Source organism: Lissotriton vulgaris, chromosome 8, assembly GCF_964263255.1.
Source record: "Lissotriton vulgaris chromosome 8, aLisVul1.2, whole genome shotgun sequence".
Taxonomy (NCBI): Eukaryota; Metazoa; Chordata; class Amphibia; order Caudata; family Salamandridae; genus Lissotriton; species Lissotriton vulgaris.
Window position 1 is genome coordinate 245694595 of NC_141696.1, and position 144179 is coordinate 245838773.

A 144179-nucleotide genomic window follows, 5' to 3' on the forward strand; every position below is an offset into this window, starting at 1 on the left:
TATGGCACACTGTATTTGGTTGAGCCTGAGGTAGCACACAATTCTTGCTTCTTTAAAGTCCAATAGATGTGATGTTCGTGAGCAGAGCAAGCCTGGGCTGGGCCTATCCGGTGTGAGGGACAGTGGTGGCCCTGCGAGGCGTGTTGCTCCAGTTTCTCTTGTTTCTTGTGAAGCTTCATTTCATTTGTTTCTTGTGGATCTTGTGCTTTCTGTGCCAACACTTCCTCCTGGAAATGTACTTGTGCTGTCTGTGTGGTCATTAATGAACCACTACGTATTCTGTGTGCTGTCTGCACTTGTAGTTTCGGAAAGATCCTTCCAAAATGAAGACTTCACTGACGCTTCCACTTTCACGTCTTTAAGACCACAAGTAGAGGGTGAGTTAGTCTCCAGATCATCGCCAAAATGTAGTGGTGAAGTCCCATGCGTAGAGGTGATGAAGTAGACGTAGCCGAGTTGTGTCTTTGTAAGTATTTATTAAGTCCATAATTTCAGTAGTAGCAGCCCCACCAGGAGCAAATTAGTACTACAACGTGGCACTCAGGAGCAGTTTGCTGGACCACAGCAAACTCTCCGGGGCAGCACTCTCGGTTCTTCAGGTTGCTGGCTTATGTAATCCCTTATCTTGTTGCCAGTTGTAGCCTTCTACCCAGCCTGGTGATATGCATGTGATCATGCTACATTCAAAGCTTGGTATTACATATCCTTATTCCTCTGCGTGTTACAGTTCACTGAACAGTCTACATCATGAATTCTATCATCTACACCCACGCACAAATATCAATCACTGTTTTGCAGAATCCGTCAGGAACTAAAAGGGTCCTGTCATCTCTAACTAACAAGACACTACAACCGATACAGAAAGGCACCTAACTCAGAGCAAGATACTATTACCAAGATGTGCATGGGAAAAAGAACCCACAATAACATTGAAGTAAGACAGAACACACACAGATTACACATATCACATAGACACTGTGTCATCAAGACACCTATGTGGGAAGGAAATATATGGTAACAAGTTGTTAGACCTGGCATCTTTGGCGTGGTGTCCCCTGAATTTCTGCCTCTACCTCCTGTATTTTTGATGCTGTGCTGGATTTCGTTTTTGCTGGTTTAGATGCTTTGGGCACTTTGCCACTGCTGATCAGTGTCAAAGTGCAAGTGCTCCCTAAGTAAATTGCTATTGTATTTGGTTATCCGTGATTGGCATATTTGTATTACCAAGAAGTCCCTAGTAAAGTGCATTGAGTGTGCCAGGGCTGGTGATTCAAATACTACTGGTGGGCCTGCAGCACTGATTGTGCCACCCACATGAGTAGACCTAAAATGGTGTCTCAGGCCTGCCACCGCAGGGCCTGTGTGCAGTCTGTGGACTGCCATGTCAACCTGGCCAGTGTCCCCACTGACCAGGCCTAGCCCTTCCCTTTCTGTACATATTGGACACCCCTATGGAAGGCCCAAGGATCCCCTCTGAGCAGGGTACAGTGTATGTGAAAGGTAGAGCATGTACTAGTGCAGGTGACATGCTCTGGTAGTGAATTACAGCCATTTTCATGCTATCTTGCCCGTAGGCTATAATGGGGAATGCTGTGTACAGTGGTTACCAGCATATCTTCCCATAGGAGCAAGATAGGACATAAAAGTCTGGTATCCCTTAACTCAGAATTTAATAATACATCTTTTAGGAGAGGAGGTTTTTAAATTGTGTGTTTTAGAACAGCACTTTTAGAAAGTGTTTATTGTAGTCCTCCGAGCACTCAATATTATCAAAAAAATAGTCTTTATATAGTTTTCACTATTTTATTGTCCAATCTTCATTCAAATCAAGATCCAAATTTCCATCAAACGATTGCTTGCAGCCAACGCGCGTTTCGTCAAGTCCGTATAGGACAATTTGACTTCTTCAGGGCTAACTAATGGTAAGTGTCTACCCTTGGCCCATCCAGGCGTGGTTTCTTAAAATTAGATCAGTTTCCTTTTATACAAGTTCTTATGTACATACCAGAACCATATAGTGGCCATCCTTAAGTAGCAATTTATAGTAATATTACTATAAATTGCTACTTAAAGATGGCGTCCGCGTGGAACGCCGGATTGAGAACACTTCGTATCGACTAACGACACGGACTCGTGTTGGAGATTCTTGTAAACACAGAGGATATTAGAGGATACATGATAAAATATACGCTTATGCATAGATACTGGAGCGAAAAGACTTGATTGGAATAAAATATTGATATTTGGACTAAAAGTGAAGACTTTGGACAGAAGTATATACGTTGGAGATATATACCATAATTCCGCCACTATATGGTTCTGGTATGTACATAAGAACTTGTATAAAAGGAAACTGATCTAATTTTAAGAAACCACGCCTGGATGGGCCAAGGGTAGACACTTACCATTAGTTAGCCCTGAAGAAGTCAAATTGTCCTATACGGACTTGACGAAACGCGCGTTGGCTGCAAGCAATCGTTTGATGGAAATTTGGATCTTGATTTGAATGAAGATTGGACAATAAAATAGTGAAAACTATATAAAGACTATTTTTTTGATAATATTGAGTGCTCGGAGGACTACAATAATTGTTTGGACCTTGGTTTGCCTTGGAGACTGTGGTAACCAGTTTCCCACCTCTTCCTGAGCACCAGCTTGATATTTTGTTCTGTTACGTTTACCTTGACTTTGTGCTGTGCGCTCCTGTTAGCCGTTACCATTTCTGTCTAACTTTTAGAAAGTGGCTGTTCTCTTGTCTGACCTTTCTGTGTGCCTTGGCCTGTTTGTGAATTGACTGTCTGGTTTGTGAGTGACAGGGGCTGGATGGCTCCCAGAGGCTGAGTGGGCCATCCCTGGGCTGAATAGCTCCATCTGCATCTAGAGTGGTGGGAGGGATAGCACCTGGGCCTGAATAGGGCTGTGCCTGCCTTCCACAATGCTGGCTCCACCTCCTGCTGGGCGGCTGACGACCCTGCCCCTCTCTCCGAAAGGAAAGGAGAAGCCAGGAAAGCAAAGTGCTCAAGGAACACCCAGAACTGGTTCAGACCGGGCTCAGAGCCCTCCTGCACAAAGGGAACAAAGACTTTTTGGGGTATAAGTACAGGACCCCAGACTACAGAAAATTAGATCCTGGAATCAAGAAGGAACCTCTTCCAAGGAGGAAGATGGCAGACTGAAGAGGAAGGACTGTTCTGCTGTGTGTTTGTGGGCTGATCTGCAGTTGCTTTGCTGTCAAGGAGAGGGGAAGGACTTTGTTTTGTGATGTGTCCCCTTGCTTGACGAGATCTCCAAGGGCCTGAGTAGAACTGGCTCCCTGTTAAGAAGCCCCAGGAACAAAAGGATTTCAACCCCAGCTTCCCCCCTGAACTCTGCTGAGAGAGTTCTGTCCTTCTTAGAGTTCTTGGGCCAGTTATGGTGCCTCTGGAAGTTGTACCTGTTGTTGGGAAGCTGGATAAGAAGAAACTAAAGACAATCTGCAAAGTTTCACGCATCGCTCGCTTGCGGAGTGCATCCCCGTCAGTGCGAGGAAATTCCCGCTGCCGCAAAGATCAAGATCGTTGCAGCACCTGTTGCCGCTGCAAAAACCGACGCATCCTTCGCTTGCGGAACGCTTCGCTCCAGTGCGGGAAGAGTATCATCGCTGCAAGTATCGTCGCAGAGCCTGTCGTCACTGGGTGAGATTGTCGCACTGCTTGCTTGCGGACCGCATCACGTCGCTGGGAGAGTCGTCACAGAGCCATCGCATCGGGGGCCCACCAGGGGAGAAGATCGACGCTGCGTTGCGCATCGCCGCCGCACCTGAGATCGTCGCCGTCCCGAAGATCGTCGCATCGTACCTTTGCGATACGCTTCCTACGAAACCTGCGCACCGGAATCCTTACAAGGTATCGCATCCCTTCCCAAACAGACCGGAGTCACCGCAGCACGCCCGCTGCCTCCAGCGGGGTTGTCGCATCGCCTCCCCAGGGTCTCAGGAGTGACGCATCGCTTGTTTTTCAACGCTGCAGTTTTCCCTTGGATCTAAAGGTACTTTTGTCTAAAACGTGACGCAACTGTGGATTATTTTATTGCAACCTTAATAACTCTTTTGAAATCATATCCTTGAACTGTGTATGTTTGATTTTTGTTGTTTTGGTCTTGTTTAGTTTAGATTAAATACTTCTATTTTTCTAAACTGGTGTGGAGTCCATTTGTGGTGCTTTCACTGTGCTACTGTGAGTGTTGGTACAAATACTTTACACATTGCCTTGGATAACCATGACAAGGGGCACAGTGATGCCTCAACATGGAAGCCATGGCCACTGTGATAAGGGCACCCATTCAGGGACTACAGTGGGATGATGAGAGGTAAATACTGCACTGAGACACAGAATCAACATATAGTAACCAGCACACGATACGGGTCATCTTATTTGCTTTCTGTGTTTCCACGTCTTGCCCTTCCCCTAGCACCTCAGCAGCAAAGAGGAAGCTATTTAAGAGTTAAGGGAGGGGAAATAGGTCAACCCTGTGATGGCTTCCTTTGTCAAAGGATATGGGATGTCGCTTACGCTACTCTATGCGTTTTGGTGAGTAGATGTACAGCATCACCAAGTTGAAGACAAGTTGTCATATTTTTGGAGTTTCACAAAAAACGATCACTTTTGAAAAAATCTAATAAAAAACACAAGATAGAATGTCTTGTGGCACAGAAGTAAATGAATAGGAAATGTCACAAACGTTCTAAGGCTAAAGCATCTACTTTACACAATAAAGTAATAAAAAGCAAGCATTCTAGTATGAATGAATGAATGAAATAGGTTTTCTATAACGCATAGCTACCCTGAGGCCTCGTAGCGCTTATGACCAGGCAGAAGAGAGCACAGCAAGTTAGTGAGTGGCACTAAAGAGGTGGGTTTTACGTAGTTTACGGAAGATTTGAAGATTGGATTCCCTACGGAGAGTGATGGGAAGAGAATTCCAGAGGTTGGAGGCATTCAAAGAGAAGGAACGTCCGCCCCATCTGGATCTTCGAACCCTCCTTGTAGAAGCAAGGAAGGCATCACTGGAGCGAAGACTCCTGGAAGGAAGTTAGGGGGACACCAGAGGGTGGAGAATGGCCGGTCCGGTTTTCCGCATAGCTCCATGGGTGGGCCAGGCACATAGCCTTGAAACGTATTCTAGATTGGATGGGAAGCCGGTGAAGTGTTCTCGGTGCTGGGCTCGCAGACTGCCTCCGAGGGATCTGGAGGAGCAGGCGGGCCGCGCAATTCTGAATCACTTGAAGTTTTTTGACAGTGGCAAGAGGGGCGCCCAAGTAAAGGGCGTTCCCATAATCCTGACGGGACAAAATAAGGGTTTGCACAGAATTCCTGCGTGCCTGAAAGGGGAGTAGAGGTAGGATTTTCCTTAGCACCCTCATGAGGCAAAAGCACGTAGCTTAGAGCTTGGCGGCTTGATGGTTGAAGCAGAGGGAAGTCTCAAGCGATATGCCAAGGCTCTTAATCTGCTGCTTTGGAACAGGCATGGAGCCAAAACAGGTCGGCCAGGATAGTGTCAATGGGGGTGAGGAAGATCTGCCCAGGAACATTAGTTCTGTCTTGTCCCCGTTTAACTTAAGGTGAGATAGTTCCATCCATTCGGCTACCGCCTCTAGGGAAGTGCCTAGAGCACAAGACTGTTAGAAGCTGTCTGCCTTTTCTATGGGAAGAGATCTTATCTTGATAGTGAATCGGGCTTAAGCAGTGTGTACAGCTTTAGGAGAAGTATCGTAAATGTGGGCAACAAGGGGAAGTTAACAAAAAATAAAGTTCCACACTGAAGCGAACGAACACAGTAATTCACAGTAATTCAGCAATGGGAAGAGCCCCGTATTCAGATATATTGAATACAAGAGATTTCACAAGCATAGCACAATCACTGTGCAGGCAAAACCTAAAAATGTATTGTGACATAAAATCTGAAATCATTCCATTTCTGTATACACCCAACACAGCAAACACCTGAAATAATGCCTAGCAAAAGCCTGTTAGGGCTGCCCAATATGAATATGGTCTATGTAGCATTTTGTATTATACACAGATCATTTTGGTAGCCACTGTATATGGAAGGCACTTCAAAAAGGCAGCCAGGAGGCAGGTGAAGCAAACATTATGGCACTTTTATGAAAGAGTTATAAGAGTATAGCAGGGGCGGCCTTAGGCATGTGCAAGCTGTGCACCTGCACAGGGCCACCAAACCCCAGAAGCCACCAGGCCAATATATATCCTTAATATAATAATCGTCTGAGGGTGGATACATATTTGCATGGCGGCCCCTGGCAAGGATTTGGCAGCCTCCGGCTCTGTTCCACTTCCAAACACCCTGACCCCCCCCCCCCTTTTCACTGGCCTCCACGCTCCGCCCAGCCCGGACCCCTATTCCGGGGCCCCAAACCTACGCTCCCTGCCCAGGGCCACCATGAGCCTAGAGCCGCCTCCGAGTATAGGGTCTGCTATGGATCAGTCCATCGGTGGGTGATTTTATGTGAAAGATATGCTGCGGTCAAGGAGCATACCAAAGTTGCAGAAATTCTTCACAGTCTTAGAGTATTTCCTTATCGAATCACATCAAGAGAACTTGTGCCCATACTCCGTCGTTTGAACACCATGCGAATCAGGTTACGCTGCAACCATTCCTAGAAATCTTTATAGCAATTTAGTACACCCATTTACACGGATGGGAGAGGCTTTCTAACATCAAACCTTATGCCCGGCCTTTTTCTAAATAGCTTTCCATCTTTCTAGGAGAGACATGGCTCCTTTAACTCGGGGTGATTGGCTTTCATGCTACCATGCAAGGACAAATAAAGTGCTACTAAGTAAAGCTTCTACTTCACCAAAAAACATATCTGCATCTCATACTGAAATTCGCATATCTGGCAGTAACATAGGGCCATATGTATCAAGCCTTTTGCGATTCGTTAAGGCTGAAATTCGCAGAATTTCAGCCTTAGCGAATCGCAAACGGCCTTTTTACCCATTTTGAAATGTATTAAAAATTTGCAAAATAAGGAATCACAAAAAATTGTGATTCTTTATTTTGCTTAAGCATTTAAGGAATCGCAATTTTGCGATTCATTAAATGCTATGTAAGAAGCTTTTCAGAATTGCGAATTCAGGTTTAGAAATCGCAAATTACCACCTACTTGTAGTTGGTGGTAATTTGCGATTTCTTGTAAATATGCACAATTGTGCATTTGTGAGGGTGGCATATGACGCACATACATGCCCATTGGGCATGTATGTGCACCACATGCACACACATGTAATTTTCAGGGGTGCAGCAGAGTGTCCTTGAGACACCCCTGCACCCTTGAAATAATTCTCAATTTGCGATTAGCAAATTGCGAATTCGCAAATTGAGAATTATTCCACAGTCATTTCTATGGGCCTCCTGGCCCATAGAAATGAATGGGAAATTATTCCTTATTTGCGAATTCGCAAATTGCGAATTTGCAAATAAGGAATAATTGGAAATTGTTAAAAAATAGCGATTTTCTACATACATACCATTTTGCGATTTCTGAATAGCGATTCCCTAAAAATCGCTATTTAGAAATCGCAAATGGTGATGATGATACATATGGCCCATAAAGTCAAGTGGAGTGTACATAGTAGATAAGCAGCACACATATATCATTTGATTTGACTTTGCTGATTTCGAGGTGGGGCTAAGCTACAACCCCTGTGCAAGCTCCTGTTTTTTCAGTGATTGGAACTCTGCCAGCTGTGGAGTTTTCCGCATGAGCTAGTTACCAAGTGTAATACGCATGATACCACCACAATTTTCCCCAGGCAAATCTCTTCACATTGAGCCTGTCACATTTTTCTGAAAAAGAAATTTCAGGTGATTACGGATACAAGCAGTTGCAGCAGTGTGTTGAATTTTCGGATACAAATTCAGAACAAGGGTTATTTACAAGAGCGGGGTTGTATTTGTAACCCACCTCGCGTTGTCAGTTTTTGTCCAAGTCTGATAAATACCTCATTATACTCTGGGACACTTGTAATCGAGGCAATGTGTCTCCTTTCGCAAGAAAGGGACAAAATGTACGAAACTTTGTGGGAAGTCGAAGGACTTCATGTATGCATTTTAACTGTGGCATGACACATACCAGCAGAGGTATTTAACAGTAAACTGCACATCAAACCCAGCCAATCAGTGTAGTTTCAAGGTGAAGTTCACTTTACATGCAGAGGCAAATAGCCGTCTGTCTCCTCTAGTTTCCATCTTTTTAAGGCCCTGTTTTAAAATATGTTTAAGTGAATTTTCATGGACAAAGAAGGAAAACAAGCAGGCGGTAAGGCGTGCCAACGCATGCTAGACTTCGTTAGTCATTAAGTACAGGCCCAGAAGCAAAAAGTTGTTTAAAATGCTGATGTCATCATTTCTAAGCTGATCTGCTACTGTGAGAGGTGCTCGACAGGGGCCTAAATCACGTCCACTTTAATTTGCAGACAACAAAAAGGATATCCCTAGGAAGCGCATGGTCTCGAGCACTATTCTGACTGGGGGACCTTTATTGTGTATTAAACAGGCTGTTCTCAGTGTGGCCTGTCTGGAAACACCCAAAGGACATGGCTGCAGGAAGTGCAAGCGAGCGGCTCTCCGCCCTCACTCGACATTATTAGGAAAGAGGTTAAACGTCAACCTGGGGCTGGTAGGAGCTCAAAGTTGACACCACACGTGCCTTTAATTTGGACAGGCTGCGGCTGTGGTTGCAGCGAGTGTGTCTGTTACAGCCTCTGCTATGGCTACATTAATGAAGAGAGGACAATTGTGTCATCTATACTGTAGGTGAAGCATTGACAGGCAATGCACCTTCACTGTAGGTATAGAAAGGAAGTTTTAATCGCCACTGCTGTAGATACAGTGATTAAAGGTTAACCCCTACCGTTGTGGATGCATTGAGGATGTGTGTGGACCACCTCTGCTCTTTGTGCGTTGATAACAGGGGCATCAGCTCTACTATACATGCAGTGGTGGTGGGTGCACCACTTTGGTTGTAGGTGCAATGGCTTGACTGGAGGTGCAGCGAAGATGTGGTAACGCCTCTGCTGAGCTGTGGAAATGCATAACACCTTCAGTTTATAAGCATTGAGGAGCTGTGTACCCCCTTTCGGGTAGGTACATTGAAAGCAGGCGTACCAACTGATACAGAGGGGCAGGTATACTACTTATGCCATAGGTGCAGAGAGGAGTCATCTCAAGCTTAGTCTAATCAATTCCCCCCACCATCTTCCCTCTAGCCACTCCGATGAGATCAGATCTAAGACTACGGGAGTAGAAGGCCTTTTGGTCAATGCCCGCTCCCTCGTTAAAAACAAAATAATGTTTAGGGAGATGGTCTCAGATAGAATGCCTGCCCTTGTACTTGTCACCGAAACATGGGCTAAAGATTCATCGGGCCCTGATCTAGTTGATGCAGTCCCGGAAGGGTACTGCTTGGCTAGACTTGACAGGCAGGGACGAGTGGGAGGGGGTATAGCGATCCTTCATAAAGACCATTTGCAATGTCATATTGTTCCTATTCTTGACTTCCCGGACTGCTTCCAAGCCCTTTACTTAACAATTAAGGAAGCACATTACCCCTTCCTCAATGGAATTTTATTATATCGACCACCAGGCCCGCGAACTGGTTTTACTTCCTGTTTACTACAGGCCCTGGAACCATATTTTGGCAGAGAGATTTTCTCCATCTTTGGTGACTTTAACTACCACTTAGAACGGCATGATGCTTCTGATACCTCAAGTCTCATTGAGGCCTTGGCGTCCTGTGGACTCACGCAGTTAGTCCACGGGGCCACTCATCGGGCAGGTCATACGCTAGATGGCATCTTTTCTAATGACCATCGCCTAACTACCAAGGACCCGGTGCACCTATCCTGGTCCGATCACTTTGCAGTCCCATTCTATCTGGAGTACCACAGGGGGGATGGAAACAAAAAAGGGAATCACGTACAGGAAACGACCAGAAATTTCAGGAACATTAACAGTCATTCCTTTGTGCCCTGGGCTGCCAGCCTCTCTACTACGGGTATGGACAGTGTACAGACTGCAGTTGGCCACTTTGAACAGGTTATCACTGAGGCCTTGAATGAACTGGCCCCAACACAGACCCGCCGCCGAGCCAGACAGAGACCATCTGCCCCATGGTTCTCAGATTCTCTCAGGCTCCTCAGGCAAGAAGTGAGGAGAAAGGAGAGACTATGGCACTCTAGTTGGGACCTTAAGAACAAAGAAGCTCACAAACTCCTTATTAGTAAATATAAGGCTGAGATCGTGCAGGCTAAAAAAGATTACTTTGTAACCCTGACAACTTCGCTCTCTTCACCGAAGGAGCTTTTCAAAATTGTTGACTCTTTAGTCACTTTACAAGTTCCGGACCCTGTCGTACCATCACAGGATTTATGTGATAGGATTGCCTCCTTTTTCCACACGAAAATACAGGATATCCACCTAGCTCTTGAAAAACAAAGAGCCTGTATTAGTGTGCCTATTGCCTTGGCTGAGGCGAATCTGCCTACCATCGACCTCTCCCCATTGGACACCTTGGACTCCTTTCCACCCCTGACCTTGCAAGATCTTGAAATCTTGACTAATAAGATCAAATCGGGCTCCCCCCTGGATACTTGCCCTCTGAAAATCATCAAGCAGTGTAGGGAGACCCTCTTACCACCGCTGCTAGAAATAATGAATCTAGCTATAAGAAACGGTGTCTTCCCTTCGGAGTGGAAGAAGGCAGTAGTTAAGCCTCTGCTAAAGAAGGCCTCCCTTGACCCGGAGGTCCTAAAAAAACTTTTGTCCAATCTCGCTGCTTCCCGCCCTGGCGAAGATGCTTGAGGCACATCTGAACAAGCATCTTGCGGACTTTGTGGAGTGCTTGGGCTGCTTGGATTCCTCCGAGCACAGATTCAGGAGGGAACATAGCACCGAGTCGGCCCTCACAGTCGTGCTTGACAACATCCGCACGACGGTGGATGGGGGCCAGACCACCCTCCTGGTCCTATTAGATCTAGCTGCAGCCTTCGATACCCTCTCCCCCTCAGTACTTACATCTCGTCTGAGGGACGTGGGGGTAAAGGGTGCAGCTTTAGATCTCTTGACCTCTTTTCTTGCTGGGAGGGAACAAAGAGTCAAATTGGGTGAGTTTCTATCTCCATCCCGACCTGTGCTATGTGGGGTCCCCCAAGGGTCGGCTCTTAGTCCGACCCTATTCAACATCTATGTGACCCCACTGGCCAGACTAGTAAGAACTTTCGGGATGGAGGTAGTTTCCTATGCTGACGACACCCAAATACTCGTCTCTCTCCCTCATTCAGATATGCAGACCGCCTCCAGGTTTAGATCTTGCATGGAGGCGGTTGGTCACTGGATGATTCAGAACTCCCTTAAACTGAATGGGGAGAAGACTGAGGTGATGGTGTTTGGAGGGACCGAAAACATCTGGTCAGCCAGCTGGTGGCCTGACTCGCTTGGAGTGTGCCCTTCCCCCACAACTTCTGCTAAAAATCTTGGGGTGATGATAGACCCTGCCCTGGACATGGGCAAACAGGTGAGTAGAACCATATCCACCTGTTGGGGATTAATACATACCCTGCGAAGGGTCAGAAAGTACCTTACGCTACAGTCCAGAAAACAGATAGCTGTTGCACTCATTGGCTCTCGCCTAGATTACTGTAATGCGCTGTATGCGGGGCTAAATAGGAGCCTCCTGCAGCGCTTACAAGTGGTTCAGAATGCCACAGCAAGATTTGTTCTGGATATCCCCAGACGCACCTCCGCCACATTGGCCCGGAAAACATTGCATTGGCTTCCGGTAGAATACCGAGTAAGGTTTAAGGTCCTGTGCATGACATACAGAGTCATCTCAAAAAACAGTGACTCGGGAGTGGGCTCCATCATTTCCCACTACACTCCCGGAAGGAACTTGCTTTCCTCCGGGAAATTGCTTCTATCAGCCCCTCGCATACGAAGAGCTAAATGGGGTGGCAGGGCCTTCTCCACCCTTGCTCCCAAATGGTGGAATGATCTCCCTCTGGATCTCAGGTCCTTACCCTCGCTACAGACATTTCGTAGCGCTCTTAAAACCTGCCTCTTCCAGCAAGCCTATGTGTAATGGATGAATGGTTCTACTTTCTGATTTTATTGTTAGGCGCCTTGATACCTGCGGGTTATTGTTTTGCGCATTATAAATTGTTATCATCATCATCATCATCAGGAGTGAGATAACTTGTTCACTGTAGGTGCAGTGTAGATGTATATTTCCGCCTTGCTGCAGGTGTAAACTGTTATGTTAATTCGTTTTGTGAAGCACTCGATTACCCGAGGGTGTCTTGGAGCTGGCTATTTGCGCAGTAGAGAAGAACCCTAGAAATAACTGAGACCCTAAACAGTGCTAAACAGCCAGGTCTTTGGGGCTTTTCTGAAAGCCAATAAATTGGGCATGGCTTTGATATGCAAGGGAAGCTGCCCCATGTTTTTGTTGCTCCCAACACAAAGTTTTGGCCTACCCAATCCACATATTTAGATCTAGGCACTAGCTCAGATTTGGCTGATGCAGATCTTAAAGTCTAGCCTGGAGTGCACCAATTAAAACTGTTTTTTGAGGAAATCAGGACCTAAAGTGTGTAATGCTTTATAAGCAATGTAAAGTGCTTTAAAGATAACTATTTGTCTAATGGGCAACCAGTGAAGTTCCCTAATAGATTTGGACACCAAAGGATGTTCATGGATTTTCAACAGGAGACAAGCAAGGTTTGAAGTTTATTAAGTACGTATTGGTGTGCACTAATATAAAGACCATTACAACAGGTTGACTCAGACAGCACAAGGAATGTGACTACCATTTTCTTGAGATTAGATGCAATAAAAGGCAGTGCCTTCTTTGTCATCCTGAGGGTGTGAAAAGCTGCAGAAGTGACAGCATTGACGTGTTGAGTATATGTATATTTGTTATCGATTAGGACTCCCAGATTCTGGGTATTCCTAACTGCAAAGGGGAGTGAACCCAAATCTTGTGGCCTCCCACACAGGGGTCCAGAAAGAGAATTTGTCTCCGAAGAGCAGAACTTCAGTCTTTCCTGAATTGAGTTTCAAACAATTTTCAGACATCCAAACACTGACGGCCAGCATACAGTCACACAATCTGGCCCGGTTGCTGGTGTCCTCGCTGGCCACGGAGACAACAATTTATGTGTCATCTGCATACGATGTAAGAGAAAAACTGAAAGATTTTTTTAATTTGTCTGAGTAACATTGGCATTAAAAAGCGTAAGGCTGAGCAAGGACCCCTAAGGAACCCCGCGAGTTAGAGAATAAGGCTGTGAAACTAATTTGCCCAGACGATCAGACTGTTTTCATTCTTGTAGGAAAGAATCAAGCAGTTCCCAAGAAGTTCCAGTAATTCTGATGTTAGCCAAATGATCAATCAGCAGCCCATAATTAATGGTATAAAAAGCCACTAAGATCGAATAGGATGAGGACTGGTCTGCTTTCCTGATCAAGAGACAGTCTGATCTCCTCACCAGCTTTAATTAGGCTGTCTCTGTGGCCACTATGGAAGCCAAGCTGAGTCCAGACGATTGCAGGATTGAATATGCTCAACTAGTTGCTTATTCATAACTTCTTTGTTATAGCAGGTATAACACCTTCACAGTGCATACAGTCAGGGCATGTGGGTGCCACCTTGGCAGTAGGTACATTGATAGCCGGGGTAACAGCTGCATGGTTGATGCAGTTGAGGCAAGTGTACCACCTCTGCTGTAGCTGCAGTGACATCGGGTATGCTATCTCCACAGTGGTGCACTGAGAACAGGCATAACAACTTCACTGGAAATGCAGGGAAGACACTTATAATACTCCTGCATTTCTGAAATGATGGCAAATCTAAGACCTTTCCTGTTGGTGTTGTACGGTCACGTATAATAACTCTGCTGTAGAAGCACACAGGGCAGGTCCTCCATCTTTGATGGTACTTTGATGACATGCCAGGTATGCCACTTCTGTCATTGATGCATTGAGCATAGGCATAATACCTCACCTGTAGATGAAGTGAAGACGGGTACAATGCCTTAGCTGTAGATGAAGCGAGGACGAGCATTACACCTTCATTGTAGGTGTAGCAAGGTCAGCTATAACACGTTCACTATAGGCTTTGGAAAGGTATAGGACCTCTGCTGTAGGTACGCTGGGTACAAGTGCAAGTGCAGTGAGTATAGGTCTATAGTCTTCTTTGAATGCAGTGTGAGGACAGGCAAACTACTGCTGTTGTATGCTCAATGATGACAGGTATAACACTTTTGTAGTTGCAGTGGGTTCACGTGTAAAACCACAGCTGCACATCTAGTGTGGACAAAAGTACCAGCTTTTCTGTAGGTAGATCGGGGATGTATGTGTGTGTGCCTCCCTCTCATTTAGGTACTGTGATGGTAGGGATACATTCTCTGTTGTAAAAGTGTGTAAAAAGATTTACCACCTCTACTGTGAGTGGTGCCTGGACAGGACTGCAATCTCTGATGTACATGCTCTATGGACAGGTGTACAACAGGTGTACCCCAGGGATCAAGGCTAAGCCCGGTGCTGTTTAATCTATATATGACACCTCTAGTTGAGCTAATAACATCATTTAACATCAATACAGTATCATACGCAGATGATACTCAGCTCATCTTAGTCTTAGACAGCAAATCTACAAGAGCGGAGGAGAATCTTGGAAAGTGCCTCACCGCTACCTTTAACTGGATGAAGACTAACCATCTGAAATGCAACACGGGCAAGACTGAAATTCTCCCTGTGGGTCCCCAAAATCTGTTCTCCCCCCAGCTATGGTGGCCCCCAAATGAGGAAATCCCGCCAAAAACAGTACTATCCGCACGTAACCTGGGAGTCAGATTTGATGAAAAACTCTGTTTTAAACAACAAGTGAATGCAGTGGCAGGATCGTGTTTCAACATCATACGTGGTCTTCGAAAGTTTTTTAACTTCATCCCTTTGGAAGCAAAGAAGACAGTTGCAGTGGCACTAATTTCATCACGTTTAGACTACTGCAACAGCATATATGCAGGAGTGAATAGATCTACCCTGCACAGGTTGCAGGTTGTCCAAAATGCTGCTGCACGCCTGGTGCTTAATCTTCCAAGGAGATCTTCTGCTTCTGCTGCCTTAAAGCAGTTACACTGGCTCCCCATACACAAGCGAGTGCTCTTTAAGATACTGGTAATTACTTTTAGAGCATACCACAAAAAAGGGCCTAAATATCTGCTCCCACGGTTCAAGCCGTACATACCAAGTCGGAACTTGAGGTCATCAGACATGTGTCTCCTAACAGTCCCCAGATTTAGACTAGCCACCCAAGGAGGAAGATCTCTTGCCGTCCTTGGTACTAAAGCCTGGAATAAACTCCCACAAAGCCTATGGCAAATCCCCACTGAAATCGAATTCAGGAAAGCCCTGAAAACCTGGATTTTTAATCTACCAGACACGGCTAGTAAACAGTTAGTCTAGGCTCAAATAAACCTTCAGGTACTTTGAAAGGGATGTGAGTAGTATTTCCGGGCCACCATTCTAGGCTACGGTTTTTACAGCGCCAAGATGCTCCGTGGAGCGATAGCATGCGCTCTATAAAAACTATTTTACAATTACAATTACAATTACAATTACATTCGGTGCTGTGGATGCCTTGTGCATCGGTGTGGCACCTCTGCAGTAGATGAATGTAGGCAGTGGCACTGCCTCTGTTGTCTGTGTGGTGTGTTCAGAAGTACCATTTCTGCTGTCCATGCACTGTGGACAGGTGTACCACTGCTGCTGTGGGTGCTGTGTGCACAGGTGTACCATCGCTGTTATAAGTGTTGTCTGGAAAGGTGTATCATCTCTGTTGTGAGTGTAATGTGGACATATGTTCCACCTTTGCTCTGGATGCTGTGTTAACATGTGCTCCACATCGGGTCCAGATTAATATAGAAATGTCTACAACCCTGGTGTATCTATTGCGAGGCTCTTTGTACGATGAGTGACGTAGAAGCGAGTTTCTTCTGTGTAATACCTCTGCTGTACCGGATATGTGGGCTGGCGCACCAAGCCTGTTGAAAGTGCGATATGCACACATGTATCACTACTGCTACAGGCATTGTGTGGATATGTGCACCACCCCTGCTCTAGGTGCTCAATGAACAGTTGTGCATCTCAGCTGTAGGTGCTTTGTGTACATGTATGTAACCTTTGCTTTAGGGGTTGTGGGTTCAGGTGTGCCACCTCTGCTGTAGGTCCTCCTTCTATGACTTAATGAGTACCACCACAGACATATGTTTTATGTGATCAGGTGCATCATCAATGTTGTACGTGCGTGGAGGAAGGTGTACCAGTTCAGATGTAGGTGATTTGTGGACAGATTTTCCATTTTTGATGTAGGAACTGTGTGGATATGTGGATAATTTCAGCTGTAGGATCTTTCTTGACAGGTGTGCCACTTCAGCTTTGGACTGGTGCACCATGTTATTTCTAGATGAAAGGTGGACAGGTGTAACACCTTGACTGCCGATGCAGAGAGGACTGGTATATCAGTTTTGTTGTATGCGCATTAAGGACAGGTATAACAAATTTGTTGAAGGAGCAGTGGATGCAGGTGTAACACCTACATCAAAGGTGTAGTGAGGACAAGTATAACACCTCTGCTGCAGGTGCAATAAAGATAACATATAACACTTCAATTCTACAGTAAGAAGAGTGAGGACAGGTACAGCTCTGTGCTAGGTTTCCTGAGTACTAGTATAACACCTCTGTAGATGTTATAAGGTCATGTGAGAAACCACTGCTGTACATGTTGAGTGGAGAGGGGTAGGTGCATGAGGTCATGTGAGAAGCCACTGCCATATGTGTCGATGGGGAAGGGTGTATCACCCTTTCTGTAAGGGCGGTGTTAAGAGGTGCACACTTGTGCTGTAGAATCTGTCTGTTCAAGTGTGTTGCCTCTGCAACATGAAAGTGGGGACAGAAATACCATCCCTGCCGGGAGTGCAATGTGGACAGATGTGTGGTCTCTGTTTTAGATTCAGAGCATGTCACACTGTGCCGTCAGCACTAAAATATACTATGTACTGTATTGTGATGATGATATATTATAATACCTTGAACTATCAAGAGTGGCCCTCTGAAATATTAATTGCTTTTCTATTAAACCTCATTGTAAGTAATTACCTTTGATGTGTAGATCTGTGATTAAACAACAATTGTTTGTGCTTCAATTAACAATCCAGGTTCTGTACTGGATATAAGGTTCTGCCCTGTATGTTTGTATTGTACATTCAATGAGAACAGGTCTACGACCTCTGCTGTGTGAGTTGTGTGAAGAGGTGCACCTCCTCTGGTATAGGTGCTGTATGGCCAGGTGTAAAACCTCTGTTATAGGCACACTCGCGACAGGCTTGCCACATATGCTGTATATGCAGTGTTTCCATCTGCAACAACTCTGTTGTAGTTGCTGGGTGGACATGTGTGCCACCGTTTCTACTGTAGATGCATTCTGAAAAGTTGTAACAAGTCAGCAACATGTGTATTGGGGACAGGTGTACCTCCTATGCCTACAGTGCTGTGAGAACAGGGGTAAGAATTATGTTTTAGGTGCTGCGTTGACGTGTTGACATGTGTTGAATCTCTGCGGTACTTGGTGTCTGGCATGTGTAGGACCTCTGTTGTATATATTGTGTGGCGAAGTACACCATCTCTGATGTAGGTCAAATGTGGACTGGTGCACAAGCTTTGCTGAAGGTGAAGACTGTATAGTTGTGTCATCTATGCTGTGGGTGCTGTAGGAGCAAGTGTATCATCTTCATCTACAGCAACTTCGACTCACAACTGGACACCATCAACCTTGCAATATGTCTCACGGTATCAGACAAAGTCAACACCTTGACCACATGAAACAGCATCACCACAGAAGAAACCACAGCAATTATGAAGACCATCCACTCCAGGGCACCATCAGACCCTGGCCCCCACCATGCCTTCGACAAAGGTGCAGCCCCCATCAGCAAATGCTTACCCGATCATCAAAACCTACATCAGCACTGCCACTGTCCCAGAAACCTGGAAGCAAACAGTTGTCAACGCTCTCCTGAAGAAGTTCTCAGTTGACCCAGCCAAGCTCCAAAATTATGAAATGATTTCCCCTACCAGCCAAGGTCTTAGAAAAAGCCATCAATAGATGACTCACTGACCACCTTGATAAACACAAGCTCCTTAATGTCACACAATCAGGATTCAGACCACACCAATGCCTTGTTAGCTATCAACAAATTGCTGACTTAAACTCGGAACGCAACACTTACAACACCTGTTAAGAAACTAAGTAGAGTTTTAATTAACACGCTATTTCAACAACAACAACAACAACAAAAACTCTCATTATTTTATGATCAGGATGCATGTTTTTATATTGTAAGGTTTTTAATTTATCAACAATAAAGTTCATTATTAAGTCATTCTTCTAGCCAGAAGAAACATGTCAGCCTTGAACATCTGTCTCCCATGGGGACGAGGCTGAAGCTACTTCCAAGTCAGACCAACCACAGCTCTGGATGGTGCGCAACGTTTACAACGTGCGTGTTACCACGACCTACCATTACCACGCGGTTGTAACAACGAAAGTTGTTACAACGCATTGCGCTGGGGGGCGCTCGAGGATAGTAAATCATTTAATTTACTATCCCAACACCTTCCCTACTATCCACGGGGACTGGTGTTGGAATAGTAAATTAAATGTGTTAAATTTGCGCCCCCCCAACGCAAGTCGTTGTAACGACTTGCGTTGTTACAACCGCGTTGTAATGGTAGGTCGTTGTAACGCGCGCGTTGTAACGACATATGTCCCCCTGGATCAAGCCAAACCAGGCCTTCCCACTGAATAAAACAACCAATTCCACAAGTCCTCCTTCTTGCACAAAGCACTTTCCCTACTCGGGCCTCATGAACTATTTGTAGCTACCTTCAAGTCATACCAACTACAGTCCTGGATTAAAGCAAATCACGCCTTCTCACTGAGTAGAAACAACCATTTGCAGTCCTCCTTCCTGCACAAAGCATTTTCCCTACTCGGGCCCCAGGAGAGAAAATGACAATCCATCTCATGATTTTACTAAATAGCCCCTTGGCCCTGCACCAAGAAGGACTCCATTATCTTAGCCGACAGACTTGGACACTGAACATCTCTTGCTCCCCACCTGGCTAGGACGTTTTATCACTTCTATTGAATGTATTTATTTATGTTACTCGATTTATATTGTAATGATTTTAATTAATTAAACAATAAAGTTTGTACTACTCACACCATAGTGCAAAGACTACCCTCATCACAGCTAGAGACAACATTTGGAGGATCTTCGACAGAGGGGAACTGCAGTCCTCAACCTAACTGACCTCTTGCAGACTTCGGCACAGCGTCCCATCTTATCCACATGCCTCCATGAAACTGGCATCCAAGGACCCGCCCTACAATTGATCTGCACATTTGACACTGGGAGAACCCAAACAGTCAACATGCCACCATACTTCTTCACACCATACATTCTTCAGAAGCACAAGAACTCATTTGTTGAGTGCCAAAGGGTTCCTTGCTCAGCCCGACCCTATTCAACATCTACATGATGCCACTCAACATCAACATACTCACCTATGCAGATAACACACAACGGATACTGTCCCTCTTGGACAAAACACCCAGCACCAGGATCAACGTAATCATGTACATGACTGAAGTGACCACCTGAATGAATTCCAACTGCCACAAGTTGAACACGGGCTAGACTGAAGTTGTGATCTTCGGAAAAGATGCCTCACTATGGGACTCTGACTGGAGGCCTACAGATCTCGAGCCCACTCTCCTACCCCACACACAGGCAGGAAACCTCAGAATTATTATTGACAACAGATTGGACATCACAACTGAACTTAAGGTAACCAGGTCCACGACAAGGCGCTTAACTTTCTATATATGTCACAGTACCTAATACAATCAGTAAATACGCCAGGTAGGAGGTACGAGATACAAGAACTAGAGTCGGAGCACGTACTCGTGATTTGTGGGAGAGTATTTGGAGGCTTCAACGTGGGAGTCACGGAGTTTGAAGAGGAAGGATAGTAAGCGAGGCGTTCTACCCCGGAGAAGTTCAATACATAAGCTCTCTGGTTGTTAATTTTCAGCCCTGAAGAAGTCAAGGATGCTTTAATTAGCATGACGAAACACGTGTTGGCTGCATTGAAAATTGGTTACATGTAAAGAAAAATCATTTTGATTGATTTGAATACAAGAATCTTTGCTGCACCAACGGAAGAACTTTGGATTTTGAAGAATACAGAATACATTTCTGGACACTGACTACTGTATACGTGGAACTTTAATTATTAGAGTGCTCAGAGAAGATTGGTTTTCTGTTAACAGATTGGACATGTCCGCACAAGTCAATGCGGCATCCACGTCCTGCTTCCTTAACTTGAGGATGCTAAAAAAGATAATCAAGTGAATACCCAGCAACACCAGGAAAACCGTCACCCAAGTCCTCATTACCAGCAGACTAGACTATGGGAATGCCCTATATTTGGCAATAACCAACCAACCCACAAAAATACTTCAGACTCTTCAGAACCCAGCAGCCAGACTGTTCCTCATACTCCCACGCCGGTCTCACATCACACCACACATGAAGGAACTTCCCTGGCTCCCAACACATAAGTGTGAATTATTCAAGCTTCTCCCTGACACATACAAAGCATTACACAACTGAGACCCGGCCTACCTGAACAGCTACATGCCTTCCCTCAGCCGGACTTCCACTAGCACATGTCCCACATATGGGCAAAACCTGATCAGGAGAGGGGCATGACCTCCCACACCACGTTAGAGCCTCCTTTGTCTATCTTCTTGAATTCCGCAAGAAGCTGAAGATCTGGCTCGTCAACTAAGAAACTCACAAAACTAGCCTCACACATCTGCCACAGCACCAGGGTACTCTCATGGGTGATAGTGCACTATAAAAATACACATATCATAACCTTTGCTCCAAATAGAATGTAGCTGATATATCTTCTGTCTTGACAGACATATAAGCTCTCCTGTAGATACAACGTCCCAAGGTGTAACACCTTTGCTGTGGTAGTTGTGTTGACAGGTGTACCACCTCTGTTTATACAGACAGGAGTACTGCCTCTTATGCAGGCACAATGTTGTCCAGTAGCAACATCCTTGTATAGGTGCTTTGTGAAAAGATGTACCACGGCTGCTGTATGCACGTTTTGGGAATGTGTGTCACCTCTGCTATAGGTGAAGAATGAACAGGTGCACAATTGATGTAGGTTCTGTGTGGACATGTGGACATGTGTTCTGCTTGTGCACCAGGTATGAGGACAGATGCATCGCCCTTGCTATAATTTCAGTGTAGACTGGTGTAGCACATCTGCTGCTGGTGCTGTGTGCACAGGTGTAACCACTTCTGCCATAAATGTAATGTATACAGCTGTACGACCACTGTGTTGTGTAGACAGGTGTAACACCTCTGCTGTAGCTGTTGCACGAACAGCTGTAGAACCTCACTTGTAGGTCTTGTGATTCCGTTTTTCTGATGTGGGTATGGGGTGTTATACAACCTCTGTTGCAAATGTTGTGTGAACAAGCGTACAGCCTCTTGTGTAGGCGCTATGAGGACTGTTGAAGAGGGTCTGGTGAAGGTGCTATGTGGACAGGTACCACCTGAACTGCCCGTCACTCTCCACTGCATGTGCAGAGCGGGCTGATACACCACCTTGCCTATGTGTTGCTGTGGAATAAAGACAGGCTATATTATCTGCAAGCGTTCTATGGCATGCTGCTGCCTCTCGGTGTGGCCTCGCGAATATTCAGTTTGTATTAGGCTTATGTATACGGCATTTTCGTGGTGCGGCACTCCGTTTGATTTTTTTTCTACGGCCCCTCAACCCTTGCCAAGGTCTGTATTCATAGTTTCACAGCTAAGGAAACGGGAAACATCGAGGCGACGACTAGAACACCTTTTTCATTCCAGAAAGTTTACAGCTGTTTTGAAACGGGAGTCTAGCCAAGGCTGACGGGTGACACAACCGTACAAGAACTTCAGAAAGTGGACAGATTTACGAGAAGGCTTTCTGGAAGCTACTCATGCGCGAAACAAACACGAACGCCCCGCGGTCTTGCTCTGTAAATAACAACTTGTTTGACAAACCTCCATAGACGGTTCTACATAAAGCGCTCGGACGCCTAGCGTAGGCACGAAGCGCTATAAAATGCACGAAAGAGCACTGAGAACACTGGTACTGCAACTGCATTTCGCAATTAATGAGACATAGAGGGACAAAGACAACTCATAACTGCATGGAAAGCTACCGTGTGGTTGTTTTGTTTATTGTATGGGGGGCACTACCTGAGATGGGGATGTGAACGCAGACCACAGTATTGCAGGAAGAAACGAGCTGATACATACACAAATGCACAAAATATCACAGACCCCCGCAAAGCCCATACATACATCATCACCCTGCCCGGCACGCATGGTCCCGGGGCAGTCAGCGAGACAAGAAACACTACGTTCTGCAGCAACTTCCTCTCCATAAAAAAGCTGTAAATCTGTCCGAAGTGCTGGAAAAACACAAATAAAAAAGGCCGAAGGAGGTGAGGTAAGCAAGGTTAGCCAACGGGTGGCTGCTTGTGAAATAGTCAGCAGACGCGGACGCTGTGGCTTTAAGACGCGATTCAAAGGAAATCTCATTTTTCCTACCCAAACATTCGCCCCCCCTCGCTCCCTCTCTCCCGCTCTCTTCTGTCTGATTAAATAAGGAGGAAGTGTGGGAGTGGTGGTTTCGAGGCTCTCCCTTTAAGAGGCAGCCTGCAGTGACGAATTGTTGAAATTGCCATTCCAGGATGGCATTCCAGTATAAATTCATTGTTCCACCTCTCCGCATCTTCATACTTCTCCCTCTTCTGTTCTGCTTCACATCGACAGACTGGGGGTAGGACAAAAAAAGTAGCGAGTCGGTGGAAACCCAGGATTACTTTTGTCTTTCATTGCTTTTTCTTTTCCTGTTCAGCGAGGATTTGTGTTTTTTTTTTTCTCATCCACAAAAAGCAGAGGAGACACATTGAAGGCGGGATGCTCTCCGAGAAGTGCCGCTGACAGCCGGCAGGAGTGATCGGTGCAAACAAAAAGTTGCTGCCTCCGGAGCCGGGCACCTGCCGGGTCTCGCGCACCGTCTCCCTGTGGCCACCGGCGGGGTTTGGTATTGACTTGGCATATTTGCTTCTGAGGGGAGATCACACAGAGGAGAAGCGAGGGCGCGAGAGGAGATTGAGGAAAGTTCAGAGCCGGGGATGCCATCGCCCTGAGCTGAGCCGGAGGACTTTGCCAGCTAGCCAGCCCTTCTGCGGTCCGTGGACTGCACTCGTAGGCAGACCACCTACCGCTGCCTGTCCTTTCTCTGACCCATCTGTGGGTTCCCAGAACCCTTCCGTGCCGCCTGCACCATCCAGCTCCCTGCCCTCCGGTGCCACCTGCACTCTCTCTCCCCGGGCACCTGCCCCTCCTTCCTCCGTCTCTACTCTGCAGCCCGTCACCTGTCCGCCTCAGTACCCACTGGCTCCTCCGCCTCTCATGTGCCCTCCTGCTTCTGCCGTGCTCGCCTCCTGCCCATCGTCCGTCCCATCCGTGCCCGTTGCACCTGTCCGTCTCCTTCTTGTCCGTGCCAACGCCCTCTAGCCCTGCTGGACGCTTGTGACCCTGCGGACACTTTTCTTCCTGAGTCAGTGCAGCCTTGACCCCTTCTGCTCCCTCTTGCCCTTCTCTGACAGTCCCTGGTCATTAATTCTTCCCCGCCCGTCTCTCTCTCGCCCCAGCTCCTTCTGCACAGACCGTGCCCTCTGCTGCCCTCCGCCCGGCGGTCCCCAGCCGGGATGTGGCTGCTCGTCCTGTTCGGGATGCTGCGCTTGAACTTGGCCGCCCCTCCGCCGGGGAGCCCGCGGACTGCACCTGCCTATGATGATGAGGCGGCCCCGGGCTCCCTCGGCCCCTCCCCGCGCCGCGGGGGCATCGTGCAGCGCATCGACCAGCTGTACGTGGGCGGCGGGCGGGCCGGCTACCTGCTCTACGCCGACGGCCGCCGCTTCAGCCTGGACCTGGAGCGGGACGAGTCCCTGGCCTCCCCGCACTTCAGCACCGCCAGCCTGGGGCAGCGCCTGGCGGGCGGCCGCCGGGGGCGCTGCCTCTACCGGGGCACGGTGGACGGCAGCCCGCAGTCCCTGGCCGTCTTCAGCCTGTGCGGGGGTCTGGACGGCTTTTTCGCCATGAAGCATGCCCACTACACCGTGCGCCCCCTGGGCAGGTCGGCGGACGAGGGCGTCTACGGGGACCGCTCCGGGCCGCTGCTGCACGTCTTCAGCAAGGGGCGCTTCAGCTTCCAGACCCTGCCGCCCCCGCTGGAGAGCTGCGGGACCCCTGGCCAGCGGAGCAACACCACCACCACCACGTCAGCCCCATCCCCGGAGCCGGCAACCCGGAGCCGCAGCCGCAGGTCCGTGTCCAAGGCCCGGCACGTGGAGCTGCTGCTGGTGGCCGACGAGTCCATGGCCAAGAAGTACGGCAAGGAGCTGCACCACTACCTGCTCACCCTGGCCTCCATCGCCTCCTCCCTCTACGGCCACGCCAGCATCGAGAACCTGGTGCGCCTGGCCGTGGTCAAGGTGGTGGTGCTGTCCGACAAGGACAAGGGCCCCGAGGTGAGCAAGCACGCCGCCACCACCCTGAAGAACTTCTGCAAGTGGCAGCATCAGCACAACCAGCTGGACGACGAGCATGACGAGCACCACGACGCCGCCATCCTCTTCACGCGAGAGGTAGGTCAGGCTGGAGCGTGCCACCCTGCTGGATACCCAGCTAGATGTGAGCTACCTCTCTGAACACCCTGCTCCTTGCTACCTTACTGAGTACTCTGAGGTAGGCCACCGTACCAAATATCCTGGTGTAATTCTGCATGGGATACCCAGCTGCCTCCTGCCTTACAGGTTCATGGCTATATGTTGCATGCTGGAGACACCACTGCATTCTTTTAAAGATATAGCACTTCATGCACCCTAACCAGAGGCCGCTCTGTGTTCTGCCTGCCTAGAAACCCGCCTGCATGCTCTGATTAGAGACGCCAGCTTGATATACATTTGCTGTACCTTACTTGTGTGAATAGCCTGCTGCATGCCCCCACCTTTGATGTCCCCAACCTACCAAACCACACCTGGTTAGATATTTTGAGATATGCAACCTGGCTCCATAGCTTACTAAATGCTCTGTGCTTGCACACCTTACTCAGGCTTGTCTGGTGGGATAATGTACCGAAGGCTACCCATCAAGATACTCTATGCTAAGTTGGATAGTCTAGTGAAGGTTCACTGGCTAGATGCCATAATGAAGACAATACTTGTCTTTAGTGTGTTAGTTGGCTAGACACATTAAGAAATGATGTATGCCTAGACATCCCGCTGCATGCTACCGTGCTAGACACCCTGTGGTAAATTGCCTGCCTACATACACTCCTAACTCCATCCACCACAATACCCTTATTCATGTTACCAGGCTCCAAGTTAGTCTTCAGGTTACTCATCTAGATACCTTACTGAACACAAAATGAGTTGTTACCATAGGGAATGTTACTTGGCTAGATATCTAACAGTGTGTTCCCTGGACTAATACTTTACAGCCTGTTACCTGGCAAAATGCCACACTCCACCTCATGTGCCTAGAAACCCTGTCCAGAAACCTTAAGCAACATATTCTGATTCAGTAGTGCCTCAAATGCAACCTGGCGAGGTGTTCTTTTGGATGCTTCCTGGCTAGATCCTCCGCTAAATGTTTTCTGACTAGAAGGTCTAATGCCTCTATTCTCCACTGGATGCTGGACTCCCTTCTTTTCTCTATCTCGTTAGAATAGATAGATACCCTTCAGAATACTTCACCACATATGGTAATGCTGCACCCTATACCTTATAGTTACTACTGCCCGATACCAGAATGCTCCCCGGTCATATACTTTACAGTGTAAGCCCTGGCTTGTTACCTACAGTGTGTCAAAAAACTGCTTGCCTATGAGAATTTATTTGGATAGAGACTCTACGAACAGGACACAAGCTGCTTTAAGATAGTAGGATGTGTGTGGGGTAGGGAGAGAGGAATCATCAACCGATATATCACTATTGCTTGACACAGAGGATGGGATGGATGAGAGCAAACCTGGCGAACAATGTTGTGAGCGATACGTTCAGAGGTTGATAAGGTAAGTCATCATCATCAAGGTCCACCAGCACTCTCAGAACCCAACATCTCCTCCAATCACTGTTGTCCCCTTACAGTGCTCTGCTGCTCATTGGCTTGGTGCGAGATATACAAACACCACATACATATATGCATGCATGCAAAGTTCCAGATTCCTTGCCAACCTCAAATCTGTTAGATGAGCATGGATTTCAACTCCTTCCTGAAATGGTAGATGTTTTGTGGCTGTCTCAGAAGTGGTACCATGTTGTTTCAGGCCTCTTCCACAGGTGAACCCTTTTATAGCTTTAAAAATAAAGGAACCTGAATTTGGCTTTTGCACCCGATCTCAGGTGTGTGGGGTGGAGGTTGGGTTCTTTCTGAGTCAGCCTACTTAGACATTTGGTGATGCAACACCATTGCACCTTGTGTATTGTGTACAACATCTTCTTGAATGTAACTTTCTTCTACACAGATAGGCAATGCTATGGCTTCAATGAAGGTGTAATATACATGGTCCATCACAGAGCTACAACCAGCCTGGCTGCTGGGTTTTGGATCCTTCCTAGCTGCTTGAGTGGCATCTTCTCTGAGAGGCTAGTGTGCATGCTGTTTAGACAACATTATTGTTGGCACTAGCAGTGAGCTCTGAGGACCCTGATGTTTCAACTTTGTAAACTGATACCATGCAGTTTTCAAGTGATGAGGGATCACTTCTCACTGGATTGCAATATACCAAACTGTATGTTAAGTGCCTACAACACCTGTGCATCTTGCCAGAGTACAAACCCCACTATATGCTGCATAGTTAAGGACCCACTGCTATTTATTAAACTGAAGGCCTCTTTATATTACCAGTCAAAGATCTGATGTCATGAACCCAGTATATGTAATAAAAAGCATTCCAGCATGTGCTGACCTTTAGCAGGTTGTAACTTCCAGTGCAGGTTGCCAACCAGAACCTTCATTGTATATCTCCTAGCTGAATGTAACATGTCTTATGACAAGTCTAGAGTAAAGGACAACTGAAAAAATGAGATGGAGAAAAAATGTGTCTCCTTCAGGGCACACTCTCATATCCACAGAACTATGCAAAGATCTCTCAAGATAGTACACAATCTACCTTCACACAAATATACACAAACCACTTCTAAACATTGAACTTCATTCTTTTTAATCTCACACAAGTATCAAAAAACCTCAGACACACCCAATTGATGGCTTCCACATATTTGCACAAAAGGGTGGAAAGTTTGAGAATGCACTACAGTGCCTTGGAAATGGTGGTTTACACTAGCTCAAATGTGATTCACATATAGCACACACCAAACAAGTTACCTCATGGCATAGATCTTGTCCATGCATAGTACATTATGAGTTGCATCTTACCTTTTAGCCTGTTACATGACAATACATCTGACTGCATGCTTCAAAAGCTGGAAATCATGTACCTGCCATACACCTGGAGCATAGCAGAAGATTCCACTGTTTTACAGGACTTAAGACAGCTCTCTGTATTACACGCCCAGACACACAAAAGTCTTTTTTATGGCTGGAGATCTTATTTACATAAGACACAACTGCTATGGGGTGTATTCAGACCAGTCAACAGCAAATAAACCTTGCGTCACCGGCTGACCAGACATTGAATATCTGAAGAGATCTGCCACATGCCACTGGCCAACAGAGGATTTACATTTTTTCCACAACTGCAAGTCCCAACTAGCTACATGTTACGGGGATGCTATTAACTAAGACCTTCTCACCAGATCTTTCCAACAATTCTCCCTCCGACATATATATCTACACCGGACCATTGACTTTAGATATCTCTGAATGTACAACCTGGCGCAGTAGCCAGTTAAGTGAACTATGAACACAGCACATACCATAAATCCACCCTAAGAGCTGCTCAAAGATGCCAGCTTACTGAAAACCATAAACTGAGTGCTTAGCACCCACACCTCATCGTCCATTAAACTGATAAGTTCTGCACCCCCTTTCACATTAACTGCTTCCCATTGGTCCTCACACACAGTATACACACATTTACCATACTGGATCTGAACAAATATTACAGCGTTCCAGCTACACATCTTACAAGATATAGTTGGCTACCCATGTAGGCAATTGCTTCAGCACCCCACATAGGGCTGGAAACTGGTATATACATATTACAATACAATACTTCATGAGTGAGTGTGTGAGTTGTGTGACTGCGTGAGGGATTATGAGAGTGAGACAATGTTTTGGTATAGATTCTTGTCATCTGGTTCTATCTACAAGCTACATATTAGGATGGCATGGGGGACCCCGGCGGACGGAAAGACCGTCTGCCGGCTTTCCGCCAGTCACACAGGTGACAGGGCGGAAAAGTGGCCTGATATGGTGGCGGTGTCTGCAAGACACCGCCATCCATATTAGAATGCAGGTGGGAAGCAGCCTTTCCGTAGCGGCAACGCATGCAATTTCCTCTGTTGGGGCCCGTTGCGGGCCCCCAGGATTTTGGGGGGGATGCAGGGGGGCACAGGTGGGTACCTATGGTACTCCCTTAATTTGCATGGACGACGTGGCAGGCACCATGCGGTGCCTGGCACGTTGTTCATGCAAATGCACACATGCCTTTTTTGTATTGCCGCGGGTGCTGCTGACAGCACTGCCCCCCACAAAGCAAAAAATGCGGGATGCACCCGCCAGTGTGGTGGCCACATCGTAATTGCCCATGTGGGACCGCCGCACCCTTAGTGGGCGGTCCCATTCCCAGGGGTCCGCCCGCCATCATAATAGACCCCCAAATACTTTATATTACATAACATTACATACTTTTCTGTAAACAATATGACGTCAGATCCCTGGGCCCGTTTCACAGAATGAACTTAAGACTCAATCCTAAACTTACTACTATTTTGGTATTCACAGAATGCTCTTACTACTTTTGGTATTCACAGAAGTTAGGATTTTGTCTTAAGTTTGTCTTAAGACAAACTTAAGACAGACTTAAGACAGATTTAGGACAAAATCCTAACTTCAGTGAATACCAAAAGTAGTAAGTTCATTCTGTGAATACCAAAATAGTAGTAAGTTTAGGATTGAGTCTTAAATTCATTCTGTGAATCGGGCCCCCTGTCTTGTGGACATCATTCTTTTACTGGTGTGGGTGGCTTCGTTGGGTAAAATTTGAACATATTAGAAAAAAGAACATACCTCTTGTTGCAGAGCATAATCGGTAACATTTTTAGCATGAAAAATCATTGCTGGTTCCTACAAAATATAAGCCACTTGGCTAGATGGTTTCGACTTTAGATGATTTGAAAAAAATGACTTTTATCTAGATAGCTTTAAACATTTAACAAAGATACATCTAAAAGTTAAATTTTATTTGAAAGGAGAATCAGATTGGTTTGGATAGTTTAGGAAGTTGAAACAAAGGGCATTAAGTAAGCATTGGCGAAACCAATAGGTCTAGCATTAATGTGCTAATACATTCAAACTCAAACATGCATAGATGCCGTTTGTATGCATTACGTGGACAAATACTTTTTAGCATTTAAAACTAGACCTATAAGCATAGTCAGTGATGGAAAATAGTTATTAAACATGCTGCTTTTGTTAGAGAATGCATATGAGATAAATAAGTGATTGTGACAAACATGTGTGTTAATGGAGTGTACTTTTTAGATGTTGATGAGTCCTCCATATATTCCTATGGATACACCTCCTAGAAGGCTTAATGATACACCAAACAGTTAATAGGATGAAGTGAGAACTTTTCCTATGGCTGGAGCCAAACCCCACACAATGTATTTCTGAAAGAATTGGCTACAGCGGGCCTGCAAGCTGATGTGCTTTAAAGCCAGACCTAAAAATGAATGGAAAAAAAGCTAAAAGCAAGCCTACATGTAATAAGGGTCCTAGAGTGTTTGGATGTAGATACTGAGCAGGGAGTAATGAACACATTTGATAGCCTGTAGATTTAGAATTGAATTCTACCATGCAACTGAACTACATACCTTTGCTGGAGGGCAGGCATCTTGGAGTGAACTTTGTGTTGTGGCAGTGGTCAGGCATTAGAGGAAATACAGCCTTATTTCAGCACTCCTTAGTCATGAACAAAATACACAACTCACCTTTGTAATGTTCTATAAAGTGCCCAGGTTTCCTTTTTTGGTGTTCAAATTTGTGAAACACCAGCAGCTGATCTAAAACACACAAATGAAAAATCAAGATATTAGTCCCACAAATTAAGCCCTTCCATGGGACCCTGGAGAGTTGAGACGCTGCCTGTTGTATTTCAATAGCTGAAGAGGCTTAGAAAGACAACAGACCTAAAAGTAGTAAGAAGCATGCAAGCAGTACAAAGTTCAAGAGGAGAATTAAAATGTAAACCACATGCCCATCAAAGGTGGTTTGCTGGTGTTGGCGGGTGGGGTAAGGAGGGCGGGTAAATTGAGTTTGTTTTTTATTGCAGAATGGGTCATTTGCAAAGAACTTGGCAAGACTGCTCAAGTCATTAATGGCTGTGAACTTTAAAGAATGTTGTCCTATGTCGGTATGTTCACAAATAGGAAAATACTCCTTAGGGAGCGGCACTTCGAAGGGCCCCTCACTGCTAAAGTTAAACAGGGCTTTTACTGCTCTCGGGTTCCCTTGTTGACCCTTTCAGGCAGGGATCAAATGATTGCTTGTTTAACAAGACGATGGCTATTAGGGCAATGCGCCAGTCAGTGACTAAAACATATGAAAGGCATATTATTATGCAAATATGCAGAGTACAATACTTCATGAAAGTTGTTGTTTGACCTGTAAGAAGAGCCAATGTGCCATGGTGATTTTAGTGAATGCAGAATCCAGAGTATTGTATTGTTGCATTTATATAGTGCTTCATCTCCAGGACAATCCCGCAAAGCACTTAGGGGTAGATTTATGTCGGACTTGCGGCACTTTTGCGCCGCCGTTGCGTCACTTCTGTGACGCAGCAGCGGCGTAAACCCTGCGCCACGTCGCGACTTACCTCCATCGTGACGCATCTATGGAGATGCGTCACGGTGTAAGGCCCTGCGCCACATGAAACCTGCGTCAGGTTTCATGTGGGCGTTCCCACACAGGGGGGGGGCGTTCCGTCGCAGGAACGCCCCTGAAAAGTGACTCAGTGAAATCTACAAGATTTCACTGAGTCACTTTCCCAACACTGATGCGTCAAAACCCTGCGCCTGCTTGAAGCAGGCGTAAGGTTTACGCACCACGTTAGAGATAGGGCAAGTTGGAATAGTGCTGAAGTTGCGTGCTGCACGCAACACAACTTCAGCACTGCGCCAACTTTATGCCCTAGATGCGACACGCATCTGTTTCTTCCTGCGCCATGGTGCGCTGCATTGTAAATGCGGCGCATCATGGGTGGCGCAAGGATAAACTTGCGTGCCGAATCTTTCCTGGCGCATCTCTGCCGATTTGCAGAGATGCGTCAGGCAACATAAATCTGCTCCTTAAGTTCCTGATTCCCATCATAGGTAAGTGCTTGGTTAATGAGGTGTTCGATGTACTTTGGCCCTTATGGGAGGTGGTGGGCATGGAGAGTGAGGTTGAAAGACGCGGTGAAACATGGTGCAGCAAATGTCTGTGCGTAAGTATAAATGTTGCAAAGAGAACTCTTGTCTTATAGCATCTTTGCTCCAACCAGCACAGCGACCCTGACCAACTCCCGACTAGCGCCTCCCCCAGATTACCTAGTTACCTCTCCTAGAAACCTGGGGACTTGTCTCGAGTAACTATAAAATGCAAACTGTGCATATGTGTCCTCTATCCTTTATATATCCTGCACCCTGCCCCTTTTTACCTTTTGTATATTATTGTGATTCCAAGCCTATTGTACATTTCTATGATTCCCGTAAAGCGCTCTGATACCCGAACAGTTCAAGTTTGCGCTCTATAAAACACAAAAATAAAATAAATAACATTTGATAAGTTACAGAGTCAAAAATTGAATATAAGTGTATCTCTCCAATAGTTGTCAGGATTTTGAATCTGTATGGCACAGATTGTGTGTGAGGTAGAATTTAAGTGAGGGTGTTCTGTCAATGTGTGACTGGGAGGATTAGTCCACAGTGTGCATCAAGCGAGCCAAGAGGAAGAGAGGACGCGCGCTCTTCATGAGCGAGCGTGGTAGGAAGTCAAGTGGCATGATGACAGCGGCTCTCTCCATGGTGCTACCAGCTGACTCACGGTTTGAGTGGTGGACGGGAACATTCACAGAAGAGCTATTGACCTGCAGCTGCCGTCAGCAGTGTGGTTGTGTTAGCCGACCCCTCATGGTAAACTAACTATATGTTACTTAACCACTCACGTTAAACTAACTACCAACGGTCAGATTAACTCAAAGCCCTTCTGGTAGCCTAGTGAACTTGATGGAATAACTGGTCCTTTTCACTGAATCCAATAAGTTAGTCACCAAACTAAGGTAGAGCATGTTTCAAAGGGAACTTGCGTGGATTCATTTTTAATTTACATTCTTGAAATGCTGAGTCAACAATGGCCAAATGTAGTGTTGTATTTATTGTGTACACTACTATGATACAGGAAAAGACACCTCTGTGTGTCTTGTGGAAGACTCAGCCCAGGAGACCTAAAAGGATGATTGATTCTATAACAGCTTTAATGGCTCGACTGGTTCCCATTTCCTAACCTGCCTGAGGCTGCAGGACTCGTCTGAGGAGTAACAGGGGAAGGCTTCGCCATATGCTGCTCAGACACATGAACTCTGCTACATTTTTGGATGTGTGTCATGGTATCATGTGCAAAACTCGACTACCAAAATATTGTGAAGGAAAGTCTACATAGGGAAGTATACATTTACTGACATTAACTTTACGTCCATGTATCTTGATGAGATATATATTTGGGAAGGCACAAAGAGGCGTAGTTAAGTATAGTAAACCTATTCATACCTATATACACATATTTGAATGAATGAATGAATGAAAGGGGCTTATAGAGCGCACAGCTGCTTCGAGGAGTATCTCGGCGCTGAAAGACTACTAGGGCAGAGTGAAGTGATAATGCCCGAGCAAAAAGTCAGGTTTGAAGTTTTATCCTAAATAGAGACTCAGAGAGAACTGAACGAAGATTAAGTGGGAGCGGATTCCAAGCCTGTGCAGTAAGAAAAGACAAAGAGTTATTTTCATGATACTTTGTAGTTAATATTCTGGCTACTGTGTTCGTGTCGCACGGATTTATTCGTCCCATCCACTCCCCTGCCACAGCCCTGCTGCCCTGTAATTGTTGGAACTAAAGGGAGGTGTATCGTTGTTTTCTCGAGAACTCTTACTGTCGGTAGCGCACGCGCTAGTGTGTTAACTCTGCAAGTAAGTGCATTTTGTGCAGAAAGAATTGAACAAACCTATGAAGCAGTGTTTGCCCCTCCATGGCGCCTGGCTGTGCTGCCTTTTGTGAATTCACTAATTCACAAAGTAAGCACAGTAGCGCAGAGTGTGCATAGAGCACAGCAAGAAAACATGGTCCTATATGCAGTGGGGTAATGCAAAATGATGCCCCCCTGCAGAATGTGAAGAGAGGCCCCTTAGTCACACATATCTCACAGATGTCCATAGACCTTGGGCTAAATGAGGCCTCCTGAAGGGTCGAGGGGCCTTGAAGGGTTGGGGGCCCTCCTGCTCTGCAGGGGCCTGTGTTAAACCCCTGCCCATATGTAGTAAAGGTTCGCACTATACAAAGGAATGCAAACAAAAGTGATGATCAACTTTCATTCCCCAAATCTATTTTGCCCTGGAAGTTGATACCTGTGCAGCCCAAAAGCACTACATACTAATCTCCTAGTCATTTTAGCGAATGGGTAGCGTGCTTGCGGCGGAAAAGCACAATAACCATAGGTTCCGGTGCAATGCTAGATGTGTTGAAGTAGCATGAACTGGCTGTGTGCCAAATCTTAATGCCAAGTGAAACCAGGTGCAAGCAAATGGTCACACGATATGGTTCCTGCTATATCTACACGAAATATGTCTCATTTATGCTGAAACACATACCTTAGTCGTCTGACCCATGTGCAGCTCTCTACAAATAGGAATTTGTGTTGAAGGGTGTACCTCAAGTAAAGCTCCTGTGCTAGACAATGTTGACTCACCTTGGTGCCATAATGCAAGAGCGAGTGTCATGCAGACCAGCCATTTTTAGAATCAGCGCCACCTATGACGCAACCGTTGAGCAAAAAGATTTGTTACACTTTTTCATGTAGCACTCTGTTGCATGAAGGATACTAAATCAGGGCCAGTGAGTGATGCTTGCTGTTCCTCTGTTTTCCTGTGCTGCCCTGATTGCAGTGTAGCAGTAATTCATGGAGGGATTGACAAACACACACTTTCTTGAAAAAAAAAAATTCCTTAAGAGTCATTGACATTTTTGCACATTGCCATAAACCACCATTGCCCGCCACCTCCTTTTCCAGTTTCCCCAATGCTAAGAGGGTTCTGATAAAAGAAATGCTTAGGTTAGGGTGACCCAAGAAGACAAAGCGAAAGAACACACAATCAACAGGTTTCTAAATTACCAAGCATTTTAAAATGGGACTTGTTTAAAAATGAGTGACACACGTTTACCCAGTTTCAGAGTCCTGCACTTATTTTGATCAAAGACATTGATTGCTTCTGATGTTGGGCTTATAACTTCAAAAACGCTGGTGCTCTCCTTGAGGGGTATGAGGCAGTAGGGACTGCACAGAGAGGATTTGTTGCAAACCATGCCCATATGGGAAGTATTTGGTGTTTGCTGTGAATATGTCGAGTGGTTGGCAGCAGTTCCATATTACTACATTCGGGCAGCCTTTCAACATCCTGCCTAATACCAGCCATGCTGCTGAACAGCAGCCTCAATGTAATTTTCAAATCAAAGTTGAAAGAGTTTTGGATAATTGTGGGTCCTGGCTCTGGATTGTGACTCCCCTAGAATTTGCTTACAGTGGCAATTATTTTCTTTGTGGCTATTTCTGTAGTTTTACAGAATCTAGAATCCACGCATGCCCAATCTCCAGGCAAAATTATCATAATTTCTTTGGAAGGAAGTACCCAGAGACAGCAATATTTAACATTTTTTGCTGGCATGTAAATTTGTAATTTCGGGTTTTAGAAGTCGCAGTACAAACACACATTTGCCCAGTTAGGCCACACATTGGGAAAAAAAACTGTTTAGAGCCGGAGGCGTTTTCCAAGTAAAATCCCAGAAACCGTTGCTTGGCCAGTGTGGCCTACTGATGTGGGAAACAGCAAACATGTTCTTAATAGACGCACAATAAACAATCCAGGAAGGCAAAGTTCTCTCTCAGTGAAAGAAATTCCACATAAACTGGGTATCCTCTGTGCAAGCCGAGGCATCTGCTGTAGACTTTCTTAGTTTTTCGTTGTAGCATCAAGGCTCAAACATTTCGCACCTACAAGAATCCTCAAAATGTGAACTATGTCAAAATTTCCAGTAGAAAAAAATAGCTGAAAACCTGGGCGCCTCAGTCCAAAGTAAAGACCTCTTTCCTGTTTTTTTCAATGAGAAGTGAAGGAAATTGGCAGGTGAGTTGAACTTTTACAACTGTGTTGTTAATGTATGAAGTAAGCTGCTTGGCGATTGGACGCCAAGCCACCGGCTTCATGTTTTGATGGGCTCTGAAGGCTGCTCGGCGTTCTCTTGCACATCCAGATGTCTTCTAGCTGGCCTGTTTTTCTTCCACGGAGCGAATTGTGTGAGGTACTTTTTCCCATTCCTGTTTACCAGCTAATGCCACCTTGAACTTTGTGTCTGTGTGTTCATAGAATAATATTTGCGCTTCATCTGTTAAGTCGGCACATTTCCTAGAGTTTTAGTAACCCTGTACTTGCCATCAAAAGCTGCATGAGGCAAACATAGTACCACATGGGAGGCTGGCTGGCACATGAACTATTTTAATCCTGGGATGTCAGTGATGCTGAGTTCCTCATATTCGCTCGAAGGCCTTTCTAACCTAGTCACCAGAGGGCAGATTTATGATAACTGGCGCATCCCCAGGGATGCGCCAGTTATTTTGCGCCGCTGCTCCGCCACCCATGGTGTGCCGCATTTACAATGCGGCGCACCATGGGGCAAAAACGACACAGATGCGTGACGCATCTGTGCCGTAAAAGTGGCGCATTGCTGGAGTTGCGTCGCAAGCGCGACGCAGCTCCAGCAAGGCTCGGGGGTGCCCCATCTTTACAATGCTGCGTCAAGACCTACGCCTGCTTCAAGCAGGCGCAGGGTTTTGACGCACCATTGGCCTGAAAGTGACTGAGTGAAATCTTATAGATTTCACTCAGCCACTTTTGCGAGGCGCACCTGCCCCGGAACGCCCACCCTACGCCGGAACGCCCACAAGTGGCGCAGGGCTTTACAACGTGACGCATCTGCCTAGATGCGTCACGTTGTAACTGGGTCGTAGGGATGCGCCACGTTTACGCCACAGTTGCGTGATGCAAACGTGGCGCATTCCCAACATAAATCTGCCCTCATGTCTTCCCAAACTACTCTCATTTTTCTTTTGTTTACTTTTTAGAAATGATTAACTAGTCCAATGATTTGGCTTCTCAGTCTGAGTACTGTTGTTTTTTAATAGCTCCACCTGCCCCACACAATGCCGGTGTGTTAACCGGTAACGTAATCTAGTTGCATCAGAAGTTAAATGTGTAGCTGTATTATCAGAGCAACAGCACAAGGCACAACTTCTTTTTTCCGTCATTCCACATTTGTGAACTTTTTTTTCCGTCATTCCACATTTGTGAACTTTTTTTTCAGTCATTCCACATTTGTGTTCTTTCTAAGCTCACAATCTCGGAATCTCTCCCAGGTACCTGTAAAATGCAAACACATGTAGATTAGCGCATACATCAGACACGTTCCATACTCTCACCACGCTCAGGGACACTAGAATTATGCGGCACAGGAGGACCAAATTATGCAGCAAGGAAAGCATAGTCAAGTAAGGCATAATTATAGAGCCCATTCTGTGGCAGTGCTATGGTCACATTGACACACATTGGTACAGAAGAGATCCCAAGGCCAGGCAAAAAGAAAAGTATACAAATTGGCATAATCATACTGAAAATATTATTCAAAAACTATTAGGGCCTCATTACGATGCTGGTCGGACGCTCGTGTTGGAAATGGGGCTGCCCAACAAGGAGTCGGCGGTCACGCTTCCCAAATCAGGATGCGACCGCCTTCACGGCGGTCAGGAACCGTACCGTTCCTATTACGGCTTGTGCTGAGGGCTGCAGCACAAGCTGCAATAGAAAATATACACTTTTCAACCATCCATGCACCATGTGACAGGCACCATGAGGTGCCTGCCACACGATGCATGAATGTTTGGGGGAACACAGGTGCCCCCCAAGCCTCATAACAGAGGCCATGACATGAAGGGGGCCTTGCTAATGGCCCCACAGTCCGTTTCCAAAAGCCTTTCTTTGACAGTCGGACCACCATAGGAAGGCTGTCAGGAACGTGCATTGTAATCCCCACGGCGGTGCCTGAGCAGGCACCACCTCAATTTTGCAGTGGCATAACGCAAGTCCCAGCAGCACAGTACTCTGGCTGGAGATCTCCTGATTGAGTCCAGAGGGGGCCCCTCTACATGCCTTGCATGTGGGCCCCCTCAAGTTTCGTTATGCCAGTGCCGACGGGCTCCTAGAGCCTGTCGGAAGTGGAGCAGATTCCCCTCCACAGGCATCGGCCGGACCGCCTATATCATAATACGGAAGTCGGACCCATGCCTCAGATGTCAGGCGGAACGCCACCGATGAGCTGTCGGGTGGCCTTCCGCCCTACATCGTAATGTGGTGCATAATGATTTTGTTTTGCATGGAACAAAGAGAGAAACTTTTTAAACTCCTTACTCTCGTGCAAAATTTAAAGTGTTGCACTTAATGGACTTTATACGAAAAAGGTGTGCCTTTCTTATTCAGCATTTCCCAGTTATGCTTTAGAACTCGTCTTCAGATGTCCTTTTCCTCTGTGTACACCCTTTGGGTCTATATAAGCACCTGCTTCAAATAAGAAATAGCCTTGTAGAATAACATTTTGATGTCAGATTTTAAAATTTAAGAGACGCACTAGGAGACACTTCAAAATTCAGGACATCACCCCTTGAAATGAAAACTCAAATCCTTTTTATTCTTTGAGTACGCTCTTGAAATAACTGCTGTTTTAAGAACACTGCCTAATGTGTAACACGAGTTTCCACAAATATTGAAGCAAATATTTATATTGGAAATAAACCATCTTAATTTACACCCTCTTTGAATTACTTTTGAATATGTCTGTATTTTTTCATACTGCATACACAAGCCTTTATCCCAATTTGTCTCGATTGGGGTCATAAATGATGTCTGGCATAGGTGTCACCTGATTGGTAGCCGTTCAACACCGGAACACTACAAGTAATAACTGAAAGGTGACTTGTTGACATATGAAGAGGCTTCTGACTGTACTATACTGCAAATGGCCTGTTACATATAGCAACTTCTGTTCAATTTGAAATAAAACTTTTTTGTTGAACTATGCAAACTTTGCAAAATCAATTAGAATATGTGGCAAGTTCCGTAAATCCATAATTAATAGAAAACACAGCAGACCTATCATCAATTTTGTGCAGCGTCCCTGATTCTACCTAACGAAATTACCAGACGTTTTCCCATAAAATTGATCTTCAATAAACCAATGTACACACAAACGCAAATACACACATGCATACAAACACTGACATACACATAAAGATCAATATATTTCCATTCAACCGATACAAAACAACAAAAAAACAGAAAGACAACTGGTAGCCCTAAAATATGTTTTGATAAATCACCACATCAGCTGAGCATTCCAGCGTCGTTACTATCACTACTCGCAGCTAAGCCATCCCTTCCAGGTCCCTGAGAAAGCTACCTTTCTCACTAGGTAAGCCACCAATCATATTGGGTGCACTCGTTGAAGCAGACAGCCTTAAATCAGCAAGGTTTCCTTAGGTTCCAAGTACACTTTTGCCTCCTGCAGTGAATGCAACTCGTTTTTACAGTCTTGTGGACATTCCAAGCCCGACATCCTCTACTTGCACCATATTGCTCATACATTGTAGATCAAAGACTCTGACTACAACTAACAACCCATTCATACTCACGCTCAGTCTCCAATTGCTGCCTTACTTTTCTTAACCACTTTCTTTTGACTTACAAATTAATTTCTCCTCGCCAGCTACCACCAGTTGTTATCTGGTTTTTCAATACACATTTTGTCATTGTCTTTTGGATTCCCTAATAACACAGGACACAATCACATTTCTAGTGACCAATCTTTCAACAATTCAGGACTCAACAATTGCAAAGGAGTCTTTCCTTACATAGAAAGTGCCTTCATTCTAGAATCAAGAAGCATAGACTGACCATCCATTCGTCGTCACATATTTGATTCCAGCTTCAAGCGAATAGCTTTAAAAAATAAAAAAACTAGCCAGTTTTTGTGTTTTACTTGGTCATTAGCTTGGCAATGGCATAATTCTACTCTTTTATGCTGGGTTGCACATCCAGCCAAATTGCTGTCATTTCCTTATGCAGAAATTGAATGCATTTTGATAATTAACTGCTTTTATAAAACTTTTCTTGAAAATAAATCCCACAACTACGTATTCATTACCAGTATAGTAATATATCCCAGAAACCACATCTCCGGACATAGTAAAATATAGTCTACCAAAATTAGTGTATAAAATTGACCTCCAGTCTAAACCAAAAGGCCCCAATGATGCTTATTGCCTAGTTCCACCACACCTCAGGATGCAGCTCCCCTGGCATCCTTGGGGTAGACATGGTTAGACTACGTTTGTATTCCATCTTAGAACCCATGCAGACTTTTATGTTATTATAGATTTTCTGTTGGTGAATGGGCATCAACGATGTTCTATAAATCCTAATGTTTCTGCAGGACTAGAATAAATGTGATATGCTTTACAGATCCAGGATCTTTACTCCTAGGCTAAATGATGCAATTAACATGTTCATCCCTTAGTACTATTTGGCTTTATGGCAAAACAATAACTTTCCATCTGTACTTGCTTCTACAATGCATCATCTAATGCTCCCAAGGCAAATATTTTTGGTACATTCTATTTTCCATTGTGCCTCACTACCCTTGTTATCCCCAGCTGCTAATAATCTTTATTTATATTACCCTTTAAAACTGTGGTGTGTGCAGATAACAGAGGTGGGGCCGCATTTCAGAAATTTCGAGGAACGATGCTGAAGGAAAATTAAATAAATAATTAATTTTCCCTATGCATAATCCCTCGGAATCCCCACCAACGTGACCCCACCGCCACACCGCTGTTACCTGCACGGACCGCGTCTGCTCCTTTTTGGTTCCTGTGCAATTTCACACTCCTGACAGTCCTCATTTACAGGTAGCACAGCAGAATGTGTCAAATAACATATTGACCTTTCTGCTACCATGCACATTCCCCACCACATTTTGGAAAGTTTCTAATTTGCTCACTAATGATTATCATATAGTCAACGTGACTGACCTATTTTCAGTCCTCAATCTAAACATCATACCCTCAAGAACACATGGACATGTTAAACTGCTTAAGTGCCACCATGAATGCCTTTGTTTCAATATAGTAAATGTTCATGAGGCAGACATAAACACCTTTTCAACCATGCCTCACCCAGGAAACAAAAGCTCTAATTCCACTAAATAGCCACTAACAGCCAGTCATTCCACAATGCCTTCCTATTTCAAACAGATGCAAACATGCTTTCTTCACAGTCTATTCCTTGATTTCCCTGAATCCATGATCACATCAAAAATGGCACACAACTGGTGTTCCTGTACTAAAAGAATCCTCTATAGGCTTTATTTTAACAATAAAGTTATATTAAGGATTTGTCCATTACTGGTCAAAGCCCAGAAAATAAACAATTCAGTCCATATTTTCTGGTCTTACTTCTACTAATGTAATCTTTTCTTCACTGCTACTGCCCAACAGATTGTGCCCACGATATCCAACTTCACACTGTGTGAATTTGCACTTTTGCTAATTCTGTATTATCCATGATTCTGTAGCTCACTCTTTTAAGCCCTCAATAGTCCACTTTGCCCTGCCTCATTGGTTCCGCTATCTAATTGCTGAACTACTTTTACTGGAATGCTACATGTTCAACATAATTCTTTAGAAAAGAAAAACAAGACTAGAAAATGAAAGTTGTGTAGACCAGAATTGACAGGCACCTTTAGTTAGTAGGATGGGCATTATTGCTTTGTATTCCTCGCCCAGAACTATATGATGGTATACATTGATGAGATATACCATAATAAATACATACGCCATTGCCACTGTGAAGTCATCCATCGATATCTAGTTTTTCAAAATTCCACTTTATTGTACATCAGGGGTACATCGATTAACTTATGTCTCACAATATTTGCTCTTTCTGTTTTCCTTCTTTTAGTCTAAATAGTAATTTACTCTTGTTAGCTTTTTTACTTTTGTCATTAGCTGACATTACCTGAGGCATTGGGCGTTTAATCAAGCTTCATTTTTAATATCGCTTAGTGTAATTCCCCAGTATGATCAATCATTTTATTGTGACACTTACCTTCCCACATCCTCTGTTGAAAAGTTGTATCTACCTGCATGTAATACAGAATGTCCACCAAATACTCTGCAATTTCGAAGGGACAACATTACATTTAGTTTAGTTTAAGTTTAGTTTAGTTTAAAGGAGCTTGTAAAAGCGCCTGGTGACGCCTCCCGGCGTGTCCCCGCGCTGTGGAGAGAGTGAGTTTTGTGGAGAAGAGAACCTATCACGGATTAAAGAGGCAAGTTTTCAATTTCTTCCTAAAAGAGGTCTCATTCACCTCTAACCTGGTGTCCATGGGCAGGAGGTTCCAGTGCTTCGCTGCCACTGTGCGGAAGGATCTGCCTCCCATTCTGGCCTTTTTAGGACGGGCAATTCTGAGCAGACCTGTACCTTTGGATCTAAGGGTTCTGTTGGGTTCATATGGCGAGGCCAGATCCGACATATAGGCCGGTGCCTTGTTATGGAGGATCTTGTGACACCATAGCAGAGCTTTGAAAATGATCCTCTTCTTGATAGGCAGCCAATGGAGAGTTGCCAGAGAGGGTCGTGAAGGGGCTCTGCGGGGCAGTCTTAATACTAGGCGTGCTGCCGAGTTTTGTAGGACCTGTAATTTCTTTATATTTTTCTCTGAAGTGCCTAAGAGTAAAACATTCCCGTAATCAATCCGGGAAGTTATTAGTGCCTGCGTCATAGTCCGTCTGGAGTTGAGAGGCAGCAAGTCAAGGGTACGGTTGAGAGTCTTCATCACTCCGAAGCACTTGCCTACAGTTCTCTTTATATGGCTATCAAAAGATAGCTTATTATCAACCCAGACTCCTAAATTCTTCGCCTCCCGGCTGGGAGGGGGCAAAGGACCCAACCAGGTGGGCCACCATTCTTTAGTCCAGTTGGTCTCATTACCTCCAATGATGATGACCTCTGTTTTGGTTCCGTTCAGTTTTAGACAGTGCTCTGTCATCCAAGAGGCCAGCCTGCTCATACAGTTGTTAAAGTTAACGGCTTCCGTGGATGGGGCTTGCGTCAAAGATATTAAAAGTTGCGTATCGTCGGCGTAAGAGACAAGCTCCATGCCGAACGATTGCACCACCTCTGCCAGGGGGGCCATGTATAGATTAAACAGGGTGGGACTCAGGGCCGAGCCCTGAGGCACCCCCTGTTCAAGCCGCACACTGTCTGAGAGGGAAGTCCCTCTTTGGACTTGGAAGCTCCTATCGATCAGAAAGGCTTTCAGCCATCCCAGTGCCCTGTTGGTTACTCCGGCTTTGTTTAGACACTGTAGCAAGATGGAGTGTGCTACAGTGTCAAACGCGGCACTGAGGTCGAGCATGATTTGAATACAATTCGTCATACTTTTGTTTGACACACTGCTATATAGCATGTCAGATTTCTTACTCATTTCTGCCTCTCTACTATTAGTTTACACCATACAAATGGGCAGTTTCTCTTCCTCCTATTGCACTGTTAAAAATAGATTGCACATGTGATAATTCATAATCTCCATCTATTATACATCTATCGCTTTGACTTAGAGCTTTATCCTCATGCATGAAAGGCCTTCATAGTCACATTCATTGCAACGATCAAATAATCTTTATGAATAAAGTCTTCATGTATATTTTATTAAGCTTTATCACTTATCTTCTTGTCTCAATTGGCAGTGCTAGCACGATTTTAGTTATAGTGAGGTCAGACTTTCACTAGGAAAGTAATTTTTAGTTTTCTTAATAACTTTGGGGCTGTATGATAAATCTGCATGAAAGTTTCTAAAAAAGGTTCATCCACTTTGGCTTCTTCATGAAACGTTTGGCTCTGGTCCGTGAAGTAGAGGCCAAGAAAAGAAGAAGTCACAAGAGTTCAATTTCCATTTTAATTCTTATAGAAAAGTGTGTTCTCCAATACAGATAAAAAAGATGAACAAACGGACACCAAATGTGGCACAAAGTGTGAACTATACTGAGAAAGCATGCTTGTTATGGTTTAGTGTAAATCCGTTCAGCTGTTAGTGGTTTCCGGGAAGGAACCATTGTACTAGAACATTCTGATTGGCTGAATGTAACGGTACAACATGTTGAATCTTCAGTTCAGAACTCGAGGACTTGGCCATCTGAGATGTCATCAATGATATCATTGGATACATGAATAGTGATGTAACAAGTGTAGTCATGAGCATTGCATGATGAGGGTGCGAGTTGTAGTTCTATTGTGCCATAGAACATTTTTATAACACAATGAAAGTGTCTAATGAAGCGTGGTTCATCACTTTTACCTCATTGACACGTGATAAGATGTTTTGTGTGTGTGCCTGTGTGCATGCCAATACAAAATGTGTCCACAAAATGGCAATTCTTTTCACCATTGTTATTGCTGTCTAGTATAGTGCTTAAAATGATTTTCAGTTCTAAGGTGCTTTCCCATTAAATTGAGATATGTGAACTAAGTTGTATAAATTTGCCCAGTCACATTGGGTCTGTGGAATTTACCAATACACTATATTGGAAGAAACCACTTTAATCCTTAACCTCACAAAGATAGTACATTTCCTGCACACAGCTGTTAGGTTTAGCTTTTTGAAAAACAGTTACAGCCACTTTCTAGCATTATGACAGACGCACAGACACACACCAGAGCTACTACCTACCTAACCCAACACATACAATACACTTATTGATGGTACAATACAGGAGGCGCCTCATTCTTTGGAAGTGCAAAGAGTGGATGGTGACAAACAGTAGAGAGAAATTCTGCATATCGTATTGGAGGAAACCACCTACTTTAACTGTTAGCTTTGTTGTTGATATACAAAAGAAAGACTGCAGTGTCTCAGATAAATGGATGACAATTTTCACAGTGTAACCAAATAATGTGTAAGGTTTTTTTATTTATTTTTCAGAGGGCTCTGATTGTCTATCTTTGATGTGATTTACTTCAGATTCCGAAAGTACACTCTGTAGCACTTGACTTCTAGGGATTTCAGTGATTACAAACCAGGTTGTTTATCATAGTTGATAATGGTCAATTCTTTGCAGTAAAAACATCTATCCACAATTTTCCTCGTTCAGTTCATTACAAAATCACATTAGGTTCAAATCACACTACACAATCAAGTTCTAAGTAAATTTAAAAATAAATATTTCAATCCCAATCCTCTTTTTTGTCCGGTGCTTTATTAACCATTATAGTTTCTTTAGATTTCAATGTTTGTACATAGTTTATGGTCAATTCAGGTCTGTCTCTTTTGCAGTTAACGCCGAAAAGAGTGTGCTGTAAAACAACCTGCTAAAAGTGGGCAGTCACACCATGGAATGTTCTCCATGTTTACCCCAATTCCCTTCCCTGTCTTTTAGAAAGATACCATTCCAGAAATAGTTTTTGTTTCAGAGGTTCATGTATTTGTGTGTCCATTTGTACAAGGGCTAACTAAATATGTTTATATATGTGCAGAGTCCCACATTATTTATCAGAAACCTGCCACCAATCCTGTGAGTACCAGGGTTGATGCATATCAAGACTTCCTAGTTTTGATTCCACCTATTGATTCTTTCTTCCACCACCATCCACTTCCTGTCTTTTTACCTCATTCTTGCAGGTTCTCCTTCATCCTCACTTTCTCTCTTTATCCTTATTGTCATGTCTTTCTCCTCTTACCCCCGCCCCAGCATCCGCTATCTGCCTTTTATCTTTTACACTGGGTCAAATTCTGATAATGAAAAAAAATTCCCTGCCACCAAAAATGAGGGCCAGTGCCTACCACCTGCAACGACCCCACAAATTAAACACTAGTTTGTCCCCCATCAGCACCCACCCTCCAGATGTATATCACACTGCATTTACCTCCTGCAGACATTTAGTTGTTTCAGACCTGTTTACTTAATTCGGTATGCTAAATTAAATTAGACTATAGAACTTCAATCTACTATTCTTCCAAACTTTCATAACGTCTTCGAGAATGAGATAAGTGTTTGTCCATTTTGCATATTTCTGTAGCATTTCCTCACACATATCACCAACCCTTCGACTGCGAATGCCATTTACTGTTTGAATGCTTAGAACTATTTGATTTGGGGATGTGTGAAAAAGTCAAATGAGTTTTGAACAGCTGCCCAAATTAATAGGTAAGCAATGTCAACAAACTAAATCACAGGTCTGAAAATGTTCCAGTGCTACCATTTTCTTTAATTTACAAAAGTGCATCTTGAAATGAAGGTAGATGCTAGCAATCATCTGTAGTAAAAATGGATAGGCATGCATTCCATTAATGAGAAGATTATGGAAATTCTGGTCACTAGAATCTTCCATCCTTGTTAAAATGGCATGTTTACTGCAGCACACATTCTACACTGTGAATCTGGACAGGAGTTATGCTTGGTTTTTAGTATTTTAGAGGCCTGAAAAAACAAGCATCAGTAAAGACAGTGGGCCTGATTCACAAAAGTAAGTAAACTTGACAAAAGTCTAACTTTATGACTTTTGGTATCCACAAAGGGCATTTACAAGTAGTAAAGCTAGACTTTTGTCTCAGTTAAACTTAAGTTTTGCTCTTTATTTTAACTGAGACCAAAACTAAGACAAAAGCCTAACTTTAATACTCGTAAATGCCCTTTGTGAATACCGTAAGTCGTTAAAGTAGACTTTTGTCTCAGTTAACCTTTAAGAATCGGGTCCAGTGTGTCCGGGTTTAACATGCTAATACATGCTGCATTAGCACCTTTAAGCGAGATAGATGGGAGAGAGCCAGGCAGCGAGGACAGAACAGGTAAAGCAGCCACTCAAGTAAGCCAAAGCAAGCACATGCATGGAGGTAGGAGTTGCACCACTGGGTGTGCCAAGACGTGATTGACAAAGTGACAAGTGGATGCCTGAAAGAGACTAGTTGAAGAAACCCAATGCTTGAAAGATTTAAGTTGGGAGTCCACAAATGTCTATTTGCCTGAGTACGAGTGCCCAGAAGGGTACTCAGTATTTATCGTGTTCAGAATTTATAGGGTGTAATAAATAGCATTTTTCAGATTTCCCCCCAATAACAGAGGATATAGTGCTGAGTTTAATGGTTACCAGACCAAAATCAGCAGGACTCAGAAATATTTGGCTCAGTCATAACAAGGGCCTATATGAGCTTATGTGCTTAGGCATGCTAGAGGAATGCCATGCGTTTAAAGATAGTGAAAATCAGTCCAATAAAGAGGTAGTTGTAGTACTAGTCATGGAGAGTTAATTTAGCCAACATGTTTTAGCTCCATTTTCTTTTATCAAACTAACTTGTCCCACATTGGGAAACCATTCCTATATAATTCAGGTTCTTTTTTCTTTTCATAAAAAGCATGCCATGACATTCATTTGTATTAGATCCATGGTGAGAAACTGCAGGCATTGCACTTGTGAAAGTTGGTACAATATATTCTAAAAAACCCTTGGCTTCTATGCAATTCAGTCTTTTTGCTATGGTGTGACATGTGAATCCATGTGTTGTACCATTTTAAATGGGAGAAGCCTGGGAATGTGTGCCAGTTTACAAATTACTTTTCTGTTGAGCCTGTCTTATAAATTCTAGCAGAAACATAATAGAAAAGTGTTGTAAATACGTTATGTAATCCCAACACACCAGATAGAACACAGCTAGGTAAGAAGATAGAAACACAAAGAAAGGACTAAAGAAACCAAGAAGCCATATAAAGCTAAGTATGAATTTACAACAAAAAGCTCAGCAGCTCCCTGGGCATATTGGGTTTTAGTCACAAATAAACATTTTATAGTAAGTAAATTACTACTACAGCAGAACTAGTCATACTATAGAATAGTGTTCACAAGCCTACAGCTGGAGACCTCCGTCTCTCCTTTCGTTTCTGTGTGGAGGTCAATGGATGTCATTTTGGGTTTGCCAGGGGTTGCAGCTGCGACCCTTGGCTCGTTCCTTGCTTTCTTTGTCACTGTCCTTGTGACCCATTGCTCCCTCTGGCTGTCAAGGCAGTGACAAAAAGTAGATCTTGTTGTTGTTTTCCATTCAGCTCCTCTAACCCCTTTGCTGCTTCTGTCTGCCAACGGCCGTCGTGAGCACTACCTCCGTAGTGCTGCGCACATCCGTTGGCCGACGCGGCCCCGCTCACTTGATCAAAGTACCGCACCGCTGCGGAATTTGTGCAGCAGTTAAGGGGTTAAATGGAAGCGTATTGCAGCTGGGCCGGATACCACTCAAACATATGCAGTTGGAAACTGCTACAATTTTGAGGATCACCTAGCAGCCACCTTTATATCCCCTTCAGGCCCCAAGCATGATCACACTTTCATTGCGCTGTTAGAGTGGGTATTTTGTGCAACGTTTGACACAGTGGGTCATATACTGATTTCAGAACGCTGTAGGTGTGGTCGTGTTTAAAGATGTTGGAAAAACATTGTATAAAAATGCAGTGGCTGGCGGCATGACTCGCGGGTGGTGGGGGAGGGCGCGGGGAGGATGTGCCGGGGGTGTACAGGGTTGCGCAATAAAAATACATAAATAAAATATACACTTACCTCGCTGTCGGGTCCCGCGTCTCTGCTCCTGCTCTCCTCGTGGGACAAGAAGCCAGCAGCCAGTCCCCCCTGACCTATCACAATGCTTCAATACAATGCAGCATTGTGATTGGTAAGCAACCAGGATCCCCTGACTAATGGTTTTGAGCCTCCTGGTTAAACCAAGGAATGGAGGCCTGGGCATGTTCCCAACGTAGGCTGCAATGCAGCCTGCATGGAGAACAGTGAATGTTTGCATGACTGATTTGGGCGGCCCGAGTGGCCGACCAAGTAGTCATTGCACACTTAGGAGTGGGCAGACCACTTCTCCCGTGCCCTGCTCCGAGAGCAGAGCTGCCCCACCCACCGCCAGCTCCCAAAGGAAACATAAAATGATAATAACTGAAAGTTATTATCATTTTGTATTTCCTTTACTTGACACTGCTGAAAAGCAGTGGGAGGAGCCGCCACTGTAAAAATGTGCTTGAGTCTTTGCCAGCCTTTATCTTTCTTCTACAAATTTAGTACATGAATTATGATAATTCATTGCAGTATTTCACCTTCCACTACAAGCCTGTGTGAAACTGACCTTAGCCATGCTTTCACTTCCAAGTTGCAACTATCCGAGTGCACAGCATCTGGGGGGGGTGTTCAACCAAAAGGTACAATGTTGTGGCTAAGGGATGGACTAAATTGAGATTTTTTGAACATAAATTCAGATCAGAATTCCAAGACGGTTTGAGGTCTTCTATGGGGATGGAGAAGTACCTGCTGCTGCCACCTGCTGGCAGCTCACTGAAGCCATGGGTAAAGAGGTGAAGTGAGTGCTATTTGTTGCCACTTCATTAGCTGTTAATCTATGTTTAAATTAGGACTAGGGCAGCAGTATTAGCGATGCAGATCTATCTCTGCCTGAGAGGACCGTGTATAGGTTGAAGCCTTTTCTGTACAGGTTAAGCACAGAAAAGAAGGGGGTCTGCTGATTTTGCACAGTCAAATCCAGAGGTGATTTTGCATAGCCTAGTATTGTACACCCTACATATGGCATAACGCCTGGGAAAGCAACAGTACACATAGCTCAGAATAAGGGCTGCATAGAAACTCTAATGGGGAGAGTGACTATAGAGAAAGAGCCTTGGCCTCTGCCCCAGTGGAATGTGGATATGTGGTAATGATGCTGAACCTATTCATGTTTCCCTCAGCAACAGTGTGATGAAGGTTAGCGGGGAAAATGTCCAATTACAGTACACTGCCTCTCATTCCACGAATGAACTGAAATGTTTTGCATTATTGTATATTTTTATCCCTATATGGAACATGACTTTATGACTTGGACACTGAAACTACGTATGTAGCTCTATGATTTATCGTGAACTTGATAATGATGTTGCTGATTTTTTTTTTACACTAATTTTGACATTGGGGCCTTTTTTATTAATCTATTGACCTTTTTACTCATTCTTTTCACAACTTTGGATAGTACCTCACATATCACATACCCTGGTCTTGTGCCCCACTAAATCTCAACTCTCCCCTCCCACTGACTATCGCCCTATTTAACCCTTGACCTATTTTTCCCAACTTGCCCTACTGCATAGTCCCTTGGCTAAAAGGACTCCCTTGCTATTAATTTTCGCTTTATTTTCGCGCCTCTTCCTTCCTTCACTTTCTTGTCCCCACACTTCTCTCTCTCCCATATTGTTTTCAACCTGTCTATACTACTATCACGGTCCTATATATTTTTTCTCTCCTTCTATTTCTTTTCTTTCCTTCTCCTCTAACCTACTTCCTCCTTTTTCCTTCCCATCCAGATCTATTACACTTCATTTTATACCACACCATTCCGGGTGATGAATGTGTACACCGGCTCTGTTGAATCTCTGTAAAATATCCAATATTGGCTGCCGTATTAATTATGCTTGTTTTTCACGAATGTGCAGCTCTGAGGAAGCCCCAGGCCAGAAGGCCAATGAGAAGGGGCGAAACACGTGTTGGCTGTTTAATGTTTCTTTTTTTCGGGTCTCTATGACCCGTCTCTGCTGTGCATAACTCAAAATCCTCAAAAGAGTCAAGCATCATAACACTATTTAAGAAAGCAATAAATTGGAATTTTGTCCACAAAAAGAGTGACTACTCTGACTTGTTCTGGCACATCCTAAAGCTACTTGTTGTAAAGCTTAACATTACCAAACAACATTCTTTAAGAGTCAGACCTTTTGACATTGCCAATGCTTGTCTTTCTACAGTGCCAACTTTCAAATGAGACACACTCATTTTACTGCTCTCATCATCATGCTATGCTGAAAAAAGTTAATAAAAAATTGGCTGTGAGTTACATTTTTGATGCTTGATTTCTAACGCCATACAAAAAAGAACAAATACTTTGTGGAAAATGTTTTAGAAATTCATTGGTTAAATGCATTGCTTAAAGTGTCGCAGAATGAGTGCTGATGCCTAAAGTGCCACTCCAACCGTGCCATCAGGGGCATAGCTTCAGGGTGGATGTTTGGGGATGTGACACTCCCCAAATAAATGCATTATTGTCTTGGTAGTTGGGTCTTGAGGCCTTGAGTTGGGTCTGTTATGTCTGTGCCGGTTTTTCTTTTCATCCTGATAACACTATGAGGTTTTAACTTGTTTATTTTTTTGGATCAGAAATATAAATGTATTTAGGTTCAGATTTACAAGGATTTTGTGTCAGGGCTGCCTCACTCATTTGATACTGCCCTTTTAGACACAGCCCTGATTCAAAATCCTTTTTTTTATTAACAAGGCCATGCAAATATCAATTTGCGTCGCTTGATAGGAAAAAGTAACGCCACATAGTGCATTGCGATGCATTGCTTTGTGTCAGGAAGGTATTCTATGGGGGTGCATGGATGCTCCCATGTATCCACCCATGGATTTTGTTGCAAACTGATATTTACAAAGAGTTGTAGACATGGGTTTGTGGCAAAATGGGTGGGTGCCTGAGGTTGGCACAAACGAGGCGAAATATATTTATTCCTCCTAGTTATTTCCTCTTTGTAAGTGTGCTACAAAGAGGAAAAATTCTAAGAGAAGGCAGACCTTCCTGCACAAAAACTACGCAGACAGTAAAGCAGACACCATTGAAATACGGTGCATCGGTGCCTTCATTGGCGCTAGGGAGCCCAAAGTGCTCCAGAGAGCAGAACTGCAACATTTCTGTAAGGAAATAGTGCAGTTCTGCGCTCTTCAGGTGACGCGACACAGCACAACAGCTTTGCTTGCTGCACTGCGTTGTACCACTTTTTTTCTGAATTTGCCCATTACTGCATGAGCCAACATGCAGAGAGCAATGCCTGTGCAAAATGTCTGGTAATGGGAGTTATTAATCACATCCTCAGAGCCCTGGCCCATAGGGCGAGGACGCACGTCCTGAATAGTGTGCCACATAATAAATTCAACAACTAAACATAACATTCATTAAAGCCAGTGACTTACTTGGTTACCTCGTACCAGGTCAGATCTCTGCTCTATGCTTGTCGCATTATGGTAAGTACAACTTGATGCTGCAAACATAGTACCAGTCTTTGTGCTGATGCTAATGGGCATAGTTATCCTACACAGAGATTGGTACTCCCACATTTTTGATGGGACAGTACCACTACACTCTCAGTATGTGTCATGCTAAATGCATGGACACAGTACACCTCCTGGTCCTACTCTAAACGAGGGCCTGAGAATGTCTCGTCCCGCATGCGCACTCTCCGTCTAAGCGTGTCGAAGACCGTTCTCTGCAGACTGCAGGCGACATAATCTTGTTGCTCCCTAGTGGTGTAGGATTTGATTTTAATCATTTCTTTCTGGTCCCCTACTTCCACAGGACTTATGTGGGCATAATTCATGTGATACCCTGGGAATGGCAGACATTGGAACCATATGCTCGCCGGAACGCAGCTGCGCAGTGATTGAAGACGACGGCCTCCATGCTGCTTTCACAGTCGCTCATGAAATCGGTATGCTCCATCTTTTCTGTTCCTTTGCCAAATGAAACACTTATACCAGCTGCACTTGTAACAGAAATACTGCTCAATTAAAGCCAGGTTTGCTAACTGCAGACAAATGCTCAGAGATTACTAACTTCTAGATGGCCGCAGGATGGATGGCAAGGTAGGACCAAATTATGCAGCACAATGCGCCACATTTTGAGATAGTATTATTTCATTATTTTGTAATTTTGACAGATGTTCACACTGTCTGAGGAAAGGTTTCATCTCATTAGTACTAGATCAACACCAGATACTGCAATAAACAACTCAGAGATGACCGGCTAACCCTTTGCAAAGAGCCTTACATTGTGTGGTAACACGCGTCACCGTGATTTTTAGTGACTTTTGATCAGATTGAGCAAGAAGCAAAGTTTTTTTGTTAAAATCTGCAGATTATGCAGAAGATTATGGGTTATGTGGCAAATGTGGCAAATCTATACCCATGAAGAAAATGTCACAACTGCAGAATCCCATGATTCTAATGGCCGATAATTGTATGAGTGAGGTGGCGAAGATCTCCTGTAACATCATATGATAAGAGAGTGACTGCTTCGGTCTGAAAAATGACAATGCAGGAACCTTATTGTGAAGTTCCTGTGGATTATTTATGCTTGTGCCCTGAAATTGACGCTACAAAATAAGAGCGTGCAAGGTTGTTATCCTGAATCTATTTGATATGGAGATATGTTAGTCCTTGATAGATACATGCATAGTGCAAGTTCAAAAGTCGACTAATTTACACACGAGTAGTGCATGTGTACATAGCAGAATTATGAACCTATTCAGTATGACTGACAAATATCTCAATTTATGTTTTTAAGTGTCATTTACCGCAAAATACTCAATTCTCAAATGTGTACATCTAATTTCAGAAGTCAAACTAAGCAAAAATAGTATAATACTAAACCTATTAGGGATACCGAATAATTTAGTTTTAATTAAACATCGACATCTTGAAACAAAATAAGCAAAACTTGATAGGTACAGATTATTTGTCCAGAAATTCCCTGGACTAGTGAAAAATGAATCCTTTTGTTGCCCCCACTATCTAAACCACTCAATGCATACTAACTTCATCTGAGAACAGTAGGAGAGCCTAATAGAGCGTCCACATTCCATAAGTAAGACCTCAACTCCTATTCTTGGCAACATATCTGGAATTTTTGATAAACTCTTCCTCAGACAGCCTGGGTTAGTCGTGCTTTGTCAGTTGTGAGCGTTGCATAGATTTCAGCCTAGTCCTTACACGGCAGGCACAATATGTGCAAACATGCATATTGATTATATCTTCAATGTAGCTTTACAGGATTCATTTTTCCAAATTTGAAAAGAGCATACAAGACCTGTTCATGTGAATCTGACTTTCAGTGGTTCATTCTGACTAATTACTACATTACAATTAAAGTATCTGTCAAGGAGATTTTCCGAAGTTGGCTTAAGGCATCATGTCATTGTGTAGGAACAAGAGGAGAGGGCTGATCCTAAGGACAGGCTAGGTTGTGGTTGTGAATAGCATGAAAGACCACTTATAAAACCTTGCAGAGACTCTGAAGTCTATCAGGCAACCAACAGAGAGAAGTATTTGTGGGATAAATTGATCACTTTAACTTGTTTATATTTCCCAGACTTCCATCCTAAGCCATGCAAACTGCTGCCCAAGCTTTTCAAAAAGAGAGAGTTTCCCTTGTACCAAAAAGGACTGGGAAGTTCAAACAGTGTAGAAAGAAGAGTTTCCTTTCTGTGTAATTCACTAGACTCAAGACCTTATTATGTAGTTTGGAGTAGAGCCTGAAGCATTTACCTCCACACACAAATTGTAAAATGTTACTTCAATTTTATTTTCTAAAAACTGGCATTTAATGCCCGAGTGTCATAAATTTTTCATACATTTAATACAATATTCACAATATATCAAGCATTTATCAATTTTTCACAAAATACATGATGTACATGAATAAAATACATTTAAAAATACAATTAAAAAGAGGTCCTTTTGTCAAAAGGACCTCTTTTTAATTGTATTTTATTTATGTACATCATGTATTTTGTGAAAAACTGATAAATGCTTGATATATTGTGAATATTGTATTAAATGTATGAAAAATTGATGACACTCAGGCATTAAATGCCAGTTTTTAGAAAATAAAATTGAAGTAACATTTTAAAATTTGTGTGTGGAGGTAAATGCTTCAGGCTCTACTCTAAACTACATAATAAGGTATTGAGTCTAGTGAACTGCTGCACAAGGACATATGATCACCTTGAACTGTCATCAGCATACCTATTAATATTGAATCTAATGGACTGGATAATAAAAACCCATGTCCGCATAAATGCTGATCAGGATTGAGGGCAATTCTGATCCATTAAAAACTGACCAACAGACAGCATGAGAGTAGTATGCATAAGTAGAAAAAGAGGTACCCTAATAGTGAATATGAACGGGTACGGTAGCATCAATGGGCGCGTAAGAGAAATGAAAATTGGGAGGCAGTCATAAGTGGTGTATTGTAGTCGGTTGACAACATCAACAGTCCTGTTTGGATGTTCTTCATTTTGGAAGATGAGGACCGATTTTGAGCCATTGGCCTCATTATACCTGTTGAAGATAGTTTTTAGAGATACCCTAGTTTTGTCCTAAAATATTGTATTGTATTGTAATTGCATTCAGCTTGTCATAGAAATGCAGATTTTGTACCGATTATGCTCTTCCATTTTTAAGAAATACTTAGAGGCCAGGTGTCACAGTCATGTTCCCAGGTATCCTGAACATTGGTTAGTCAATGCAAGCTTGTCCCCAGGTATCCCACATATGCCACTCAATGCCAGAAAGTGCCAAGATAAGATCTATTAGATAGCAGTCAATCTAGTGTTTCCAGGTACATCTCATATGCCAATCAATGCCCTTCTTTTCCTATAAGCTGATCAAGGTATGTAGATATGGACTTAGGAATAGTGAGGGAGATTCACAAAAACATTTGCGAGTATGGGAATTAGCACTTAAGGAGTACTCTTTTCTGTACTTTAACGCTGTTCTTGATTTGCAACATTACGAGTGCTGTACCTAGAGCTTTGTTCAAAAGACAGCGATCTGTGCTAATAAATGCCACTGCACTGAATACCAAGGCTGCGTAGTCCAGAATTCTCAACATACCTCTTTAATCCACTGCCAGATGCTCACTGCTCCTTTATCTCACTTTTTCAGGCTCCTGCTTTCTATCTTATTGACTTTTTTTCCATCTTCTCTTCCTTCTTCTTTCCTGTTTGTGTGTGTTTCCTCTCTGTTACTCTTGAGCAATGTCTGATAAGGAAAAGTAAGTGCTTGTGTGCCGCACTGGTAAACACCTGCTCAAATTAAGCACTGCTTTTACATACCATTTTGAATTGCCCCTGAAACAACCAACTCCCTATTAGTGCAGAGGGCCTTCCTATTTGTGTTAATGGTATATGAATAACCATGTGTTATATCAATTTTATTCCCATTTTAGACGTTTTGGGGGCAATTCCCATAGGAGTATGTAAAATAGAACTATAGGAGTATACTGTGCAGATCATACAAAAGCCATTGTCACATCATCATTAACCCCTTTGATGCTGATGACGAGCTCAGCCCGTCATCAGCCACGGTGGTCGTGTGCGGATGACGAGCTGAGCTCGTCATCTAACGCAGCTTTTAGAAAAAAGCCGCGTAGCGGAAAAATAACCGCCGCAGCGATGCGGTTAAGGAACTTGTCAGAGCTTACAATAATGACTTTATAAGTTCTTATTATTAAATTAACCGTTGCAAAACAAATGAGACCAATAAAGCAGCAACAACACATTTCTTGCAACTACTGTTCTGTTTATTTTCTGCTAGTGTTTTGTCTCTAATACAAGTGTTTTAATACTGATCATGTTTTGTCTAGGTTGAATGGACTAATATACTGCCCATGGCATAAAATCAGATTCTTCAATGAATGAACAAATGAGAAATCTTAAAATGCTGTTGACAAAATGTGTTGACACTTTAAAATGTATTTCACAGGTCTTGAGAAGTGGGAAGCAGAGAGCACTAATTAACATATTACTTAGACAGACAAAACAATACACAACAAAGTACACCACGTTTCAAATATCTCCTGACCATCTACAAATTGAGTGGGCGTTGTCACTGAAAGGCAAGATAGAAAGGGTTCAGTGGTGCTTCTCCAAATAGTAATGCCGGGTCTATCTAGAGAAAGGCAAAAGTAACCAACCTCCTAATTTGCATTAGGGGCAAACTTTCTCTTTACATAGAGAGGCAAAAATGTGGCAGTTCTAGCTAGTAGATGCTTGAAAAGTAGGGTTCAATCAACCTACATGTTCCTAACCAGACCACATTGATGATATGCTGTTTCCGTGTAGGAAATTGCTTGAAAACAGTCGGGGCAAGAAAATGTAGAGATGATCAGGCAGACGAGTTAGAAGGATGGTCCAGCAGCGGATAAAGGACCACACATGTGTTGTGTTTTCCATTAAGGAACAGAAGATAGCAAGGACCTTTGCTTATCCTGCTTAAGGGTGCATATGGGTGACATCAGGATTTATCTGGGGGACGTTTTTATTTATGGTGAACCCGAGAACTCATGGGCACTCGATACAATTGAAAATATCGGTGCTCAATCACTTTTTTAGAGCAGGGGTAAACTTGTAGTGAACAGTCACCACATCAAATCAGCAACCTGCAGTTGTTCCTTCAGTTTAGGAATGTTTTTCAAGAGGCAGATAGTATTTCTTTGCCATGGCATGATATGCTGCCTTTTTCTAATCCAAAGATTAACTATTTCATGATATTTACAGTTAAAAAGGTACTTCTATTCTCTTTATGATGAACTGTTGGTATATATTTTTTCTTAATCATTGCAGGCAGGTAGCAAAAATTCAGTCAATTAGAAGAAAGTTGAACTTCATAGACCTTCTGGCTTCTCTTGACTAAATTATGCAAAAACCTCATTATTCTCATCAAAAATGCATAGTTTTTTGCCCAAGTAATGAGCGAACCGTTTCTTTATCGGTGTCACTCAGCAGAAGGGAGGATAATTATGATTTATGGATAGGGAGGCTCTGATCTATAAATAACTATCAGAAGCACATTCTTTTCCCTCCAATTCCCTTTTCTTTCAGACTTCCACATGCAAGTTGCTTTTCTTTCTTTAATGTTTTTCGTGTGTTCCTAAAAGGCCCCTTTAAGCATCTCTTTGCGTGCACATTGGAAAGACTTGTTTGCAGATGGTAAGCATTCAGATTGGCAATTTGCATGTGTGACACCTTCACCTACAAGCAGAACAAACTTTAAAGCTCTCTTAACGTGCTTTTCTAAAATGCATTCCAAACATCTGTTCCTAAAACCGCAGATTCTGGTTCCAACATTAACACATACCTTTCAAGAGCAAAGGGAAGTGCTTAGCACGAATTCCCTGGGGTGGGTGAGACATGGGACAGAGGGGGCCGGGTCGGCCCTCTCCAAACATAAACACGACCTGCACGAAGATTGCTCGCTAATGCCAGTTACAATTTTTACAGAAAATTCTTGGCCAGCTCATGAATCTTTTTATTAAACCGTTAGGCCGAAATCGTTCCACCTGCTGCACACGTGTGTGTTTAAAAATAACCGGGTTTCTGGAGCCAGGCCAATTTGCAACTGATCCTGCGGGCTGAAAAGGTACAATGTCAACAAAACAACTTGATTTAGAATAATTGAACTCACTCTTAAACGTGTCTAAGTTTCCTTTTCTCTAATTCCCATTTCTGCCCGGTGTAACTGGAAGCTGAGCGCTTCCTCCATTGCAGCTGGGAAAATGATTATGAGGCAGAAGTGGGGCGATCTCAAATCAAAGCGAAATGTTCAGCCAAAAAGGTTTAGGAAGCGTCCCAGACACAACAAGGAACTTTGCTTTAGCTGATGCTGCGGTTTGGGGGTTTTCTGTACTTTTGCTGATCCCAGTGCAACTGTGCCACCCTGGACGGTAGGATAAACAATCTCTTATTTTCAGAAGCAGTCACGCATCCTGTGACCTTTCAGATGCCGGATGTCAGGCACACCGGAGTGCAAGGTCAAGGCCGCTGCCAGCTAGCTGGGAATGGAAAGCCACAACTTGGCACTTTTTGCCCCTGGAGCAGGAAGTCGTGTGCAGCTGCACTTGAAGGCACTCTCCTTTCAACTTTAGGGGGCTGACCGGTAGTTGCCATGGGACCCTTGCATCATCACTTTGCTTCTGGGAACCTTCCTGTGATGTGGATTCCTGAAGGCTGCAGTGGGTTTTGAATTCTCTTGAAGGCCTTCTGTTTCACCAGGCATGAAAAGAGCACCAACACCAGAATATTGTGGGATCTTACCCTACAGAGACTCTACACCCCATTGTCAGTGGTGTAACGAAACTTGAGCGCCCCCCTGCACCGTTCACGGAGGAGGGCCCCCACGCTCCGGACTCCGTCAGGAGCTTTAAGGCCAGGGGTCCCACTGCCCGTGCATAGTGATGAAGCGGGCCCCCTGGAGCTTGGGGGCCTCTGTGCACCGAAGGGCCTGCGGGGGCTATTGTTACACCACTGCCCATAAGGGGCCTGCTGTTAAATGGAAAGCAGAATGACACCCTTTTCTTAACATTTCTTCTGTCTCAGAGAAAACAATACACACTGTTGATTGTGACAGTGTCCAGTTTGCTTTCTGTTTATTAATTTGGCATTGCACACACTCAGAAAGAATATCGTTCATGTCACTGTAACTCCAGGAAGATAGCAATACATGTTCTTTACCAGTTGAATCCATTTTAAGGCTTAGAGTACCTGGCAGATAAAAAAAAAGAAAGAACAGAGAGGACCTTTTGCACCCCTCCTCCCAAAACCCCCAACCCCCTCCCCCACCGAGCCATTGCTTTTTAGAAGAGCCATTCACATTTTGAATCACCCCACAGGACAGCATAAATACAGCCTATTCTCTAAGGCATTTAGGTGTACCCAAAGTAGCACTCTTGTAGTACTCTTTTATTTACACTTAAATGCCTTTGTAAATTAACCCCCAAAACTCTAAAAATGTAAATGAGCCGTAATACTCACATAATTTTATTTAAATTAGCAGAAATAGTAAGAGATTTGCCTTCTTTGTACTTTTTTTGCGTTAATTAGTGCTTTAATAAAAGGAATCAATAAAAAGCAATTTTTTGCTGCCAGGTTAGCGATGTTAGAGGTTTAGGGATTCCATGGTTTAGGTGTTGTGTTTTTCTTGAAATTGAACGAGGAGCATGTAATTGAAGTGTTCTATACAGATCAGAAGTTGAAATGGCGGTAAGGCCACCTCAGCTTTACTTCAGTTTTGAGGCATTTTACCCACTACAACATGGCTTTATCATTTCTTGCTGGCGTCAATACAGCTGCATTTGGTTGTGTCTTTCTGTACTCCATCTGCTTTAATTTTTTTTTTATGTTCAGAATTTTTATTAAAAAACATAAATTGAACGTGTACAAAGTAAGGGTAAATAAGCAAAGAAAAAAGTATACAATAACATAAGTGAAATAGTAATTGAAAAGGATAATTAACTACAGACATAACCAGCAATTATGATTTACATAGCAATTAATGATAATGATAAACAGGAAGATGATAGAAATAATGCTAATAAAAATAGATACATCAACTAAGGGAACTTATGGAGGTTTGGCTACTTCTTGTTGAAAGGACCTTCTTTGCACTTTTACTACTAGGGAGCTGGACGTTTCAGGGACAAGTCATGAAGGCATGTAACAAATATGCAACAAAGAGTTTCTTGAGTATCTTTTCGTGTACCGTATTTTCCGGTGTATAAGACGACCTTTTAACCCCTTAAAATTTTCTGGAAAGTCGGGGGTCGTCTTATACGCCGGGTACAACATTTTATGGTATTTTTTCATGCGCTTTTTCATAGCGAGGACTTCACTCGAAGGTGTCAGACCGCTTCACAATACGAAATAACAAGAAACAACACACCTTATGTTAAAAAATACAGCCACCGACCCTGGCAACGTCCAAAAATACAGCCACCGACCCTGGCAACGTCCACACCCAGGCCCCGCGCCATGAATTGTGCAAGTATCGAAAGCGAGCGTGTTTTTGTCATAGCGAGGACTTCACTCGAAGGTGTCAGACCGCTTCACAATAGGAAATAACAAGAAACAACACACCTTATGTCAAAAAATACAGCCACCGACCCTGGCAACGTCCACACCCAGGCCCCGCGCCATGAATTGTGCAAGTATCGAAAGCGAGCGTGTTTTTGTCATAGCGAGGACTTCACTCGAAGGTGTCAGACCGCTTCACAATAGGAAATAACAAGAAACAACACACCTTATGTCAAAAAATACAGCCACCGACCTTGGCAACGTCCACACCCAGGCCCCGCGCCATGAAGTATCGAAAGCGAGCGTTTTTTTCATAGCAAGGACTTCACTCGAAGGTGTCAAACCGCTTCACAAGCGAGCAAATGGCGCCATGAGTCTTACCTCGACTGCCGCTGCCGCTGTACACGCGCCTCCAACCGCTTGCACATCCCCAGGCAGACGAGGCAGCAGGACGAGGCAGCAGGACGTCCGAAACACGGTACATGGTAATGGGCAGCCAGCGCCGAAGATGGCAGCGCCCTGTGTGTTGACACGTTTGGCACGTTTGGCACGTTTTGGCACGCGCACCTCTCCCCTTGGCATGGGCGTGGCATAGAAAGGGGACTGTACAATGTTCCCGAATGTTCCCGAAGGCAGTAGAGCACTTGCCGTGATTGGCTGGTTGTTGCTAAGAGGAAAGGCAGTCTCGTGACCAGATAGCGTATTTGCCGTACCGTACGTGTGGTGTTGAAGACAGTCTCTGCACCTGTTCATACTGTACAGCACCAGTACCGTACATCGAGTGCAAATGGCTGACAGTCAAGAACCCGGCAAGGCTCCAGCAGCACATTCCGTGCAAATGGCAGACAGCGAAGAACCCGGCAAGGCTCCAGCAGCGCATCCAGAGCAAATGGCTGGCAGTCTAGAACTCAGCAAGGCTCCAGCAGTGGCAAGGAGAAGGAAATATGAAGCCAGCTACAAACTCAAAGTTGTGGCTTTTGCCACGGAACATAATAACTGTGCTGCTGCTAGGCAATATGGAGTGACAGAGAAGATGGTTCGGGCCTGGAGAGCAAATGAGCAAGCATTGCGGAGTATGCCAAGGGGCAAGTGTGCACTAAGAAGAGGCACCCCACATTGGCCAGAACTGGAAAAGCATGTAGCAGACATGGTGGCCGAGCATCGGCAAAGCGGGTATGTCGTGACCCGAAATAAAATCCGATTGGTTGCACTTCAGTGGGCCAAATCTAATCCCGATCTCAGCCACAGATTTAAGGCCACTGTGTCCTGGTGTACCAGATTCTTGGGAAGGCATAATCTGGTATTGCGGCAAAAGACAAAAATTGCCCAGAAATTACCTGCGGATCTTGATGCCAAAATGCATAGCTTCCATCGCTACGTCATTAGGCTGCGCAATGAACATGTGTATGCGCTAAGTAGCATCGGAAACATGGATGAAACTCCGATGAATTTTGATATGATTGCCAACAAAACTGTCCATCAAAAAGGCGAAAAGACAATTTTAATAAAAACAACAGGACATGAGAAGTCCAGTTTCACTGTGGTACTTGCATGCACAGCTGATGGTGGCAAACTGAGACCAATGGTTATTTTTAAAAGAAAAACAATGCCGAAACTCAAGTTTCCTGTTGGTTGTTTTGTGCATGTGAATGAGAAAGGATGGATGGATGAAGAAGGGGTAAAGCTATGGCTTGATAACGTATGGAGCAGGCGACCAGGTGGACTTCTACAAAGGCGTAGTCTACTGGTGTGGGATATGTTCAGGGCTCATTTAACTCCCAGCATCAAGCAAAGGCTGGCAAGACTAAAAACGGATGCTGCAGTTATACCTGGAGGACTGACATCGTTGGTGCAGCCACTGGATGTGTGCCTAAACAAGCCATTTAAAGATCGCATCCGAGAACAGTGGAATGAGTGGATGGTTAGCGGTGAAAAAACATTCACAAAAGGAGGAAACATGCGTGCTCCACAGTTGGATGTTTTGTGCAACTTTGTCATAAAGGCCTGGAACGACATCGATGCAGAAACAGTCATAAAGTCTTTCAAGAAGTGTGGCATATCGAATTCATTAGATGGTATGGAGGACGACTATCTGTGGGAAGGTGAAGAGGATGCCGAAGAAGAGACCACATCATCTGATACGGAATTGGTACAAGATCCATACGATGACTGCCTTACAGATGTACCACAAGATCTCATTGACTTACTTATGAGATCAGATGACGAAGAGGAGGATTTTGAAGGCTTTTAAAGGGAACGTTATAAATCCTGTAGAAATCGCTTGGATTTATGGGAAGTTATGGAACGTTTAATGCACTTGCACTGTTTCATGCACTACGTTATTTATGTTTGCCGTACCGTACCGGTATATTCAGAAGTGACAGTTTTTGATATGGTTTTAAATAAAAATATTCCGAGTAAAGCAAGATTGTTTCTACAACCAATTTCTTTGCGTTCAGTCTTTCAGTTTGTAAAATAAACGCTTATAGGTACCCACTGCCCACTGATAAAGCCTTACTGCTCACCCAATAAACGCTTATAGGTACCCACTGCCCACTGATAAAGCCTTACTGCTCACCCACAGGGAGGAGGACTAGACTAATACGGTAAGTTCAAAATACCGGTACATACTCGGAATGGCTATGCTGCGCTGGAAGTGGGGGGTCATCTTATACGGCGAGTATAGCACAAAACCTAAAATTTTTCTGCCAAAGTAGGGGGTCGTCTTATACGCCGGGTCGTCTTATACGCCGGAAAATACGGTACTCATAAAATGTTTTGTGAATCAGCCATATAGAGACGGCCAATGGGTCAAGCCTTTTCAGCCTCCAGCTTTTGTAAGGGCCATTTGCATTTTGAATTAGCCCACAGGACAGGTTTTTGGTTTTCGAAGTGTCATCCGTTATGAGTTATGGCCTTTTTACTCTTTACATGTCCAAGTGGACATTGTGAGGCAAAGGAGCCCATCTAAAGTTAACGCCAAGGCGCACCACACACTGTGCGCATAGTTTGTGAGAAATTACCTGGATAGGTATCCGACTACTAATAATGTATTTCCTTATGTGTGAGCAACATGTGTGCATATCTATACCAACACCACATGTTCTAGCCATATCTTTCCCTATTCTCTGTAGTTAGATGTATCCACTTGCAAACGCCCACATCCAAGGTGGACCTTTCAGCAGCAGTAAATAGATTTCACGGTGTCAGCTGTCAGAGAGGTTTTGGCTCATATTGACATAACAAATAAAGTGCATCTAGCCCTTTGTATTGCATCTTTTGAAGCATGTCCTCCTGCTGAATCCTGTGATTGTTTGGTGCTGCGCTCATCCTATTATGAAATTACCCTATTGCAGGCCAATGCCTTCAAATTGTAATCCTTAGTTTGTCAAGATGAAATTTGTTAGCGATAGGAGGCTTGTCAAATTATTGAGCTGGCCATACAGAAGCACATGGTGAACTTTAAGGAGAAGGAAGCATATTGAATTCTATCATTTTTCAGTAATTTTGTTGTGTTCGCTAAATTACTGTTTATTAGACTACCTTAAGGACTATGTATTGCGCTAACCTAGTTAAAATGGTTAGCTTCCTTCATGCAACAGTCCAGTTACAAATTAATTCTAGCAGAGGAAAGCAATTTGACCTCGATTGCTATGGTCAATTTTCTCCCTCGCTTAGCCAATTGCCTATCATCCCTTGCTATATGACAGTGTACCATAGATGAGTTATGGCGTTATTCCACGGTGACAATGTAATTAGACGCTGCTACCTCAGAGCGTAATTTGTGCTCATTCAGTCATTACTGCAGGTCAGGCTCGCGGGATACTGGTTGTACGGAAAGTTTTAGCAGGGCTATTGTGAGCTATTGTGGAGTGTAATACCAGACATATATTGGGCATGGTGAAGACCTCGAGCAGTTCTAAAAAATGCTCAACGATTACTTGGTCATTTTAAAAATCATATTCTATGGCAGTGTACATTACAACCATGTAGAGCTTTACCATTTCCCCTTCCCTCTGCATATTTTCTGCACACTTAAGCTAGTTAGGCTATGACGTTTATTGACAGATTTCACTTCAATAAGTGCATTTAAGTTGGTGCATTAATTTAATAGCAACAAGAAACCTTTGTCACTAGATCAGAACAAATTGTGGTTTCTATATAATACATTCGATTTGCAAAGTTTTAATTGCAAGTGTCTGATTTGTTCGGCAACGACAAATTGTTTCAATATGCTTGACAAAAGCATGTGTGTAGCTACCGTTAGTATAGAGGGTGCAGTGGCACCGGGAGCCAGAGGTCTGAGGAGCCCTATGAAACCCTATAGTTGCTGTATTTTACTACCCCAACCACAGTCAAGGAGGCCATTTTCCTTGTATGCACCAGGGCCCATTGAATCCTTGCTATGCTACTAAAAAAGAAGAGTCACTGAAATAACTTGGTAAATGATATCTGCAGTGATCTAAAGGTCATCTTTCTGAGTTTGAGAACATGAGTAATGTTAAATTTGTGAACATCTACTCTTTCTATTTCTTATAGGACTTAGAAACAGCAGACGTGTGGCGTGAAGTGCTATGTGAAAATTCACAATATAAATATGTTGTCTTTTCACAAAGGATTATTAAGGCTATTACTGACTTTTGCCAGTGTCACAAAAATGGAATGAAATCTTTACCTGCATCACTCCACTTTATAGGGACACAACTTTTGCTACAAGAGTCTCTAAGTGCTAAGCGAAAATATTTAGATTCATTTTACTTTGGTAACTTTGGAAGACCAGTGGGTAATGGGTTTGCTGACAGACCTCTCTAGCCCTTGTTCGAAGCAACATTTTCAAATTCTTGAATGTGCACATTGACTTTGAGGTCAGGTGTGCATGAACCACTGCACAGAGACATTCAAGCAGGCAAATTTAAAAGTAAGATATCGGACAATGCATTGGAGACGTATTATGTTTTGAACCTTAACCATAGCTTGTTATGGTAAGAATATCCTTTCAATTAAGGGCCTGCATTAGATCTTGGCTGGACTCCAGTCATCCCCCCGTGGCAGAGTAACCAATTACTCCATCAATCTGATGGTATCCCGATCACAGTATTTAGGTGTGTGCTGGCTGAACCGCCATCCACATTGAAAGACCGTTTCCCGAGGCTACTCCTCTTCTAGCAAATAGTACTCCATCACTGCCATATCTACAGGTTTTCGCCAAGCCTATTTAGATGTCTCTGTTGTGCTGGTGTCTTCCTAGCAGCCGTTTGCTGATGGAGTGAGTCCCTCAGGGCCGGACTTGCCGTAGCGGGCACTGAGCATTTCCCCGGTGGGCCGCCAGGGTGGGGGCCAGTTTTGCAATATCAGCCCTTGTAACAAAATCGGTCGAAACCGGCCCTGGCAAACTGCTCAGCCGTACCCCAAACCTACAGGGAGGGGGGCAGCCGAGCCCTTTGCAAGGGCCGCTTTTGGTTCCCAGTCCGGCCCTGGAGTCCCTGGTGAAGTGGAGACTATATGTACTGCTGATTTATGTGTCAATTCACATATATGTTGTGTTTGTTTCTAAAATATTAGTAGGTAATATGTTTTGTTCCTTTTCTTACATATTACATAGCACACAAACAACACCAACAACACACACATAATCACCACAACAACATAGTTTTTTTTAAGTGTCAATACAGGTGTGTTCATTTTACCCTGATAAGTTGTAAAATGTACACTTAAAAAAAATACATGTAAGAGCAATGTAAAAATACACAAGACTTAAGCAATTGTCAACACATTACTCATGGTAGGACAAGTGTAAAAGAAACTCCCGGCGACAACTGAGTTGATTAGCGTCGTGGTCATGTAGTAGCAGCAAAGGGAGAACCTGTACAATGGGGTTCAAGACAGAAGTAGGAAACAGAAACAAACAGACAGTTTCTACCTCATTTCCTTAGATTCCACCAACTCAAAGTAGGAGGTATCCCTGCCACAGATTCCTCTATGGAACGGCACACCATGATTGGCTCGGCAGAAATCTTGGCTGGACTCCCGCCGAAAGCCGTTTCTGCCTATGATGCTGTCAATAAGGTTGAAAATTCCTGGCGGGGTTGGCAGCACTCAGGAGGTCTTTCGTGCATGGACCCGCTAACGTCTATATAGAGCAGGCGGACTGCCAAAACTTGACGGTGGGACCAAATCTGCCAAAATCGAAATCAGGCCCAAAGTTAGTAAAGATTTTTGTGATTATATAAATGTCATTGACAAAACCTGCAATATGGAGCATTATGTGTTAAAATGTCAAAACATTTGAATCTGTTCAGTGTTCTCCTTGATTATGATCTTTAAACCTACCTTTTCTTTTAATTTAGTGTTATATACTATATATATATATATATACACACACACAATTTGTTGATAATTAATAACATTTGAGACATTTAAAAGTATTGCAAGATTGAGAAACATGTACATCAAAAGTTATCATCGAGAACACATACCCTCAGGACAGTTTATATGACAAAACACCATATGTGAAACACAATGGAATAAAATAAAATCACGGCTGCCACATTTGTAATAGTGTACATTAATTGTCATTTATGATTTTTATCTTCATTTTCCTCTCCTAGGGCACCTGCTTGGACTCTCCCATGATGACTCTGATTTTTGTAAAGAAAACTTTGGCTCCATGAAAGATAAACGTTTGATGTCTTCAGTGCTTACCAGCATCGATGCATCGAAGCCCTGGTCGAAATGCACGACAACGACAATTACCGAATTCATGGATGATGGCCATGGTATGCATGCTTATTTTTCGCTCTGTAGAAGGGAATCATATGCCATATAATGCAGCTGTCGATTAGTATATCCTACTCAGTAGTAAATCATATTTCAAAGATGTGTTTCAGCTCTGGATACTTTAACAAAAGTTACAAAATGTGCACTTATCCATAAAACAATTTAATTATATAGGTTAGGGCTGTCCAGCGTTGGTTCAAGATTGCCAAATGCATGCCAGGTTTAGAATACCACAAAGGACACATTTTCAGGCAACATATCTAAATATATAACATTTCCATAGTCAGTGCTTATCCTGAGCATCACACATGGACCCAACACTCGCAATCCATCATTGGCTACCCAGATAATCATACAGTGGAGATGACCCCATGCTTGCTTCCTGAAAAGAACCTCGTATTCATGTACCAAAATCTATGCAAAATGCCTTTCTGGAAAAAAAAATTCTGCATTTGTGTAAATGTTTCCATCAGTTTATATGCTGTGATTTGCATAATTTAGGGAAAAATTAAAATGTTAAACCTGAGTTTTGTTTAAGAATGCTCACCAATGCAGAGCATTTTTGAAAGGCATCATTCAAAAGAAAATATAATCGGTCATAACACTGTATTCAGTTTTGACATTTATATAGCTATAACCTAGCAAGCGAAATTTGAGATCTAGGTATGTGCTCTACATTGTGCTAGGGGAGAAGCCTTAAGCACTTTACATAAGATTTGAGAGCCAAAATGGATGACTAATACCACCTCAACCACACTGATCAGTGGAGTGTAAAAGGCTGGCATTTCTCCCTTAAATTACTATTACAGATTTCACTAGTAAGACACAACTGTTGCCTCAGAAACTTACTTAAGAAAACCTCCCATGAATATAACCTCTATCACCAGGTTGAGCAAGCTGATAGAGGAAACTCACCTTTGTGCCACGCTGTTACTTGCGAATTTCCCTATCTGCTCACACTGTCACAAATAGGAAAGAGTCATAAAAAATATACATTTAGAAATACAGTTCTGCTCAACTAGTTTGCTTAGAGGACTGCCTTCATTTCATGTACATTTTTCTTCCTTCCAATCTTTATATTTAAAAGGTTAGGCATGTAGCTCCCTAACCCCATTACATTTCCATCTGACCAGTGAAATCAATTAACCATACTGGTGCTAAATCACAGGGCTTTGGTCTGTGAATACGTGTATATTATTCCTCCACATCCAGGAGTATGCCCACGCCTGTGGTAATTCACACATACTCCCAGAAATGACTTTGTGAATAGGGTCCTTAGTTTGCTATAGTGTTATATTGGAATACAAGTAAATCAACAGTATGGACACAAAAAAGCTATCCAAACCTATTGTCACAAAAAGTGGTAGCGTTTTATCTAAGGACTATTGTTCTGATTGTCAACACACACATAAATTACTCCAGATGGAATATAAATAATTTCCATTCAGAGACCAACAAGTGAACGTGGTCCTTTTTCGATATTCATTTCATATGAGAAAACACATGATGAAAAATAAATAACGTGATGATGTGACCGAACAAGAAAGATAGATTTAAATTTGATGTGTTAAAGAATAGAAACCCACTTCATTGTGAGTTTGAAGCCAAACAGACCTTACATCGCTGAAAGGTAACCCATCTTGCTCTGTTTTTTTAAATAGCTTACCTATTCCATTGTGGTGCAGCAGGGGAAGGGTACAGCCATTTATTTACCATGTAAAGCCCCAGAGGCCTGGGCGCTATTGTGGCTATCAACCAGCAGAGCAGTATAAACCGCCCCAAGCATACAAGGCTCTCTTTTGCTTTGTCTCCTTCTTTAATCACTATATCAGCCCTCAATTATTTTCAAAGAAGAAATGGGAGCACATTGTACCCACGCTGTTGCACAGGGGATGTATGTCATAACTATGCATGCTTTTACAATGCATGCCTTTACCACGCAGGTTTTACAACGCAAGTCGTTACAACGACTTGCGTTGGGGGCGCTGGATAGTGAATAGTTTAATTTATTATTCCAACTCCAGTCCCCGTGGATAGTAGGGAAGGTTTTGGATAGTAAATTAAACTATTCCCTATCCTACAGCGCCCCCCCAGCGCAAGTCGTTGTAACGACTTGCGTTGTAAAAGTTGCGTGGTAAAGGTACTGCGTGGTAAAAGCTGCGTTGTAAACGCTGTTCCCCGTTGCACAGGACATCCATTCTCTTGATCTTAATGACTTTCCATGTAGACTAAAAGTTTGCTGGAGTTAAGTGAACGTGCCCTTCTCTTGTGGGTTAACTAAGTGCACTAGTATATTTATTCAGACACCCAAGCCACTTAACATTTCAATAATTGTGCCTGTTTGGAAGCTATTAAAGAACTGGCTCCTCCAGAATAGGTCCTCCTAAATTGCTCCATAGGTTTGTACCACTCTTACAGCGCTGGGATGCCTAATGGTAGCCATGCGCTATACAAGTGCCGCAAAAAATAGAATAGAATAAAACAGAAAAATCAAACTACATTAAATGTGTCCTTGCTATCATCATGTCATCGATAACTCTTGCTATGTGAGAAAAAATGCAGTGAGATGTGACTGTGAGTAAGCAAAGGATGAAGTAAAAAACATGAATCAGCTTACTACACTGGATGGCAGAGCTTCAAAGGGGAGTGGTACTAGGGATCATGAAAGCCAGCTCTCACACCATTCCACAATCGCTGAGCAATTTGGTGCATTAACCCCTTCGATGCTGATGACGAGCTCAGCTCGTCATCAGCCACGGTGGTCGTGTGCGGATGACGAGCTCAGCTTGTCATCTAACGCGGCTTTTAGAAAAAAGCTGCATAGCGGAAAAATAACCGCCGCAGCGATGCGGTTAAATATGCAGACAAACCAATGGGGTGACACAAAACTAATACCCTACAATCACTGCCTTCAATATCCACGCTTTGTTTTTCTCAAAGCTGTATGCAGGAGACTGGACACCGGGAATGCCTGGGTGTGTACATAAACAATTCCTGTGTTGTTGCTATTACCTTTCCAAGGATTGTTTATTCTTGAGCATTTTCGAAGAATGTGTAAGTGAGTTGTGTTCTTGATGCAACTTAAGACTCATGTAGTTAAGGGAATTGCAATCTAAGGGGCTTATTTCTGGGATTTTGGCATGGGCAGAACAGCAAGGCACCCTGCTACACTGCTCTGCCCTACGCCAAAGTGAAAGGGCAGGAATGCACCATATTAACACCTTGGCTGCTAGAGCTATTTTCCTCCGGTGCTGAATTGTTGTAGAGCCCATAGTGCATGACGAGCTCAGCTCCTCATCAGCACAGCTCCACTGTGCCTCATGACGAGCTGAGCTTGTCATGAGCATCGAAGGGGTTAAGCAATATGGTGCATTCCTGTCCTTTTTCCCTTGGCGCAGTTTGGGCAGCCTAGCACCAACGTAGGCGCCCCTGGACCATGGTGTAAGGGTGCCTCCATTGCATACAGGATTGTTGTTGTGCAGGAAAGGGCACCTTCCTGCACATAAACAATCCTCTGAGGCATTTGCCTCTTTCTATGTTTGCTGCAGAATACAGCAAACATAGAAAGATGAAAAAATGAGGAGAAATAAACATATTCCTTCTCATTACGCCAAACCTCAGGAGGCATATGGATTTGCACTTCCCCAGGTTTACATGATCTTGTAAATCTGGGACAGCATTAAATTCTATGGGTGTTGCGTGGGAAAACCCACTGCAACGCCCATGGAATGCCTCCCGGGCGCTGAGTTAGGTGACACAGCAATTTGCACTGCTTTGCCTTACTCATAATTTATGAGACCGCTCACAGCCACACAGGGTGGCTTTGCGTTGCTTCCTAAATCAGATTGCGTGCCCTGTGTCATGCATGTGCCACTTTGTGTGGTGCAATAGAGATGCAGGGTGCTCATAAATGAACCCCTAAATGACTTAAGTCTCAGTCTATTTCCTTTGGGATTTGCACAGAGAAAGTGGCTGGCACTATCTCTGGCTTTTAGCTGAAGAGTAGAGACTTTCTAGTTCATGGAAGTATTACATCTATGCCAATATAATGATTGTCCATTAACTGTTGTTTTTGCATTTGTCACCCGGAGTGGGACGGGTATGCTCAGACGTGAGTCCTGTGCTCCCCATGCCACTGGAGTCAAGCTATCCTGGCTGAAGACGGCTGATAGCCAGAAACCGGTCCTAGGATGTTTGATTCCGGTCCAGGGAAGATATGGCTTGGCAGTCCGGGCTGGACTGTTCCCATGAGGCACAGGGTCAAGGCTGATTTGCATATGGCAATGTCTGAACTGGGGTGGTGTGGTGAGCAGAAAAACGATGGATTTAGGCCCAGATCTCTGTACTGGGGTGAATGTATGACATTGTTCAGCATTCTGTCCATCAACTGATGTTTTTGCATTTGTCTCCCCGAGTGGGACGGGTATGCTCAGACGTGAGTCCCGTGCTGTCCACGCCACTGGAGTCAAGCTATCCTGGCTGAAGACGGCTGATAGCCAGAAACCGGTCCTAGGATGCTTGATTCCGGTCCAGGGAAGACATGGCTTGGCAGTTCTGCACTCTGTCCCTCAACTGTTGTTTTTGCAATATAATGATTGTAGGCAGATTCTGTGTGTCATTATTTAACCAGGTTATGACACATGGGATTCTGAACTCTTTCCAGCTTCTGGTTATGCACTCTGGGTTGCAAACTGTGTGGTATTGTGCTCTTATGGATAGTCCATTGGCTACAGGGTATAATTAAGGTTAACATATTCATATTTTTAGCACCTTATTAGAGGCGCCTTACATTTACCTTCATTGCACAAAGACCTTCTGAAACAAACTCCATAAAGTTGTGAACTGTGTCATCTGTGACACAGTTCACAAATGGTGAGTTATAGTTTAACGGACCTTACTAAACTAGAAAAGGACCTTACTAAACTAGAAAAGCTGTAGTAGCATTAGGGGGTCAGTGGGGTCTTTGCACTAGAGAAAGCATTTCATTTTTGAGCCTCATTGTTGATGTATGTTGGTCATACACTAATAGCCCTCCTGATTTGAGGTTTGTAAGTGAAACTTCAGTGTCTACTGTTTGTTTACGCCACATGTTGATGTGCGTAGCTCCTGGAAGACTGGTTGTTCTTGATTGTGGGCACATTTTGGGCAGTACACACAGGTCACCCTTTTAAAATGTTGGGTTTCACTTATGAGATTTTGGCACGGGGCAGTGCCGCAAGGCATCTTGCTGCACTGGTCTGCTTCAAAAGGAAAGCGCAGTAATGTCTTGTGTCTATGAGATACAGTGCATTCATGTCCGTTTCCCCTGTGGAGGCGCAGAATAAGCTGCTGTGCACCAATGCAGGCACCCTTGAGTCAAGGTGCAAGGTTGCCTGCGTTATAGGGGTGATTGCTTTTGTGCAGGAAGGCACACCTTCCTGCAGAAAAACCACCCGACAGGTGTTTTCCTCTTTCTATGTGTGCTGCAGAACAAGTATATTTCTCCTCGTTGCACCTCCCTAACACCACCTCTGGGGTGACGTTAGAATCTGATGCATTCCCAGGGTTACAATTCCTTGTAAATCTAGGAATGCTTCAGATTCCATGGGTGTTGCAGGGAAACACCCACAGAGATCCGCATGGACTGCCCCTTTATTTCAGTGTTCTGCATGAAAGGGGTACATATTCAGAAGGCCTTGAAAAGCCATGTAAAGTGGCTCTGCGTGGCCTTATAAATATGCTGCAGCACTTTGCGCCACCGAAGTGGAAAAAAAGTGATGCTCTAGAGGCGCAAAGTGCCACTAGGGGCCTCGTTAATGATGCCCGATATGGTCATTAAATGGCAAATGTAGGATAGTTGAGTACATAAAAACAAACTTATGTTGCATAATAGGAAAGAGTGGGAGTTCTCTCTGTGTTTAAATGAAAGCATCTTACAGCTAGATTCATCAACGTAAAATCGGCTCGCAAAGGGCCAGATTCTGAGAATCTGGCCCTTTGCGATTCCTACATGAATCCCTTTTTGCGAGTCTGTATTAGCGATTCCTTATTAATCGCTATTACAGACTCGCAAAACATGCCGATGATGAATCTAGGGGTAAGTCTGTTAAAATTCACTCTGATCAACAAAATGTGCTAGATGTTACTTTGCACCACTTTTCAGAGTCCACTGTGCCTCCTCTGTGGTGCCTGTGATATATTTAAGTGTTAAGAGGATATCTGTTGTTTAAAGAATCTCTAAAACAAAATGTTCAGATCACAATCCCAAGGGCTAGAGTGTATTACATACAATATTTTAATACTAGCATTTGTATTCATTCATGCTATTCATGTTTAAAATCACTGCACTTACATTTAACTAGTTTGTGCCATACATTTGGGGATTAGTTCGCTTAGCTCAACTTTATTATTCACTCATTAATAGGAAACACAGCCATGCTGTCATCCTGACACATTTTATGCAGCCCAAATGGCGCTTGCATTGCCAGAAATGGGATGAACACTGGACAAGTCTGGCTGCACCAGGAGAGTCCAGGGGGTAGATTGGTCATGATGCTTGAAATAAGTCACTGGACTTTTTGTGCACATATCCCTTGTTCTTGACTCTGTCTAGTCCGAGGTCTTGTATTAAAACATTTTTAAAAGCATTTTCCTCCAATGCAGTTTCCTATAATATAAATAGCACATCCTGTACATCAGAAAAAAACCTCATCTCTGTACATGGAAAGAAAGAACAGCACACTAAAAAGTGTAAAAACAAGTTAAGCTGCCAAGGAGATCTAACTTTAAATTGCGGAAGCTGTACAATCAAGCTGTACAGGAGTGTTCAACGACATTACATGACACTTAGCAAAACTGAGATAGTGTTCTGTGCGAGTGCTTCAGACTTTCAGAGGTGAGACTGAAATGTGTCAAACCACATCCTGCACCACCCAGAGTGTTTCTGCTAGTTTTATTTCGGGTAAAATGTAGGCGATTGCATATCACTCTGTACTGTAGAGTAGAGGTTTGCATAAAAGGATCGCAACACCGCATTTTGTGTAGATGTGGATTTCATGCCTCTGCAGTGCTTAATTTGAGACGGGGGTTTCCAGTGCTCGGATGCAGCACTTAATCATTAGCACCAGTTAAAGACACATTAAAGACACATACATTTACGGGGAGATTAAGTTATTTGCCCAGAATCACAGCATTTTGAGCCGACGCTGAGACTCGAACCTGGTTCCCCAGCTCTGAAGTCGGCAGCTTTAGCCATTATGATACATCCGCTCCCCACTTTCATGGTCCATAGTTGGTTCTGCTTTAGGCGGCACTAACAGAAGAAATGGGCTGGTGCAAGCTACTCATTAGAGCCCCAGCAGCTATCTATTTTCAAATTAACCACTGTGTCTCTGGTGATAGAGTTGGGCATACCAATACTACTGATGACTTTATTCACCCTGTCACATTTAAGTTGGGCCATTTCTACTTCCAAATGGTGACCCTCTTGGAGCAGAGTGATGCCAAATAGTTTGCCATTCAAGTAAGTCAGGGTCCTCTTTCGCTTCGCAAAGTTAGCTAACCCATCAACGTTCAGTGAGAGGACAGTCATGGTCTCAGTGCAGGCTGGTGTTGAGATAGTCTTGTGAACTGTGTGTAATGGTATTGGGCTGATACAATGGCACTTCTCCTCCTGGGTGTTTAGGTACTTGGGCTTCAGCATGAGAGGGCATCTGAGGTTGATAGGATATCCTTAGCCATGGCGGTGAGGGGCTTGGGAAGTGATGGAGGGGGAGTTGTGGTGGGGGTGAGAAGAGTTCACGGGATGATCCCTACCTGATTTGGTGGTCTACTTTTACTGTAGCCTGTGGACTGTTTGCCCATTCATACGACTGGCCAGGTCAGGGCCATGAAACTCAAAGAGAAGGCGTCTCAGGGGCGGCAGGAGGGACTTGGCACCTACCCTATCCCCAATGCCCAGTCAGATGGTTATGGAGTGACCAAGGTATGGGAGGCAGAAAAGTTTGGTCGTGCATGGGTGGCAGGGGTGTATAGATAGTGCAGCAATGTCTAGTTGCAAAGGGCTCTGATACCCTCAAGGGTCATGTTTGTGCTATATACAACCTTATAAATAAATAAATAGAGAGACAGAGTTTTAGAAGATTCCCACTCATTACTAACCTTTTGTGTACTTGAGTCCAGCATGTACATAAAAGAAAATAAACATGCAAATTCAATAGAGTCCTATGAACAGAGAACATGCTATCACAGTGCCAGAAATTAACTGGAAACACAATAGTTCCGAACTGAGCATCTGCAGCTTGTTGATTATGGATAAACTATGCACAGACAAGTTCAAGGTCAAACACAAGTCAAAGATTCATCTGCATGCTTAGTATTGCATCCCATTCCGAAGCAGCAGTTGTGGGACCTTGGTCCCTTCCCGACTCAGCAGCGTTAATTGGAGCAAGTGGCATCGTTTGTACAACGCTGTGAACTTCACAGGTAACTTATCTCTGCAGGGGTGAGAATCCTCTTAATTCTGCAGGTAGTGTATTTGCTGTGTGCCTGCTGGGAGTATGGTGCTGCGTATATATAGACGTAACTGCATTTAAAAGTTCAAGGAGTGGTTGTAGTAGCCTGGTGTGGACAGAAGTCATCAGGAGTGGCCTCTGCCTGTTGAGTAAGAGGTTGCCATCAAAGAGAAGTAGGAAGGTGTAGAGGTAGCAGGACAAAGCTGACAGGCGGCCTGGAGCTTGCCAGGGTGTCAACTGCAGTCCCGTATGTCTCCAGTATTCTCCTTGTGTAGCCATGTGCACAGGAGTGCAGTTGTCAGTCTCCTCTTTCTCAAGTTCAGGAAAGTAAAATCACATTGATATCCCCACTCCTGGATGTATTGGTCACCAATTCCAGTTGAGGGCATAGGAGAGGGCATTTAAAGGTGAATTTAAGTGAATTTCATGCGACCCGAGCCTCAATCCGTCATCATTATGTGGTATGTGGTATGTCAGACCCACTTCATCTTGTCTTCACCTTCCGCCACAGAATGGAGTGACATTAATGTGCAGTCTAATCTGGGGAAGGAAGGGGCGTTATTAAGGATTACTCCATCTCCCTAAACCTAATCTGTCTGTACTACTGAGTATGCAGATGGCATGGCAGTGAGGAAGAAACAGGTGTTCATTGGGTGCTCTGCAATGACCCCACTGCAGCCAGTGCAACCACCAGTACACCACAAGCTCCAGGATCCTGAGTCACAGTTCCAGGCAGATGTATATGGCCTCCAACCCCTCATGTACAGTAGAGAAACCGTGTTCACTGAAGCTGGAGTCCAGATGAAAAGCTCTGTTGAAAAGTTGTATAGTCAGCCCCTGTCGACTAGTTTGGGTGGCCCCGGATGGGATAGGAGACCAAGAGAGCCAGGGAGCATTATGTTGTCATCAGCATTCCAGGGCACAGGCAAGTGCAGCAGGAAGCTGTTTCATCCACAATCAAGATCGGTACTGTCATTCATTATAGGTCGGGACCCCAGGGGAAAAGGATTGGCACAGATACTGTTTCACCCTCAGTGAAGGAGGGCCCTTCCCAACTAGCACAGACTCCGCCCTTCTCTAGAAGTTTCACTTTTGAAAACCTTGGGGCATATTATCAAGACAGGTGATAACATCATCGCCATTGTAGCGATAATGGGCTTTATAATATGCTCTATGGAATTCCAATTGAAGCCCCTGTTAGATGTGAAAGACATCTAACATGGGTTTCAATTGGAATTCCACAGAGCATAGAGCCCCATAGGTTTTGTATTTAGCAGTCTAGAATTAAGTGATTTAAGAACAGTTAACTTAAAAAGTTGCTGATCACATTTCCTCATCCACTGGTAGATTGCCTTATCAATGAGGGATTAGATGTATCACAGTTTAAGCAAAGGCAATGAGGCACAATTGTTTTCAAACAAAGTTCAGTAAATCACTGAGCTGTATACTGATTATTCCAGCAGCAGACCACCACAATGTGTGAGCTCCAGTGTTAAACTTTTTAAAAGTATTGCAACTCACAGACCACTTGCTTGTACAAATATAATCACTCCTAAGTCAAAGGTAAATGGCAAACTTCCAGTTTCCATAAATTGAACAATGATAAAGCGAACAAACTAGTCAATCCACTCTGATATTGGTGATGACAGACTGTTCTAATAGACTTTGTAGAGGGTTGAGTGAGGAACGCTGCACAAAAGTATTTATCCCTTTCTTGCACCCTGGTGTAACTTTATTCCGATAGCTCGGAACGCCCAAGCTCGCAGTAAGCACACTGGCGTTCACTCTACCGTGAACAGTGCTCCCGTCACAATGAGAGCAGTGCCTTTATAGACTATGTGAAGCAACTTGACCTCCCTCTGTACATTGTTCCATGAACAACGAAAATGCATTTTGATCTTTAAATACCATGGTCCATTCACTTCTTACAATAGGTACAAACCTTTATGCTACACATTGTAATTCTGTTATTGATGTTAGTCAGCCACCTGTTTTGATCAAAGCACTCAATAGCACAGATGTTTTAACAATATAAATCGCTTCATTTATTATTGTGTTTTGTGGGCTTGCAGAAATTTAGTTGAAGTAAAAGACGTCGAAGGCTACAGACTGAGGCCCAAAAATGTTTGTTTACTTTAAAATGTAAATAACTAAAAATCAACTTACAGTTTAGTAGCTACCATTTTGAGGTTTGTCATTATCTAGACCTAAATTAAAGGCATGTGTACTTTCAGTGAGCCCTCTATATCCTCTGGTCTGTAAAATGTTTCATTCATTTTACTTCCCCCAACCGCAGAATACAGCTTAAAGGAATTTGTCAGTTTCCTTCAGCCATTGGCTCCCCTCGCTGTGAGTGACAGGAATCAGCTGATGCACAAAGTGCATATCTCCTACAAGTGTTGTCCACTCCCTTGCTATGAACTGGTGGGACAATGTGTCGTTTTTTAAAAGAAAGATTTTTTTTTTCCTTTTTCAATTTTTTTCATTTGTGTCATGGCTTCTATCTTTAAGTGGGCTTCAATGCTATTCCGTGATGACCTCCCAGGCATGCCTATGTGAGCACGCTCTCAGGTGGCCATCTTTGGATAGTTTTTGTTACACTTAACCAAACATTTTTTTAACATTTGCACTAGACGTGTGTATGCACACAAGGGTGACAATCATTGAATAGTGTTTTCATAAAATGTATATATTGTGATGGTTTTTAGTTCACCTTATTACAAACACATTTCAAGATGTTTCTTCCATGTGTGCGCGTGCATGTGCACACAAAGGCATCCATCTTACATTTTCTTTGCCAAAGTCTAATAGAAACCATTAACAGGACGACACCCATATATTTGCAGACATGTGCATACACGAGCACCCATATTTAAATGTATTTTTCATACTTTAATTAAAACCAGTCAAAGAAAAAAAATGGCAAAGCCCATCTCTGCAGCCAAAACCAGAACTATATGATTTTCTAGTGCTTAATAAGAATGTTTTGTTCCCTAACTCCCAACAAAAGGCTAGAATATTGTAGGTAAGAGGGGTAAGGAGACATCAGAAAATAAATGAAGGGGTAGCCTATCCCAAAACAGAAATAGCTGTCAAATGAACTATACTTGCAGTTTTTTCAGCACGGCTAAGGAAGTTACAAAATACTTTTGGTTTCATTGATGAAAATGGTAGGTGGTAACAGGAACACAGACAAACATATTTGGATGGTAAGACTAGTTGGGATGAGCACAGGAGTGGGTGGGTGGGAAGGAAGGGAGCATGTGTCTTTAATACACACAGTGGTGAGTGTGGTTGGGTTGGGGGATGGAGAAGAAAAGTAGGAGGGGCTATGTTACAGGGGCAGTGTATAGAGTTGGGAGTGTGAAAGAAGGGGGCGGAAGAAAACAAAGGGAAAAAGGAAAAGGTCCTATAGGGGAGTAACAAGGTTACATCCATGAAAGAAAATCACATAAAAATTAAAAAGCATTCCAGATGTTGTTTTTAGATGGGACTTATGGTTAGAAAAGTTAAAGCACCTGAATAATAAGTATACAGGTTTGAAGGGATAAATTCAATGTTAAATCCATTTGGCCACATTAATTGACACATTAATCATGGGTCGTATTCCCCTTACATTTGCACACAACCATTCTGTTTCATAGAATTGGATCCTTTTAGCATAAATATTTCAGCATATTAGATCCTAATGAGCCATTTAACAGGACGATTCAAGTTTAACCATGCACAGGTTTAGCTGATATGCCTGATTCATCATTCTCCCGTTTTGCGAGGCCCTAATAGCGATTCATAGCGAATCGCTATTAAGGACTCGCAAAACGGGATTCATGTAGAAATTGCATCAAAAAATGCGATTCCTACATATTCCTTATTTGCGATTAGCTAATTGCTAATCGCAAATAAGGAAAAACTCGCCATTCATTCCTATGGGCCAAAAGGCCCATAGGAATGAATGGGGAGTATTCCTTATTTGCGATTAGCAATTAGCTAATCGCAAATAAGATAGTGATTTGAAGGGTGCCAGGGGTGTCCAAAGGACACCATGTAGCACCCCTCAAATGAAAAGTTACACAGGTGTTGCAAACACACATGTCCAAAGGACATGTGTGTGTGTAACATGCAAAAGAAAAAAATGCACTAAAGTGCTTTTTACTCTTTTTTCGCAATTTACCACCAAGTCAGACTTGGTGGTAAATTGCGACCAAATATTGCGATTTCGCAATTTCTAATTGGTTGATGAATTGCATTTAAGGAATCTCTAGTAGATATTCCTTAAATCCAATTCCTCGCAAATATGCGATTTCGGTAATAGGGATTTTTGCATTTGGGATGATGAATCCCAAATGCAAAAATCGCACTCGCAAAGGGCCAGATTCTCAGAATCTGGCCCTTTGCGAGCTGAATTCAGCTTCATAAATTAGGCTGTCTCTGTCAGAAAGAACAGCAATGTGCATCGCTACTGAATTGCCTTTTTTTGCTTGATCAGAGCATAACCTAATGCGCCATGTCACATGTATGTTTGTGCCCATTTTAAATACATGACATCTCCTATTAACCTGCACTGTCAAACAAAAGAGCATTAATGTACCTTCATCAAACAGGTTTACGGGGTATTATGAATCACCTTTGGGTTCTGTTCTCAGAGACCCAATATTATTTTGAGGGTCCCGTATTCTCTATGATAACTCTATCCTGTTGGAGGATTCAGCTTTCAAATTCTTTCTAATGTTGCTATATTTAAAAATAGGAAAGTGGTAGGTCTTCCTAAAAAACATTGCTTCATACTACAAACTCTTGACACAGTCTTTGAGTTTACAGCAGTATAACCACTTTGTTGATACCCAAGGGTACATGGAAATCTGTGAATGTGGAAAGCGTCCTCTCTCACATTTATTTACAGATTGCAATGTGCTCATTGAGGAAGGTGCCTGAATGAAGCATACACTTATTAGTAAATGTTGAAAAGTACAGGAGTGTTTACAGGGAAGTGGATTTGGTTATTTTGCCTCTGACATACAGGGAGAGGCAGTGGCAGAGAGAAAGGAAGGATTAATCTAGCAAACTGGAATTTACATCAATGTGTTACAATTTATTATTTGTGATTTAATAAATCCTGTGTTTTACCACATAATACAAAGTGTTATGCCTTATATAGTAATTAATGTGTAGTGAGTATGTTTATCTAGCCACTCTTATACATTTTTAAATCTGTATTCTTCATGTGAAACAACACAATGTGATTACAAATGTGACTGCTGTTACAGGCTTCTGCTTGCTTGATCAGCCCAGGAAACAGATCTTGGGTCCAGAGGAACTTCCAGGACAAAGCTATGATGCTGTTCGTCAATGCAAGCTAGCCTTTGGCCCAGAATATACTGTGTGTCCTGCTATGGATGTTTGCGCCCACTTGTGGTGTGCTGTCGTTCGCCAGGGTCAGATGCTGTGTTTGACCAAGAGGTTACCTGCTGTAGAAGGAACGCCTTGTGGAAAGGGAAGGATCTGTCTGCATGGAAAGTGTGTCGACAAAACAAAGAAAAAATTCTACACGGTATGTTATAGTTGGATATTTCACATTGCCTTTTTAGAGGCTGTCGTAAACCTTTTCTCTAAAGATACTGTTCTTTTTCTATTGTCCCATGCATTCTTCTATCGTACTACATTTTGACTGTGCTAACACAAGATAACACAAATCAGCTCTCTGATTGTTCCTATCTAGCTCTTAGCGGTAATCAATAATATGTCGTTTTTCTCAGGTGGGTGGGCAGGCGCGAGGGGTCACGGAGTGGGTGATTCGTGAGAGTGATTGCGGGAAATATAAAATTAAACGTACATTTCCGCTGGGTCCCGCGTCTTCTCGGCTCCTTCTCTCCTGCCTCCGACAGGAACAGGAAGAAGGCAGCCAGGCTCTCCCACCTAAGCCAATCACAATGCTGCAAGCAGCTATGTAATTGGTTAGGACGCCGCCCACCCAGGGGCTAATGGGGTGGGCATGTTCTCAATGCAGGCTGCAGAGTGCACATGACTGGTTTGGGTGGCACAAGAGGGTCTTTGTGCACTCAGGAGAGGGCAAACCACTCCTCCCCTGCCCTGCTCAAAGAGCAGAGCAGCCCCGTCCACCCGCCCGTCTGCAATGTGCAAAGCAAACAAACATGAAATAGTAATAACTAAAAGTTATTACCATTTTATGTTTTGGCTTTCTTGCACTTCGAGAAAGCAGTGGGGCAATGCTCCTCCCCTTAAAAAATAAGTCTTTTAATTTTCTATCGCCCAGATATGCTGTCAGATATGCTGTCAGATATGATGTAAGAGCATAAAACAGGTGCATACTTTTTAGGTCTGACAGCAAACTGTTTTATTGTCTTGATGACCTCATGTAGCTTTCTCAACGCGAACGGGCAGTTTCTCTCTTCGAGTGGTCACGAGCATACGCAAACACTCGCAATGAGAAACCTGACCCCCGTGTTGAGAAATCTTGCCGGGAGGTTTATTTTCCACGCTCACCAACTTGATGTTGACAAACGCGAACAAGGGAAAATCTCGCTAGAAGTTGATTTTCCCCGCTCGCGCTCGCCCACTTGGTGTTGGTGAAAGTGAGCAAGGAAAAAACTCTGCTCCGCTGCGCAAAGCGGAGCTTTTGGGAACTCGGCAATCTCTGCGTAACGCGGAATGTGGAAAACTCCGCAAACTCTGCAAGCGGAGCGGAGTTCACCACCCGGCCTAGTTTATATTCGTTTTATTTTCTCTTACTTTGTAGTCTTGGGGCGGTGCCACGGGATGACAAACACTGAGAGGGAGTGTTGGGCACTGGCTTCAGTGCGCCTGATAGTTTGGCTGGCCATCTGAGGCAGACCAAACCATCATGCACACTGAAGCTGTCTCCAACCCAGCTGTGTTGCTGGGTTGGAGACAGCAGGCACAGGCTCCCAGTCTCCCTAGGAGCACAAATTGAGGACGCTCAGGTCGATCCTGACACTCCCCTCATGCTGTGTGAGCAGCCTCAGAATTGGCCGCAGGGCAGGCTGGGAGCCTGCGCCTGCCTTCTGTGGAGCCAGACGAGCGGCAATGTGGTGGGATTCAGGTAAGTATTTTTTTGTTTAAAATGTGCTTTTTGTTTTTGCTCCCCACTCCCCGGCACTGCCACTTTGCACAACAGCAGCCACGACTGCTATATAATATATGTTTTTACCAAGTTATAATTTATTAAATGTGCCTGTAAGTTGGGGCTGTGTGTTTTTATACTGCAAAGAAAGTATGGTGAAAACCACTCTATAAATGTTATTTATATATAAACCAATATCCTTTTGTTACAGCAATTCCAGATGTACAACTTCCATCCTTTTATTAGTCACCTTATTCTTCTCTGATTTATACCTACCCCTCTGCCTTTTTTACATTAATTATGGATTTCTACATGCCCGTCACATACAATATGTTATGTCCTTTCACTCACCATCCATACTTACTCCCTGCCAAAAGCCCTCTCTTCTGCAAAGCTTTGAATCACTAAGCACTGTCCATTCAACAGCTTTGTTGTGTCTATCTACTCAAGCACAATAGATACAGAGGGGCATATTTACAAGCCCCTTGCACCACTTTTGCATTACAGTCCTAACACTTTTGTGACGCAACGGTGTCGTATAAAATGTGGTCAGTTTACAACTTGACGCATCTAGGAAGATGCGTCACATTGTAAAGCCCTGAGTCGCATTATTCCTGCGTCAGGTAAAATGTATGTAGTGTGGGTGTTCCCACGCAGGATAGCCTTTTAAGAGTGACACAGTCAAATCTACAGGCGTAAGGAGTGATGGAGTGATGGAGTGATGCAGTGTAGTGGGAATAAGCCTCAAAATTCATTGCTGGAGTTGCATCGTGCTCGTGACTAAAGCAATGTGTGACTTTTGCCCGAGCAGATGCGTCAGAATTTCGGACACATGTGTCAATCCTTGCGCCATGTTGGCGCCGTTTTGTAAATACGGCGCATCCATGGTGGCGCAATGGGTTCTTAGGGTGGTGCAGGGAAAGTGACGCATCTCTACAGATACGTCACTTTCTTCGAAATCTGTCCCAGAGAGTGTTGCTTTCGAACCAAATTGCAAACCTGCACTAAACTCCATAATACAATGGCCAAAAGCCCACACTCTCCTTATAACTCGTGCGCCTGCCACCGTAGACATTCACTTTTTTGGTGATTCCTGATAGACGGTGGAGCCTATGGCCTCGACACATAAGGCTGGACTTCACAAAGCTATCCCCCGTTAATGTGACTGCATTCTACAACCCAGTACTGTATGTCTGTATTTTAGATGTTGAATGTAACAGAACTGAGCATGTGGAAAGGCTTTACACATGCTAAATAAAAGTTGTCTTGGAATGTTGGAGCCAGAAAGTCTTTACCAAGCATTATTGGCCCTGAGCCACACGTCTGTCTTTAGCGGAGCTGTCAACGTTCCAATGTTCAAGTGTTACTTTAACCCAATTTAAGATTCTCTCATCTATTCAGGGGAAAACATCAAAGTCCATTTGGGACCCGAATATAACGATTGCCGCCTACACAGTGCAAGTAATGGGCACACGTCCTCCGTGGGATACTGTAATAGTCTATAGGCAGCCTGAAATTGAATTAATGTCTGACAAGTGCCCTGCAGACCTTTCAGCACATTAGCAAATGGTGCAGAGGCTACTTTAAGTGCCCTAGCTTTGGCAGGATCCACTTTATTAGGAGGCAGTCTTTTTATGTAAAACACCCATGGCATTCCCTCATTACAGAGCAGAAACCCAATGTGCTTCTTTGAGAAGATAGCATCACCTAAATTAGAACATTCTCATAGTCAAGTGATTTCCCGACTGGCTAATGGCTTTGTGAAAGGGGTATATTATCATCTGGCATCCTTCAAACTGCTGAACTCCAGAAGACTCCACTGAAGTCATGCAGTAATGATAGCAGGGACCCCCCCCCCCCATTGACCCAGTCATCTCCCCTCCACTCCGGGCAACCAGCTCTCTCCTCTCCTCAATTAGTGCGAGCATCTGAGGCTATAGCGACAAGCATGCATTACTTAAAGCAGTGGCAGGCAATTCCGGTTTACCAAATCAGCAAAGTAGGTACCGCCTATGGGCCCTACTCGTTTTAGCGGCCCGCGACAAACGGATCAAAATAATATTGATTGGATCTTGAAAGAAAATTACTTTCAAGCTTTCTTAAGTTGTTTCTAATCAATTTTTGTTTAATAACATTAATACATGTTATTGTTCAGTTTTGTGTAATAAAATTGGGTTAATAAAATTGTTAGTTGGTAAAATTAAAAATGTATTAGGGGATAATTTGCATGGGGGGCGAAATTTCGACTGCCTAGGAGCTTCCACAGGGTTTAATCTGGCACTAGTGGCAGGGAACCAGTGATCATTCAATATTGCTAATTAAAACAATTCTTTTGCATGATCTTCAGGACTGGACTGGGAACCGAAACCGGCCCTTGCAAACTGCTCACCCGGCTCCAGGGCCGGGAGGGGTGGGGGGTCTGTGCAGCCGGGCTGTTTGCTAAGGCCAATTTTGTTACAGGGGGCCGATATTGCCGGCCCCGGTAACAAAGCCACCCCACCCTGGCCACCCCCCGCCCCCCCCCCCGGGGAAATGCTCGGTGCTCACTACGCCCAGTCCGGCCCTGATGATCTTGCATGGGAGAGCGGCTGAGGGGCAACAGATTGGTTGGGGTCTCTGAGAACAGCCAAGAACATATTGATGAAACACTATATTTTCAGAAAATAGCACTACAGTGCACCGTTGCTCACAATGATGGGGATATTATTGTGTATTTGAGTACTAAGCAGGCAGAGGTGCCTTGTGCTTTCACAGTGCCAAGAGGTGATTCATTCTGCAATGTGCGCTTAAAACTAGCACTATTCACTCACATGCAATTTTGGCTGCGCCAGTACTATGCTTTTAACAGCCTGGCTTTTACTGTACGGCTGAAAGTGTGGAGAAGTGCCCATTGACAGATGTTCGCTTATTGGATGGCCAGCCAGATGTTGAGCATTTTTCAGAATTTTTAAGTAATTGTATTATTCTAAACTCTTTCAGTAGCTTTCCAAAGGATGAAAGCATGGATGAAGTGTACTCACATGCAAAATCTAGGCTGCTGGTGGCGTGGAATTAAGAGTTTTACTATAGGGTATAATGATTAATTTTTTTGAAAATTAGCGAGATGAAATAAACTGAGAGATTCCACTGTGACCAAAATGTAAGTAGGCAGAGTGAGTGAATCTTTACATCAGTTGCTTTATATTATCAAGGACCATCATGCAATAAGCAAGCATCATTAAATATGAGAGCCCCCATATATTGCTATGATTAAATGTAAAATTTACTTTTTACTCTTACTGGACACTCTAGCCTTTTATAAAGAGATAGCTGGATGAAGGACGAATTTTAACGAAGGGTGTCTATTTAATGATTCTGTGTTTGTTTCTTAACATAAATTGGCTAAATGTGATCAGTGCTTTCATACCTTTTGCTATACATCGAGTAATGGCTTGGTTTACCAGTGATCTACAGACATTCCAGATCGCTAAGCTCTGTGAAAGTGATACCCATTGTCCCTGGGATATTTCATATGCACGCGTACATTTGTCTTGAAAATATTGTATCTGCTGAGTGTGCATGCCCCACGTGGTTTGGTGAGGTTCCCATGGGACTGCATTGTTTATGCTGCGTTGTTTCTGTTCCAGGCTTCACATCATGGCAACTGGGGGCCTTGGGGCACCTGGGGACAGTGCTCTCGCTCATGCGGAGGAGGCGTTCAGTTTGCCTACAGACACTGCAACAACCCAGCTCCACGGAACAGCGGGCGGTACTGCACAGGGAAAAGAGCTATCCATCGCTCATGCAATGTAGCGCCTTGTCCAGCAAATGGTAAGTTCGCTGCAAAAAAGGCTCTTGTACTATGGCATAGAACCCTAGATGATGATGACTCAATTCTACAACCAGAGAACATCATAAAGCTGTTATTGACTCATTATCCTTGAGATAGATTGAAATAACTGTTTAAAAACTGGTCCATAATTGTCTATTCAAAAAAACATTTTTCAATAATTCCCTGTTGAGAACAGACTTTGCACAAGTTAACATTGTAACTTGGTAGGTGCAGGGGGTGTTAGGTACCCCTGGATATATGTAAAAAACCTTTAGCCCAACAAGTATGATTGTGAGCCCCTACATGTGCCAACAGACAGTCACTACCAGTTTAGCAGTGTTATATATGTAATTGAACAGCCAAAGAAGACCCTCACTGGTGCTCCTCACAACTCCTTATGTGTCTTAGCACTGAGGGTGTGCGGCATTGCTTCCTCAGGGTGGCTAGCCATGACCAGACTCTGTTTATTGTGGCCTTAATGTAGTGATTTCTTGGGCCACTGGGATGTGGAAAGGGATGCTTTACATGAAGAGAATAGCACATGCTGGCCACCAGTGCTCACTTATGCTCCAAAACTAGAAGCAGGTTATGAAGGTGGCAGGCAACTGAGGGATGCTGAGGAGATACTGCATGAGATGGTAACTGTTCTGCCAGGTTTAATCCTGAAGTTACTCTTTTTATGCCACTTTTTCGGACTCCCATACTACATTGAAAGTTGACTGGTGCACGAGTGGCGTTAGAACATTTGATGAATTTGGCATAGCGCATAATTGTATGACTTTTAACTTAGAGAAAAAAGCGCTAACTGCCAATGTTGTTCCTTACCAAAGGCAAAACGAAGACTTTTGCTTCACTTGCATTTTATGTCATATTCGGGAGAGGCATCTGCCTTGACATTTCACTCTGGTCATCAAACTGTCGCTTTCTACTCAATGTTGTAATAGTCAAGACTGAAATCTAATTTATACAGATTTGTTACAGGTGATGTCATTACCTGTTGACCTTCCTCTGTGCTTAGACTGTTGATTTGTCACTGGCAGACTGTGTTTCAATCCAGCCCTTCCCTGGAAGGGGGCTGAGCTGTACTTGAAGCTGCTGTCTGTCTTCCTGCCTCCTGGTGTCACATCACCAGACAACCATAAATTCTTTTACTACCATATTCAGTAATATTAAGAGGAGATGAAGGCCCCTAAACGTTCCTGCATCTCTCTGTCCCAAGGTATTGAACTCAAGCTGAATGTCTCTTCAATTTAAAGACACTGCACATTGAATGGCACACATGATTTCGGTTCTAATGCAAGTATATTGTGTCACTTTTAAATCTAAAGTTGCATTTTTGTCAACTTGTGCTAGAAATTGTTAATTTGTATTGTGTCACATGTAGTGACTATAGAGAATGTGTTTTTTAGCTGTAAATAAATCTCATATTTAACAAAAGAGTTCGATAATAACTACATGTGTTATGCAAATACTGGAACTTTTGTCAGGTAGCTAGCACATACATCAATGCCAAAAGTGATTGAGGTCAGGATATCTAGGCTGGAAGTTAGGCCTAGGTGCTATTACCGCCACACTGAACCTTTTCACTAAGATGGGCCTTTATTTATTTTTTTATTTTTTTATTTATTTTAAGAGTTTTATATAGCGCTGGCTAGACCCGGAGGTATCAGAGCGCTTTACATGAGGTTCCACAAAATTACACAATTACATCAGTTCCAATTTAAATCAGTTGCTAGATAAACAATTACAAGAGCATAGAAAACGAGATAAGTGAAGAGTAGAGAGGAAGGGGGTAAGGGTAAAGGGGTGGGAGGTAGATACTGAAGAAAGACTAAGGAAAGTCTGCCCAAAGTCCGGCTGGGTAGGTGACGGTAGAAGGGGAAGTCCCAAAACCCATCTCCTCTATAGCTATCAGGTAGCTCCATTGGGTTTGGCCTAATAGCTAGGTCTCAATGGGAAACATTTAGAGAACATGGAGGGCAAAAAATGGAGCGTAGAGGGTAGGGGACAGGGAAGGTGAGAAAGGGAGGATAGGGGAAGAGACAACAAGGAGAGACGAAAGGAAGTCTGTCTAAAGACCGACTGGGTAGGTGACAACCAAGGAGGGAGTCCACGGCCCATCTCCCCTATAGCTAAAGCAGGTAGCTCTATCGGGCATCAGACAAAATGGGTTAGTCTCAATACATGGAGAGAGGAGAGAAGGAGAGACATAAATAGAGGGAGCATGCGGGAAGAGACGACAGGAGAGACGAAAGGAAGTCTGGCTAAAGACCGACTGGGTAGGTGACGTCCAAGGAGGGAATCCCCGACCTGTCTCCCCTATAGCTAAACAAGTTAGCTCCATCAGGCATCAGACAAAATAGCTGGATCTCAAATGACGAGGGAGAATTCACAGGTAGACAGGGTGGGGACTAAGGCCAGGACAGGGTATAGGTACTTTATCACATGATGGTAAATTGCATACACAGTTCTTTCACGTGGGCTGACACAATGCTGCGGGTTGTATGCACAAATTGTAAGGACTTTGACAATCGGTGAAGGCATACTTGTAATAATCTTGGAGTTCCTCTTGACACATTGGACCATTATTAGACCAGAACATGTCGATATTTTGACCTATTGGGTCACTGCTGGAAATGTTACTCTAATGGGTATTCCTTTAGAGGCATTGCTCTTGAGACCATTATGTGTATGATGGAGTTTTGGTTCAATAGGCATTGTACACAGTATCACCTGTGGACCAGTCAAGCAACGCTGAATAAATTGAGTCAATGTCACTACCTTATCTGTATCTTTCATAGTCATTTAGCATGCCAGCGGTCTTAAACTGTCTCCAGTTTTTATTAATGTTACCTACATTTGGTGTAAAAATCACTCTAACCAAAAACCCTCATTGTTCTCCAGCCAAATCCTACAGACAGGAGCAATGTGAGGTGCGAAACGGCTACCAGTCCGATGCCAAAGGGGTGAAGTCCTTTGTAGAGTGGGTTCCCAAATATGCAGGAGTGCAGCTTGCGGACGTCTGCAAACTTACTTGTCGAGCCAAAGGGACTGGCTACTTTGTGGTCTTTTCCAGCAAGGTAGGTGCAGATTCAATGTTTATGTGTTAAAACATGAATTATTCCTTAATGAAAACATACAATTTGCATGCCATTCAGTACAAAGTGTTGCCCTGTCCTTGATCTTTCTAATGACATATTCCTGGCACTAAAGCTAGACCACCCAGCTCTGTCTGCTTCAACATACTGTTTGTTGACACTCAGGTGACAACTTTGTCTTGTTCTGCTGGCTATTCCCATCAATATATTTGGTGCTGCAAGGCTGCTCTCAAACATGTTTTTTATTATGCATGAACTATAGTCTTAAAATGCCTTGTCAACCAGTAGTTCTAAAAAACTAAAAAGTAAATGCTCAGTGCTAAAACAAATAACAGCAACAGCTTGAATACATTAAAAATAAACGTTAAAGTCAACGTGCCTTCGTAAATGTTTCCTAAAATCAGTTTTGCTGAGGTCATCAGGGAGATAATTATAGAGTGGAGACTACTGGTGAGGACCACTGCTGCTGATCAAAACGTTTAAGGATATTTGCCACAATATCAGATTTTTTTAAACTGCAAACAGCAAGCATTCAGGGTACCTTAATTCACAACAATTCTCTTATACATGAAGATAATAATGCTTTCTCCTCTCTGACTGTGCACTGAAAGACATTTTGTGCCATACCTCTTGAGGGCGCTGTCTCTCAGGTAATCTGCATGATTGAGAGAACGCGCCCATGCCGGGTAGGGTGCGATGTTTTCCCTAAGAATAGATGAGGCAATGGATCTCTAAAGGTAAGATTCAAAACAGCATTTCAAATATTACTCATTATTAAAGATTGACTTAAAAAGCGAGTTCAAGATCAGTAATTTAGAAAACTATGAATGTTTATTAAATATTAAAAGAACAATATAGAACAGCAAAAATATAGTGGTCTCAATAAATCAGTCATAGATGTCAGAAATGATTTGCCATGAAGGTTCTCATCAATTAAAATAGATGAAGAAATTAGCAAAATCTGAAAACTAAACTAAGTCCAGAATGTGCAGCACATCAATGGAGAAATGGAGAGCATTCCTAGAAAGAGCCAAAATAATCAAACTTACCCCCCAGAAACAGGGCATTTTTTTCTAATGAGTTTTACCACAGAAAGCAATGGAAATCGTAAAGTCAGCATGGATTGAGCAGAAGTATCAATACATTGTCAAATCACAGTCCAGCATTAAAAAAACGTCAAATAGTGGCACCGTCCTAGCCCTATCTCCCTAAATAGAGAATATTTTTCACCTTATGACATAATGTCATTGAGGATGTCACAACAAATCTGGTGAGATAAACAATGGAAAGTCTCATAATGAGTGGACCACTATGAGTGAGCAGGAAGAGTCTTGAAAAGTATCTGAAGGATTCATCCATAGTTCTTCGTCAGCAGCCTGTCAACACAAAGCAACAGCCCACATTTTGTGCACGCAGTATCAACGAGAAATAAACACATAATGAAAAATATGGATGCCCCAAAAAACAAAATGGAGTCAAGCCCTGGTTTGGGTTATGCCAAGAAAACATAGTTTTGTACATCATCTATAGTTCTTCGGCAACAGCTTGTCAACACAAAGCAACAGTCCACATTTTTTGCACGCAGTATCAATGAGAAATAAACACATAATGTACAATATGGATGCCCCAAAAAACAAAATGGAGTCAAGCCCTGGTTTGGGTTATGCCAAGAAAACATAGTTTTGTACATCATAGCATTATCATTTCAGTTTCAAAAGTTTCATGTCAATAAGCAAATCAGAAATTAGCTTACACCATAGAAACAAATGTAAAGATATGCATATAGACTGACATCTCTATCTCAATGTACTTTTACTTTCTTTTCAATTCACAAACATTCCCTGAATTACGCTTTATCTGGGCTTCTATTTCTCTATATAGTGTTAACATACATAGGGGAATGGATCCCACTGTACTCAGGCAAACAATTTCCTCTTTACATACAAATTTCCTTTTTAAGACCCTTCCTCTGCACCCCTAGCAAATATGGGATGGTCCATTCCCTTTCCTATTCTAGAGGGAAGCTACCCCATGCCTTGGCTGGATTTACTTTCCAACCATTCCCAGGGAGGGAGTAAGTTGAATTTCATTTTTGTTGAATGCTTATAAACATGGTTGTGGATATTCACAAACTAACCAGGCAAACCCAAAATATGCAATGCAATGCCCAATTTGTACCCGTGAGTTGGATTTACTACTGCATACTTCTTTGCACTGATGCCGGAGAAATCTGCAGTGGTAAATGCATTTGCATTGGCTAGGAATCACACTGAGAACTTCTGGCACGGATAAATGAGATATTTTCAGACATAAACGTATCTCTGTAGATAGGGCCATGTTTAGCCTTGGAGGATATCTTTTTAACTTAAGCATACCTGTGGAAGGGGCCACTAAAGCAGCTTGTATTTATAGATACCAACTATATATATTAGCAAATAAAGCAGAATAAATCATGGCAAAAATATCAAACAACAGTCATATCCACATGAGAAAACAGTTCATCCTATAACTAATTCTTGAACTTTTTATGCTGTGGTTCTTCTTTAAATTGCAATAACCCATAGCTACCTGAGGTCACATAACAAGTGGTGGTACAGTAGATAAACATGTAGAATAATTTGATTATACTCATTTAAACTCTATCATAAAATCTTCATATGAGATACTTCCAGAGCATATTTATCATCCTTATATAGTGGGTATGAGGGACCCATTGTGTTGTGACAGTTACCATTGTCCACATGATCCTAATGCCTTTTAAGCATGTGGCAGCAGTTCAGGGAGTTTGCAATATCAGTGTATCACATGCATGGTAGACACAGCTTGTCACTGCCAGCGAATAGGCCTTCATGGGGATGTTCTCTACACGACTGAGTCCAACACTCCTTCCACTATTAATGGTGGTTTTTCATTTTGGTGGTACAATGCAGATGGTAAAGAAACTGAAACAGCAACCTTTTACTGGTATAAATTGATCATTTATCTAGGAGCTAACTATGGGTCTCACCCTAGATCAGTTGTTCTGTGAGGATGACCAGGGTTACCCTTCCCAAGCAGTTCTACAGACAGCCCTATCATGGCCAGTAGAAGAGTCATTTACTAGGAGTGACAGGATCAGTTGTACCACAATAAGATAATGGAAAGAGGTTTCTCTTATCCCTGCTCTTTCTAGCTCAATTGCAGAGGTTTTGCATGAAATGAATGAATCTTCAAGAAATCGGTTGCTGTTGTTTAGCTCTGTGGTAGAACTTATATTGCAATGTGATAGGGTCTGGAAGTTTTAAACTATCAATAAATTATGTATAATGAAAAATAAAAGGTGATATATGAAGGAAGTTCCTCAAACATCTGAAAATATATGGAAAAAGAACTGTGGACAACTTGAATGCAAGATGCTTATAACTGAGGACTTCAGTGATGTATAAGTAAGTGTGGTATTTAAGAAAAATGGTCCTCAACTCCACCACTGTTCTTAAATACCACGTCATCAAGCACAGGAGTAAAATGAGCAGGAAACTACTATTTGACACCTCCATGATGCCTCCACTGTTCTAAAGTCCTGAATGTCATATGCAAAATGTAAACTTTTGGCTCATTTACCAGTTAAAAAAAATATGAAAAATCTACAGAATAAACTCAGCAGCATCAGGTCCTTTGTCATTAGCATACAGTACACATGGATTGAGTTGTCACCCAGGCCCCTTGGCAATAGATCTCAAAGTTGTTTGCATAGATATTACAAAGTATGTTTGACAGAATAAACTATTGAGCCACAAATCATGAAACATGAATGTGGGAGGATCTGAGCAATGTTATCTAATAAATAAGGTAAATCCTGACTTGAGGATCTGAATGACTTGAGGACCACACACTCTCTTCAATGTGCGTGACATGGATGAAAGTTAATACCCATTGTTAACTACGTAAATGGGAGTTTGCTATTGACAAATGAAAAACAAATGACCTCGACATCCATTTTATTCAGATCACCGGAGGAAGCTTCCTGTCAACAGAGTCAACCTAGGCTCTGTTGATGGAAAACTGACAGTCCTCCCAATCGTAAATAGGCTATTCGGATTGTCATTTTGCTGTTAAGTGTACTTTGACACATTTGTGACAGAGAATCTGTCCTCCAAGCTTTAAATCACCCCCTTAGTTATAGTCATATCCGGAGTACAGATTATTACACTTCCACACACCAATTTAGACCCTTTTTAATGACCTTTTGCATTTGAATAACTTACTTGAGGTTTACATTTTGGAATATTGTTTCTTTTATCCTATAGGTGGCTGATGGTACTGAATGTAAGCCATACAGCAATTCAGTGTGTGTCCGAGGGAAGTGTGTCCGAACAGGCTGTGATGGCATAATCGGCTCTAAACTTCAGTTTGACAAATGTGGAGTGTGCGGAGGAGACAACTCCAGCTGCACAAAAGTCACAGGAACCTTCAATAAGAAATGGTAAGGGACTCAAAGAAGGTATTACCATCATTTTTGTATTACGACCCACCAGGTTAGGCATAACATTTTGAAAATTAGGGAACATTTTGAAAAAAGGACCTTAGTTAATACCACGCCTTTTGTCCACACCCACAAAAGTCCTGTCTTCAGCCACACATGTCAAAGATGTTGCCTCAGTAATTACATCTCATTGGGTGGTGACTACTGTGCTGTAAATGCAACTTATAGGACACTATGAGCATGTTATGGTCAATGCTGGTAACTCCCACAAAATGATGAAAAACTCTTAAAACCTTTCAATTTCTCTTAACCATGATAAATCGGTCAACAATTAATGATGGTTTATTGGCAAAACAACATCTGTTTAATCAATTAACAGTTGGGCAATGGATCTCGCTGACATATTTAAAGCAGTATCTGTGTTGCCAAACTCCAAATCAAGACATGGTAATTTTTCTCGATAACTAATCAGGTATATGAAAGTCACCAGACCAAGGTTAACTGATGTTAGATTATTAATCATTTTAATTATGTTTGAGGCGGTGTGAAGCAGCTGTGACATAGCGTTTCATATAATTATTGTGTTCATGCCAGATTTTCTTTATCTAATGCCAGCCCTTCTATAAATAGGCATTAATACCTTCTTAATGATTGTTTGTCTTTTTTGACACAAATTGCTTTCCATCACTTGGATAACATAATGCCTGGGGGAAAAATATACTCACAAAGATAAGCCCAAATCAATCACTTTGCCTTCAGCATTTACTGAACAATCCATTTCAATCTAGACTGGGAACACAATGTTACTTGTGATGTAATGTGTGAATTTTGTTGATTTTCTTCAAAGCAATTTAACCTTGATCTCAGGACGTAAGTTGATTGTAATACTCAATGGAAAATGGTATCTCGGCTTGGAACATGATGTTTGGTGTTCATAGGGTTTACAGAAGCACATCATTAACAAACCCTTAAGGGGGTGTTTTGCAAGTTGTTTTGTGCCCCAGAGAGAGGGAATTTTCCTGCTCCGAAACTGCCGAACTAAACAGAGGGATGGTGTGGCATCATGGCTAATCGGATGTATGTCGTTACAACGCATACTTTTACAACGCATACCTTTACAACGCATTTTTTACACCGCAACATTCATTACAACGCATTCCATTACAACGCATACCATTAGAACGAATTCTTTGAAACTACCTTTACAACGCATTCCACTACAACGCATACTACATTTACAACGCATACCATTACAACGCATACCATTACATTGCATGTATGGTAAGTATTGGATAGTGTAGGGGTAAAAATTACTATTCTAACTCCAGGGGGATGCAACAGTAGGGTAAGTGTTAGATAGTGTAGGGGTAAAAATTACTATTCTAACTCCAGGGGGTGCAACAGTAGGGTAAGTATTCGATAGTGTAGGGGTAAAAATTACTATTCTAACTCCAGGGGGTGCAACAGTAGGGTAAGTGTTGGATAGTGTAGGTATGCGTTGTAATGGTATGCGTTGTAATGACTGCGTTGTAATGACATGCGTTGTAGTGGTATGCGTTGTAGTGACATGCGTTGTAATGGTTGCGTTGTAATGGCATGGATTGTAATGGATGTTGCGTTGTAAAAGTTTTGTTGTAAAGGTAGTGCGTTGTAAAAGTTGCGTTGTAAGTGTTGTTTCCCTGGCTAATCTGCATATAATAGATTATTAGTTACTCACAGTGGGCTTTGCTGAAATTTCTGTTTCACTGCCATCATTTGGTGTAATTTTGGTAATTTCACGTTATGCTTGTTGCACGAAATTACTGAAATTATGCAATTACGCTGCCTCACGTAATTATGGACTGTTCGTAGCAAAATATTTAGCGCAAACACACAGGAACGGAGCTAACGACCTGAACACAAAAGGCGGTTGTTTGCGGTGCTTGTGTTTTTGGACGATGGTTAACCTTGAAATGCATCCTTGTGTCCAAAATAGACATGCGGATGCATATTGCATTCAAATATAGCACAAAATGCTGGTTTTGCATTTTTAGTTGTTATGTTTAATTTCACATAATGTTTCCTTAAATTTGTCATGCAATTACACAAAAGAAAATTGCATGAATTACACAAATCCCTATTCCAAACATTGTACTGCAGATCATCACTTGATTGTGGCACTGATCATTCTAGCTTGCTGGCTGCAAGAAAAATTAAAAGCAGCCACCAAGGCTTGTTCTTTACTGAAGAGACACGTCTCTTGCCTACTTGTGAAGCACATTTGGGATCCTTTAGTGAACAGAGACAGCCTGGTCATTCACCACTGTTGTGAAGGGGCATGCTATTGTTTGCTGCAGAAATTAATGCACTTAATTCCAATTATTGTAAAACTGATGCAGCCAGAAGATGCTTCAAAGTGTTTTTGGATAAGAGAGCAACAATTGCTACTTCTCTCACAATTCAAGCAATATCTGACAATAAAGCTAATTTGGATGGTCATGAAAGGTTTCAAAATAGGCACTGAAGAGAATTGGTGAAATGCAGGGACGATGGGGCGCACCATTAGGTAATTTGGAATGTATTGAAATAAAAGGTCCTAGTTTTACCTGTCGAGTATTATTAGAAAAAAAACCTTTAGAAATCCATAAAATAGTGACCATTCTACAGTAACTGATGATTTGAGACTGTTGAGAAGAATGCTATGAACCACGTCAAAGGATAACAACGCTTTGTGAAAAATCACAGCCTACCAGGTGAAGGGGCATGTCACTGTTTGTTAAAGCAATCAATGCAAATAATGCCAGAGGTTCTCTTCAGAGTCAGATTTATGTATTTTTAATACAAGCCTTCATTTACTTATTGTTTCTATAAAACTCTGATGCAAGCACCAATGCTTCAGAGTGTTTGTGGGTAAGGAGAGGAGAGTAGTAGAAACATATAGAATAGTTAGGTTAAGTCCAACTGTCCAGAGCAAAAGGCAGATCGTGAGGTGTTTACCAAAGTCTCTGAATTCAGCCTCACATTGAAGATGCAGTGTAAAAAGAGGTAACTTGAAAAGCTTCAGAAGGCAGGAACCTTACCCGGACATTGAAATAGTTTCGGTCTAGGAAGTAGCAGTGACAAATGGTGTTGACAAACAACATTGAACTTCTGGTCAAATGGTAAGGGAGAAACATTTTAAAAGATACGTGTGTGCTTTCTTGTGTATTTAAGTCAAAACAAATTAATTCCCTTGGGTTGTGTACAGGAAAAGCTGAAAATTAGCTATGACACAGTAAAATTTACATCCGAAAGTTAAAAATATAAGCAAAATTTAAAGTACATAACAGTTTATTGAAACATTAAAAAAGCATACAATACACTTCAGAATAATGTTAAAGAACAAGTTAAAAACAAATTTATAATTTTGTGACCTGCACAAAAGTATAGGACAGACAAAACTAAATTGTAAAACATGGGACTTGAAAATTACAAAGCGTACATTCACAATAAAAGTTTCAACCAACCCTGGTGTTATAACCTCACAATCTTATATACATCGGGGAGGAAAAGCATGAATTGTACATGAACTTTCTTGTGTATTGACTTATTGATCACATTGAGAGTGAAATCTAGTCTTTAGTTTGACTTTCAACATGACAGCTTGTATCATTGCAAGATATATGATCTAAATTGTTAAGACCAAAAATTGGTCTGTAAGCAAAGGTTTGAGATCTTTACTACAGATTTATCATTTTTGTAGCCTCACCTATGCATATGCTTTTAGAACAATGAACATGTGAAACCATCAATGTGGGGGTGATGGTAACACCGGTTTAACATTTTGCTTCTTGAGGAAGAGAAGTAACAAATCTTTTATTACATTTTGGGTTGCCAACCCAGATATTAGAGAGGCATTGGTAAATCTTTTGGCTTTCAACATGATGGTAAATTGAGTCAGATGATCTTTGTATTGCAAAGTTCGAGGTGTGAAGTAGCAGATTTTAATTTGTTGATGTTCCTAATGGCAGTGGCCTCTGCAACTTGTAAGATAACGAGTCTGTCAAATAATGTGATATTATTATCCAAATGGGGTGAGGGACATTGGGCAAAGTTAAATTAAGTTTCGCCACTGAAGATATGAATCTGACCATAACAGATCTTTTCGAATATTGGCACTTGGGTGTGTCAGAAGGAATTGAAATCCTTTTTTGGTTGACTCGAAAGAGTTTTTTCGAACATTTGTCTACTTTAGTATTGTGGGCCTTAAAGTAGGTTTCTTACTCTGGTTTTAACATGCTCACACCTCATGTACATTATAGCTACATTTTTAACACGGTTCAAACAATAACATTCTTTGTTCATCAATTGATGTCTTTTCCTCCCGTCCCTAGGACCAATAGTATTAGGATGAGAGTCACGTATCAATGCCTGGCTCAAGTTTAAGAAATGCCTTTTGCAACCATTTTCAATGTTCATACTTCTAGATGATGCAAAATGTGAAAACCCTATTCTATAACGTGTGTTGTCATTTTCATTATCTTGAAAAATGCTCAGTTGTACCATGAAGCTATGACATAACCAGGGGTTGCACACTTCATAACCCTATGAGGGTGGTGTTTATTAGTGTTAATTCAGTGTATTCTGAGTGTTCCTCACCTTCTATCAGAATGTTCTAGATTTGTTAGTATTGACAATTTATCCCTAACATTTGCAAGTCTCAGCCCAAGGATTCAGAATATCTTGATTCATCGATGAATCTGCTAACCACTTCTTGAAATTTATCTAACCGGTCATTCAGACTGTATATTTCCCTTTCGCACACTCATACATCTCTTGCAACCACATCTCAATATCAGGACTGTGGTAAGTTCTCCAAAGTCTTAGGATCAAATGGTTTGCTGCTGCTATGCTGACACTCATCTTATCCGTTGATGAGTGATGTGATCTCCGAGTAAAAGATTGAATCATGTAACAGACTGCCTGGCATGCCAAAGGCCCTGCTATGTCACCACTTTACACAATATCTCCTACACCTTAGCCAGCAGTGACTTAAAGTAGGGCAATCCAATAGCAGGTGCATAATATTGCTTTTTGGATGTGTGCTTCTCCAGCATGCTGCTTAAGGATTATTCCAGCATCATTCATCTTTATTTGGATCGAGGCCATCGGTGTAGGATTTTGTAATAGCCAATATCCAAGTATGTATCCCTTAGGGGATCATTATTCTGTGTCATTAGGTCTGACCAGTGTTCTGCCAAATAGTCTAACTGCAGACAGAGTGACCACCAGTCTTTCAATAGTTTAGATAGCAGTACTCAGAATATATGGTCTGTTATAGTCTTGTAGAGCCCATATACCACTCCTTTATATGATCTCAAGTTACACAAATATTTAAGGATGGAAGATTCATATAGTTCTTTCAGGGGCCCAAGGTCTTGTTGAGGCAGTGGATGAGAAGTTGGTAGCTCCAGAAGTGAGTGTGATATCCTTCATATCTGCAAATGTTTTCAGATTACCATCTACAAGCAGGTCATTTATTGTCTTTGTGCCTCTGGGCTCAAACTCTTACCAGTTCTGCTCCAATTTTTATGTTACTGTTAATCCACTGAGGGGCATTCTTGTGTATGCTACTGTTTTCTCCATGACGGTGGGTGCTTTGTGCCAAGCATAGGTCATCACAGAGACCATGAAGTTAAAGGCTATTTCTTGCCACATGCCCATGTGCTGTGTACAGTGTCCTGATACCCCCTGATTTCTGGCATTTGATGAGTTCTTCCTAACAGAGATGCCGGTCAGTAGGTCTTTGAAGTAGATGTAGGCCACTACTTTCTATTGCTGCATGAAGTTTAGATTGTTAAAAGTGCAGATTTAACCCACTCCAAATAAAGATTTTTAGTAGTTTAGATACTTCCACTCTTAGTGAAGTGGGATACATATTGGAAACATAAACAAAGATGTATTTGAGACATGTCATCACCTTCATTTCAATAACTTGTGTCTTGACCCATATTGATAAACTGAGTAAGGACGATCTAGCCAGATCAGATTTGATCACTGTGAGTAAAGAGCTTATAGTACTGTCATTGTCTACTATGCTAATCCCTGCATACTTTAGATGCTTTCCAATGAAATGGATGGTTTCCAATGGCTGCAATACTAGTGTGTCTAGTGAGTGAAAGTTGCTCACATTTCTCCCAATTGTTGCTGTAACTGGAGAATGTCGAGAAGTGTGAAATTACATTCATGAGAGCTTTGATGGACGTGACAGGCTTTGATACAGTAAAGAGGATGCGTTAACACATGAAATAGACCTTCATGTTTCCCTGCAATTGTCATTACCCCCTCTATGTCTTTGGCATGATTAATGGTAATTGTCAAGGGTTCTAATGATAATATAAAGAACAATGGGGAGAGGGGTCATCCTTGACTGGTGCTTCTCTTGACTTTAAACTCAGGGGAGACTTACCCATTTCAGGCAATCACTGCAGGCAGCGCAGTATACAGCCATTAAACTTTTTGCTAATAATTTTTCTCCCAGTTCTACGTTCTTCATGACCCGTTATAGGTACTGCACCTCCACCTTATCAAGGGCTTTCTCTGTGTCCATCGAGCCCACCAATTTTTCATCAGATACATTACATACTTGCCAGAAAGCATGGGTAAGCAATCTTAGATGTGACCAGATGTGTGATGTAGAATGAAGTCCTCCTGTTCCGAGTGGATGAGAGTTGTTAACAGGTCCTTCAATCTATTGGTCAGAACTTTGATCTTAGGGGTAGATTAAGTTAGCATTTGCCTTGCCGTTGCATCATGCAACACGACGCATGATAACACAAAGGCTAACTTGTGATTTACAAAGTCCTGCAGCACCTGACTTCCCTGGCCCTGCGTGGCTTTGTAAAGAAATGTAATGCAATGCGGCCGCTTGTGCTGCATTCTGTTACAATTCTTAGTGGTAGGCATTCCATGTGTGGAACATGAATGCTCCTATGCATCCACCCATGGAATTATTGCAATTCTAGATCTACTAAGGTTTGTCAGGCTGGAACTGTGTGAAATCGGTACACCTATCAGAGTGATGAAGTCTGTATAACACAAAGAAAGAGAAAAATGCCTCTTTGGATTCATCACGCTTGTAACACAGGCACCCTTGTACCATGAGCAAGGATGCAATGGTGCCTGAGTTGGCACTAGGCAGCATCTAGTACACCAGCACAGGGAGAGAGATGAAGAGTACCATAACTTAGTACTTACAGTACTCTCCATCTCTCTCCCATTCATGCAATACAGTGCAGCTACTTGCCTTGCTGCACTGCGTTGTGTGAATTCTTAATAAATATGCCCCTTAGTGTCTACATTAAGTATGGAGAATGCAGATTCATAATTGCTTGTGATGAGGTGCCATGGTCAGCAGTAGGTTTAGAAGGTTCTCATGAAACTGCTACAGTGAAAAGAAGTTGTTTAGCTGATATCAGCACTGTGTTTTGTTAGTCTGGGGTCGATCCATTGAGTGCTTGGGCCACCACTTTCTTAGTTGGCAGAATTTGGGATATGACTGTCGCTAATGAGGAAGTGGGTCATCAGGCAAATCAACAGCGCCAAATATGCATCCTACTTGGAATACCATGATTAGTCAAAGACCAACCTCTTACAATGGCAAGGTGTGGCACAGTAGCTTATCACAAGTCCTTAGGAGTCACTGAGTCACTGTTTTTTTCAAATTGTCATTTTTGACTTTTTAAAAGAGGTGTTCCTCCTAGATTACTGGGCAGATTGCTCTGAGAGTTGGTTTGCCAAGGTGAGACCGTTGGCATAGATTGTGATCAATTACATTAGTCGGTGTCCTTTGTGTATTTAGCCTAATTTCTCCCCCATTGTTTAGCTGTGCTGAGTCTACACTTCACTCCTATTTCTTTGCTCAATCACTAAGTCAAAGTACGTAATGAATTGGTCGCAGATCGGCCCCATTTTTAAGATATGCCAGAGCTGCGAAGCCACTCCTTTCCCTTTGCTCAATTCCTCATTCAAAAATAGTTCTGCCTGTTATCTACTGCTCAAGAAGACCACCACCAATCCCATTTCTATGGCTCTTTCTCCCTTGGTGATCAGTTGGTGCTCAGCCGGGGCCTCCGAGATGAATGCCCCTTGCATCCCCTGCCAGTTGCCATTGACTGAGTCCCCCACACCGTACTCACCCAATCCTGTTCACAAAGGCCTGTCCACCAGAATGCTCTGTCTGCTGCATGGATTCACATCTTCCATTGTGTCACACTGCATACCTCTGTCCCGGGTCCCCAACACTACCACACAGAGTCCATTCTGCTATCTTGGGGAAGAGGGGTGGTGGGGGACCGCAGCAGTCACCATTTAGCTTCTACTACCTTCCAACAGATATGGGATTATCACTTTTTACGCAACAAGAGCTGCAGTGTGCCTCCAAGATCAGGCAGTTGCAGAGGTATAAAGAGATGCCACAATCTTCCTTGCCACCTGGCTCCACTCCCCCCAGGTTGCTTTCCTACTCTGTAAGATTTACTCATATGAGTCAATCTAAACTGTACACAAAGATTAGTTCAAACTGTTGCTTAACCTTACTGCAATGTAACTGAGTTTACTTCTGTGGCTGAAATATTCGGTGTCATTATTTGACTTTCTGGAATAAAAACATGTTTGACTTGTAATAGTTCGGACAAATAGGCACAGAATTATATTTTTAATGTAACAACAAATAAACATTTAATACCCAATCTAATAGCTTACTATAATAGTATACACCACTACATCCAGCTCCCACATTGATGCACAAAGGTAAGACATTTTAAAGTGAAAATAGATTACACGAAACGCAGATATAAAAATAATACATTAACTAATACATTAACTAAATGAAGATTGTTAAGAACACATTTACACCATTGCACAATAGGTTACAGCAATTAAAGAAATGGTTGACTTTGATTCAAAATACAAAGTGAAGCATAAGTTAATTTAATTTGGAACAAATCTGAAGTGTAAAATGACAAATACTAAGCATAAAGAACCTTGTTTGGTGCACATTTTAATGTAAAACATTATTGCGGATCCAAGCGACTATCTCTGCATGTCCCACTGGCTGTTTTAACTGATTGACACTCACACACTGGCATACGGGTGCAAAGAGTTCTCTGCTTTCTTTTGATGTGATGCACAATGCTCCATGTATATTGGAAAGCGTTGCAACGTTTAGTGCGATTATTTTGACCAGTGCACACCCCATAGAATGTTGGAATGTTTGCCTTTAATCAATAAGAAAACTCAGACCATCCGAGGAAATGTCCTACTAACATTATTTACCTTTTTTATTGCAAACAACTTTTGAGGAAGTATGAATATTTAATATGTGCCTATTCTTATTTTCAGTAAGGGCTACACTGACATAGTGAAGATACCGGAAGGTGCAACTCATATCAAAGTCCGGCAAATGAAGGCTAAAGACCAGAAGACATTTACAGCGTACTTGGCCCTTAAAAAGAAATCAGGCGAGTATTTAATTAATGGGAAATACCTGATCAGCACATCTGAGTCAATCATTGACTTAAATGGAAGTGTCATGAACTACAGTGGCTGGAGTCACAAGGAGGATTCATTTCATACAATGGGACATGCAGCAACCAAGGAGATTCTTATAATACAAATTCTGTCCACTGATGCAAGCAAACCTGTAGATGTGAGTTACAGTTTTTTTGTTCCTAAAAAACAACTTCCATCGTCGAACAGCATTACCAGCATCAGCAACAAACTAGTGCCAAAGATTACCCAGCCTGACTGGGTGACTGGACCATGGCTCTCCTGTTCGAGAACCTGTGACACAGGTTGGCACACAAGAACTGTTCAGTGCCAAGATGGACTTGGAAAGTTAGCAAAAGGATGCCTTCTTTCTCAGAGGCCGTCAGCATTTAAACAATGTTCACTAAAGAAATGCTAACCCATGACTCTAGTCATTTAACAGAAATGTCTCCTCAAACATTATTGACATACCGCTATATGGCATACCCAGATGAAGAGAACAATCAGCTACTTTGAAGTTATCAAGGAAAGCTACTTAACCGCAGAAGCTGCCACTCTGGGCCACTACTTCACATAAGAGTAGATTCTGGGATGTCAGAAAGCAGAAGGGACTGCTATAAGTTCTTATTTCTGTTATATTTGAAGACTTACAGCTCCATCTTCCCAATGTCACCTACCTCCAATGCTTACAGTTCATGATCAGGTGTCATTTTCAAGTCAATTTTAACATGAAATACAGTAGCATATATTTCATAATTTGTAAATACTTGCCCTTTGGCATGTCACTTTACACTCTTAGGCCTGTGTAAAACATGATATTTGTATAAGCAACTGATTGACCAAAGTATGTCTACAGCCATTGATACTCTCAGTCGATTTATTTCCAGGAATGGCTGCAGACGATTACTAGAAAACAAAAGTGCTTGCTTCCATTTATACATTTTCTATTCGACTTTTCTTATGACAATAGGAGACATATTTCCTCCTAGGATCTTCCTGTTGAAAAAGTTCAGTTTTTTTTCATAAAAAGTGATGTTTAAAAAAAAGAAATATCTCACAAAAGACGTGCATCTACTTGGAAAGAAAAACATAGTAAAAATACTCTTTCTTTTTTGAGAGGCATTCAGTATTTTTGATCCAGCAGGTCACGTGTATAGTGACCAGTTGTCTTCCTAACCCAGGTGTCCCTCAAGTGTTACCACTGCTTTGTCTTTTATTTGTTTCTAGTTTCATGCTGATGAATGTTTTTTTTTTACCCAAATGTATCAAAGATCTCCTTCGTGTTACAGACAAGAGCAAGCGGAGTTCAACGTTTTGACTGCAATGCCTAACCCTGGTATCGATCTTACCAGAGAAAAAAGTTTTATGTGTTTGCTAACAAGATGCAGGTACTTTTCTTTAGTGTACATTGTGTATAGTTTATTTCAATCAAAGGACTTACTGTCTTTTTGAAATAGAAAAAAACATACCACAATGTGGTAGCCAATGTCTTAACAATGATTCCACATAGAAAAAATTCTGGCACGTGTTATCAGTTGCCACATGGAAGTATGTATTGTTTAAGTCATCAAGTCAAATATAACAACTAGATTTGATTGGGGAAACATATTTATAAAAAAGAAGTTGTTATTCCTAAACTTCAAGGTTCCCTCTAGGACATTGGTACCATGTCAAAATACAGTGAGAAAGAGACCTTTATTCTGAATGGACAGCACATTTTACATATGCCCAAAACCAAAATGTACATAATCATTATTTGATGGGCAAACAGTGCTCCACCTATTACTATTAGAGAGTGGGATGTCCATAAAGTACTTTAAAGGTGAGTGTGAATCACTGGAAGTTATTAATTTAGGTGTGAGTTATGTAGGCAACATATTCTGAATTCCCAATTTTGTTCAGATAGCCATCACAGCTAATGTTGCCTCATACTATCAAACAAAAAGCTAGATTACTTCTAGATGAAATGATACTTCAGCGTGACAATCAAAAGATGGTCTACTGCATTTTAAATTATTTCAGCCAGGACAAAGGCTCCTTCTTCAGCATACTGGCTATGTCTGCTAAGAAGACAGTCACTATTCTGAACACTTATGTGCTGTGTTCAGTTTGCCCTTTTATGTACATCTTGGGAAAGCAAAGGTAAATGAAGGTGCCTCGATGTTAAATGATGAATAATATCTTGGAAAGCTAAAGTGTGAAGACATTGTTGAGGTGTGATTAGATTGAATTATAGTAGGTTATCAGAAGGGTTGTAAAGTGTGCAACAGATGCATTCCATTGATATTCATCATGCACTGGTCCTACCTTTCTTGACCAGAATGTGTCAAGTAAACCTAGCAGATTAGAAACTTGCCTAGTTGAGCCTTGTTTTCACAGCTATGATAAAAGTTAATATTTTAGCCATTTCCTGAACCTTAGGTGGGCTGGTTCCACCCGCAGTATTTCATCTAGATTGTTCCAAACCTGAACAGTAAATGTTTACCCGCCTACTTTTAACCTCTCTGAATTAGGGGCTTTCAAAGTCAAGAGTAGAGATTAACCATTTAAGTGCTCTAGCTCAAAACCTGAGGTGTATTATAAAAGGATGTATTTTATGAGAGAGGTTTTAAAGCTCTGATAAATGAATACTAGCAGACTAAACCACTAATAACCCATTTGGCACCAGTAGGGTATGGCACGTTCCAATGCAATTCATGAAAATGCAGTGTGCTCACAAATACTGATTCCAGCATTTTGCTTGATTGCATCAAACATACTGAAGTTGTCTGCCTTCATGTGGAAACAGTCCCAGCCCATTCAGAGCTACAGATATAAAAATGTGTTGTGGGTTATTTGCAAATGTAAGATAAGCAACTCGGCACTGAAGAAAATAATTTATTTTTGTACAACTGGTATGTGAACAGATGTAATACATTTATTTATTCTTATTTAACAAAGACACCAGTTGGGCAAATGTATCTATATTTAAAAAATGTACTATCATCTTTTTTCTTATTTATGCTTCTCTTTTGTTTGGAAAGTACACCTTGTAAGTTTACATATTGTACAGCACTGTCTAATTTTGTATTTTTGTTACAGAACGCTTTCTGTGAGAAATATGTTTATATGTCCCTGTAAATATATCCTGTATAGAATCTCATTACAATTCCAGCGTTCTCCCCATTCCCAATGGAGATGTGCATTGGACCTTGTCTGGCATTTAGTGTTCTAGGCTGTTTGCTACGCTTACAATATTCACTGTATGCTATCAATAGCCACTTACTCAGTGTTTCCTTAACCTCAGTTGCACTGTCATTGGACACAATATGGGCATTGTTTAGTCATGCTGAGTTACAATCTGATTTGTTGCTGAAAGTCACACAACAGAGAATCTCTGACAAACAATTTCCTGAAACTTTGCATTTTGTTGTGGGCTTCAGAATGTTTGCTCAGCCATAGTAAAATTGAAAAATATGATGAGCAGTGCAAATATATCACAGTGTGGTTCATTTAATCCAGATATTGTTTTGCAATCAAATTAGTGATAGACATTATAAAGGTGATTGTACTTGGACTGATGAGAGAGCCGAATGAACTGTGTGTATTATTGTGGCCCTCCTTTAAATCAGACATAAATGTTTGTTCCACTGCCTTCTTGACCCCTTTGTTCCTTCTCCCGATGCTCAAAATCGCCTTCTAAGCCAAAAGCTAAATTACTGAACTCTTGAGACAATTAACCTTTGTAACATAGAACATCTATTTTGGATTGAAAGTAAGTGGTAAATGTTCTTGTCATGCAATTTAAAATAATGCACTGGTGCTCAACAGTTCTATATAGGTCAAGGGAAAATTATAGTCTGCAAATGTTGTGTTTGAAAATGTCCTTGTTATTTTTACACAGTAAAATGACAAAAAATTTAATGAATGAACCCAACACTGGATTTGCTTCTATTTCTATGCATTTGTACATGTCTCGATGGGTAACCAACCTTCCCCCAATCATAATGTCTAACGTGTGTTTTAACTGATAATATTAACAAAACAGATACACAGTTTATCTAAGCGTTAATTGATCTGTCACTATGTAAGTTCACAATGATATTTGTGCAATATGGCTAGACATTTAAGTTCACCAGTCACTATCCTCATTCTGTAGATAGGTTAAGTGAAATTATGAGGATAATAAATAATGTATTCCAAGTGAATTTGGCAATGTGCAAAAGAGCAAAAAAGCCAAAGTTAATCTCTTTTCTGTTGAGAAATTGTGTACATTCCATTTAGAAGTGAACATTAAAAAAATGAAGTATAAAATACAGTTGGGTATGTAGCAGAACATATGGTTTTGCTCTGTTATTCATAACAACAATTTAGAAACACAACTAAATTGCAATCTAATTTCTTTTTTAAATTGTGAGTAACATTTATATTTGTTGAGCAGCAAATAAGAAAAAGGGGCACATAGACAAATGAAGGAAACGCACGAAATAGCATTCAGTCACATATATTTACTTTCAAACAATTGATTATCTAGTTTGCAATAAAAGCAATGAAGTGTCTGCAACATTATATGAAGTTAATTGTTTCTTTAAACTGTTGGAATACATGCCTTTTTTAAGGGGTCTTAGAGCATTATCATGTCAGACAATGTAAGTATGTAAAAAGTTACACCACGACTTAATCTGTTACCAGGGCTTACTCTACTGGAAATAAACTGTAGGAGAAAAATACTGTAAATGCACTGTAACAGAATTCATTAAAAGCAATATTTTGTTTAATAAATCAATCATGTATGTATAATTTACCAATTGTATTCTTAAGCACTTGGTTCTGTGGTTTAGTGAAAGTAATAAAAAAATGAATTATATCCTGCTTCAGAGTTCTACATTTTTGCATGTTTAGGACCATATTTGAACGTTTTTTTGGAGCATTTAAAGACACTTTGAACTTAAATACTTATATGATTTTATTTTGTGATAAATCCAAATATAGTAGGTGTACATTGGTACATCCATTTGTTTGTAAAGCTGCATCAAACACCCCTATTAATTAATTGTATTTTACTTACTTCCTTTTCGGCACTTAAATGTGTGTAACTTAATTAACTTATTTTAGGAATCTAATATGGAACACAAATGATAATACTTTAAGTAATGTTTGGGGTTTTATTATTATGAGGCACCAGACAGAAAGGAACATTTCGAATCACCTCTAATTTGCATAGAATGTGAGATCAAAGGAAATGACATCTCAATAAGTATCTTCAATAAACTATTACCCCTCATTGAAGTGACGTTGCATGAAGCAATTTTCCTTGTACAGATATTACAAAAACAAAAACATTAATAATAACCATAATAAAAAAGGCCATATATTTTAATGTTGTATTAAGTGGAAAACATTATATCAGTCACACTGGGTGGAAAGGTTTGACCTAGATTGTTCCTAAACATATCGTTGCTCAAAGGTTTTCAGATTAGTGCATTGTGTAGGGATGAGGCATCTACATAGCACAAGCCTGGCCGCAAAGGCAGCAGAGAGCTGTATGGAGACAGAACCAGCATATGATAGGAGGGTTAAGTGATTTGTGGACTGTTACTGAACCATGATGTAGTGTTCTTGAAAGAGGTGAGCATTCGGCTATTTCCTGAAGTCGAGCTGTCTCGGAACTGTCGGTTTAGATACTGGGATATCGTTCTAAATCCTTGTTGCATAGATGGGGAAGGCCTTTTACCTTGTTACTGCTTTTGTACATCTTCATCTTCTGTCTGACAGGTGTCCTTACTTTGGGTGTGTGGAGAACCACTGGAAAAGATGAGCTTGTTGTCCATGTAGTCAAGGGTGCGAGTTGTGTCAGCTTTGTAGATGATGCAGCTAGGTCTGAAAGTGCTGCAGGCTCGCAAGGGATGCCTCTGGAGCTCCCTTATGGTGGGAGATGTAGGCATATTTCTCCAGGAACTAATGAGATATGTGCAGGCATGTAGGATGCCCTCAAGGTGGGGCTGGTGTTGATTAAAAATCCAAGATGACTTGCCAGATACTGAGTACAAGATAAGGTATGTGGCACAAAAGGATTTGTAGCAAGAAGGATATGCGAATGTAAGGTTTTTAAGGAAACAAAACAGTTGACCATAGCTTCATTTCTATTAAATGTGTCACTCAAGTCACTGAAATACACCAGAAACAGCCAGAATGTAAAGGTAGGCTAAAAGGGTTACATGCATGTGCCCTAAACCAAGCTTACACAACCTCTTATCAATGCCCTCAGCAACATTTAAAAATGCTGATACTAATTATTAATATACACATAGATGGTTCCACAGTGCATGTAGTTTTTTAAATTAGAATGATGCAGATTAATTTTACAATTTTTAGATATATCTCCTTTCACCTACAGCCAATGATTTCCCAATTTTGCATCACACCTGGAAAGCACATGTTCAAATGCAATTAAATGATGCTACACACCGTGCTAATTAAACATCACGGTTCCTTTGGTCTCATACTCCTCGATTATTGCTGGAAGACTCTGGGGAGAGAAAAGGGGGCCCAGATTTACTAGGGCTTTGCATTTCGGTTGCACAATTTTTGTGATGCAGCCCTGACACAAAGGGGCATATTACCAAGCAATAGCGGTAATTATCGCTATTGCTTGGTTAGAGACAAAAATTTACCGCTGAGCTGCGGCGATTTTTATTGCAGATAAACCTTGGTATTACCAAGGTTTATCGCAAATGCGATAAAAATCAGCCGCAATGCATGAATATCGCTGAAAAGTCAGCGATATTCATGCATTACCGAGCTAATGCTCTTAGCCATGTTATCCACCTCCCATTGGATAACATGGCTAAGAACTGCTCAGGGCAGGTGTTACCTTTCGGAGATGTTCGCGCTTAGCGCGAATATCTCCAAAAGTTGGTAATAGGAGATAGCGATGTTACCGACTGTTTCCAGTCGCTAACATCTTGGCACGCCCACTTTGCATGTCATTAGTGATAAATATCACTGACATGCAAAGTGGGGCCCAAGATGGTCGCTATCTCCTACTAGCTGTCGCTTACTGGTGTTAGCGACAGCTAGGTAATAGGGAGATAGTTTTATCTCCGCTTTCTTGGCTTTTAAAGCAAAAAAGCGGAGATAAATCCCCTTGATAATATGCCCCAAAGTTCTTTTTGTCCTTTACTAAGCAATCCAAAGTCGGTTAGCGTGGCTCTGCGTGGTTTAGCAAATACAAAGTTTGCATCAGGTAAGCGTTACATGGGTTGAGCATGAGCGGCCCATGTACATTGCTGCAAATACCGATTTACAAAGAGTTTTAAACATGGTTTAGTACTAAAAGGATGCCCCTACCTAACAGAGGCGTAAAGTGCAGCACTATCTTTATTTCTCCTCAATACTTCATTTTTCCATGTGTGCCACATTATATGGCATGCTTAGAAACAGGAATATGCTACTAAGGATTGGTTTTCAGCAGGAAGGCATACCTCCCTGCACAAAAACAATTGCCCCCTTAATGCAGGCCACCCATGCACCATGGTACACGGTTGCCTGCGCCGGTAGTAGGCAGCACCCAGTGTCCCAGCAGTGGGAGTGAGCAGAAGTGTACCATGTCTTAGTAGATATGTTGCATTTCTGTTCTCTCCATTCACCCAACGCAGCACATCAAGCTGCCTTTCTGCTTTGCATGAAACCATTATATACCCTGCCCAAGGTCTCTAGGATTTCCACCTTGCCAGTATGGTTAGTATTTTCATGTGTAAATCAGAAGAAATTGGGTATGGAAACACAAGCTGATATTTTTCTACTTTCTTTCTACGTTTTCTGCAAGAGGATTAAGGCTGACGTCCATATGGTGAATCCTCATCTGTAGGACACTAGGCCAAATACTGATAGTCTTGAATGCCTACTACAATAATTACAAGTCCAGTTTGATGCATTCTCCACGTCACTGAGGAGGCTTAGCAAGAGACCAGTAGAGGGTTGCGTGTGTTTCTGTTGAGAGGAGACTTGACACAATGACATGGCTGGACTCTTACTATCTGAGCTCAACCAAGACTGATTTGCATAAGGTCATACCCTGACCAAAGCAATATGGTGAATAAAAAATATGGACTGTAATTTCATCCAATTAATGACTTGTGTCAAGATTAATTCCAGCATCCTTTACATCACAGAACAAAAGATTAACAAAAGGGAACAAATCCAACAGAATTTCTTGGGCTGTAGCTTTTATGGGGTTCAGTGACTAAATATCGAGGGACATAATATAGAATGCCCAAAATATTGACTCCAAAATATCGAAGTAAAGAATATAGAATCCCTATCTACAAACAGGTAAGTACTAAAATATCGAATCCAAAATATAGAATGCTAAAATATATTGAACTAAAATATCGAATTTTTAAAAATGTATTAAAAATAATATTAAAGTAATTAAATATTAAAAACAATTAAATAAAACATACTTAAAATAATGTAAAAAAGCTTAAAGTGTAAAAATTATAAATGTAATATAAAAAAAAGTAGAGATTTTGTTGGATAGTGAGAGTGTAAAAATGTCTATTCCCACTCCAGTGAGTGCAACAGTAGGGAAAGAGTTGGATAGCGGGAGGGTAAAAATTACTATTCCCACTCCCGTCAGTGCAACTGTAGGAAAAGCGCTGGATAGCGGGAGGGTAAAAATTACTCTTCCCACTCCAGTGAGTGCAACAGTAGGGAAAGCGTTGGATAGCAGGAGGGTAAAAATTACTATTCCCACCCCAGTGAGTGCAACAGTAGGGAAAACATTGGATAGCTTAGGGGTAAAAATTACTATACCCACTCCTGAGAGTGCAACAGTAGGGAAAGTAATGATTTAATATTAAAAGAAGATTAAATTAATTATCAATACCAATAAAAAATTCATTAAAAATAATTACCAATGAATAAAAAATGATTACCAATTTAAAAAAACGAATTACCAATTAATATAAATGAATTACCAATTAGTAATTAATTATTAATTAATTATCAATACATATAAATAAAAATAAATATTTACTTTATTACAATTAAATTACTTCCCACCCTATTCCCCTATAAACCCACAACCCGCTCCAAATAATAAATAATACAACTAACATAATTATCAATTAATCAATTAATAAAAATGAATGACCAATTAATAAAAAAGTATTACCAATTAATATTTATCAATCAATTAATTATCAATACATATAAATAAAAAAATAATATTTAATGTGCCATAATTAAATTACTTCTAACCATATTCCCCTATAAACCCACAACCCGCTACGGAATTAAATTATGCTAAAATTAAATTACATAACATTCATTACTTTAAAAAAAATAAACATAAATTTCAAAATAATACATAATTTTAACACATATACTACCATACATCACACTAAAAAAAATTGATATGGAAATCAATATTTTAAATTTGATATTATGGAAATCGATATTTCCTACCCCAAATTCGATATTCTGACTAACTATATTTTGGTAATTCGATATTCTGGGCTATCTATATTCTCAATTCGATAATCTGGGCAGTCTATATTTTGGATTCGATATTTAGGGTGTTCACCCTTCTATGGAGCAAACAATCCTTGGTTCAATGATTAAGTAAATTCTGGCAAATTAGGAAGAGTAAGCAGAGCACGAAGACAATGGTGTAGAGAAAAAAAACACCCGACCATCAAGATCTCAACACCTTTTGACCAATTTCCATTCTACTATTCCTTGGCAGACTTTTGGAAAAACAGATCTAGGGCCTCATTTATGAGGCTGTGCGTCACTTTTACGTCGCCGATGCGTCACTTTTTGTGACGCACCATTGGCGTAAAAAATGCGCCTTGTTCGCCATATTTACAAAGTGACGCATCTTGGTAGATGCGTCACTTTGTAAACCCCTGCGCCACATTATACCTGCGCCAGGTATAATGTATGCAAGGGGGGAGTATTGACGCAAGGAAGGGTCGTAGAAGTGACGCAGTGAAATCTATGAGATTTCACTGCGACACTTTTAGGACGCCGTTGCGTCAAAATCTTGCACCTGCCTCACAGCAGGCGTAAGACTGACGCAGGCCCTTTCACATGGGGCTTGCCCCGTGTGAAAGGACGCATTGCTGGAGTTGCGTCACTTTTGTGACACACTCCAGCAATGCGTCACTTTTGCGCTTAAAGATACGTCAGAAATACTGACGTATCTGTAACTCCTTGCGACATGATGCGTCATATTATAAATATGATGCATCAATCATGTCGCAAGGAGTGCGCACTGATAAGTGACGCATCGCTGCTTTCACGCAGCGATGCGTGATTTCTCATAAATGAGGCCCCTAGAACTTTGTCAAAGACAGCAATCTTTTTGATACTTTCCAGGCTGGATTATGGACAGAACTGGACATCATATTGATTTTCGATGTTCTTTGATGCCTGGACGATAATGCCTGGCCGATAATGAGAGTGTTCAGGTACTGGTACTTTCAGTAGAAACACAAATAGGACAGGAGGAAATTTAAAGACCAACAGATGCCAGTTCCCCACTCATATAACTGAAACACAAAAGAGGGCCTCTGGTATGTTAATACAATGATGGGGTCTTAGAATGCCCCTTTATTAGGGTGAATCCCCTCACCCACCCAAAGGTGGCATGTTTTATCATAGGCGATCTCCTCACACTACGAACCTAGTGGTAGTGCGGGCTACAAACCTTCTCTGAGAGGAGGAGCTCAGGGATGTTTTAGTGGAGATATTGAGCTATACTAAACCTCTAGATAAGCTGGGTGTGTTGAGGCGGGTGTGTAAATGATATGTGAAAGTGATTAAAACTGAATCAGTGGAATGCTGTACAACTTTATTCTTTCATCCACGGTCCAGGATTAAAACCAAAGCTAAGACAGGGAGTGATTCAATCTGTCAAAAAGATCAACATGCTTCTGCCTTGTACTCCCAAAAGGTATATAGCGGCTTTCATCAGGACCAAGATTAGTGAAAGAAATAGTGAGAAAAAGGAAGCGCAGTGCTTATTACTATTCATTCAATAGGGTAGAAATTGTAGTGGTACTTATATACAACCAGTAATTGGAGCAGGCTTTCACTCTGTCTTGAAGTGTATTGGTCTGAAATCTCTCTAGAAAGGAAAACAAACAATGTGCGAACAGTAAGATGCATAGCACAACCACATGTATACATGGCTCTCAACCGAGTACATACTATACTAGCAAATTAAATGTCAGAGAAGCACCTACCCGAGTTGCTGTGTGAGCAGACAGAAAACCTATATTACATTGGCAATACCAACTTAAGGCGGTCCCCGTTACAGGAAAAAAAATATGATATGTGACCATGACATGTGGTCATTAGCATATTGTATATACAGCTGGCAGGGGTGTATAGGAGATAAATGGAAGTCAAATATAAGAGTCATTTGCTGAGGTGTCCAGGTGTGGCCTAGTGTTTTGTTGGCAGCTAGTGTCAAGCGTATAGGAGCTCCTATGGAAACAGATGTTCCTATACCTTGATGTGCTGCTGATTTAATACACAAAGAAAGGGCTCCAATGTATGAAGCAAAAAATAGGAGGGGAAAGATAAGTACCAACGCGGGTGCACAAAGGCCTGCGGTCTATATTGACTGATGTTTGTTAAAAAGTGGCATTCTCATAGGACTGCGAACCCTCAAAGACTTCAGTCAGGTATTGGTGTTGATAAAATATATGTCAGCCCTCAAGGCATTCAAAATATTGCAGTCCGGTAATCTGATACCGAGTGGTGGAGTGATGACTTCCCGGAAGGGGAACCATGTTCACCAGGATTATAGCTCACTCAATGTCGGTATCTGAAGCGGGCCTCAGAAAATTGCAAACCGCAAGTTTGGGAGATTCGGAGGAAAGACTGCCATCGTATTCCAAACCCAGCCAAAGAGTCGGGGGAAAAACCGCAAGTCTTATCTGGCTCACTCTGGAGAAATGCGGAGCAGAGAGAGGGGGAGAAAGGTCAGGAAAGAATGTTGAGGCGTAAACACATTGTATTGTATTGTAATTGCATTTATATATCGCTTACTACCCCTGACGAGGCGTCAAAGCGCTTTTCCGTCAATTAGCACGCCACCATAGAGGATTAGTGTTGAATTAGTATAGTGAAACATGCAAGTACATTTTAGGTGATGGATAGGATAGTCAGTTATTTGGATTTGGAATGAAAGCAGAAGAATAGAGGAGGAAAAAGGTTTGTATTTATATAGCGCTTGTTGACGCACACTATTCAGGAAGCCTACAAAGGATTAGTGGTGAATTAATATAGTGAAATATGAAGTAATTTCAGTGGTGGATATTAGTCAGTTACTTGGAGCGAGAAGGATAGCGGAGGGATAAAAGGAGAAGAAAGATTTGCATTCATATAGCACTTGTTACCCCTGATGGGTGTTGAATCGCTTTTCTGGCGAGAAGCACGCCATTCCGGAACCCATAAAGGATTACTGTTGAAAATTAGTATAGTAAAGAAAAATATGAAGTAATTTGAGTATTGGATATCTTATTCGGTTATTTGGGTAGTATAGTAGTATAGTTTAATATGGGATTTGAGAAGTGAACATGTTAGTCTGTTAATTTCGATTGAAAAGGATAGTGGAGCGATAAAAGAGTAATATATATATATATATATTTTTCTTTTAGGTCTTAGCAATAGGAGGCTTTTGGATGAGTAAAAAGGAGTTTTGGGTATTGCTAATTGAGAAAAAGGGCAGCATTTTTGGCCCTAGTCCCGACCAGTCTCGAACAGCCTCTAACAGGCAACTGCCCTTGTCCTCTCTGCCCTTAACAGGCTCTAACAACAACTGCCCTTGTTCTCTCTGCCCTTAGCCTTGACGCCTGGGCTGAGACGCCCTAAGCCTGGCCTTTTTTATAGCCCTAGTAATCAGGTGACCCCTTCAGCCAATGGGAACCCTAGCTCTAACACTATCCAATCACAACACTAGCCCTAAAATCTAGAACCAATAGGAGACCAGGACCTTACTGCCAATCTTAGCCCTAGTCCAAGCACCCAATCATTTCAAAAACCCTGATCTTTACTTCCAATAAAGGCCCTAGCCCTACCAGTAGTCCCACAACAAGTCCATGCAACCAATGGCACAGGTAGCCCTAGTCCCTACTTCCAATAGAAAGCCTAACCCTACTCTAAGTCCCACACATAGTCCAGCAACCAATCACACCAGAAGCCCTAATCGCTACTTCCAATTAAAGATCTAACCCTAGCCCCCCAGCCCTAGTCCCACCCTACTCCCAACAACCAATAACATAGGAAGCCCTGGTCCCTACTTCCTATAGAAATCCTAGTCCTAGTCCCAACCCTACAATGATTGAATCACAGACCCAGAAACCAATAAGAACCCTCAAATACCCAACCAATGAGGACATTAACCCTAATCCAATAGCAATACATCGTGCGAGGTTCACTGTTTTCAAAAAAGAGGTAGCAAACCTTTCTTTCTGCATAGTATGACAAACGAAAAATGCCTACCTGCATTGTAGGACGTGGTCTGTTGAGTACCACAGAGCCCGAAACCAGCACGGTGGCTGTTGTGTATATGTAAAATGTGAAAGACGTGGGCTACATACGGCGAACGCTAGTCGTCGCTGTACGTGCTGGGTCAGCGCACACAAAGTTCGGGGAAATGAAAAGGAAAGTCGGTTCTGAGACATGTAGTACCCAAATGCTGTAACGTGCATAACTCATTGTTGAAAAACCTGTGGTAGTCATTCTCATGGGGAAAGGGAATACAGGAAGGACAGGTCGGTAATTAAATATGTAAATATTATAAAAGAGCAATACCATGTCTGTCCAACTGCCAAGAAACACAGCAGGGACCTCCTCAAGGAAAATAAAGCTCACATATTGATTAGAAGCCATAGTTGAAGGTCAGAGGCAGCAAGGTGCTGGCCTAATCACCCTGTAGGTAATAACAGTCATGCCTACTGAAAATCATGCCTACTGAAGGAGTGTTGTTGTGAGACTAACTCAGAAAACAAATGAGTCCAAGACCACATTAAGCGGTTATTCAAGACTGAGATAAGGAGAACCATGGGATATCATAATTGAGACCCGTACTGTCACTCCTGGATCTATGAACCCAGTGCTGTACTTTTAGACCTGATAGCAGCCTTCAATACTAAAAATCCTTAATAAAATTGGGCTGTAAATAGGCTGCCACTTTAACAAACAGATTACACTATTTCCAGCAGAACACTAAGAGACCACTTTTTGATTCCGCACCTAGACAATTGAACAATTGTTGCTTGAACATGAAATACCTTTTAAAAACAAGAGACTAGAGACATTTGGCAAAACAGGAACAGTTTGATAAATTAGACAGAGCGGCCGGGAGAACAGTTACAGGCATAGGGTCTGAAGACTGTCTCAATTTACAATCAGTCTGCGGCCTCTTTTTATATTGTTCATCGTGGATAGTAAAATCCTTCCAGTAATCCGTAAGCTCCTTTTTTTGGAGTCATACGTTAATTGACTAATGGAGAGTACAGTTGGGTCTCAAACTTGGACACAATGTCGCCAGTGGGTAACATGTCCAGATATTCAGCATAGGGAGCACATGATCTCTGCGTATGCTATGTCCTGTTTGGCTAAATGTTCCTAACTCATGTGGAATCTGTGTTGATGGTGGTTGGGAGCGCACATTCCTCTTCTGCCATGTGTGCTTAACTGGGGACAGTCTCCCTGGACCATTGTGGTGTCGCAGCGCCTATCTGTGGGATTGATCTGGGGTTTCCTGTTCACACGTTTGTCTGCTGGCTATTTGCCACCCCACCTGTGACATGTTAATCAGTGACTTCAGGCCTCGGACTCTGCGCCCTGGGCCATTGTAGTAATGCAAAGCCTATCTGTGGGATTGATCTAGGGTTTCCTGTTCATGCATTCTGTCATCTGCCTGCCACCTCACCTGTGCCCTATCAATCAGTGACCTCTGGGCTAGGTCACAGAGCTTGCTTGACTACATATTTGTGAGTTGGGGTTGATGTGGAGTTCACAACGGGCGAATTCGTTAAAAATAATATGATTTCATTCTCAAACATGAATGTATAGTTTTTCATATTGACATCAACTTTTTTCATATAAATGCTTGGTGTCCCGCAAGGGTCAATACCATCCTCACTGACTTAAATACACTCTCCTACAATACCTAGGTGTCACTTTCTATATGTATGAGGACAATACTAAAATCACATTTAACCTATCTAATCTGAGGGCAAATATAAACCTTACACAAGATGCTTGTGGATGTGTTCTGAAGGTAAAGCCTACCAAAACCAAGGTGATGCTAACGACTTCCTCCAGGGTTAGGGCCTACAATCCTGAATTTAAGCACCCTCCTTCATCCTTAGGTGTACAGCTTGGGCATCAACCTGCACACCTATGCCCAAGGTTATTCAAAAGTAACCCTGGGCATAGTACTACACTACCGAGCATAAGTAGTTTGTACAAACTCACACTTCACAAATTGCACGTAGCTTAGCAGTTAAGTTAACAACATCGTCAGCTGCTTTGTTAAAGCAATTTTACATGCTTAAAAGCATATATCCAATTCACAAAAGTGAACTTTTTCAATGAAATCATTAGACAATGAGAGAGGTGATGAGTTTGGGGTCCCCCCAAACCTAGAAGGAGGACCAAGCAGATGCCTTGAACACAAGGAGCATAAACAAAACACACATCTTGTTGAACTTTGGTGGTGGTCCCATCCTCTTAGGACCACCCCAAGCACAGTTATTGGCAAAAAAACAATTCCAACCAAAGGCCCTGCAAAGCATTATGGGACGAGATTAGCAGTGGGCAGTGAATATTATAGTATCCAATATCAAAATAATTCTACAAGAAGCTGCAGTTCAACTAGTTGTTACTAGTAAGTAAGTAAGTAAAATCTTTATTCGGTTTCAATTTACATGAAAAACCATAAAAGCATTTATACATTGCATTAGATTATATTAACATACATTTTAATAAAACTGATACAGATTCAATGTGAATTAATTTAGAATTGGTATCGTTATTCCTTGATCCAGGTAATCAAAATTTGTTATTTTGAAGATTTACTCTGTGTTTAAAAATACATTTAAAAAAAGTGCTGACAGTTTTACATGTATGTTCCGAGCTTAAAAATTGGAGCCACAACATGGCAGGGTGACATTTTGTAAGACCTAAGGTCCTCAACAAGGGGTTTAGCCAGAGCTTGCGATGTGCGGAATAGTATTTGCAAAACAGTACGGGGTGAATCGTTGACTGTTCAGATATTTCATCACACGGACATACCGTTAAGCATTCTTCCCAACTGTTTCTGTTAGGAAAGGCTACAACCCTGTGGAAAATATTCAGCCTGAATCTTGCTAATAGAAAGCGCTCAAAATGTGAATCAACATAGGTTAAATAGGGTTCCATTTCCAGTGTAGTCATGACAGCTAGGGAATGTTGTACTGATGGTTTCTTGATCTCAACAGTGATACGTAACTCTTCAATGTGGCTCAACGCCCTTGCCTTTAAGTCTTTCTTTGAAATTTCAGCAATAGTTGTGGGGTTGGAATAGTACTCAGCCATCCCTAAGTCAGTAAGAAGATTTTTTACGTATCTTAGCCAGTCTATTTTTCAGCGCGATCCAGTGTCATACAGTCTGCAACAATCTCTTTGGTAAAAGTATTTTTTGTTGATACCGAGATGCGGCGCCAGAGAAGTACAGGTTCAATCTTAGCCAGGTCCTCAATGTGAGGCAATCCCAACTCTGCGTGACAGGCAAAGGTAGATACTCGTTTTGGGACGGCCAATAGAAATCTCATAAAAGTATTCTCCGCTACCTGCAGGGCTTTTGTGTTTTTGTGGCCCCGCTCCATAAAGTGCGATGGAATGGCATTTGGCTCTATAAATGTGTAGTAGTTCAACTGGAGGCTTTTCCCCTAATTTCTAGGCAAATTTCATAAGAGCCGCGATGGAGCGCAAAAGTTGGTGTTTACGGGCTTCTATAGCCGCCTTCCAGTTAAGCTTCTCGTCCATCATGATCCCTAAATAAGGGTATTGGGGGGTTGATTCTAATTTTTCATTATCAAGGAAGATGCTTTTTCCATGTTTCTTGGTTTGGCCTGCTACCATGACATATGTCTTCTTTATATTTATGTGGAGATCTAGATTACTCATGAATTTAGCGTAGCTGTTCAAGGATTTTTGCAGCTCTCGTGGGGTGCGTGCTAAAATCACCACATCATCTGCGTACAAGAGCGCGGGCACCAGGCGATCTTTCACACGGGGGCAGGTCTAAGCCCCCCTCAACATTTCTACCTCAAGACCATTGGTGTAGAGGGAGAAAAGAAAGGGGGCCAGGACACATCCCTGCCTGACGCCGCGCTCTACTGAAAAGGGCTCTGTCAGTTCACCCCGTACTCCAAAACGCACCCTAGAGAAAGCGTTGGAGTAGAGTTCTCTAAGGAAGGTTACAAGAACTGTATCTATTCCCATGTTGATCAGGACCGACCATAGTTTTGCGTGGGAGACGCAGTCGAAAGCTGCGGAAAGGTCGACATATACCATGTATAACTTCTCGCGCTTGGCCGACACATACTTTCCCATCAACAGGGCCAAGTTTAGAGCTTGTTCCGTTGTTCCGAAGCCCTCTCGGAAGCCATACTGGATATCCGAGAGGGTCCCGGTATCGACCGCCCACTCCTGTAGGCACTGGAGAACCACTCTGCCTAGTACTTTCCCCAGTGAGTCCAGGAGTGAAATCGGGCGATAACAGGTCACCTCCTCTCTATTTCCCTTCTTGAATATGGGTACCAGAATTGATTGGGTCCAGGATGTGAGTAATCCACACTTCATTGTTATATCAAACACCCTTTTTATAATAGGGACCCACAGATCTAATTTGAATTTGAAGAAATCAACTGGTACCCCATCCGGGCCGGGTGCTTTTCCGCTCTTACTTGCTTTCACTGCGTTTATTACGTCATGTAATTCTACTACCAGTGGGATTGGAAATGGTTTGCCCTGATTTAGCCTATTATTTCCTTCAGTAGAGGCTACTTCTGGGGGTTTGCCAAAAATTTTTGCAAAATGGTTTACCCAGGTTTGTCCCTCAATAGCTGCTTCTATGATTGGCTGGTCCTTTGTATCCATCAAAAACGGTGCTTTCACCACCTTCCAAAATAGTTCACTGTTTCTACTTAGTGAGCTTTTGTGGAGCTGATTCCATAAGGCTTTTTTTAGTTCCTCTTTTCTCACTTTGCATGCCAACCTATATGCTTTTCTCAGGGTCCTGACCTCCTCTTGATCTCTGATAGTTTTTGTTAACGCTCGCTTTAAATTTTTATGGGCTGCTGAGCATTCGCGGTTAAACGATCCTTTTTTCCTTGCCGTGTTCCCTTTTTGCTTCACAGTAAGGCATTAATTTACCTTCTCTAGGATCACCTTAAAGTGGGATAAAACTTCCTTGTCTCTTGCCTCAGTGTCTAAACACTTCAGTATAGCTGGGTACGCTGCAGTTACAACCTTGTTTGTTAGTTCATTGGGATCAATCTTCCCCCACCCAAGAGTATAACTATTAGTTTTTGTGAGTTGTATATTATTCTGGGCGAGAGTGGTCATTAAAGTTTGAGCTGATGAGTGGCCTTGATCCAGAATTAGATCAAAGGCTAAAGCAGCATGATCACTTAATGTGTTTATTTTAACTTTAAAATTCTTAGTCCTATTTACAAGGGTCGCAGTGGTAAGAATATAATCGATTGTTGTTTCACTTCCCCTTCCAAGATAGGTAGAGTCCAGTTTCCCAGAAAGGGGATTTATTTGATTTAATATTACTAGGTCCAAGCTAGATAAAGTTTCATTTAAGAAATCTCCCACCACTGAGTGACTAAAATGGGTTATTTGCTTATCTGTTTCATGCCCCATACCGCAAATATTACTATTTAACCTTTCACAAGGGTGGTGGTTAAAGTCACCACCCCAAACAATACTCGGGGGTTCTGCACCTTGTGTTTGCTTCATACAAGTAATAAGTTTCTTACGGAGAGTCCCCAGTATTTTTATTCTCTCGCTTTCCACTAAGTTGTCATACATGTTTACGAGAAGAATGACCCTCTTTATCTTAAAAGACAATTTCAGAATCTGGTAATAAGGTTCTAGACTAAGTGCGGTAATTTCCAGGTCTGGTATGGTATTTGCTATATAGGTTATCATCCCAACTTTTGCCCTCCCGTGGGTGCCTGCACTCCCTGGTGAGAAATACGTTTTATACCCCGTCAAGTGCATTTCTTTAGTAAGCCAGGTCTCCTGGAGGGCTAAGACTTGATCATCTTCGGCGAACTCAAGGACACTGCCATCCATAATTTTTGCACGGAGGCCCGCAACATTCCAAAACATTATTTGAGTTTTTTCTACTCTCATGCCAAGGTCCTGTCTTTCATTTGTGCTGCTCTCCTTGTTTGGCGCGGATGTCCCTAGAACCGAATTTTGTTCCTCGTGAGTTAAAATGGGTGTGATACTAATTGTGTTCCCCGATGCGAAATTCCCCCCCCCCTCACAGATATCAGATTTGATCGAACCAGCTGACTTTCTCCTTCAATTTTGCAATTTTCTGCTAAGGTGTTTAGAGTAGTATCGCCCTGCAGGCTAGTGACTTCTGCCATGATGTTGTCTTGGGTCGAAGGGTGTTTTCTATCGAGTCAATCTACTTCCTCTAGCCCAAACAGTGTTGAGAAAGGGTTAAATGTGGGTATATTAAATTCTGGAAATGATGATTGGTAATTATTGTTCTGATTCCCCCAATGTGTCTGAGGGTAAAGTGATTGCGGGGGTTGGTTAAATAAATGGTTCTGGAAGAGTTGGTAACCTACTTCTCTCCAATCTAAGTGCTGTCTTCTAATTTGGTGTTGTTTGGGATTAGTTATCAGTTCTCGTGGATAGAAGTAGCTTACATAGTGTGTAGAAATGTTATCTCCTTCTATGGCCTCATACCAGTCTCCTATGGACCTTACCACTCTATGGTCCTTGAAGTTAATGATTATCACGTCCCCCCTCTTATCTTTTGGTCTTGATCCCACCCAAACAGCTCGCCTTACTGATAGGATTTCCCAGTTAACGTGTGCGGAAGGGGTCTATTTTGCTTCAACCAATAAATAGTTTTGCTGAGTTGATGAAGCTATTATCCATGAAAGAGAAGACAGAAATTGTGGGAATCTATGTAGTTGACCACTATGGTAAATGCTTTGATCTGTCTCCATACACTCTCAGTGCAATAAACATGAACCCATGTGTAATCTATCCTGGTTTAGTTAAAACCTGTAATCACTTAAAACACCCCACCAAAACGGACACAGCCTCCATCAGTGTATACATATAAGCACTGATAAACACCTGCACAACCACAAACTAAAATGCCATTTAAAGAAAGGAAATATCTTTGCTATACAAGGTAATATCAAGAAAGACTGGTTTAAGATTATTCTGCTTGAGTTTTGTTGTTTAGGGATCTCACTATGCATTTATTCTTCCTTGTGCTTCAACAAGTTTTGTGTGATCGGATTAACAGTGCAGGGCTTAAAAGCATGTTTTAGGTCTGATCTAATAATTTTATAAACTTGGGAGAGTCTGGGAATATTAAAATCATAATTTATATTAACACAGTGTTTCATTCTTTCAGATTGGTCATATGGCTGGATCAAAAGAATCTTGGCTACTATGCACAACACCCTTACACCAGAATCAGAATGGTTAAATACCTTTTGATATAGCAGCCTCCTTTTCTAACAAGTCAGTATCAATAGCTGGCCAACTGCCAACTCCCCAGGCTTTAAACATTCATTGCAATGTGTAGTGACAGGTACCTTGAAAAGAGTGCTGTGACCAAGCACATCATACAGGGATTAAAACAAAATTCATGGCTGCAAGTTGTCCCATTGTCATTTGTGATACCTTAAGTCAGTACTGGCGTTTTACCTAACTGCACTTTACTGTTAGGCTTTTTAAGGTCAGCTCATAGTTACAAAGTTAACAGCAAAATTCAAAGTCCCAAAATAAATTGTAACATATATTACAAGATTTGAAAGAGGAGGGAGTTACATCTATTAAAAGGCCAGTACTGACTTTAAGTGAGACATTTGTGATGGGGCACATGACAGCTATAAATATCCAACCTTACTTTTGCAGGGTGTTTATTGTTCCTTCACTTGGGAAAACATTAAGGGGGTCATTAGGATGGCGGGCGGACTTTGCCCGCCCGCCATCCTGTCGGGGATTGGGACTGCCCGCCATAAGGGCGGGGGTTCCGTGGGTGGTATTAGGATGCGGCCGCCACAGTGGCGGCCGCATCCTGCATTTATAACATTGTGGTGGGCGGTGCTCTCTACACCACCCGCCACAATGCTATAAATGAATGTATGCATTTGCATACACAATGCGGCAGGCACCGCGCGTTGCCTACCGCATTGTATATGCAAATGCAGGGGGATACCACAGGTACCCCCCTTTCTTCCCCCTCCCATACCCCTCCTTCACTTTGGGGGCCTGCAGGGGGCCCCCAAAGTGAAGACCGCATGCCTTGCATTGCTGCCACGGAAAGGCATTGTAAAATCTGATAGACACCGGCACCATATTATTTCTTTTCCGCCCCGCCCACAAGGCGACCGGGCGGAAAAGCGGCGGACGGTCTTTCTGTCCGCCGAGGTCCCCCCATCATACTAATATGGCGAGTGAGGATGTCTGGCGGTAGCCACCGCCAGGCTGGCGGTGGCTACCGCCAGCCTGGCGAGGGCAATCTGCCTGACATCCTAATGGGCCCCTAAGTTTTCCATAAAACCCTCACCCACCAGGATTACTAGGTGGCATGCTTCATCATAGGGTCCTTCCTGTGCCACTGCGGAACGGGGCGTGCTGTCACCAGACGAACTATGCGGGAGCACTGATTTTATGACTATGAGAGGCAGATGATCCTGCAGAAAAGGAGTGAAGTAAAGGAAGGTATGCGTTAAAATGAACTGTCTAGTGGGTAATGTTACTTTATTCCAACCCCTAGTCGGTATGAGGAAATGACAGGGGAAAAAAATTAGGATTATTGGAATTAATTTTCCCAAACCCTAATGGTCAATATGTTTCTAGCCTACCCCTCTGAGCTATTCTTCAGGACCTAGTGTAATAATTGTCAAAAACCTAGTTCCACTACTATAGTTGTACCATAAATCCTAACTTACAAAAAGTGCAGCAATTGCACATGCTTGCTCAGGGGAACAAATCATTAATACCATCTGGTACTTGTATTGTCAATTACTTTTGAAAGAAAAGAAAAGAAGTGAAAGAAAAATTATTATATTTGCCCATGTCGGTCTCGCCGTACTAAGAAGGGTCTAATTCATTAATCCCTTTATCCATGTGTGCACCTCCAAGGTGAAGACATAAACCAATAGTGACCTGTCTGCTCGTTTGTTTTTGGTTGCCTGTGGCACTTCCAGTGAGTTTGGAGTAGTCACAACACCAAAAAATTGTTTGTCCACACTGAGACATACAAAATCCATAGCACACATGACATGTCTGTTGTTCTCAGTATCTCGTACAGTGAGTGAATACTTTCATCAGTAACTGTAGTATGATTCGTAGAATAAAGCACACAAAACAACATACACATAACACATATATATTATAACTGAACCCCAGGCTACATGGTTTCACAGGCGGGGAGTTTGGCTTCTAGTAACACACTGTTATGGGAAAATATTTTTAAAGTTAGTCGTATTGAGAGAAGAGAGCCCATTCGTAAAGAGGGCCATGACGTTCAGGTTTTTTTTAAAACTCACCTCATCTTAGCCATACTCCTTACCCGATTGTTCGCCACTCGGGTACTGCATCTTGCCTGGTCACACTGTGGTGACTGGATAAAAAGGACCCGTGAACACATACGCGTGCTCAGGGTGTATGTCAAGAAAAACTGATACACTGACCTCCCAAAATGACCGCTAGAGATAGGCTAACGTGGAAAAAGCGGAAGGGAGAAAAAGATGTCTCATTCTGGCCTCAGCACAGCCATCATACTGGGCACTGATAAAGCAGCAGTATTAGGCTGTTTTTTCAAGAATTACCATGTTTTAGGAACAGGAATCAGGGGGCAAAACCATTTGGGCAATTATCGTTGGTTTGGCATCAATTTCCGATTATGGTGGTAAACAGTGGTAGGGTTTTCGGAGTTACATGTAAGGAGCTGGTAAAATCATGTTTTGCCAAACCTGAGTTTTGCATGTGATAATTGTGATGTGCACAAAGGGGATGTTTATGTGCCAAGCGCGCTGTGACACATATATAGCCCTCTTGTGGGGAGACTCTATAGGCTAGAAAGGAGGTGCCGTAAAGTACAGAAGTTTTTCTTGGACATTCGTTTCTGGAAGGTTATGGTCACAATTATGGGGAACCCCTCATTGCCATACTTTCATAAAACTGTAATTTAGTATAGAATCAAAAAACGTCTGGTGCGTCATAGTGTAGGATCCTGGTCAGGTGTTCCTGGTGCATGGTATGTTGTCGTTCAAACCCACTATGTTTGTTTTTAAATTGAAAATCCATTGTTTCTCTTTCTCAAAGAGTCTAGCTTCTACTGATTTGTGGTGTTCCATTGATTCCAGTATAACCCATTTAAAATCTTGAACTGCGTGTTTTTTCTCAATGCAATGTGCTGACATCTTGGTGGTTGTTCTCTTGCAATGTACATTACTCCTATGCTCACAGATTCGAGGATTCACTTTCCTAGTGGTCATTCCAATGTAGTTAAGGCCACATGGACACGTGATCATATAGACAACCCTCGCTGTGTGACAATTTGTGAATTTTTTAAGTTGCCATGTGATTCTGTTGCTTAGTGTGGGAGTCTTGGTAGGTTTAGTAAGGTGACAGAAGCTAAAATTGCCACAGAGGTAATGGCCTGTTACAGGGTCAAGGGTCTTTTGAGTGGTCATTCTTGTGTATTGATGCTTTCTAGGACGTGTGTGTTCAAGGGATGTCTTTTAAGTTTCTTCCTCTCTTGTGCGAGAACATTAGCCGTGGTATTATCATGGAGCCACTGTTCAGATTCCACCAATGTTTGTTAATGATCTTTGTGACCGCATTTGATGCTATGTTGTAGGTTGTGATACAAATTGTCCTCTCCTCCTTCCCTTTTATGGTTGGTGGCGCTAAAAGAGACTCTTGGTTGTTGTTTTTGACTCTCTTGTTGGCTCATGACACCATTCTTCTGGGATACTTCCGCATGATTAGTTTCTCAGTCAGGTGTTCTGCCTGCTCCTTGTAGTCCCGTATTTCAGAAAAGTTCCTCCTGAGCCTCAAAAACTGTCCAAAGGGAAGGTTCTGCCTCAAGTGGTGCGGGTGGAAACTGTTGTAGAGTAGAATGCAGTAGCTTTTTTTGTGTGTAGTTGTCCTCAATTTCTTATCCTCATCCACTATGATATTTAGGTCCTAGAATTTGCGTATTCTGAACTGTGGCTCCATGACAATACCATGGCCAATGTTCTCGCACAAGAGAGGCAGAAGCTTAAAAGACATCCTTGTACAAACACGTCCTAGAAAGCACCCATACACAAGGATGACCACTCAAGGAACCCTTCTCTCTATAATAGGCCATTACCATGTGGCAATTGTAGCGTCTGTCACCTAACTGAACTTACCAAGACTCTCACACTAAGCAACAGAATCACATGGCAACTTAGAAAATTCACAAACTGTAACACAGTTAGGGGTTTCTATATGATCATGTGTCCAAGTGGCCTTGACTACATTGGAATGACCACTAGGAAACTGAAGACTTGAATCTGCGAGCATAGCAGTAATGCGGGTTGTGTGTGAACAACCACCAAGATATCAACACATTAAATTGTGAAAAAAACATACAGTTCAAGATTTTAAATGGTTCATAATGGAATCAATGGAACACCATGAATCAGTAGAAGGTAGCCTCTTCGAGATGGAGCAAAGATGGGTTTTCCAATTAAAAACACACGTAGCGGGTTTCAACAACAACATACCATGGGGTAGTTTTGTAAGATAGACTTTACACCAATGAACCTCATGCACCAGGAACATCAGACCAGGATCCTACACTATGACGCACAAGACATTTTTTGATTCTATACGTTTGGCGGAAATGACAGTTTTATGAAAGTATAGCAATGAGGGGTTTCCTATAATGGTGACCATAACCTTCCAGAAACTAATGACCAAGAAAAACTTCTGTACTTTACGGCACCTTTAAGCCTATGGAATCGCCCCATTAAAGGGCTATATATGTGCCACAGCATGTTTGGCACATAAACGTCCCCTTTGTGCACATCACCATTATCACATACAAAACTCAGGTTTGGCAAAACATGATTTTTTTGGTATCAAGGAGAAGGAGTGAAGGGCTTTTACTGTTCTAAAGAGAGAGCAGAAGGTCCAGTCATGACGTGCCCTGACAATATATCTAATCAACAGATGTCGCGCTGTTCCTAACAAAGGGAGAAGTAGGTACAGTCAGTGATGTTGGTGAGTTATGGTAGGGTGATCAGAAATTCACCCTGGGAATCCATTTTGTTGGATTTAATGCCCTCACACACCCTTTCAGGTGTCATGCTTCATCATTTCGGCCTGCTCCTCGTTGGGTCGGCGGTGCAATACCCAACGGGCAACACCTCAAAGAGGGGCTCTTTATCGGAGATCTTTTTCCAACTGCCATATAGATGAAGCGCGGGTATGGGGCCAGAATCAAGTGGTAGACGTAAATGTAGTGAGTTAAAATAAAGCTAGTGGTACCAAAAATGCTTTATTCAATGGGCCACTGCTTTAGTTAAAAATGATTAACCTGGAGGAGAGTAATGGAAAATGATGTTTCCAACTCTTATCCAAGGGTCACTGTAGTCCGGTCCAGAAACTAATGACCAAGAAAAACTTCTGTACTTTACGGCACCTTCAAGCCTATGGAATCGCCCCATTAAAGGGCTATATATGTGCCACAGCATGTTTGGCACATAAACGTCCCCTTTATGCACATCACCATTATCACATGCAAAACTCATGTTTGGCAAAACATGATTTTACCAGCTCCTTACAAGTAACTACAAAAACCCTACCACCGTTTACCACCGTATTCGGGAATTGATGCCAACGAACGATAACTGCCCAAATGGTTTTGTCCCCTGATTCCTGTTCCTAAAATACGGTAAGTCTTGCAAAACCTGCCTCATATTGCTGCTTTATCACTGCCCAGTATTACAACTGTGTTGTGGCTGGAATGAGACATACTTTTTCTCCCTTCCGGTTTGTACACGTTAGCCAATCTGCGATGGCCATTTTGGCAGGTCAGTGGACTAGTTTTTCTTGAAGTACAACATGTCCTTTTTATTCAGTCCCCGCAGCTGGACCGGGCAAGATAAAGTTCCCGAATGGCAAAGAATTAGGTAGAGTAGATGAGTACGGCTAAAACCAAGTGAGTTAAAAAAAAAATGGAATGCCACAGCCACCTTTACGAATAGGTTCTCTTCTCTCAATACCACTAACTTTAAACATATTTTCCCACAACAGTGTGTGACTAGAAGCCAAACTCCCCACCGGTGAAACCATGTAACACGGACTTCAGTTATAATATGTATGTGTTATGTGTATGTTGTGTTGTGTGTTTGACTCTACGAATCATGCTACAGATATTGGTGAAAATATTCACTCACTTTATGAGATACCGAGAACCACAAACATCTCTTGTGTCATGTTGCATGTCTCAGTGTGGACAAACATTTTTTGGTTTTGTGACTACTTCAAACTCACGAAAGGTGCCACGGGTGCCACGGGTAACCACGAATGAACGAGCAGACAAGTCACTATTGTTTATCTCTTCACCTTAGAGGTGCATACATGGATGAAGGGCATAAAGAATTAGCCCCCTTCTCAGTACGGCAAAGCTGACATGGGCAAATATAATTATTGTGCTTTCACTTCTTTATTTCAGAAATTGACAATACAAGTACCAGCTGGTATTAATTATTTGTGCACCTGAGTAAGCACGTCCGATTGATGCACTTTTTGTAAGTTGTGATTAGTGGAACAACTATAGGAGTGGAACTAGGTATTTGACAATTATTACACTAGGTCCTAAAGAATAGCTCAAAAGGGTAGTCTAGAAACATGTCGACCATTAGGGTTTGGGAACATTAATTCAAATAATCCTAATTTTTTCTCCCTAATTTTTAATAAACCAACTCCATGCATTTCCCAGTTCAAGCTGGTTGCTGGGGCACTCAGCCCAAGCTCAGATGTGAAACTGGAAAAATGGGAAGGGGTGTAACCACCCCTCCCCAGGTCCACCCATAGGAGGGACCTTAGAGTTAGTCCAACCCCTAAACCTACTATAAGTATAGAAGCTCAGTCCCTAGGACTTTGGATTACCCTGGACGAAATGCTGCAACATATATATCTTGGACCTTCGACATTCCATATCAACTGGAAGATGGAAGAAATACCCCTTGTGGTCAAGGAGTGACCACCCTGTTTGAAAAACAGGCACCAACTGCATCTTTGCCTGTCTGCATTTTCGAGGCTCCCGCCGGATCCGGAAGAATCTGCGACACAGGACATGGACTTCCAGACATCTCTGAAGCTGACCCGAGCTCCCAGCAAAGCTGAGACCTGTAGCTGACACGAGAGACGTGGGACCGGAACTCCTGGACACTCTGCATTTTTGCAACTGCACCTACTTCCCAAGGTATCCTGAAGTTGTGCATTGGGGTATTTGAAGTCCCTGCCCCAAGTTCCTTTCAAATTGAAGTACGGAGGCCAGCACTCCACGAGTGACCCGTGAGTCCCCTTTCTTCACCGCAGCCAATCTTGTCATCTTGCGTGGGTTGCTGTTGCCAAGGCTTGTTGGGTCCAATCCGGATTCTGACATTGCAGTCAGCTAGACCCTTTGTGGGACAGCTCAAATCCAGCTCCTCATCAGTGTCGACACCTCCTGGTCCTCGTGGCTGAAGAGTCAAGCTTCACCTCTTTCACCTGAAATCACCCGACATCAGCTGGCATCTTCTCCTCGCCATCCTGGTCACTGGCTAGTGACCCAGACTCTGTCCCCTCTGCTTTCAGGTTCTTCCCATCTCAGATCCACCCTTGGATCCACCCGGACACTTTTCCTCTGGTCACCTTCAGCATTTCTTTGCAGCTCTCCAGAGGAATTCTAATTTCTAATTTAATTTCTAATTTAAAATATTTGTAGAGCGCAGCGTTCACCGTACGGTTTCTTGGCGCTATAGTGGTAAACCCAGCAACTGAGGACGAAGTGATCCAGGTGAAAAACAGGATGGACAGATTACAAGGGGAAAGCCTGTTGAAACAGGAACGTTTTTAAGTCTTTACGGAAGGATGTATATTGTGTGGCCGAACGTAGGTGGTCCGGGAGGGAGTTCCAAAAGGTGGGAGCCAGAGTTGAAAAATTGGCTCCACCCCACTTTTTACGTTTAAAACGCGGAGTTTGCAGGAGGGATTTAGAGGAAGAACGAAGCTCTCTGGTAGGGACATAATCGTGGATCAGAGAGGAAATAAAGGCGGGGGCAGTGCCCTGACGAGCCTGAAAAACCATACAACCAGTTTTAAAAAGGGAGCGTTGCTTGACAGGGAGCCAGTGTAGTTCTTTGAGGAGGGGTGTGGAATGGTGAAAGCGGGGAGACCGTACACCAACCAGGCCGCTTGGTTCTGGATCATCTGGAGCTTCCGCAGGCTGTATGCAGGGATGCCGTTGTAAATGGCATTGGCATAATCCAGCCGCGAAATCACCAGTGCGGACATGATCAGCTTAAGTGCTTGGGGGGAGAAAAAACGGGAGACAGTGCGGATGGTTCGAAGGGTGAGGAAACAAGAAGAGACAACAGAACTGATTTGTGAATGTAAAGTAAGTTGGTTATTTATTTTGACACCCAGGGTTTTAACTGTGGAGGAAGGGGCAGGGGGAGTACCAAAAGAAGAGGGCCAGAAGAAAGAATTCCAGGGACTGGAAGAACCACCGGTGAGAACCAACTCGGTTTTGTCCGGGTTCAGTTTGAGATGGTTGTGGTTCATCCAGTCCCTGATGAAAATCATAATAGATTGAAAGTTTGAGATGGAAAGGGGAGAAGAGGAAAGGTTGAAGATGAGCTGGAGGTCATCCGCATAATTGTACACGGTGACCTCCAGCTGCTGAAGTGCATAGATAAGAGGGAAGATATAAAGATTAAACAATAAGGGAGAAAGAGAAGAACCCTGGGGAACACCACAGGTGACTTGTAGGGGTGTGGTCGTGAAGTCCCCCAACCGAACCGCCTGGGTGCGGTCCCTCAGGAAGGAGGATAGCCAGACCAGGGCTGAGCCCTCTATTCCCGCCGCCCTGACACGTGAAAGTAGGATGGTATGGTCCACCGTGTCAAAGGCGGCGGAGAGGTCGAGGAGCACCAGCGCCTAGTGTTTGTCATGATCCATACCCTCCCTGAGGTTGTCCAGGACCGACACAATGACAGATTCGGTAGAGTGCCTGGGGCGGAAGCCGGCCTGACGAGAAGCTAAGCCCCCATTTGCTTCTACGTGGGCGCTGAGAACCGAGGTGACATGGCGCTCAAGCACCTTGCCCAGGTAGGGTAACAAGGAAATGGGGCGGTAATTGGCTGAGATGGAAGGGTCAGCGCCGGATTTCTTTAAGATGGGCACTATAGTAGCTGATTTGAGGGCGGGGATCACCACTCCCTGAGTAAGGGAACTATTAAGGAAGGTGATGGGGGGCTGGGGACAAGAGGAGTAAATCTGTTGTAGGATTCTTGCCAGACAGATATCTGCCGGGGAACCCGATTTAACTTTGGAAAGTATCTCTAAGAATGTGTCCTCAGTAAGGGGGGGAATAGCATTAAGATGGCATTGAGCAATGGGAGGGGAAGGATCGACAAAGGTAGAGGAGGGGAGGGGGATGTTGGCTTTGATGGTTTCAATCTTGTCCAAAAAATAGGTGTTTAATTGGTCAAATAAGGCCTGGGTTGGGGGGATCTGAGGTGAAACTCTATCGGAGAAGGCCAGGTCGTTCACTATGCCGAAGATCTCCCTAGATTTATTTTCCGCTGTCATTATTTTTGTAGAGAAATAGCTGGTTTTGGCAGCTAGAATGGCTTTTTTATACTCAGTAAGTGATGTTAGATAGTTAGTTTTTAATGAGGGACAGTAGTTTCTTCTCCATTGCCTCTCTGCTTGCCGTACGGTCAGTTTAAGATCTTTTAGGTGGTCAGTAAACCACCTATTGGAGTCCTTGGGTCGTCGGGTGGAAATACGTCGTAGAGGAGCAACCGAGTCACAGCCTCCAGCCAGCCAGGTATTAATAGCGATGGCTTGAGAGTTGGATGAAAGACCGAGGAGGGTCGGACAAGAATTCCGAAGCAGGGAGGTCAAGGAGGGAAAATCAACTCGGTTCCAATTCCGCGCCCAGGTGTTTTTGGCATGTGGAACCTTAGACACCGAGTTGAGAGAGATGGAGAAAGAGATAAAAGCATGGTCGGACCAGGGACAGGGAGATACAGACACCCGGGAGACAGGAAGATTGAGGGACCAAACCTGGTCAAGTATATGACCGTGGGAATGTGTTGGGACGGATATGTGAGGGACAAAGTTCAGGGAGAGAAAAAATTTGGTAAATTCTTTAGATGCAGTGCACTCTAAAGGGTCCGAAGGCCAGTAGTTAAAATCACCTAGCACTAAGACCGAGGCATAATTGACCGCCAGAGTGGCTAGTAGGTCTTGAAATGCTGGCAAAAACAATGACGAAGGCTGAGGTGGACGATACATCAATAGGCAAGTGATTGGAGGGGAAAAAGAAAGGGAACGGACTACAAGGAATTCGGTAGGGGGGATAGGGGGGAAGGGAAGAGATTGAAAATTAAATTCGGACAAGCAATTAAAGCCACACCACCACCTATCCTACCTGCAGGACGGTCGGCGCGCAAAGCAACATAGGAAGGGGGGAGGGCAGCCAACAGTGCAGGAAGAGACGAATCACAAAACCAGGTTTCGGTCAGGAGAAGTAGGTCGGGCTTCTCGGAATCAAGTAGGACAAACAACTCATGGTGGTGTTTGACCGCTGACCTGGTGTTGAGCAGAAGGACAGATAATGAAGGAGCAGGGGGAGAAGGGTCAGGCGTAGAAGAGCATAGCAGTGGCGAGGCCGGTAAGGAAATCGCAGGTGTAGACATAGATGGAGGGGCAAGCCCCAGTAAGGCAATGTGACTGCGGACAGACTCAGGGAGAGGCCAGTGGCCCTGGAGGGTGGTAAGCTCCTCAGAAGAGTACGATGTAAATTTGGCATGGAGACTTGCCCCTATCCCCGTCCGGCCGCGGACGGGCGCAGACGGGCTTGCCTTAGGCGCGCCTTCGGCGCGCAAACGGCGCTCCCGCTGCACTCGTCCGCTGCGCTTGCGTGGGAGGCACATTTAGGGAAGAGGAGGTGTGGCCGTGGCCTAACGAGTGGGCGTGGCATCGCGCTAGCGATGGCGGCCGGTTGGTCTGGGTCAAGGACAGCGCTAGATCTGCTGTGAATGCTTGCATAAGGTTTAAAATACAGAGAGAACTCTGATTGAAACACAAAGTTTGCACAAATGAAAAATAAAGACAAGATCAGCAGTTTTAAAAATACGAGTCACACAGCCTCCGGCTTCCGCCTCAGAGGTCTTGAGTTACAATGGGCGTGCTAGTAATCAGCGCTTTTGATAGGCTGAGAAGTGGGCGTGGCCTAATGAGTGGGCGTGGCCTCGCGCTAGCGATGGCGGCCGTGAGGTCTGGGTCAAGGACAGCACTAGATCCGCTGTGAATGCTTGCATAAGGTTTAAAATACAGAGAGAACTCTGATTGAAACACAAAGTTTGCACAAATGAAAAATAAAGACAAGATCAGCAGTTTTAAAAATACGAGTCACACAGCCTCCGGCTTCCGCCTCAGAGGTCTTGAGTTACAATGGGTGTGCTAGTAATCAGCGCTTTTGATAGGCTGAGAAGTGGGCGTGGCCTAACGAGTGGGCGTGGCCTCGCGCTAGCGATGGCGGCCGTGAGGTCTGGGTCAAGGACAGCGCTAGATCCGCTGTGAATGCTTGCATAAGGTTTAAAATACAGAGAGAACTCTGATTGAAACACAAAGTTTGCACAAATGAAAAATAAAGACAAGATCAGCAGTTTTAAAAATACGAGTCACACAGCCTCCGGCTTCTGCCTCAGAGGTCTTGACGACGACGACGAATCGACGACGAAACCCGACACCTCATAAAGAGTTCAGAGGGGTTGTATTTATAATAAATAAATATATATATTTGATATATACCTTGCGTGGTGTGCTTTCATTTGATCATTCAAGAGATTATAATTGGTTAAACAACTAGCTTAACTCGCCTCTAAGTCTTAGCCTGAAGACTGTTCTCCACAGCTACCACTAGGATAGCTTTCTATAAAGGTTGACTTTAAACCTACCATCAATAAGGGTAATTTTCGACTACTGGTGCAAGGTGCCCACTAGAATAGTGGACATCATATGCCAGGCCAACTTCTCACATTATCCACCATCTCCATACTGCACGGCCTGCCAAATGCTTCAGTTCTGAAATGATGAGACTGTGAAAGAATTAAAACGAGTCTCTTTGAAGTTACTTCAAAGGCAGTGAAGGGTGGCACTGCTGCAGAGTTAAGATTTTTTTTTCAACCTGAGGGTGAGAGCAGAAATGGAGAGTCCAATAGGGACCCGTCTCAGCAAATGCTTTTTAGGTCTGCAGGTACTGAGCACCTGCAGGACCCAGCCCACTTAAACCCATGGTGGTGGGACTCTAGATGAGATACTTGAGATTCAGAGTGTATATGCAGGATCACCCTTTGGAAGGAGAGAAACATGGGTAAGATGTGTTCCCACTAAAATGCGTTCTTGTGCGCATCCTCAGTGCCATGCACAGAGAGTCTGAAAGCGAGCACACAGAGAAAAGAAAAACATAGCAGGTAGCACCCTCCACTGGTGACTGTCATTCACCTCCCACCACTGGGGACTGTCATTCACCTCCCTCCACTGGAGACTATCATTCACCTCTCCAGGAGAATGCTGGTGCCTGCAATACATTCTTATTACCACCACTGCTGAGTAAATGTGCTGCTACAGTTGTTTTTGTGACACCTTCCTGCTGCGCTAGCTCATGAATTGTTTTCTACTCACCACATGTTCACAGAGTCCCAAAAGTATCCTGCCCAAAACCCTCTCTGAATAAACAAAAACACTGGCATTACCTTGTTTGCCTTCAAAAGGTTAAGTGGGACTTTATCCATAGAATGTATGTTTTAGAATGTTCTTGAAAGTATGTTCTCAGCAGAAAATCTATTGAATATCCTGCTTGCTAAACCTTTCTGGTACCAAATTGTTCTTCAGACTGTACAATTTAAAATATCTTGTGTGGAAATTGTGTACACCTAAAATGTAAAATGTCTGAAATGATCTCCTGCAAAATTTAAATTCAAAGCATATCTTTTGATATGTTGATTGCTTTTCGTTGTACTTTTTTCTGGGTGAGGAACATATGGGAAAGACATTTTCTCAGACTGGTCGATAAAGATCTGAAACTGTACAGCATTAATTATATTAACAGAGAGGGTCCTATATTTAAGTTTCCAGTTTGGTATGAAAATAACCCTATTAATCTGTAAAAAGAAATGTGTTAATTGAATAAGTTTATAGGGGCTTATTTACAAGCCCCTTGCGCTGCCGGTGTGTCACTTTTTATGACTCTACAGCGGTGCAGAGTGCAGACCCATATTTTCGAGGCCATACAAAGCCACTTTGCATGGCTTTTCATGGCCTCATGGATATGGTGTAAGGCAACGCAAGGTAAGTCGCTGCGTTGCCTTACACTGCATCATGGAGGCATACCAAGGGCGTCGTGGCGGGCGTTCCCACGCAACACCCATGGATTTTGACACATTCTCAGATTTACAAGGATCTGTAAACCTGGTAATGCATCAAAACTTTATGACTTCCCAAGGGAGGTGTAACGAGTAGAAATATGTTCATTTCTCAGCGTTTTTATCTCTTTCTATGTGTGCTGCATTTTAGACTAAATGTCAAAAATCCATTCAGTGGAAAAGGAAATATTCAATTTTAAATATTTAAGTGAAAACAGTGCTTAGAAGCACTAAGTGCCAGCTAGGTTATCTGGCTGCACCGGACTGGGACAAAGTCACAATTTTAGGCCAACAGCGTTGGAGCATGGGGCAGATACAGGGACCAGGATAAGCTTGATGAAAAAAGAATCTTAAATCCTGGTTGCAGGGTTGCAAAATTCTATGTGGAGGCTGCGTTGTGTAGCAGCAGTTCCAATAAGAAGCAGACTGCCATGTATGTTACTGTGCCGAGAATGCATCACCTAGTCGGAATTCTGGAGAGCTGCAGGGTTGCGATGCTAAGTCCTGCCTTAAAGAGGCATCACACTACAGTGGTTCCAAAAGCCTGCAGGATCCTGCATCAGGATGCATCGCGCAATGACGTTTCTGAGGTGGAGCAATGAGGTGATGCATCACGCAGCGGCAGTTCTGAGGAGTTACGGGGCTGCAATGCGTAGCCCTGCATCAAGGAGGTGTAGCGCTGCACTGGTTTTTAAGAGCTGCAAGGGGCTGTCTCGGGGATGCGTCGTGCACTGGCAGTTTCAATTTGGAGCTTCGAGGAGGCAAAGCGTTGCGCTGTGTTGCTTCTGCTAGGAAAACAGGTAGGCTGGCAGAGTACCTTCAAGCCCGATTCCAAGGGTCAAGGACTGGAATGACACCACTTGGGGAGTAGGACTGACAGCAGACAGACCACAGGTGGATTGTTCAAGGAGGTTGGAGCCTTTTCTGTCGCTGAGGTGCTGATCGGGAGGCCAGCCAAGTAGCCCTTGGAGTTATTCTGGTGGTCCTAGGCTCCAGATGCAGGGCCAGTCTTCAAGCAGGGCAGAAGGGCAACTGGGCAGCAGTGCAGCAGTTTTTTTGCAGATCAGCACAGCAGTTCTTCTTCGTCTTCCACATGTCTAGAGGTGTCCTGAAGAGCTGGGTCTGAGGGTACACTATTTATACCGAATTACAACTTTTAGGTTGGAGAAGGTTCTGGAGTTGTTCGGAATTTTCTGTCATCATGCCCCAGCTTGTCTGGTGGCTCAAAAGACTAGTGTCAAATCTTTGTAAATATGCTCAGGCAAGTGTGTAGTACTGCTGTACTCCTACAATACGGCAGCACTCCTACATCCTAGTATTGGAGTACTTAGAATAATAATTTAAAAATGTAGTGTGCAGCAGGGTTCATGGCGTACTCCTGGTGAACACCAGTGTGATTGTCATGCCTTATTACTACAGATGTATGGGCATGGGGCAGCAGTGTCCATTAGGAGCACTCACACCTATTTTCATGAGTTTGGATATGATATATTATGTGCTATGTTATGGTATGTTATGTTAAGTCAATTTGTAGGGCACTCTAGTCACCCATGAGGGGATCCAGGCACTGAGTAGGTGTATGGGCCTGAATCCATTCCAGAATTATTCAAAGAGCCAGATTTTCAGCTTTTGTGAAACTCAACTAGCAAGGAGAAGGCCTTTATGTGTTATGGGAGGTCATTCATGTTTTGGATGAGATGTAGGAGAAGGAGCAACCTCCTGTTTTACTTTTGTGAATGTGGGGTTGTGTGCACCTGATAATGAGGCTGGGCATTGGGGTCTGGATGCTTTGCGAAGGTGTATGCAGCTGTTGAGTTATGCGGGTCCAATGTCATGTGGAGCTCTGTAGGTGTGCGTGAGGAGTTTGAACTGGCTGCATTTGTGAATGGTGAGCTAGTGGAGCTCCCTAAGGTGAGGTGAGATGTGAGTCCATTGAAGTAGGTTGAGTATGAGTCTAGTGGAGTCATTCTGGGTGGTCTGGGGCCTATTCAGTAGCTGATTGGAGATTCCAGTGTACAGTGAATTCCCGTAGTCAAGTTTATTTGTGATGAGTGATTGCATGATGGTTCTTCTGGTGTTTTGTGGTAGCCACATGAAGATTTTCTGCAGCATCCGCTGGATGTTGAAGCAGGCGGGGCTCACTGCGTTGACCTGTGGCCTTTTATTGAGCTTGTCATTAAGAATGATCAACATATTTCTTCCGTGGTCATTGGGCACTGGTGTGGATCCTAGTTCTGTGGGTCTCTTTAAAAACAGGACCTTAGGGGAGCTCATGTTTCCAAAGAACACTACTTCTGTCATGTCAGAGTTGGGCTTTAGGCAGTTGGTTCTCATTTGTTTTGCTACCATGGTCATGCAGTTGGTGAAGTTGGTCCTGGTGAGAAATGTCTTGTCTGTCAGGGAGAGGATGTGTTAAGTATTCTTCTGCGTAGGAGATGATGGTGATTCCATGAGATTTAATGATGTTGACAAGTGGTGCCAAATAGACATTGAACAGGGTCTGGCTGAGAGATGCTCTCTGGTGGACTCAGCATATTAGGTTGTCGGCATTCGATGTGAAAAGAGTAAGTCTGTCTCTTTGGTTTTGTCCTGTAAGGAAGAAGCAGATCCAGTTGAGTACTAGTCCTTGGATGCAAGTATCGTCAAGTCTTTTGATGAGTGTGTTGTGGGAGACCATGTTGAAAGCCAGGAAGAGGTCGAGCAGGATGAGGGCCGCTGTCTGCTTGTCCTCTGTCTAGGATGATCTGGCTGTCACCAGTGGCTGCAATTAGTGCAGTTTCTGAGCTGTCATTCTTTCTGAAGTGTGATTCCATACTGTCCAGTAGTTGGTGGAGCTCGAGGTGTCTTGTGATGTGTTTGCTGATAGTCTTTTCAATCACTTTTGCTGGGTAGGGAAGCAGCAGAGAAATAGGATGGAAGTTTACCAGCTGGCTGAGTTTGGCTGATGTTTTTTTGAGATGAGAGTTGACTGCTGTGTGCTTGCATGCTTCCGGGAAGGTGGGGATGGTGATGGAGGTGTAAAGGATGTTGGTGAGTGTTCTGCTGATCAGTGATGCACCAATGTTACAGATGTGGTGGGGGCAGGGGTCCGTTTTTACAATGAGGGCTATTTCTTTTGCTGGTGAGGGTCTTCCATGTTGTCAGGTGATTGTCTAGGTTTGTGATGGGCAGGTTGGTCATGTGTTTGTTCTGGTCTGACTGGCGTGCAAAGTTGCAGGAGATGTTTGTGATTTTGTTATTGGATAGATCCTTGCACAGTTCTTGAGAAGGGGTGATGTTGATGAATCCCATAGGTGTAATGAAATCCTTGATAAATTAGAAGATTTATTTGCTGCTGATAGAGCTTCCTTTGTGGAAAGTGGGAGAGAAACTGTATTTGCATAGCACATTTTCATAGGACTGTATTTAGATGTGTGAATTTTATTCTTTGTTGAATTTGATATTGAGCCTGGACATATGTTTGTTGTTCTTCACTCTTGAAACTTTTGTCGTTGTTTTATGGTATTGTGATATTCCGCTGCCAGGGAGATGGCTGTTGTCCTGATGTTAACACACTGATTGTGTGCTTTTTGGTGTCAACTTCCCATGACACTGATTCCAAGCTAAACTTTACTGTCATGGCCCTGCAACTAATCTAAGGTTGTTTGGGATTTTTTCTTCAGGGAGCATTCCATGGCTGTTTGGAGTGAACTGTTCCAGTGAGAAGTAGGGTCAATATTGATTTGGATAAGGTAGGCTCTATCCAGGGTGGCACAGTGGGTGATAGCCATGGTGACTGTTAGTGGTTTGGACATTTTGCAAGTATTCCATCCGCTTGTGTGTGTCTGCAGTGACTGTGGAACACACAGGTAGAAATAGTGTTTGAAGGAGTCATTTGTCTTTGTAGGGAACATAAGGGTGCTGGAAACGTATATGAAGTGCATCTAGATATGTAACTGTTCTTGTCATCATTTGCACTTTCTTGCAAAAGTGATAGTAAATAATCAACAATAACATCCGCACTATCAGTAGTCCGCTAAGTTGGTAACCTGATGTTGTGAGTGCATTCATCAGTCATGACATCGATTATGTCAACAGATGATGAGTGATGTCATGGTAGACATTATTGGAGATGTCATATGTGGTCATATCATTGATGTGACTCATGATGTTATTTGTGACGTCATCGAATATGCTATACGTAATGTCATGAGTACTGTGGTGAGATAAATATTTTCTGTGGAGTACATTCCTCATTTCTTTACTGCGTTCATTTTGCTAGAAGGGTTACGTAATGCTAAATGCTGATATTTCATAATGATATATTTACTTGTGATGGTAGAAAGAGTTCTTTGTTATGACACATTACAGTATCTTTTCACACACAAAAACTATCTGTCATAGGAAAGTACTCCATGCATGGTTCTCAGTTCTACAATAAGTGTAGAGTACTACAAATAGTGATATAGTTTAGCAACTTTAGTTATTCTCATTGATGAGAAAAAAAAGAAAAAAGGCAAGACATCAAATACATATGATGTAATCATATCCTCTACTTAGGTGCGCATCCAGAAATCTACGCGGAATCCAGAATCAGGCACAACTTGCATTTGCGGCAATTTTGGATTCTGAGCCAGGCACAGATAGCGCATGAGCCTGTGATTTTTCACCATGCAAATCATTTTGGGCGAGATGTATTACCGTTTTTTGTGGTCGCAAGCAGGAAATCTGCCCGTTTGTGACTGAAAAATAGGTCTGCCTGTGTACAATCCCTATTTTGTGAGACTGTAAACTATTACAAACTGGCAAAATAGGGTTTGTGACTCGCTATTAGGAAGAGGCGTGCCAAGGGCGTTCCTTTCTAATACTGAGTCATACTTAAATGTACGAATGTTTTGCAACCGCAAATGCAGTCACAAAACACTCACAGATTACCACCCATTTAAAAAGGCTGCTAAGCCACTCGCAAAAGGGAAGGGGTCCCCTGGGGACCACTTCCCCTTTGTGACTGGCTGTGAAAATATTTTTTAAGAGTGCGTGGGACCACTGCCTACTCCTACTAAATGAAAGAGAAACGTTTAATTTTTCTTTTTTAAATGCATCCCGTTTTCCTTTAAGGAAAATGGTCTGCATTTAAAACTTATATTTGCAATGCAATAGGTCTCGCATTCACGCAAATTTGAGCTATTGGCATTGTAAATGACAATGCCTTTTATTTATGTTTTGGGTTTCAAACCATAAATAAAAGGCATTGTCATTTACAATACTAATGGCTTAAACGCTCGCAAATGCGAGACCTATTACATTGCAATAAAGGGCCCTCTTGACCACTTGTTAGATTGTAAATATCAGAGGAAGAGACCGGCCTGCGACGTCTTCGAAGTAGTGATAAAAAATGCATTGAAGATGATGTGTAAGTGTTGCAAATTACACAGACACAAAGTGTGAAGTGAGAGTTACATATGATCCGAGCTATGAACACTAACAAAGCGCTCAAACACCTTTCGCTCTGCGATTACATTGTCGCGACTCAGGAGGAAGAGGGGGGGCGGAGGGGAGTAGGGGGGGCTATTTCCTGCCCTGTCCGTAACTTGAGAGTGCAGTGTAGCATTGCATAATGTCATTGCTATCTTTCACCTAATAAAAAACACTCCAGCTGAAGTAGGGCCCTGGCTCCACCTCCTGGTGCAGGGCGGGCTGTGCTTTATGGTAGGCATGGAGTGAGGGAGGGATGGTCTTGGCTGCAGCTCCAGACTCATACACTGCCCCTGCTATTACTAGTGAGCGAGAGGCGCTGAGGTGATGGTGGTGGTGATGGTATTGGTGGTGGTGATTGTATTGGTATTGGTGGTGGTGGTGGTAATGGTATTGGTGGTGGTGGTGGCATTAGTGGTGGTGGTGGTGTTGGTAGTGGTGGTATTGGTATTGGTGATACTGGTATTGGTGGTGGTGGTATTGGTATTGGAGGTGGTGACATTGGTGGAGGTGGTATTGGTGGTGGTGGTATTGGTGGTGGTGGTATTGGTGGTGGGGGTGGTATTGGTTGTGGTAATGGTGGTGGTATAGGTGGTGGTATTGCTGGTGGTATTGCCTGTGGTATTCATGGTGGTGGTATTGGTGGTGATATTGATGGTGCGGTATTGGTGGTGGACTATTGGGGGTGGTGGTATTGGAGGTGGGAATGGTATTGGTGGTGGGGATGGAATTGGTGGTGGTGGTATTGATGGTGGTATTGGTGGTGGTGGTATTGGTGGTGGTGGTGGTGGTAGAGGTATTGGTGGTGGTGGTGGTATTAGTGATAGTATTGGCGGTGGCGGTATTGGTGGTAGTATTGGTGGTGGTATTGGTGGTGTTGGTATTGGTGATGGTATTGATGGTGGTATTGGTGGTGGTAACACTTCAGAGAACGACCACCTCATGCATCGGCTAACAGCACTGAAACCAAC

The 144179-nt window shown here is 42.8% G+C and overlaps 1 protein-coding gene across 1 annotated transcript; it reads left to right on the forward strand.

The window, feature by feature from the left end:
• Positions 1 to 22987: 22987 nt before the first annotated feature.
• ADAMTS5 (ADAM metallopeptidase with thrombospondin type 1 motif 5) lies at positions 22988 to 104830 on the forward strand. Its single transcript, XM_086934026.1, has 8 exons — positions 22988 to 24907; positions 52281 to 52413; positions 67164 to 67331; positions 81089 to 81372; positions 86550 to 86733; positions 89639 to 89814; positions 94119 to 94294; positions 103655 to 104830. Exons 1-8 carry the CDS (start codon positions 23969 to 23971, stop codon positions 104217 to 104219), a joined length of 2625 nt encoding a protein of 874 aa, XP_086790152.1. The 5' UTR covers positions 22988 to 23968; the 3' UTR covers positions 104220 to 104830.
• The last annotated feature ends 39349 nt before the right edge of the window (positions 104831 to 144179 follow it).

What these genes read in the sequence shown, in the direction of transcription:
- ADAMTS5 (XM_086934026.1), top strand. Translation starts at nt 23,969, where the DNA reads ATGTGGCTGCTCGTCCTGTTCGGGATGCTGCGCTTGAACTTGGCCGCC. An exon ending in CCATCCTCTTCACGCGAGAG is followed by an intron (nt 24,908 to 52,280) that starts GTAGGTCAGGCT and finishes CTACTTCCACAG; the next exon opens with GACTTATGTGGGCATAATTC. An exon ending in CACAGTCGCTCATGAAATCG is followed by an intron (nt 52,414 to 67,163) that starts GTATGCTCCATC and finishes TTCCTCTCCTAG; the next exon opens with GGCACCTGCTTGGACTCTCC.